Source organism: Cannabis sativa, chromosome 6, assembly GCF_029168945.1.
Source record: "Cannabis sativa cultivar Pink pepper isolate KNU-18-1 chromosome 6, ASM2916894v1, whole genome shotgun sequence".
Classification (NCBI taxonomy): Eukaryota; Viridiplantae; Streptophyta; class Magnoliopsida; order Rosales; family Cannabaceae; genus Cannabis; species Cannabis sativa.
The window spans coordinates 6,410,631-6,548,786 of NC_083606.1; the positions used below are offsets into that span (position 1 = coordinate 6,410,631).

The 138,156-nt window shown below is 34.4% G+C and overlaps 9 protein-coding genes, 2 long non-coding RNA genes and 2 other non-coding genes across 17 annotated transcripts; 6 read left to right on the plus strand and 7 right to left on the minus strand.

Moving 5' to 3' along the window:
* The first annotated feature begins 5,144 nt into the window (after window positions 1-5,144).
* LOC133038736 (uncharacterized) lies at window positions 5,145-7,588 on the plus strand. The gene is made up of 3 exons (XR_009688251.1): window positions 5,145-5,729; window positions 5,863-5,931; window positions 6,659-7,588. It is a non-coding gene; the product is annotated as an uncharacterized LOC133038736 (long non-coding RNA).
* Window positions 7,589-24,321: 16,733 nt separating this feature from the next.
* Window positions 24,322-26,770, minus strand: LOC115724885 (tetraspanin-8). Its single transcript, XM_030654250.2, has 2 exons — window positions 25,868-26,770; window positions 24,322-24,894 (listed from the first exon to the last, which is right to left on the minus strand). Exons 1-2 carry the CDS (start codon window positions 26,372-26,374, stop codon window positions 24,595-24,597), a joined length of 807 nt encoding a protein of 268 aa, XP_030510110.1. The 5' UTR covers window positions 26,375-26,770; the 3' UTR covers window positions 24,322-24,594.
* A 24,241-nt stretch (window positions 26,771-51,011) lies between these two features.
* LOC115695798 (cytochrome c oxidase subunit 6b-2) lies at window positions 51,012-52,853 on the minus strand. Its single transcript, XM_030622883.2, has 4 exons — window positions 52,703-52,853; window positions 51,532-51,620; window positions 51,370-51,451; window positions 51,012-51,265 (listed from the first exon to the last, which is right to left on the minus strand). The coding sequence occupies exons 1-4, from the start codon at window positions 52,709-52,711 to the stop codon at window positions 51,212-51,214; spliced, it is 234 nt and encodes a 77-aa protein (XP_030478743.1). The 5' UTR covers window positions 52,712-52,853; the 3' UTR covers window positions 51,012-51,211.
* Window positions 52,854-55,423: 2,570 nt separating this feature from the next.
* On the plus strand, window positions 55,424-57,707 carry LOC133039055 (uncharacterized). The gene is made up of 3 exons (XR_009688587.1): window positions 55,424-55,559; window positions 56,253-56,315; window positions 57,391-57,707. It is a non-coding gene; the product is annotated as an uncharacterized LOC133039055 (long non-coding RNA).
* A 4,317-nt stretch (window positions 57,708-62,024) lies between these two features.
* Window positions 62,025-62,121, plus strand: LOC115696129 (small nucleolar RNA Z279/snoR105/snoR108). The gene has a single exon (XR_004007724.1). It is a non-coding gene; the product is annotated as a small nucleolar RNA Z279/snoR105/snoR108 (small nucleolar RNA).
* A 1,037-nt stretch (window positions 62,122-63,158) lies between these two features.
* On the plus strand, window positions 63,159-72,181 carry LOC115695176 ((R)-mandelonitrile lyase 2-like). Its single transcript, XM_061116967.1, has 4 exons — window positions 63,159-63,348; window positions 63,550-64,209; window positions 70,625-71,474; window positions 71,855-72,181. The coding sequence occupies exons 1-4, from the start codon at window positions 63,255-63,257 to the stop codon at window positions 71,892-71,894; spliced, it is 1,644 nt and encodes a 547-aa protein (XP_060972950.1). The 5' UTR covers window positions 63,159-63,254; the 3' UTR covers window positions 71,895-72,181.
* Window positions 72,182-73,197: 1,016 nt separating this feature from the next.
* LOC115695856 (probable diphthine methyl ester synthase) lies at window positions 73,198-76,732 on the minus strand. Its single transcript, XM_061116968.1, has 7 exons — window positions 76,634-76,732; window positions 75,014-75,311; window positions 74,791-74,915; window positions 74,120-74,349; window positions 73,982-74,021; window positions 73,710-73,801; window positions 73,198-73,575 (listed from the first exon to the last, which is right to left on the minus strand). The coding sequence occupies exons 2-7, from the start codon at window positions 75,161-75,163 to the stop codon at window positions 73,355-73,357; spliced, it is 858 nt and encodes a 285-aa protein (XP_060972951.1). The 5' UTR covers window positions 75,164-75,311; window positions 76,634-76,732; the 3' UTR covers window positions 73,198-73,354.
* A 1,033-nt stretch (window positions 76,733-77,765) lies between these two features.
* LOC115725664 (protein FLX-like 4) lies at window positions 77,766-81,673 on the minus strand. 2 transcript variants are annotated; one of them, XM_030655248.2, is made up of 4 exons: window positions 81,412-81,673; window positions 79,292-79,907; window positions 78,740-78,879; window positions 77,766-78,648 (listed from the first exon to the last, which is right to left on the minus strand). In XM_030655248.2, exons 2-4 carry the CDS (start codon window positions 79,843-79,845, stop codon window positions 78,209-78,211), a joined length of 1,134 nt encoding a protein of 377 aa, XP_030511108.2. In that variant the 5' UTR covers window positions 79,846-79,907; window positions 81,412-81,673; the 3' UTR covers window positions 77,766-78,208. The 2 variants fall into 2 exon arrangements, with proteins under 2 accessions (XP_030511108.2, XP_030511107.2); XM_030655247.2 differs by having other exon boundaries at window positions 79,292-79,910.
* A 6,500-nt stretch (window positions 81,674-88,173) lies between these two features.
* LOC115695646 (glycine-rich cell wall structural protein 2) lies at window positions 88,174-89,076 on the plus strand. Its single transcript, XM_030622701.2, has one exon. The coding sequence runs from the start codon at window positions 88,320-88,322 to the stop codon at window positions 88,866-88,868; it is 549 nt and encodes a 182-aa protein (XP_030478561.2). The 5' UTR covers window positions 88,174-88,319; the 3' UTR covers window positions 88,869-89,076.
* A 2,017-nt stretch (window positions 89,077-91,093) lies between these two features.
* On the plus strand, window positions 91,094-91,783 carry LOC115695647 (uncharacterized). Its single transcript, XM_030622702.2, has one exon. It carries the CDS (start codon window positions 91,284-91,286, stop codon window positions 91,596-91,598), a length of 315 nt encoding a protein of 104 aa, XP_030478562.2. The 5' UTR covers window positions 91,094-91,283; the 3' UTR covers window positions 91,599-91,783.
* Window positions 91,784-100,735: 8,952 nt separating this feature from the next.
* LOC115724251 (small nucleolar RNA R71) lies at window positions 100,736-100,842 on the minus strand. Its single transcript, XR_004013051.2, has one exon. It is a non-coding gene; the product is annotated as a small nucleolar RNA R71 (small nucleolar RNA).
* A 7,279-nt stretch (window positions 100,843-108,121) lies between these two features.
* Window positions 108,122-111,140, minus strand: LOC115724503 (DNA repair protein RAD51 homolog 4). 4 transcript variants are annotated; one of them, XR_009688252.1, is made up of 10 exons: window positions 110,976-111,137; window positions 110,802-110,881; window positions 110,606-110,721; window positions 110,422-110,503; window positions 109,755-109,868; window positions 109,458-109,656; window positions 109,210-109,280; window positions 108,665-108,814; window positions 108,408-108,517; window positions 108,153-108,292 (listed from the first exon to the last, which is right to left on the minus strand). XR_009688252.1 is itself a non-coding variant. In XM_030653797.2 (9 exons), exons 1-9 carry the CDS (start codon window positions 111,061-111,063, stop codon window positions 108,476-108,478), a joined length of 942 nt encoding a protein of 313 aa, XP_030509657.2. In that variant the 5' UTR covers window positions 111,064-111,137; the 3' UTR covers window positions 108,153-108,475. The 4 variants fall into 4 exon arrangements, 3 of the variants coding, with proteins under 3 accessions (XP_060972952.1, XP_030509656.2, XP_030509657.2); XM_030653797.2 differs by having other exon boundaries at window positions 108,153-108,517; XM_061116969.1 differs by lacking the exon at window positions 109,755-109,868 and having other exon boundaries at window positions 108,122-108,517; window positions 110,976-111,140.
* Window positions 111,141-123,658: 12,518 nt separating this feature from the next.
* On the minus strand, window positions 123,659-125,824 carry LOC133039119 (uncharacterized). The gene is made up of 2 exons (XM_061117937.1): window positions 124,249-125,824; window positions 123,659-123,946 (listed from the first exon to the last, which is right to left on the minus strand). The coding sequence occupies exons 1-2, from the start codon at window positions 125,822-125,824 to the stop codon at window positions 123,912-123,914; spliced, it is 1,611 nt and encodes a 536-aa protein (XP_060973920.1). The 3' UTR covers window positions 123,659-123,911.
* Between the last annotated feature and the right edge of the window lie 12,332 nt (window positions 125,825-138,156).

A 138,156-nucleotide genomic window follows, 5' to 3' on the forward strand; every position in this document is an offset into this window, starting at 1 on the left:
CGGGTTTCGATAGGATAGGAGGTTTGGCCATGTGGTCTTTTAACCTCTTGAATGCCTTCTCGCATTCATCTGACCATTCAAACTTTTGGCATTTCTTTAGTACGTTGAAGAAGGGTATGCACTTGTTCGTGGATCGTGAGATAAAGCGGCTCAGTGCGGCTACCTTTCCGGTCAAGCTCTGCACGTCTTTATGCTTCTTGGGGGATGGCATGTCCAGGAGAGCTTGGATTTTCTCCGGGTTTGCTTCGATCCCCCTTTGGCTGACTATGAAGCCCAGGAATTTTCCTGACTTGACCCCAAAGGTGCACTTTTTTGGGTTGAGCTTCATACCGTATCTCCGGACGACTTCGAAACATTCTTCTAAGTCGTTTGCATGGTCATTGCATGCTTTGGATTTGACGAGCATGTCGTCCACATATACCTCCATGTTTCGTCCCAGGAGGCTTTTAAACATCCGGTTAACCATTCTTTGATAGGTTGCTCCGGCGTTTTTCAGTCCGAAAGGCATGACTAGGTAGCAGTATACCCCCTTATCGGTCCTGAAGCTAGTGCACTCCTGGTCTGCCGTATGCATTTTTATTTGGTTGTACCCAGCATAGGCATCCATGAAAGACAGCAGTTTAAATCCAGACGTGGCGTCTACCATTTGGTCGATCCTAGGTAGCGGGAAGCAGTCCTTTGGACAGGCTTTGTTTAAATCTGTGAAGTCTATACAAACTCGCCAAGTCCCGTTCGGCTTGGGCACCAGGACAGGATTGGCCAGCCATTCCGGATAGTATACGTCGCGGATCATGCCGCTGGACAAAAGTTTGTCCACCTCTTTCTCTAAGGCCTCGGCTTTCACCGAGTCGAGCGGGCGTCTCTTTTGCTGTACAGGGGGCATGTCCGGGTTGACATTGAGTACATGTGTGATGACATGAGGGCTTATGCCGGTCATGTCTTCTTGGCGCCATGCAAAGATGTCGATGGCGCCCTTCAGTGTTTTTATTATTTTGTCCTTTTCCTCCGGATCCAGGCTCTTCCCTATCCGGAGTACTTTGGTGGAGTCGTCGTCGCACACTGTTATTTCTTCGACGTTCTCCATTGGTTCCACGACCCTTTCGGATCCTATGCGAGGATCCAACTCGTCCTCTTCAGCCTTCTCTATCTCAGGAGACTCCCGAACCATGAGTACAGGTAGGTGGGTGGCAAGATTGTAACATTGCCTGGCTTCTCCTTGATTTCCCCTCACAGTTCCGACTCCGGCTTCCTGGGTAGGGAATTTTAGGCACAAGTGTCGAATTGAAGTAATTGCGCCAAAGTCCACTAGGGCCGGCCGGCCAAGAATCGCGTTGTAGGCTGTCGGACAGTCTACCACCACGAAGGTGCAATATTTAAATGTGCTCTGGGGGTGTCCGGGCACAGGGTAACCGGGAGCCTTACTTTTCCCATCGGGATAAGCGTCGTCCCGTTAAACCCCGTGAGCTGTGACCCACTAGGCGAGAGGTCCCGGTCGGTCAACCCTATCACAGTGAAGGCTTCTTTGAAGAGCAAGTTCACGGAACTCCCATTGTCAATTAAGACCCTAGCCACCACTTTATTTGCGATGGGGGTCTCTATGACCAGTGGGTCGTGGTGAGGAAAACGCACCGTCTTGGCGTCTTCTTCCGTGAACGTGATGGGTTGGTCCATTAGCCGAGGCCTTTGAGCTGGGAGTTGAGTAACTTCCCATACCTCATTGTGCTTCGCGGCCTTGGCGTATCGTTTTCTCTCCTTGCGAGTGTTTCCTCCGATATGGGGACCTCCGGAGATCATGGCTACCCGCCCATTAGGCCGGGGCGGTAGCCCGGGAATATGCTGGGCGTCACCTGCGAGAGCAGCTGGAGCCAATACTCCTGCTGTACCCCCTGGTGTTCCCGGAGGCATACCCCCGGCCACCTGCCCTGGATTAAGGTGGGGCAACCTATTTTTGATCCACTCATAGAGGTGGCCCAAACGGATTAGATTTTCAATCTCGTCTTTGAGATTCTTACACTCATTGGTGCTGTGACCAATGTCGTTGTGGTACTCGCATCTTTTACTCGGATCTCTCCGGGAGCTGTCTTTGTACAATGGTTGTGGTCTCCGGTAGTGCGTATTTTGCCTAGTGGCAAAGTACACACGTTCCTGGGAGTCCGATAGCTCCGTGTACTGAGTATATTGGGTGTGTACCCCTTCTTCTGGCGCTTCTCTCCCGTTCGGGTGCTGCCCTTGGAGGACCTTTTGCTCCTCGACCCCTGGGTAGGGCCTGTTAAGCTAGCAGTCGGGGCAGCCTGTGAAGGAGCTTGTCCATTCACTCCGGACGGGTTGCCATAATGGGAAGATGCTGGTGCCAAAGCTTGGCCCTGGCTGTACCTGGGGGTAGCAGAGAACTGTATGCCACTCACTTGTGGAGTTGCGGTCGGGGTAGTACCCGAGGGCGACACTCCTGGCATGTATCCTGCTATCCCGGTGGGATAATAGCCTCCATAAGCCACGATCTGGGCTTCTTCGAGGTTAATATACTTTTGGACTCTTTTCTGGAAGTCCTGGAGGCTAGCAGCACCTTCTTGTTGCAACTCATTCCAGAAGGGAGTCCCAGTGCGGATTCCTGCTTGGAGAAGTGCAAGCTGTTGTCCGTCATCGACCTTCTTGGTCTTCGAGGCTTCCTCTCGGAACCTCTTGATGTAATTCTTCAAGGTCTCGGTGGGCAGTTGCTTGATATTGGTCAAGGCACTAACCTCCAAGTTAACCTTTCTGGCGGCGACAAACTGTCTCCGGAAGTTGGTTCGGAGTTTGTTCCAATGTACCCACTCGATCCTGGTTCCAGCTTTTTGAACCATTCCTCCGCTGATCCGCTCAGAGTGAGGGGGAAGCATAGGCATTTGGCATCATTGCTGACCAGCATGACTGTCATGACACGGTTGAACCGTGACAGGTGGTCACTGGGATCGGAGTTCCCGGTATATGCCGCCATTTCGGGCATCTTGAAATTTTTAGGGAGCTCCGCCTCCAAGATGTGCTTGGCACATGGCTCCCGATCCTCGCTGTCCGAGTCGGAGTCGTCTCCCTTCTGCCTCCGGGAGACTCGAGCAATGTCTTTTCGAAGTATGGCAAGTTCCGCCATAATCCCTTTGTTTAACGTACCCGAGGAAACCACGGGCCTGTATCTTTTTTGGTCAAGGTGATCCCGGAGGTCACCTTGATTCCCATTGATTTGATTTCTCAGATCAATGGGAGGACATCTCTGTCCTCTTCTTCCTCTACCCCTCGGTTCCCGGTGCACGTAAACGCTTTTCGGTCCCCTCGATCCTGAGGGCCAAGACTCCCTTTTTGGGGCTTGCCCCTCTGCGGACCTTTCCCTTTAGGGAAATCCGAGCGGACCCTTCGCGGATCCTGCACCTTTTTCTTTCGCCCAGGGGTAGAAGTAGGGTTTTTTGTTTGATTTTCCTCAGCAGGGTACCTTATAGGGCTAGGTTCCCTAGATTTTTGCTTCGTCGGGAATTAGGCGAAGACGTCGCTGGCTCTCTGTTGAGCCCAGCGGTCATTGCCTTGGGGTGCACGTGAATACCAGCTGCCTCCATGGCTTTCTGCATGGCTAGCATCACTTCCTGCATTTTTTGGTTTTGCGCTTTCTGAGCTTCGATCTCGGCTTCATGATCGATAGCTTTTTGTCTGAGGAGCACCAGCTCTGAGTAACTTCCTTCGTCATAGGCATACTCGTCGAGGTTCCCCTCGTAGTCCTCGTCGGGGACTATTTCTTCTTCCTCGGACTCCTCTGCCGCTCTTGAGGCCACATCTTCCTCATTTGGATCTTGAGCATCTTCCAGAGGGCGAGGATGACGTGTACTTCTCGTCTCCACCATTCTTGTGAAGTCAAATGCTTGTTATGTAGCAGCTTTCCTCAGCTCTCAATGAAAGCACCAAAATGTTGACCGAGATTTTCGGCAACTATTAAAATATGATTATAGTAGTGAGCTGTAAGAAAGCGAGATGAGGATTTTTACGTGGTTGGGGCGTTAATGAGCCTTAGTCCACGAGTCTTTTTTATTAATGGATGTATTTAATACAGATTCCACATTTGAGGGGATGTTATCCTCATAAATACAGAGAATGTTCTTGGTGAGTATTTTCTCTTCTTGCTCATATGCAACCCAAGATTCTCGACCCCATTAAATGAGCTTTGAGGGGGTATTTATAGTGTTTTGGTGGGGTGATCCCTAGAATTATTCTTACAAACGTATCTGTAAGTATCCATAAAGTTGGGTATTCCCAATGAATATACCATGGGTGATGCATGGTCAAATCCCTAGGTGCTGTAGGGTTTTTATGAGGAATGTCCTTTTTGCCTTGTGATTGACGTGACTCTTCGCAGAGTAGCCGTCGCTAGACTTAAATGATCATTACTGTGGCACTGCTGTTCGGGGGTTGTGCCGTCAGACTTTATTGCGTGTTACAGTCCCAACACGCTTCCTCCCATGCGGCATTAAATGCGACTTGATTGCTCAGGAGAGGCCTGACACATCCCGGAGAGGCTTCATGCTATGTGAGCTTCCGGGAGTACCTTGTACTCCGGGTGCCTCCTCCGGGACCTATGCCCAGGGTGCTTCCTTGTGGCGTACAAAGACTCATTAAATATTTACAAGTTATCTGATCCACGTGTCCTTATTCGACTGGTCCACGTATTTTGGGCAAATTCGGGGGCAACAATGATACTAATACATTAGACAAATAGTATTTTTCTAAGTTATGAGAATTATGTCATTTTTTTGTGGACTTTTTATAGATTACTATGGGCTTTTAGGTGTTGGGCTTGTTGAATTATGAGTTCACTTTATAGTATTATGATTGATATTATAATTATCATTATTGTTATTATTAGTGAGTATTATTAGGTGTACATTAACTTAGTCCTAGGTTGAGTTGGTTTCAACTTTTATATTTAAAATGATATAGATTATATAAGAAATAGGATTTAGTTACAAATAAATTGGTCCATAAAAGAAGATATATGAGTGCATGGTAAGATTGATTGCGTGGCTAGCATTAAGAGATTAGATCTCATTAATAAATCTTTGAAGACCATTTCTTTCCAACCAACATGCATGACTTTGATGATCATTATTCTTCTAAGTATTCCACAATTATGCTACAAAGTAGGAGCGTGGATGATATAGTTAGAGAATTAGTAGCATCACGAATTAGGTGGTAATTAAGTTACTGTTTGAAATGGAGCTTTTCTCTCTACCGTTGAATTAATCCAAAGTGTTTGAGCATGAAACATATATAGGGCTGCCATGTGGATTTAATTAAAGATTGGTTCAATAGTTTTGTTATAACTTAATTCAGGAGTGGAGTGTGGTTAAACTAACTAGAGTTAAGTCCAATCAAAAATCTATAAATAGAGATATGTAGTGCACTTATTTCCTCACTCATATTCAAAGAAGCCATCAAAATTCTCAAACCACACTCTTACTAAATTTTATATCTAAAACATTCATTCTTGAGCCCTCTCTCTACCGCCAGCTATAGTCACTTTCTTCTAATCTCATTAATCACTTGTTTCTTGAAAAGCCAAAAGCCAAAATCACTACACCACCATCGCCTCTCCTATACATATATACACATAAATATATATGGCTCATCACATTCTTCATCGTTTCGACGTCACTACCTTCATTGTTTTACATTCAAGTTTCTAGTGCTCTACTAGATTTTATTTGAAAACTAAGGTATCATTTTATAATTTGAGATTAGTAAATTCAAAGATAAGTTTCATATATATATATATGTAATACGCACACACATATATATATTATATATATACCATTATGATAACTCCTAATTAATAAGTATGAAATTTAGGTTTTTCCTAAGACAATTATTCTCAAGGATCACTTTCATTGCAATCAAGGCTAGGACTCCATATTCGAGGTAAGGAAATTAAGTAGAAAAAACATAAGTTATCTGTATGTAATAACATTCATAGGAGGAGTGGGAATAGTAAAAGAGAAGTTAACTAAGGTCTTCTGCCTGACTCTTTATTGTTTGTTATTTAATGTACTGTATAATATATATTTAAATAATATGTTTATAAGATTCATGTTATTTATGTATGTTTACAGTATTAGAGCATGACCATTGCTAAAGGTATATATTTAAATAATATGTTTATAAGATTCATGTTATTTAAGTATGTATGTAAATAGTGTGTTTATAAGATTCACATTATTTAATTATGATTGTTATGTTATTTAAATAATGTATAATAGTTTGCCATTATTTAAATTAGATAGATTATAGTTTATGTGACATGGTTTGACCGAGAAGATAATAGTTAAATACTTGACTGTTGGGTCTATATGGTAGATAGGGGGCCATTTAGTAGTGGGTACGATTTTACTGAACCCAGCCCTCCGCCTTTCAGTCTAATAGCTCGAGTTTATTTGCCAAAGTCAGACTCAGGCGTAATCATTATCATGTGATTTAGCTTAGAACCTAGTTATTAGTGACTAGTGATATAATTAAGTTTATGTTTTGCTATCTGTCTAAATATGTGCATGTGCAATTTAGTTAGGATTTACTTTTATTTATGTGACTACCTGACACACATTTCCTTACTGAGTTTAGTAGCTCACCCTTATCAAATTATCATGTGCAGACCAATGTAACTGAAAGTCTAGAATGCCAGTGGCGAATGAAACTTTGGACGCTTGTGTGTGTGAACTCGCTGAGGGCCATATAACTGCGAGCAGTCTAGGGCGCTCTATTTATTTATTTACGCTATTAAATTTACGTCGCAATTATTTATTATGTCTTTTGTATGAAAATTGGCCAGTTGTGAACATTTTCAAGTATTAAATAAAAATGCGACATTATAATTTTCTGCGTTTAACGCTTGTAAAAAAAAAATTAATATTTTTATAAAAGTACGGGCATTACAAAATGGTATCAAAGCCTTGACCCAGCCGGAAGTGTGGTCGACGAGGACATCGGACCCCGTAAGGGGGCTGATTGTGACAGTCAGTAGTCCCGTGATCTGTAAGGGGAAACACCGGGTAAGCTGTGCAATCCCACATCGCCTGGGGAAGGTCAAGTGTGACTACACAGTTGAAGAGAGCTTAAATGGATTGATTGGTACTACCTATATCAACAAGGTGCATCTTTTTTTTCGGTAGCCCATCACGAAAGAACTCTACAGTTAAGCGTGCTTGACCTGGGGTAATTTCAGGATGGGTGACCTCTTGGGAAGTTTTCCTAGGAAGCGTGCGAGTGAGGACAAAGTACGCTGGAAATACTTGTGTTGGTCTGTAGGGTCAGTCATCAGTCCATGAAGCAGCCAGAGTAACGTACTCGTGTATAAGAGTCATTCATTCTGTGGGTGTAAGGACCCAATGGAGGCTTGAAGCGGGGACGTTACACATGGCATGTGGGGCGCACTCACATGTAAGCGAGGCGGGACAGTCGTCCTTGGATAAAAAAAATTCGGAAAAAAAAATATATATGCAATTTAGTTAGTTACGACATATATTTGTAATAAAAAATTGATATTTATAGATATAATATTAGATTTAGTGTAATGGTTAAATTAGATTACGTAGAGCATTGTTTTTTTCCTTTTTAAGTTTACTTTTGCCCTATCTACTATGAGAAGCTTTAAGCTTTGTAACAGAGAAAACAGAGTGAAAAGGAAAAGAATAATCTGTTGTATATTGGTTGAGCTGAATTACAAGCCTTTATATAGGCAAAGGTACAATTAGACATGTGCTACAAAATAAGCAACTTGGCAAGGTAATTAACAGAAAAATAACTGATTACAAATCAGTTAGAATAACTAATTAACAACCTTTAATAGCCCCCCTCAAGATGGAGTGTAGATATTAATTACGCCCATCTTGGAAACTATGGTAGAAAAAGGGGTAGGAAGTAAAGGTTTGGTAAAAATATCCGCCAAGTTTTGTTGAGAAGAGACATGGAGAAGACGAATGGAGCCTTGCTGAATTTTCTCTCGGATGAAGTGGCAGTCGATTTCAACATGTTTGGTGCGCTCATGATACACGGGGTTTTCACTGATGTGAATAGCAGCCATGTTGTCGCAATAAAGATTAGCTGGTTGTTTGTGGGAGACGCCAAAGTCATTGAGAAGGGCAAGGAGCCATGTCAATTCGAAAGTAGCATTAGCCATTGCACGGTATTCAGCTTCAGCCGACGAACGAGAAACTACTTGTTGTTTTTTTGATTTCCAGGAGACGAGGGACTTCCCAAGAAAAATGCAATAACCTGAAATGGAGCGACGAGTATCTTGACAGCTGCTTCAATCTGCATCAGCAAAGAACGAGACTTGGACATTGTCTCAGGATAGACTGGTTTCAGTATATGCTTGCAGATGTGGTGCTGCATCGGAAGGAAAAAAGAGTCCCTGTCCAGGTGTTTGCTTTAAGTATTGTAAAATTCGATGAGTGGCCTGCATATGGGGAAGCCGAGGACAAGAGAGGAATTGGCTGAGATGATTGACAGCATATGTGATGTCCGGCCTAGTAATAGTAAGATAGATGAGTTTGCCTATCAAACTTCTATAACCGGATGGGTCAGGGAGAATTTTCCCTTTGTCTTTGCTCAATTTAAGGTTGAGTTCCATGGGTGTAGAGGCCGATTTTGCCCCTAGATATCCTGTATCTTTGAGAAGTTGAAGAGTAAATGGCCTTTGGGAAATGGAGATCCCTTTGGAAGTTCTACCAACTTCAAGGCCAAGGAAAAAATGAAGCTTTCCTAAGTCTTTGAGTTTGAACTTGGCATCCAGTTTTTGAGTGAACTGAGAGATGGCAACATTGTTGTTGCTTGCTATGATCATGTCATCGACATAGATGAGAATGGCAATGAAGATAGAGTTTGTTTTCTTGATGAATAATGAGTTATCGGATAGAGATTGGGTAAAGCCATCCTCGATCAATGTGGAGCTTAATTTGGCATACCATTGTCGGGATGCTTGTTTGAGGCCATAGATGCTCTTATTGAGTTTGCAAACTGTATTGGGAGGAGCATTATAACCAGGAGGAATTTTCATATAGACCTCTTCATGGAGATCCCCATGAAGGAATACGTTATTGACATCTACTTGATGAATAACCCAATTATTAAAGTGCCAAAAAAACTTTGAGGGTATTGAATTTTGCAACAGGTGCATATGTTTGCGAAAAATCAATGTCGGGTTTTTGGCTATAGCCTTTAGCAACGAGGCGAGCCTTGAATCTTACAACTTCACCTTCTTGATTATATTTAACCTTGTACACCCATTTGCAACCAATGGGTTTGTGTCCAGGAGGCAACTTGGTAATGATTTAAGTTTTATTTTTTTTCTAAAGCTTGGGTTTCATTATCAATTGCTTCAAGCCAATGTTTGAATTGAGAAGCCTCAACATAGTTTTGAGGCTCGGTTTGTGTGTAGGCTGCAAGGACAGCAGCTCTAAAAGAGGGATGAAGTTTGATGTAGGATAAGAAAGGCTCAATAGGATGATTAGTAGAAGCCGCATGACATACATAATTTTTCAAGTGAGCAGGTTTGACAACTTGTCGACCTGTTTTTGTTGTGCGAATAGCAGCTGGAGGGCTGGTTTTGTTTGTGTCAGGTTCACAAGGTGGTGTAATATTTGGTTCACAATCTGGTGCAATGTCTGATGCACAATCTGGTGCAATATCTGGTGCACAATGTGGTGCACAAACTGGTGCAATATCTGATGCACAGTCGGGTTGGGAATTTGGTGCACTATGTGATGCACGATCAGATGCACAAGGTGGTGCATGATCTGATGCATAAACTGGTGCAAGAGGCTGCTGGGCAGGTGCTGAATTAGTTGCTGGTTTTTTTGATATAGGTGCAGAAACAACCGATTGGGTGAAGTCTGCAGTGGAAATTATTTCTGGGGTGGGTGCAACATGTTGCTTTATATGAGATGATGATATATTGGAAGTGGCTGGTGCTGTTGCTGGTGCAACAGGCTGTTGATAAGGGAGAACCAAAGGAGAAAGAAAATTGTTAATCTCATCTAAGGAAGTGGTAGAGAGATAGGGAAAAATATTCTCATGGAATATAACGTCCCTAGAAGTGTATATTTGTTGAGATTCAATGTCAAATAAGAGATAGGCTTTCATTCCGTGTGGATAGCCAATAAAGACAGAGGCACGACTTCTTGGAGAAAACTTGTGCCTTTTAGAGGGTAAAGTGGAACCATATGCTAAACACCCAAAGGATCGGAGATGATCATAAGTAGGGGGTTTGTTATAGATAAGTTCAAAAGAGGTATTGGTCTTGAGTAGAATAGAGGGTGTTCGATTTATGAGGTAAGTTGATGTAGCAATTAGGTGAGGCCAATAAACCAGAGGGAGATGGGATTGAAATCCTAACGCACGAGCAACATTGAGAATGTGTTGGTGTTTTCTCTCCACAACCGAGTTTTGTTGTGGTCTCTCAACACAGGAGTGATAATGTGTAACTCCTTTGGATGCATAAAAGGAAGAAAGATTCAACTCCTTAGCATTATCTGATCTTACAGCCTTGATGGCATGAGAAAATTGTGTATTAACCATCTGAAAAAAATCAGGAATGACTTTTTGAACTTCAGATTTGGTTTTTAACATATATGTCCATGTATATCGGGATTTATCGTCAACAATAGTCAAGAAGTAACGATACCCTTCAGTACTTATTATTGGGAAAGGTCCCCATATATCCATATGGATTAAATCAAAAATATGAGATGCAAAGTTGTTATGAGAAACAAAAGGTAATCGTTTTTGCTTTGCAACATTGTATATATGACAGTGAGTATGAGGATGGTGAACAATAGAAGAACCAATCTTTTTATTGAAAATGTTTGAACATACAAAGATGGGTGACCAAGGCGATTATGCCATTGATCTACAATTGATTTATTTAAAACTAAACCAGAAAAACCAGCAGCTGTTATAGGAGGTTCTTGGTGTAGGAGATACAACTTTCCTTGACGTTTAGCTGTCCCAATCACCACACTCCGAGAAAGATCCTGTATAACACAATCTTTGGTGTTAAAAAAAATATAGTAAGGGAATTGATCAACCAAAGCAGTGATGGAGAGGAGATTGAATCAAAAATCTGGTATATAGAGTACATTGTGAAGGGTGAGATTATGATTAATGCACACTGTACCAACTTTGGAGACAAAAATTTTGTGACCATTAGGTAGTATAACATATTTAGGAAAAGTTAAATCTTTGAAGGAAGTAAAACAAGAAAAATTAGAACACATGTGGTGTGTAGCACCACTATCAAGAACCCATTGAAAAGAGTTAGAAGAGATATTACCAGCCTGGTTTGAAGCTGCAGCAGGTTCAGCACGGGTGGATTGACTAAGTTGTTGGCTTAGTAGAGAAATTAGGTGCTGGCACTGGGAAGTAAGATCTGGAACAGTAGGTGCAGTAGCAGTGTTCTCAGGTTGTTTGCGATTGCTGGTGGTAGCTTGATTCACTTGAGCTTTACCCTTATCAGTTCTTTTCTTGTCTCCATAACCCGGTGGAAATCCATGGATAAAGAAGCACTTGTCAACTAAGTGACCGGGCTTACCACAATGAGAACAAGAGGGTCTCGGATTTTTATTTCTTGAAGGATTGGTAGATGGTGGTCGAACCGATGAAGCAAGAGGATGGTTTTCAAATGAACCAAGAGTGCGTTGGCGTTCTTCTTGAACGATCATGGCAAAGACTCGCGAGAGGTTCGGTATAGGTTCATTGAGTAAAATTTGGGCACGAACAGAGGAGTATGATTCGTTAAGCCCAGTAAGAAATTGGAGGACTTGATTTTGATTATAAAAATCAAGAAAAACCTTCAAGGCACCACAGGTACAGGTTGTATTCGGCTGAAATTCTTTCAGCTAATCCCATAGGGATTTGAGTTTTGTGAAGTATGTAGTGACGGAATTGTCACCTTGTTGCAACCGAGTGAGTTGCGTTTGAAGTTGGAAGATTCGAGGAGCATTGCCCTCATTGAATCTTTCAGCTAAGTCTTGCCACATATCAGTAGCTAGGTCAAAGTACATAATACTTTGAGCGATTTCAGCAGAGACGGAATTGACGAGCCAGGACATAACCATATTGTTACAACGAAGCCAAGAAGGGAGAAGAGAGTTACCAGATTCTGGCCGAGGGAGTGAGCCATCTATGAATGCAATTTTGTTCTTCGCAGCCAAGGCCATGGTGATTCTCCTTTTCCAAGATTGATAATTGATCCCCGTGAGTACTGTCGAAACCAAAACCAGACCAGGATGGTCACCGGAACTGAGGAAGAAAGGGCTGGAATCTTCATGAACATGGCGATCTTGAAGAGAAGTGGATCGGCTGTTGAGAATCGGGTTGTCTTCGGTTCTTGGAGACGGATCTTCGTGAACAGCTGTATGATTTGGAGGTCGAGTCCTGGTTGTAGGTCGTCAAGAAGTCGCCATTGGATCTGCTGTGGGAGCGGAAGTAACCTCAGCAGGAGGGTCTGAGGAGTTATTTTCAGGTGGAGGATGAAGGAGTCCATCCTGAGATCTTGTGGAAGGCCTTGCCATTGAAATGGGCAGGGTAACTTCTGATACCATATGAGAAGCCTTAAGCTTTGTAACAGAGAAAACAGAGTGAAAAGGAAAAGAATAATCTGTTGTATATTGGTTGAGCTGAATTACAAGCCTAGGCAAAGGTACAATTAGACATGTGCTATAAAATAAACAACTTGGCAAGGTAATTAACAGAAAAATAATTGATTACAAATCAGTTAGAATAACTAATTAACAACCTTTAATATCTACCTTACAAAAAAAAAAAAAAATTATACCCCCTTTAAATCTTGAGTTGCCATATAATTATTAAATATTTGCAGCACAAAATGGTCAACATCCAGCCAACGTATAATATCATGGCTAGTTCAAGGTTCTGTTCTTGATATGGTTTAGAAGAATTTTGAAATCAAAATGTTCATGCGATTTTCCCAAAATGAAAACCAAACCATTGTACTAATTAAAAAAATCAAAGCAAATCAATTCATTGAAGAATAGTAAAATTATTGAAATTGAATTTTTTTAATTATTATTATAAAATTAGAAAATAATTCGCGCTTCTCGTGCGATTATTTATAATTTTTTTAAATTATATATAAAAAATTATATTTTAAACTTCAACAATACAAAGGTTAATTTTAAACGTATGATCCACTCAATTGTTTGATTTTTTTATTATTATCTAAGCACATGGACACACAAAAGAAAATGATAAATAAGAGTACAAATATGAAAGCTTTCAACTTTTAGTAATCTCCATTATTATTATTTCAAGTTAATGAAAAAGTAAGTAAATTATTTGAACAGTATAAATATTTTAAAATAAATATTTTGAAGATTATATTTTGTCAAAATATTAAAATTATTTATAAATAATCTAAAATATATATTTAAAAATTTATGTTCTGGGTAAAGATTAACACTGAACTTTAACTTTTAAAAGTAGATTTCGGACATCGTCCATAAATTTTTTATATATTTTAAAAATCATGTGATGTTCAATTGGACCCTTTACTTTTAAATTTTTTTTAATATGCAATATATAGAGAAAACTTGTATTATAGTTGGATATAAATATAAAAGAATTAATAATTTGAACACTTAGGTTTTTAAAATTCTTTAATATGCAATATGTAGAGAAAATTTGTATTATAATTGGATACAACTATTAAAAAAAAAAATTAATAATTTAAACATACAAAGGTGAACATAAGTATTGATAGTAATGGAGAATTAACACAAGACATAATGATAGAAAATTAACACACAACATGAAAAATATTAATAAAAAAAATAATATTAAAAATAAAGAATATATGTGCGTATACCTAATTTGTGGAAATTTTTACCTAAGAAACTCATAATGAATACACAAATAATATAGGAATAATTACATAAACCACTATTTTTTGTAAAATATTTACATTTTTACGTTCAAAGAATGTTTTTTTTTTTTATATATTTTTACGGTTTTCTAAAAAATAATACGAAAATAACATAAAATCAATAAGAAAACTACATAAAAGTAACATTAAAATAACAACAAAAAATAGCATACATATAACAAAAAATTAACAATAAATTAACAAGATTACAACATAAAAATACCGTATAATCTGTAAATAAAATCAAAATAATCGTAAAAATGTTCAAAATTCCGTGAAACTGTATTTTTGTAAATTTTTTGTTGTTTTTATGTTTTCGTGAAATAATCCCAATAATATATAATTTGGAATTCATCTTCGGCAAGAGCACTTTTCACCAGGGCTGGCCCTGAGTTGAAATGAACTATAGGCAAAAAAAAATTGAGCCTTACTATAAAGATAAATGTTATTTTTAAAAATTATTAAAAAATATGTATATTTTTTAAAATGTATTTTTTTATTTGGGCCCCTAAAATGAATGAGCCCTAAGCACGGACCTAGCCCACCTATACTTAGGGCCAGCCCTACCCTTCACATACATGTGATATCATATAAAGAAAAGAGAGCAATAATTTATTAATATCATTAACCTCCTATAATTTTTGAGTTACAAATTTAAAGTATATAAATATATGTATGAATATATATATTCGGAAAATATATATATATATATATATAAATAATTTGGTGGTTTTGAGATATTTGAAGAAAATTATTAAAAAAAATTAAAATATGATATTTGGAGAAAGATAATTTTGACATGTATAAGTATGAATTTCTTTTTAAATTGTATGTAAATAATTTTTTTAATCAAAATAAATAAAATGCTAAATATTGAGATAATTAAAGAGATAATAGATAGAATATGAAAGTGTCATATTACCGCTTCATATCTTAGTTTTATACGTATAGATATATAGATGATTAAGTATAGTTTAAGAAATAATAATAGTTTACATATATAAATATTTTTCTTAATTAATTAGTCAATCAATAATTATAAAACTAATAAAAAAAATAATAAGAAAATTAAAGAGTGAACAAATAAAGATAATTAGAGAGATTTTAGAATAATATGTCACCTTCTTATACTTTTCTTTTATATATATATAAATAATTATAATGATGTTACCACCATATAAAAAATTTATAGTATTTTTTTGTTATATAATTTATTAAATAATATAATATATAAAATAAATATATAATGTAACAAATTGTTTTAAGTATAATTGTCTTGTAATATACAATTTGTGGAGTTACAAGTTACTATTTGTAATTTCATAAATATCACCAATTAAATGTGTCAAGGGATATTACTTATTCTACGAAATTTAAGAGATATAATGAAAATATATGGACTTATTACTATCATCTATAAGTAGTATAAATTAGGCTAATTAGCAATTTTTTCCTTCCAAACTTTGACATATACTAAATCATACCCCCTTAACTTTTTTGGCAGTTAAAAATTCTTCTTGAACTATTGAGGTTGTTAAATTTAAGGATTTTTGTCTAATTTCATTCAATTTTACTGTTTCAGTGATTGTTTATTTACTAAAACATGCTCTTTAGACTTTGATATCTACCAAATTATGCCCCTCAAACTTTGATATGTACTAAATCATGCCCCCTGAATGTTCATCCATGATAGAATTTTTTTACTAAAATTAGATAAAAGTCTTTAAATTTAACAATCTTAATAGTTCAAGGGGAATTTTTAACGGTCATAAAAGTTCAGGAGACATAATTTAGTACATATCAAAGTTCGGGGGAAAAAATTACTAATTAACCTATAAATTAAGATGGGAAGTTTTGGACTGTTCGGAGTTAGTTGCAAAATGTTGAATTTTATAGTAACTGGTTACTAGTGACATTTGGGCCATTTTTGTAAACTTGAGCGTTTTGAGAATGTTGTGTTCGCTTCTAACAACTCCTATAATACCCCAAATCATTCATTTAAGCCTACCTATATTGAGAGTTGATGTGCGTTATACTTGTTTAGATTTGAAAATATGTGATTCTAAATACTATATAAATACATATATTAGATGCTCATTTAGATACTAATTTTTATCTAGAAAAATATTGCTACAACCTTATAAGCTTAATTGTTTTCAAAGCGATTCCCTTAGTCTTTGCATGTGTTTTTCTTCAATTGAGGAAATAAGAGATTGTTTGCATGTGTTTTTCAATTTTTAGAATTGTATTTTTAAAAGTAAGAGAAAAAATATAGTTTTTTGCTAATTTAAAAATTTAACAGTATTTATCTAATGCTTTTCAAAATCTATTTATAAAGTTTTTTTACTAAAAAAAATATTAATATTCTACATCATACTACGACATGAATCTAGCTCAACTTGGACCCGACCTCGATCCCAAAACTCAGACTCCAGGCCCAGATCCCAAACCCGGACCCAAAGAATGGAGCCCGGACCCGAACCCTGGAGTTGGATCTCGGGACTCGATACTCGGACCGTGATCCCAAGCCGGGACCCGGAACTGGACTCAGCCCTAGACCCATGGCCGGGTATGTGAGAGAAAATATAAATAGAAAAATATGTTAGACCAAAAATAAAAATTATTTTTGAAAATAGAATAAACATCATTTTAATTTTGTCTGTTTTTTTTTATCTTTTTCTTAACTTTTTTTTCAGAATTTTTTTTTTAAAAAAAAAAAAATTGAAGCCAAATAATAATCCCTCTAAGCTTTTAGATAAAAGTGTAAAGCAATATATTGTTCAAACTTTGGTAATCCTTACTAGCTTTTCAGTCGCGAGGTGATGAGAGTAATTAATTAAGATAGTTCTTTCTTCTTATTAACATTATTTTTGTTCTTTATTTTCTTGTTACTTTGAGTTGTAATACATTATCTTCATTTCCTACTTTTCTTATTTACTTGTATTTTAAGTATTTGTATTACAATATTTATTTACACTCAATATGTTAGTACTTGTAGTTTTATGTTCAGGAATGTTAATTACAACCTCCTATTACAACTTCTTAGTCAATTTCTATATCTGAAATCACATGTCGAAATATTTTTTTCATAGCGGTATTCGTTATAATTACAAGATCATCCCTGTAAATTTTTGAAAAATTCCGAATAGTTTACAGTACTGAAAACAGAATTCTTGATATTCTAGTTTACCACGCACGTTCAAAAAACTTCAAACGTATTTTCGGCACTATAAACTAATAGAAATTTTTCAAAAATTTACAGGGATGATGTTGTAAGCATATAACAAACACCCTCATGAAAAAAAATTTGAAAAAAAAAATATATTGATATGTGTTTTCGAGGGTAGAAGTTAACTAAGAGATTGTAACAGGAGGTTGATGATAGCATTCTTGAGCTGTGATTGTTAGTTTCATTCCATTCATATATTAATATGTGACAGTTTGTATTGTTGGAATGGTGAGCGTGATCATTTTATAGAAGAGAGAAATACAATTTTTACAGACAGAACCAGTAATGAAATAGTTGAAGGGTGCAAAAGAAATAATCGATCAGACAGAGATTTATAGTTAATAAATGTGAACACCATTATTTTTCAAAGTAGTGATTATTTTCACTAGTATTAATTATAATGGTATTTGTTAGTATCGTTAGCCAATCACAAGACGATATATCTAAAAGGTGTTAGACACTACTAGTGCCCAATAACAATGCTTTTGATATTATGCAAAAGTTTTAAACAAAGAGTATTACATTAAACTAGACTCGATACTTTATTAAACTAATAGTAATATTGACATGTAGGAGGGTGTTAGAGTAAACATTAACCTTGCAGGCTCTAACTTGGCAAGCCTTGAGAATCTGTTCATATTACACAGTTTATCAATGAACCAATAGTACTAGAATATCAATAGAGAAAGTAAGATTTGTCAAATTAAGACAGAATCAAGACTCTATTAATATTGGTGTCAACACTTATCACTACCTTAATGACCATTCAAAACCGAAACCAGTTGGCACAGCCATGTTTGTTGCCCTAATTTGGGCGCAATTGGGTTATCCTAGCTACTACAATATATCTTTGCTTCCATGAAATTTGCATTGCAAACTCTATCTTTATTATTGTTGCTTCATTTGGCTTCCTTACTTCGTTTGTGATATTTGGTCCTATGTTACATATTCTACTACCTTTTTTTTGCTGCTGGTCACAGTTGATAAGTGGGTTGAAAAAAGGTGGGCAAATTAATATAAGGATATTCAGAATAATATTAATGATCATCATCATGTAGACGTTATGTACTATTTCGTGTCATGATGAATTCTACTACTATATTTTTTCTACTTATTATAATGCTTTTTCGTTTATATATGTTGTGGATATTATTTAATTATGTAATTGTTTGTTAGATAATGAGAAGAATTTTGGAGAGATTAGTTAAATGGAAGAAGTTATATTTTATATCTTAATTTGAGTGATTTTTGATTTGGTACAAAATGATGAGATTATATTTTTATTTTAGGACTTTATAGATTAATCTATAAACATTATTAAATGACTAGTTTCTACATAATTTCTACTACTAACACAAGTGAAAGAAAATTCTAAAAAATTCAAGAGTACTCAAACAAACAAAAAAACTTTAGATACTTTAGTAAATATAATAATAGTTTAGAAAACTTTCGTAACAACAAAAAAATTCTAAAAAATTAACTATATTAAATTGATAACTCTAAGATTTAGAGTTATTTTGATATCTTTAAACTTAAATTTTAAACTAAATAATAAAGTAATTAGTGTCTATATTATGTAATTGTGTTTAGTTTGTTGTGTGTGTGTGTGTTATTAAGTGTTAGATAGACTTATATTGCTATTTTTGTGTGTATTAAGCAGAAAAAAAAAAAAAGCTGAAATGAGTGTTGGGAAGTGTTTGGGACAACAAGAAAAAGAGCATGAAAAGACTTGTTGCTGATTGTCATTGCTATAGCAATTATCGTGTAGCAATTGGCCAGCCCAGTAAGTGAATTGTGGCAGAAATTCCAACTGACGTTAATGAAGAATAAAGGATGCTTATGTGGTGAAAATGTGTACAATGACTCAGCCCATGTGTGGAAAAAGAAGGGCAAGTGGATAATGACTTGGATTTCTAATTAGGGTAAACTTTAGTACCCTAAATGGGGGGCAGCCAAGAGAATAGGGAGATATAGATGGTGGCTGCACTTGAAAAGAAAGAGGAGTACGAAATTTCAGAGAGAAGTGCAGAAAAAAAAAAAAAAAAAAAAAAAAAGGAAGAGGCTAAAAAGAAGAGAAGAAGAAGACTAAGAAAAAGGAGAAGAAGGCAACGTCAATAGAGACGATTTGAGCTCACCAACTCATTTCTCTTGCTCTCCTCTTCCATTTTGTATCATTTTCTACTCTTTGATTTTCTCTTTAGCTGCATGAACATGTTATTTTTTTGTTTTAGGTTTTTAACTTCAAACATGAACTAAGATCTTTGAGATTTGGGTGATTATGAACCCTTGTATGAACTAGTGCTTTGATTTGCAATGATTGAAGTGACCATATCTTTGTTCAATTAGATGTGATGAAATGTTGATTGAATGTTAATTTTTGGCCAGAATTAACATTTAGTAAGCTAGATCTTACTTGGAAAAGTAAGACCTAGTTGAACCCATCTAATTAATGCATGATTTTTATCTCTTTTTTAGGTATTAATTAATAGTGAAATAGGCATATTTTGCTACCTTGCATAACTAAAGATTTGATGCTATATGGGACTGTTTGTGACCTTATTTAGTGTAGGAATGCATTGTTGAGGTTATGAATGGTATATTACAGGTTTTGGAAAAAGGTTGCTGGGCTTTTGTGAAATCTGTTAACTCTGGCAGGATTGCTACGTCATTGCTAAGTCATTGCTAAGTCATTGATGTATTAACTGGAACATACCAGTGGGAAATTAACCACCCAAGTCTATTTTCTAAATCTAAAATTTTCACAACTTTAATCACCCTTAGCTTCTTAATTTTAGTTTATTTAGCTTAAAATATTATTTCTCAACTCTAGAATTAAGGTTAAGAATTTTTCCTCTTGAATTGATTAGTTATTTTGCTTTCTTTTTATTTGACATTTTTGAATTGCTTTTAGTTGATTTCGCATTATTTAGCGTAAAAGTCCCTGTGGATACGAACATTGATTACTTATCATTGTATTACTTGTTTGTGATTGTGTACACTTGCGCAATTATAAATCAATATAATTTTCACAACATAAATCAAGTTTAATATTTCAACACACCCTCCCTCAAACTTGATTTCTGACTCCAATAATACTTCGTAGTTTGATGAATATTTCTCTCTTGAGTAGCTTCGTAAAAATGGCTATTGCTTGATCTTGAGATTTGACATATTCCACTCTTACTTCTTTTCTTTCAATGCATTCTCTTATGTAATGATAGCGGGTATCGATGTGTTTACTTTTTTCGTGAAAGACTGAATTCTTTACTAGTGTAATTATTGATTTGATATCAACACGAATCTCAGTTGGTTCAATTTGAGCTTGAGTTTGGAATCCAACTTGAGGTAAGGAATTTCTTTGATTTTCTTTTCAACTGAAGGTGAATCTTAGGGTTTGGAGATTGGGCAATTTTTCTTGAATTAAGCTTTGTTGTGTTATTCTATGGATTAAAATCAAGGTTTAAACTATAATAATTTTGTGGTGAATTGAGTTAAGGAATAAAATCAATTTATGACTCTTGTTGGTTTCATTCTTGGTCATTTTTGGTTTTATGTATTTTGAAGCAGAAGTTTTGAATTTTGAGTATGAGTTTGAGCTTTAGCTTAAACTAGTTTGGTTTCTCTTAAGTTTTGAGTTGTGGAATTATGTGATTATTGAGCTGTGATTTCATTTAAGCATGTGTTATTTTATGAGATTTTGTACTTGCATACACTCTGTTTTGGGCTTAGAAACCAAGTGCATTATATGAGTAAAGTCGGTTTTGGTTTTGTACATTTTCAAAGCTCTAAAATTGGGTTTTTTAGATTTTTCGAACCCAGTTACCACGACGAGCCCTTGCATAAAATAGGGGATAGCCCCTACGTAGTTTGGTCACGGTGATAATTAGTTGTGGCAACTCCAAAGCGACAATTTAATTTTTCCCATTTTATTTTGGTCATAATTTTTTACTCCGAATTTTGTTTTGAATATTCTTTATATTGTTGGAAAGCTCATTACGAGGTCTATTACTTCATTTAGAGTTAGAGTCCTAAATGTGAGTATTTATGTTATAAAATTAAGTATTTACCCTATTGTGTTTTAAACTCAGAATTATAATTAGGGTTATTGGCACTTGTTCAAGATCACTTATGGATTGAAACTCTCCTCATACGTTCATTAGAATCCAAGTAAGAAAGCAAACCCTGCCCTTAGAGTATAGCGTAATGGCTCACTTATATATTATGTGGATAATTAGATAGAAATGTGAGTTAGGGTTATTACCCCTAAAATTTCAATATTTGAGCATGTGTTAAATGAATTATGTATATATATTAAGAGTTATGTCTGTAAGATATAATTGTATTAGGCCTGATAAACACTATGAGGATAAATCCTTGTGAGAGCATAATGTATGAACTATGCAAATATGATAAGAGTTATGCAATCAAGACATAACTAGGTTAGACTCGGTAATCAAAACTGAGAAAAACTCTGATAATGCCTTATATAGTAAATACATGTGTGAGCGTAACACGTGGTGTCTATACAATATAGACTTAGGATATTGTGGCATCATCATAAACACGGTGCCATGTTATATTAGTGTGATGGCACAGTAATCTACTCAGTGGCGTATTAAATGTGATATGTATGCTATATGTTATTTGGGTTTGATTATGCTTTCTTGTTGGACCTTTGCTCATGGGTGCTCTATTGTGCAGGCAAAGGTAAAGTAATATTAGGACAGCCTTGAGTTCGAGGGTTTTGATGAAGAATTGTACATGTTTCGGCCAAACTAGACCGCGAGGGTTGGATCCAACAGGGAAATTGTATAGAAGTCTCATTTTGCCACTTAGGTCGACTTTTATGTAAACAACTTGTAATATTTTATAAAAGATTTTACGGGATCCCAAAATTGTATTAATATTTTGGTTTAAATTAAGAGAAATGCTAATGGGCACCAGTGGTGCTTAGCATCCTCCTATGTGTCAATACCGCTATTGGTTCAACTAAGTATCGAGTCCCACATAATTTAATATAATAACTTTTAGGGAGTATCGCTAGCTAATCGCAACGCGACATGTCGAAAAGGTGCTAGGCACACCACTGGTGCCTAATAGCAATGCTCTTAAATTAAAAGCTATTACAAGTTGTTTTTAATTACGAGTTATTATGTTTTAATTTACTATATTTATTAGACCCCAGTTAACGAAATTAGCATAATATAATCTTAACTCGTGGTGTTTCTTTAATTAAGGCGTTACATTATGGCTCCTTTTAGTGTTGTATAGTAGCCTAGTTACCTTTGTGTATCAACAACTCTATTTCGGCTGATGCCATTTATTTAATTAATGAATTCTCTTAGTCTTGGACCCTTCTTTAGCATTTTGTTTGGAGGTGGTGTTTTTAGTAGGCTATTTTTTAAAAATAATAATAATAATAAATTAAATAAAATAAAAAATATATCAACATTGTGAAATGATTATTTTTCAAATTTAAAAACTAACATGTCACAACGAGCACATAGAGTTTTAGTTTTAGATGATATGAAAATTGAAAGCTTAGAAGAAATGAGACACTAACACAACATGGCTTAATGGGATGAAGGGACCCAAGGAATTGGCTTTTGTCTTAACCTTTACCCACTGAAACACCCTAACTTTTAAAGTGCCTTGGCACAAAATTCTTTGATTTGATTTGAAAAACAATAATATAATTCTAGGACCACCACCAACTACATTTACCAAATATAGCTAATTGTCAAGCCTGTAAATACTTTTTGAGCTTAGAAAAAATTTCAAGGTATTAAAAATCAGAGCATTGTTATTAGGCACTAGTGGTGCTTAGCACTTTTGCGATATGTCGCGTTGCGATTGGCTAGCGATACTCTTTAAAAGCTATTATATTAAATTATATGGGACCCGATATTTAGTTGGACCAATCGCGATACTGACACATAGGAGAGTGCTAGGCACCACTGGTGCCCTTTAGCATTTCTCTAAAAACCATGGTAGAAAATTCAATTGACATTTAGTATCAGGTATTAGAATTTTTATTGATTTTCTTTAATGTCATAGCTCAATATCCCTATTGATCCCTAACTTTGAAATCAAATAATGGTAGAATTAATGTGATCAATGATCATTTAAAAGCATTAAACTAATCATTTAATTCCAACCACTATGATCGGCTAAAAAAGGAAAATACTTGAGATTTTTTCTTTGTAAAGGTAAAGAAAATAATTGAGATTTAGAAGAAAACCAAGATGTTGATTAATTCAATTAATGACATTATTTGGGTCGGGTTTAATTTAGAAGAATGAAAATATAAGAGTAATAATAAAAATAAAAATGAAATAAAATTTAGGATGTATAAAAATAAATTGATAAAAAAATTATGAATTTTTTTCATTCCTTCTATTTCAAAATGGAATAATCATTCTAACAAAATAGTAGAAAAATCATTTCATTAGAATAACATTCTAATACGTGGGGTATGGTTGGAGGTAATGAAATGGAATGAAAGGAAACAATTTTCAACTTTTTTTGTAGAATGACTATTCCATTTTGAAATTGGAGGAAAGACCATTCCAATGCATGCAAGAAAAAATTTAATAATTATTTTATCAATTTTTTTTATATATTTTAAATCTTATTTCATTCTATTCCTATTCTCATTCTTATTGCTATATTTTCATTCCTCCCAACCAAACGCCACCGAAAATACAATCAAATGAAAATTATTTCACCTTAGTTTTTAAAAAAGATAAGCTTTCAAGAAAATCTCTTAACTAATAAATGGTAAAAATAGTCCCTTTTTTCACTTTCCTAATTTAGTTGAGACAAAAAATAAAATATCAATCTTTCAACCAACTAAATCAACTAAACTACCTTTCAAAAAAAAATCAACTAAACTAAGATCATGAAGTTCATCTCTTGAAACTCAATCAACTAAGATAGAGAAAAAAAAAAAAACTTAAAAAAAAAATCAAGAAAAAAAAATATGAAAGGCATTACAGACCACAAAGTAGAGCAAAAGGAAAAGTCAAAAAGGAAAATATCTTCAGAACAATTAATTCCAACTACATAAGACATAACAGAGGACAACATAGTAAAATCAAACATACAAGACAGTAGTTATCAACATAAGACATACCCAAACACAGAATTCAGTAACTAAAATAGTATCAATTAAATGATGGAACCAAGAAATGAAATATCAACATACAATAAACTCCACTGATCACATAACAAATTTTAATACAAGAAAGAAAAATATGGTCTGAAAGTAAAAATGAAAGCATAGTAAGTACAAAGCTTTACAGGAGAACCAACAAAATGGTTACTTAAGCATAGAATTCACCCAACCAGTGAAGTTTTTGCCTAAGCATACTACATCCTACTAGCTAAAGCAGCAGCAGCAGCCATGCCCGCTCGCCGCTTATCGCTTCCAGTAAGCATTGTCATTCCTGTTGTTCCTGAACGCGCAGCAGCCAACCGAGTAAACAATGATGAGGAATATGAGGAACACAATGTTGACCACTGCCACCTTCTTCCAGTCACTCCTAAGGTTGTCAAGCAGTCCAGCCTTGCATGACTGGCAATTAAAGCACAGAGTATTCGGGTCGTTGCCCCACGCAGAGCAGTCGGGGTTTGTCGAGTTTATAGTTGCGGTTGTTGTCCATTGTGTAGGGCTCACATAGGTGAAGCCACATTCATCGGCTGGCTTACAGCAACCAGACTGCAGATAAAGAAAAAAACAATAGTTTAGGAACCATGTTATCATCTTTGAATATGGTTTCAAGTGTTTGAACAATTGGAAACCTAATCAGAACATAGGTTCAAAAAGTAAATTCTAAACAAAGTAACCAACTAAGAGAATAATATCCATGCAAAATTGAAAATTCTACTTTTACTATTATTTGGTTAGAGAGCACAAAATTGAAATCTAAACCACACCACCTCACATTTTGAAACCAACCCATCAAAGCACTTTAAGGGACAACAAATTTGATCACTTTCGTTAGTATTCAAAAAGAAATAAAAGGGACAACAAAACAAAGTTCATTAGATTTTAAAAGAAAAAGCATTGTCAAATGACATACCAAAACTAATAGTGCAAAGGGGTTGAAATAAAAAATAGAATAGCTTTTTAAAAAGAGAAAAGCCTTTTAATCATCCTCAAATCAAAAACCATGTTCTAAATCAAAGAACTAATACATCACAAAAACAAACAATGAAATGTTAAAGTTGGTAATAAGACATATCAAACATTTTCCATAGAGAAAAAGTGAGATTGGGGCTCAAATCTACAAAAGATTATATAAAGTGGGGTTTTTATTTCCTTCTTTTAACTTATAGATGTCATGATTAAGAACCCTTTACTTTAACTTCAACACAAAAAAGGTGTCTCTCAACTAACTTCACTTTATGAATTGAAAAAAATGAAAACTTCAAGAAAAGAGAGAATCTTTTAAGGGAAAAAGAAATTAGATAAAGAAGTTCATCAACTCAATCATGCAACATGAAAAAATTAAACCAAACACCAACAGAAATTCAAAGATCACTGAAAAGAAAAACTTGCAGAGATGGAGATCTAAACTAACAAAACTTCACCACAAGAAAAACATGTATTCCAATGATTTAAATAAACATCAAAAAGATGAAAAGAAGCCAGATCTTAAAAACCAAGAAAAGTTGAAAGCTTTGTATACCTGAAGAGCATTCAAATTCTCTTTATAAAACTCTGTGACAGTATCATTGAGATGTTTCTGAGAGAAAGAAGAACAGACTTTTCCATCAATAAGACAACTCTTGATTTTGTTCCAGTTCTTGGGACTGTTGACTCTTTTCTGCAACCAGTTAGAGTAATCACCAAGCCTATACTCCTTATAACCCCTTTCAGAGACAACTCTTCCAGCCCCTTTGTTAGTAACAACAAAGGCAAAAATAGTGAAAGAGAAGAGAATAACAATGAGTAGAAACATAACAAGTAGGTAAATCCAAAGAAGCCATGAAACTCTGCAAAAAGCCCCAATAATTCCAGCAAGAGAAACAAGCATGAGAAAAACCCCAAGAACAATTACAGGGGTATCAAGAAACTTCTCACACTCGCTATCCCCTTGGTTTCTCAGCCATACTCCACCGATTATGATCGGAATTGCAAGAAGGAATGTGGCGATGTTGAGGATTCCGATCAAGTTGTTGCTACAACGAACCATGGTTTTTGAGAGAGACCCAGATGAGAAAAAAAGTTGGGAATGAAGATTGAGATGAAAAAATGAGGACCCAAAAGGTGTATGAAGTGGTTGGTTATCGAAAACGGTTTCAAGTTCGGTTCTTGAAATTTTCGAAATGAAAAGAAATAGAGGGTTTGTTAGTGGGTTATATAGGAAGAAAAAAAAAAAGATCGAATTTTTAAGAAAGAAAGTTCGTGGAATTTGAGAATTTTAAGAGATCGATTTTACGCGGAAAGCATTATATGAGGTTTTGACTAGAAATTCGATATTTAAACGCAACTACCATTGATGATGATGATGAAGGTCCTTTTGGGTTTGTCTTTTTCTTTAATATTTTCTTTCCTACCTTCTTACATGTGATAATGATGCTATTTATTTACATTATTTTAGTTAATTAATGTTATTTACTTATTTTATAATATACTATTTTTAATTTTTCTTATCAATTAAGTTTTTTTTGAAAAATAGTGAAAAAATAATTAAAAGTGGACATTTAATTACAGATATATTAAAATTGTAATTACCAAATGTAATTACAACTTGGGCTAGGATTTTATTTATTTTATGTTTGAATTAATTAATGACAACGAAGCCAACCAAAAAAAGTAGTAAACAGAAGAAATGACCTTTTAGTTACTTAAATAAAGAAAAAACATTCCAGCAAATAATATTGGAATAATATTTTTTTTTAAAAGGGGATTAATAATTTTTAAGGAATAATATTAATAATTAACTGGTCAAATTTTGCTTACTAAAAAATGAGCAAGGTCAATATTGTGTCATTAATGAATCTATAATAATAATAATAATAATAATAATAATAATAATAATGAATCTATTTTGCTTGTGATTTTCCCTTTTTTTTAATTGAAAAACAGACACGTCCTACGGGACTAGATCTCACACGTTATTTTATTTCTTATTTTTTAATTAATAATAAGCCATATAAACAACAAAACCAAAAAGTTTCAATACTTTTTTTCTTTTTTATTTTCAAAAAGTAACAATACTTTTGGTTAGCAATGTATTTTCATCTTTGATTATGATTAAAAAAAGTGTAATATGTTCTCTCTTTTGTTTATCAATGCAAATTTTGTTACCATTATATTGTTGAAAATAAGGATAAAATAGGTTTTTTCTAATTTAGAAGAAAATTTAATTTTGACTTGAATGTAAATAAGTGTGTATCGTGCTATGTTGTGCCATGTTAGATCATAAAAAAATAATTAGGTCACATCGTGTCATGCTATAAAAAAATACGGATTGTAGTGTGTAGAATAATATTACAAAGTAGGCTCGATATGGCCTGTAAGTCCAGTAATTTCATGTCATGCTCAAATTTGTAACGTACTTTATTTGGATTAGCCTGTTTTTCTTAAATAGACCAACTTATTTTGTTATATAGGCTCAAATTCATGTTTTATATTTTTGTATTTTTGTTACAATTGATGAGTTAAATATTACAATTTATGTATATTTATAATTTTGATTACTTCAATATCTTTTTTAATAATAATTACACATAATACATAATTATATGAAGGGTAAATTGCGGCATAAATACTTAATGTTTCCGATTTTATACACTTAAATACCTATTGTTTATTTTTGGTGGCAAAAATACTTAATGTTACAATTCTCTTACACCGTTACTACCACTTCCGTTATTAACTCATAAATATAGATACGTGGAGGGCTCAAATGCATTACATATATTTATTTTATTTTAAAATTCAATATTCTTAATATAAAAAATTAAATATTACTTGTTTTTTTTTTTAAAAAAAAAATAAGAGAGTTGCAATACTAAATTACCATAGCTGAGTGAACTGGTGTAGTATATGGAACATGATTATCGAATTGAAGTGCCAACATCTTGTGAAAATTGTTAATGAGAACACATGATTTTTTAAATAAGTAGCATTTAGTTTCTGATGTTAAGAATATTAAGTTTTAAAATAAAATAAAAATAAATGTAATGCATTTGAACCTTTCACGTGTCTATATTTATGAGTTAACGGAAGTACTGGCAGTAACAGTGTAAGAGAATTGTAACATTATGTATTTTTGCCACCAAAAATAAACATTAAGTATTTAAGTGTATAAAATCGAAAACATTAAGTATTTATGCCACAATTTACCCTTATATAAAATATAATTATAATTATTATAATTTAAATATTATTATTATTTTAATTGATAAATAATTATTTATTATTGTTATTATAATTAAATTATTATGTTTTTTTAATGTGTGATGATTTCTAGTTAATTTATTTATGGTTAGATGTCGTATTTCGAGTTTATTGTATTATTTTAAGCCTAAACTCATATTTTTTGTATTGTGTCTAAACATATATTTTGTTATAGGACTATGTTTGTGCCAGTTTCATATCCTATCAAAGTTTGATCCATAGTTTTTTTTTTTTTTTTTTTTTGAAACGGATTTGATCCATAGTTTGAATAACGTGAGAAACAATTAATTTAAATATTATATTTGAATGTGTGCAGCTTTTTAGATTTTCAATGTTTTGGTTACCTTTTCTCAGCCAAAAAACTATATATTTATATATGTTTTGGTTACCTTCTAATCAAAGAGTATATACACTGAACAGAGGAAAATAAAGCAACAAGTATGGAAACTATTTACTTTAACACTTTCAATCTTTGTGACTTATCTATTCTATTTAATACCTGATTTCAATTTTGGTGCCTTTTTAACATGTTTCTCTTCGTGTAATTATAGGGTAATTGTGATTAGAATTAGAGGTAGGTACTTATAGAGGTGGAATCTTGTAATAGCTATATTCAATAATAGTTATTAAAATAGTAAAAAAAAAATTAAAATAAAAAGTCATTTTTATTATTTATGTTCTAATTATTTTATTATGTATTCAATTATTTTAATAATATTTTATAACTTAAATTTAATAAATATACATTAATTTAATAAAATAATAATATTTTTTTAATTAAAAAATAACAAATGTATATTAAATTTTTGTTCCTTTTTCTATAAAATATATTAAGAAGTGACCTTGTGACAATATTGGACATTTGAAAATTGAGGGTACTAGAGATGCATTTGAATTAGCAATTTCCCATAATTTATACTTGTTATCATTAGTGAAAGTGAATTAATTTCCACAAGTTTTATACCTGTTTCAATTAATTGTATAATATTTCTTTTTCAGGTTGAATAAGACTTATCATAATTTTTTTGTATATTTTTTTTCAAAGGAGTACCAATTAATCAACAGAAACACAGCCCAGTGATTTTGATTTTGTTAAAGACTGACAGATACGTACTTGGAACTAATGAATTCATTCCCTGATAAAGTTACTATTTTATCCTCCCAAACCCCAAAACAAACAACGACTCTTATCTTTTTCAATCCAAACAAACACGCCATAACATAACCATCACATTTTTATTTTACATTTATAAAAGTCAAAGCTGAATTTGAAACGGTCAATATTGGGGTTGTCATTTTTTATTAATTAAATAATTAATTACTATTCCCAATAAGCTTAAAATTTAAAACACGCCTTCTTTCATGTTCATCTTCTTCTCCGCACTTAATTTTAATTTAATTTAGCCGTTGCATTGTCCTTTACCACAGTCTATTGCGTGTTCACCATCCGCCTACACACGTGGAACTCCTCAATTTATTATTATTATTATTAGTTAAAATTCAAAAATAAATAAAAGGATTTTTTTTTTTTTGCCAATTAAACTCCCTCAATTAATTAATGATAAAATTTATGTCATCATCTATTTTTCACAATTAATTATTAGTATAGACAGTTTTTATGTAAATGTGTCAAATTTATATTAGTACACTTAATATTATTATTTAAAAAATATAAAAATTATTTTAAATTTTAATATATATATTTTAAATATTTTATTTTTATTTTTATAATTTTATTTGATTTAAAAATAAATTCTGAAAATAATTTTTAATAATAATATTAACTGTGTCAATATAAATGTATTATGTGTACAAGAGTGTCATAAGCAACTCATAGTAACAGTTAACTGGATGACACCTTAAATTAGGGGTGGGCATCATCCAATCCAATCCAATTGAACCGAATCAATCCAATCCAATCCAATTAAAAAAAGTTGGATATCCAATTACAATTGGATTGGATTGGATTGGATGCTAAAAGTTGGATTCTAATTGGATTGGATCGGTTATTGGATATCAATCTCAAAATTCAATTAAAAACCGATTCAATCCAATTACATTTATATATATTAAAAAATTATTTATATAATAAAAAATATTGAAAAATATAATAAATATTTATTATATTTTTATTAGATTTTTTTGTATGTTGAATTTATAACACTTGATTGTTTAGTGTATTTATTTTCATAATATTTTGTTCTATTTTATTACTTAGAAATATTATTGTTTTAATTATTTAAAACTTTTAGCTACAATACACTTGTAAGAATAGTATATTTATGAAGTATTAAACTTAAATAAAAAGTGATACTTAGTTTTTTACGTATTTTTCTTTATATTTTTAAGCTAATATTCAAATTTAGGTGTGTAATTGGATATCCAATTAAAAAACCGATCCAATCCAATTGGTAATTGGATTGGATTGGATTTTGAGGTCTAATTGGATTGGATCGAATGATGATTTTCCAAATCCAATTACTAATTGGATTGGATCGGATGAGGAAAAAAATATTGGATTGGATCGGATGCCCACCCCTACCTTAAATTTACTATCAGCTCAGTAGTTTGGAGGATTTTACAGCTAAAAATTGGAGCTTGGAAAGTTAAATGCAAGTAAAACGACAGTTAGATGGGTTTAGCCGCCAAAAACTCTAAATAAAACTCGTAAGTAATTTGTAGTGTAAATTTAGCTCTCAATTGTAGATAAATTAATGTCCCCGTTTCAAGCCTCAATTGGGTCTTCTCCCACAGATTTATGGCTCTTATACATAAGTACGTTACTCTTGGATGCTTCCTGAATTGACGACTGACCCTACAGATCAATACGAATATTTCCAGTGTGCTTTATCCTCACTCACACGCTTCCATCCTTACTCCAGGTCAAACACGCTTAACTGTAGAGTTCTTTCTGTTAGACTTTTATTTGGGCTTACATTAAATTTTATTGGTTTTATTAAAACTTGGGTTGATTGGATAGTTCTTTGCTGTGTTAGCCCATGTTGTTGGTGATCAATTGTTAATGGGCTTAGCATCTGTGAGTAAAGTCTAGGTGAAACAGAAGTGTGGGCTTTTCTAGTTGACTGAAGCCTTTGATGAGCAGGCCCAGCCCAACTAGGGTTTTGTAGCTAAGTCCCCTCCCTAACTCTATAAATACATATTGTCTCATCACAATAGTATACCTTTTGATAATCAGATAAATAAACTGCTTCTGATTTAGAGATCTAGGGAGGAAGACTTAGTTGATAGTATTGCACTATCAAATTGGAGTAACTGCTGTGGATCAGTCAGAGATAATTGCTATGGATCAATCAGGTACACATACCTAATTATTATATCTTACTATTGTGTTCTATGTTATATACAAATAGATCTTGGGTTAATTGTTAATTTATATAACATGTGGTATCAGATTGCCTATTGTATATGATTTAGAACCTATAATTTGTATAACCATTAATATGTATATGTTAATTTTCTTCAATTACATATTAATTTCGTTATTATTTTATGTTGAATTTTTTGTTCTTAAATCTTAAAACTTTAGGGGTTTTGTTTATCATCAAATTCTCGTTCTATTGATATATTACATGCATGAAATCATTGTGTATATTAAGAGAATTTTAACTTTAAAGTTTTAGGGTTTATATAATTATAATATGAAATTATAATTTGTGTTTTTTGATTTTATTGTTTTTAATTTAAAATTGATTATAGATATCTCATTCTTAATTGTTTATGAATGTTCTTCAATGATTAATTTTGAATTTTGATCAAGATTGATATCCAAGTAATTTTTTTTTTATGTTCTTTATTTTTTGGATCAATCAGCTTTTCTTTAGATCTATTTTTTTTAGCAATTAATAGCCGAAATTAGAGACATAGATCTATTAGAAATTGTAAACCAATCAAAATCCCTCTTTTTCCCCTCCGTTTCGTCACTTTTATGGCCGGAATTTCATCCCGACCCGACCGGGTTTGAACCGGGTCGCACAAGATCCATGTTGCAGCCATGGAAGCTGCTGGAGGTTGAAGACAACCCGCTGGGACGAAGCCCACTCGCGGCTGCCGGAGAGTGAGAGAGAGTGAGGTAGTTTCGTGACTCCGTTTTCGACGATTCTTTTTTCCAGCATTATTAGAATTTGATTTCTGATTTTTTGGTGATTTTTAATTAATTTTTTGACGTAATTTAATAATTATTATTATTTTAATGATAATTATGCAGTTAAAAAATTATTAAAAATAATTTTTGATGATTTTTCAAAATCCGTAAATCATAGAATTTTTTTTGAATTTCTTCTCGTTCCATATGACATAGTCACTCTCTTATTTAATTTATTTTGACTATGTAGTCTCCACCAATTTTCTTATATTCACATCTTTTGATTATTTGTTGTTCTAAAATTTTAAAACTTGATTGTTTGATGTAAAAATAATGTGTTATGGTGGACACTTTATTTTTTTATTATCAATATATTACAAGCAATTTATATATAACTTTTTAAAAATTTGGTTGAAAATTATTAAATTTTTAATGATTATTTTATCACCAAATTTCATATGTTATAGAAAATATTTATTTTGGTTGGCTATATGTGTAATTACTTGCCCAAAGGTAGTAGTTATATATATTAGTTCACATTCCATGAAGTGAGTTAATATTAAATGTATATATTTTAATTATTTGCCCAAAGGTAATAATTTAAATATATAAATTTATTATTAGTTTTTTTTGCTTGAATTAATACATATTTTTAAGAAATTTATTTGCCCAAAGGTAATAAAATTCTTAAATGATATGTATTTTTTTCTTTGTTGTTAACTTCATGAAGGTAGATCATGTGTGTGTTATATTCTCACCCCAAAGGGGAGTTTATAATGACCAGTTGACTCTACAATATTTTCTAATGCATTGCTCATATTGCTTATTCAAGTTTTAATTTTTTGGATTTTTCGGTCTCCTTTCTGCGAACAACAATAACGTTTTTATCTGAATTCTGAATGCTTCCAACTTTAAGACATGGAAACGAGATGTGAAAATTACTTTAGGCATAATAGATTTGGACTTATGCCTTCGAGAAGAAAAACTCCGTCGATCTTACCGACTCCGCATAACCGCCTGCAGAACTCATCATGCACTATGGGAAAAGTCAAGTCGTCTTAGTCTTCTTACTATGAAAAGATCAATTCCTGAACATCTTTTAGTGGTTTGCCAAACACCACAAATGCCAAAGAGTTTTTCAATGCTGTAGAAAAACTATATGACACTGGTGAAAACGCTGAAGTTGGACATCTTATGGATAAAATGACAACCATTCAGTTTGATAAATCAAAGGAGTGCTAGATTTTATTTTGAAAATTATTATTCTTCAGTCCGAGTTGAAAGATCATAATATTCCTCTTCCTGACTTTTACACCATTCTTCAAGTTCTTCATGAACTTCTTACTTCTTTTAGCTTTACCAAGACAACCTAAACACTTATAGTAAAATATGGAGTGTTAATAACCTTATTTCTCAGTATATAGCTGAAACAAGCAAGCTAATAGAATGAGAAGAATGAATCTTCTCACTTTGTTTCTCAACTCAAGCCCAACAAAGGATAAAGAAAATATGAAAAGAAGCAACCACAACCAGGGGCTAAGGGATCTCAGAAAGCCAAGTGAGAGGGAGTCAATGCTTACAATGGACACTTATATTGGAGTTGACGTTATTTATGTTGGCACATTAATTCTTGAATTACGCTTAGTGTTCAGATTGTTTTGAACAGTACTTTATTGATTCCTACTTTTAAAGTAATTCAGTTTCGCTTCCGCTTTTAGTTAAACAATAATTTTCTTTTCCTTTTGCCAATTATAGTGTTAACATTATGTTTGACTCCGAATAATTGGAAACTGTTTTTACTCTGATATTCTTTTCAAATTATCATTGACTTCCTTAGCTTCCTTTTTCAATGCTATGAATATTGTGGGTAAGAAATCTTATATTAAGATAACATCCTTATTATTCTGGCACGATAAATCGGGTCATATTTCTAAAGAAAGAATTGATCGATTACTTCTAGCTAAAATTCTTTCTCCTGTTGATGTTTCTGGTTGTGATACTTGTGCTGATTGTACTGGTGAAAAATTGACTAAAATAAGAAAGCAGACTGCTATCTATAGTCACTCTTTATAAGAGATTATCCACACTGACATTAGTGGACCTTATTCCACCACGTTGTGCAGAAACAAGTATTTATCACTTTTATCAATGATTTTTCTCGTTATGGATTCACCTATTTAATTAAAGAAAAATCTGACGCCCTTGATAAATTCAAAATTTTTTGAAATGCGAAGAGTCATCAAAGTTGTTCATTCTGATCGTGGAGGAGAATATTATGGTCGTTATACAGAATCTAAACAACACATGAGGCCTTTTGCTGAATATTTTCCAGAAAATTGTGTAGTTTCTCAATACAATATGTCAAGTTCACTGAGAAAAATGGCGCTGCTGAAAGGAGAAATCGCACTCTCATGGATATGGTGAGAAACATGATGAGTAGAACAAATCTTCCAGAATTTTTATGGGGTGACGCACTTATGACTGCAACTTATATTTTAAATCATGTTCCCGCAAGAATCGTTCCCAGACCCCTTTTGAGTTGTGGACTGGGCGGAAGCCTAGTCTGAATCATCTTCGTGTATGGGGTTGTCCAGCTGAAGTAAAGTTTTATGATCCTAATTTGAAAAAGTTAGATCCGAGAACAAATCGTTGTTATTTCATTGGTTATCCAATGCGCTCAAAAGGATATCGCTTTTACTGTCCTACTCGTGGTACGCGAATTGTTGAATCTCAGACTGCTAAATTTCTGGAATTTGATGTTGCTGAAAATATTACTTCACCATCTCTTGAAATGGAGGAGTCATCTAAAGGAAATTTTATTCCTATCTCTTTTTCAAGAGATGATAATAATAGCAGTCTTATTCTTACTCTAGTTGATAACACTCCCATTGTTGATGAATATATTGCTCCCGATATCGAAGATGATGAAGGTCCTATTATTGATGAAGGGCCTATTAATGATGAAGCTCCTATTGTTAATGAGAATCCTGTTATTGAAGAAATTCCAGTTGTGGAAGATGTTATTCAAAACAATGATCAACAAAGAGAAGTTATTCCAGAAGTACCTCCTCTAAGAAGATCTCAGAGACAAAAGAAGTCAACAAAGTGTCATGATAATTTTGTTTATCTTGGAGAAGGAGAATATGATATTGATCATTTTGTGGATCCTGTCACTTTTAGTGAAGCACTTAATAGTCCACAATCTTCAAAATGGTTAGCAGCTACGGATGATGAGATCGACTCCATGAAGAAAAATGGTGTATGGGAGCTAGTTTTATTACCTGATGGTTTTAAACCAATAGGTTGTAAGTGGATTTTAAAGGCTAAAAGGGATAAAAAGGGACAGATTGAAAGGTTTAAAGCGCGTTTAGTGGCTAAAGGCTTTACTCAAAGAGAAGGTATTGATTACACTGAAACTTTCTCACCTGTTTCCACTAAAGATTCATTCAGAATTATTATGGCCTTAGTTGCGCATTTTGATTTAGAGTTGCATCAAATGGATGTTAAAACTGCTTTTCTGAATGGAGAATTGAATGAGGAAGTCTATATGTCTCAACCTGAAGGCTACAAGGAGAATGGAAAAGAACACTTGGTTTGCAAGTTGAAACGATCCATTTATGGTCTCAAACAGGCATCTCGCCAGTGGTACTTGAAGTTTGATAAGGTTGTGTCACTGTTGGGTTTCATCGAGAACAAGTTTGACTAGTGTATTTATATGAAGATCAGTGGGAGTCATCATATTTTTTCTTGTTCTTTATGTAGATGATATTTTACTTGCCAGCAGTGATTTGTCATTACTAAATGAGACCAAAAGTTTTTTATCTACCAATTTTGATATGAAAGATCTTGGAGAGGCATCTTTAGTTTTGGAGATTGAGATTTATCATGATAAGAATTGAAAAGTTCTTGGCTTATCTCAAGAAGCTTACAATAATCGTGTGCTCAAAAGGTTCAACATGGATTTGTGTAAAGCTGGTTTTGTTCCTATTTTGAAAGGGACAAATTTACTAAGCAACATTGTCCTAAGAACGACTTGGAAAGAGGAGCAATGAAGAACATCCCTTATGCAAGTGTAGTAGGGAGTTTGATGTATGCTCAGGTTTGCACTCGACCTGACATAGTTTTCGTAGTCAATGTTCTTGGGAGATATTTATCTGATCTTGGTCTTGATCATTGGGTTGCAGCCAAGAAAGTTTTGAGATATTTGCAAAGAACGAAGAGTTTTATGCTTGTGTATAAGCAGGTTGACAATCTTCGAGTTGTTGGTTATTCAGATTCAGATTTTGGTGGTTGTGTAGATGATTTAAAGTCAACTTCTGGCTATATTTTCACCTTGGCAGGTGCTGCTATTTCTTGGAAGAGTGTCAAACAGACTTTGATCACGTCATCTACTATGTATGCTGAGTTTGTTGCATGTTATGGGGCATCTTTGCAAGCTTTGTGGCTGAAGAATTTTATTTCGGAGATACGAGTGGTTGATTCTATTTCCACACCTATGCTAATCTATTGTGATAATAGTATTGTTGTTTTCTTTTCAAAGAATAATGAGATTAGTAGTGCTTCTAAATATAAGGAAATAAAGTATCTCACTATTAAAGACTTGGTTAAGAAAGGAGACATTGTGATAGAATATTGAAAGACCAAGTTGATGTTTGCAGATCCTCTAACCAAAGGATTAAGTGCCATATTGTTTGATAAACATGTTTTTGATATAGGCATTTTATAATCTTTTGCTCCTTTGGGTTAGTGGGAGTTTCTTGCTTTATCTTTTGAGATTACATTTATATGTAATTTACTTGTTGATGTTATGAACTACTTTGTGGGCCAATATTTTTTGATTATTGGATGTTTATGCTTTCAGTTAGGCTTTGTTATATTCTCGAGAATAATTGAATTGAAAGCATGTAGTTCATATCTTGTTGTGATCATTGTATTTTAAGTATATTTACTAAATAACAATGATATGTTGTTGGCTTAATTCTTTAAGCATATTTAGTGACACTAACTTATTTTAAGTGGTGTATGATGAATTTCACTGGCTTATTTATTAAGCATCACGGTATCAGTGAAATTGAGGACTGATAAGGATATTATGTTATTTTATATTGATCACATGTTGAACATAATTCCTTACCACACTACTAGACTTATTGACCATGTCGATTTAATACTTTGGTATTTGTGATTATGAATGTCTTTTGTTGAGCTAAAAACAATATGACTGTCATAGTTCATTATCAAAGGTTAAATTGGACCGGTATGTTGAGATGCTATCAGAGAACTATCATTTTTTAAAGTGGCCACAAATGTTTTCTTGTTGTTCAACCCATGAGTCGTTTTCAAATAAAATTATTTTGATATATAATATATATGTATTAAAATCAATGTAGCCCAAGTGGGAGAATGTTAGACTTTTATTTGGGCTTACATTAAATTTTATTGGTTTTATTAAAACTTGGGTTGATTGGATAGTTCTTTGCTGTGTTAGCCCATGTTGTTGGTGATCAATTGTTAATGGGCTTAGCATCTGTGAGTAAAGTCTAGGTGAAGCAGAAGTGTGGGCTTTTCTAGTTGACTGAAGCCTTTGATGAGCAGGCCCAGCCCAACTAGGGTTTTGTAGCTAAGTCCCCTCCCTAACTCTATAAATACATATTGTCTCATCACAATAGTATACCTTTTGATAATCAGATAAATAAACTGCTTCTGATTTAGAGATCTAGGGAGGAAGACTTAGTTGATAGTATTGCACTATCAAATTGGAGTAATCATTGTGGATCGATCGTAGATAATTGCTATGGATCAATCAGGTACACATACCTAATTATTATATCTTACTATTGTGTTCTATGTTATATACAAATAGATCTTGGGTTAATTGTTAATTTATATAACACTTTCGTGATGAGCTACTAAAAAATAAGATGCACATTGTTGATATAGGTAGTACCAATCAATCCATTAAGTTCTCTTCAAGTGTATAGTCTCATATCTACACAATCTAAGAATCATCACATTTGACCTTCCCTAGGTAATGTGGGATTACACAGCTTACCCGGTATTTTTTCTTACGGAGGACGGGACTACTTACTATCACATAAATACTTAATTTTAATTTTTAACGTTACTTAAGTTATATTTTTGGAGTTGTATCTAAGTCATTATCTACATATCATTCTTTTATTGGTATATTTAAATAATTTTTTTTTAAAAAATAAAAATATAATAACCTAGATCAAATAGTATTATCACATGATTATTGACTTAACACTTAACAATTAAGTAACTATAAAAATTCTAAAAAAAATAATAAGTATTATTATTATAAAAAATTAAATTTAAATATTTATACTACAAATTATTTTAATATTAAATTATTATTTAACATACATATAAATTATTGCTCATAAAAAACAAAATATTAGAGTAATATTACAATTGGATCCCATTAGATTAACCTCTGCTTATAACTGTTTATTTAACTAGTTCTTCTTTTTTTTTTCTTTTTCTTTTCTTTTCTATTTTTTTTTTTTTTTTGAAACTAGTTCTTTAAAAAAGAATAGATCATAAATTCACAATTAATACAATTTAATTTTCAACTTTATTACAAGATTCTATTGCTTCAAAAATGGTATCTACAAGGAATTACAAAGTAAAAACCACTTTTTGGACATATAGTGAAAAAAATAAACGACATAAAAGATAAGAAGTTTGTATATTATTTAATATTTATTGTGGCTGACAAAATATAAGTGGAATTATTTATCAACCCTTTTTTTAACGCATTAAATGATTAAGAAAGAGATTTATGAGTTGAAATTCTTTTCAAGCTGACAAACGCTTCCACTAAAAATCAATAATAATAATAATGTGCATTAATGGAAGAGGTCATAAATTAGCATAATTTTTCTCCGGAAAAAATTCAAGTGCAAGAACGGTCCACAGAAGTAAGAACACATAATAATTATTAAATTGCTGCATAATCTTCAATAGTGTCATATAGTTAGGAGTAATTTGTGGTTAAATCATACAAACTTTTAATTCACTTACAATTAATTTTCCAATCTTAAATTTTGGTAGAAAAACTCCCAAACCTCTACTTCTTTTAGCAAATTAAAAGTGTCATCTATAACAGTAGTTATGGGACAGTATAAATTATCCCACAAGTAAATAAATATACAAGTATCGCGTTCATATTAGTCTATATAATTATTTGAATTTAAAAAGTGATTAAAGATATTTCAAAGTTGTTGAGATATTCTCTCAAGTAGTTGAGAGATTTCCTCATAAATATCAGTAACTGAATTCATTTATAGATATTTATTTATTTAAATAATTAAATATAATTTTGTTTATCGAAAAAGAAATAGTGAAATGCAGAAATGAAGAGATTGAGATTTTTTACGTGGTTCCAGTGTTAATTAACATTAGTTCCAAGTTAGTCTATTAGCCTCTTAAGGAGTTTTTGATATGTTTACAATATTTTTGTAAGAAATCCTAACTCTATACTCTAAGTTTCTTGTTGTGCTAAAATTCGATATATGCAAGTGCACGTAGTCATAAACAAGTAATACAATGATAAGTAACGAGTATCGTTGATTAAAGCTCAAATTTGCACATTTTAAGTCTTTAATTATAGGCATAAAATTAATTTAATTAGATTTTTTTTTTATAGTTTTAATTGTAAAATTATTTTGATTGAAATTATTTAATTTATTTTAATTTTATGCCATTTTTCAGATTTAGAGTAAAAATGATAAAATCATGGAAGCAAAGGATTATGGATTAAGGCCTATTTGATTTCCATCTCAAAATTTTGGCCCAAGTACATTCTAAAAGGCCACCACGTGATCAGTGCACTAATAGATATGAAGTCAACTTTGGAAACAAAATAGCCACGTAGACCTATGTTCTCTTCACATCCAGCAGTTGCAACTCACAAGGTGAAGTCATATTCCACGCTTCACGTCCAGATCCACTCTTCGGCCCACATTTGATGCGGACCCCTATTCAATGATGAGATTACTCCGCTAACACCATCTTTCAGCTTTTATTGCCACTAAATCAACTAAAGTGGTACACGAAAATGCTAGTTTTGTGAGCAGTAATTCTCTATAAATAGGACCCAAAACTATTGTGAAAGGCATCAGATTTTACCTAGAGTTATTATACCAAAATTGTATCTTTTCTTTCTTTCTTCTTTATTTTGTTTTATTAATTTTGGTGTAAAGACAATGCTTTTTCTAGGATAATTTCTTTGGCAAGACTCAAGTGTAAGTTCATGCAATTTTTATTCTTCTAATATATTGATTCTCTTTGTTCTTCATTTTCACATTTGTTATATTAAATTTCTCTTCTTCTTAATTACACTTTAAATTTAATAGTACCTTTTATATAAGTTCAGTCATGCTTTTCTTATGTAAGTTAGACTATTAATTATTAAAGTGTTTATTATATTATATGATTTTTACTGCATTCTGCCGATGGTATTTTGTCGATTTAAATTATATAATATGATAGTATTTTTAGAAGTAGTATTAATTTAATTAGAGAACATATTTTTGTAGTAAGCTTAATCATACACATTTTTCCAACTATAATTAATGGTGTAGAATTATAGTTGAGGTTAAGGAATCAATTTTATTAGGAAAATATAATTGCATGTACAAAGCTTGTGTCTTCCATAATCATTTTCTGATCACTTCTCATTTTAATTACTTGTTTAATTTTTGAAAATTATTTTCTCAATATTCTCACATCACATTCAAGGTTCTTATTTTATTCTCGTAAAATTACTAACAATCCTTTTGAGTGTATTTTTCCTCCCTGTGGATACGACATATAGCCCGTTTACTATCGCGACCGCAGTGTAACTAATTGGGCGACATCAATCGTCCCCACAAGGACTGTATAAATAAAATTTCTATTGCAAAAGTTAATTACCAAGTAAAATGCCTAAAAACCAAATTGAAATGATTAATGATTCAACTAAATGAACAAGAAAATAAGTAAATTAACTCAAAAGTGGATGCAAGATGAAAATAAAAATGAGTTGTAAACTATTGAATCCCCTTATGTTTAGTAGAAACTGTGCGTTTTGCTGCAGCAAAACGTTAGCAAAAATCCCAGGTTGACAAGAACTTCAATAAAGTGCATAAAACTCTTCCAAATTTTATGCAATCAATCTTTGAACCTAATCAAACATATTCCTATGCCGATTGAGCTCACGAATACCATTTCCAAGCACAGTTCTCAAATATTACACAAGGATATAACATATTCCTACGTTATCTCTAATCTAATCTAATAAGATTAAGAACTTGTGTCATCCAAGTTAAGTTCATTACATTTAACCTTTCCAGAATTAAATATAACTCAACATCGAGCTATTGGTGGCCAATCAATATCAAGAAATTAACATAAAGCACACTTGAATGAACATGAGAATTTTTACTAAATATTTGCATAAGAAAATTACTAAACTAAAACATAAGGTTCTTCAACAATTCAAACCATAAAAAGTTTAGCTCATAGCTAACTTATAAACCACCATTACAATGTAAAATTCAGCCATGGAGTTTGAATGCTAGACTTAGAGAGGAGAAAAGAAAGAAATAACAAATAACAATAGAGGAGAAGTTTTCCAAAAGGTAGATGCTGAAAGCTTGTCGTCCTTCTCCTCTTTTCTCTTCCTTTTTCTTCTTCTTTTTTTTTTCTCTCTTTCTTGCTCTGTACGAACAGAGGTTCTATGGCAGAATTCTTTCTTTCCTTTTTCTTCTATTTTTTGACAACGGAGGCTTCTCTCTTCAAGAGAACATTTTAGGTTTTGTACCCTTTCCCAACATAAACCCTACACATGGTATGGATCTAGTCTCTCCAAGTATTTGCTCCAGCCACCACTCTTAGAATGCCATGTCATCTCCACAAATTCCACCACATTTAATGAAGTGCCAGCTCATATTTTGTCCAAACAATTTACCCAACTTGCTACTGACATGTTTGCTGCAGCAAAAGCTTCACAGAATTTCAGCAAAGTTAACAACTTGACTAACTTGCTATTTTCTTTGCCAATTTATACACAAGCATTATTGATTTCTAACTAACAGCTTCAAATTACACACATAAACATAAAACACTGAAACTTTCACAAATTAAAAGACAAAACAACTAAAATGACACACAATTGCATAAAAAACATGTTTACAGTGATATCAAATAACTCTTTACTCAAGAGTTATCAATAATCAATATAAATAGTCCGTCCTCCAATTATTAGTTCATAATTAGAGTTGGTCAAAATTATCATTATATCCTTCTAATTATCTCTTGATTTCTTATGTACCATTAATTCAATGTGAACAGTTAATCTATAATTCAATTATAGATTTTGATCCAACTGTTAGCACTCTCAAAATTAACACTATAAGAGAATTAATATCGATCCTTCTGAAAAGCTTAGATGTCAATATTGTATAACATATTTCCAACCACTCATGTTATTAAGCTCCCAAAATAGAAGTTGTAAGAATCATCTTTTGTGAGAAACTTTAACGAGTGAAGTCAAAGAACTCAATAAACACAAATAGGAGTTCATGTATACTCAAGATTCAGACTGATCTACAAATGATCATTTTTGTGATATGAATAACTCTTTCATGGTAAACGACATGTTAATGAAAGATGTTAATTTATATCGGTGGAGTCATGTATAATCAAATTATATACAACACCTTTGCTACACGTCTATCCACACATATGTGATTCGAATTAAAATCAGACACACTAGAGTATAGTGTATAGTAAACCGTACTTGATAATTCCATATTAAAGATTTCTTACTTTAATACACTACCAACTTATTTTATTTATTTTGTATAATCTTAATTCTCTTGTACGATCTTACAAGATTATATCCATATAACTAAAGAATTTTTATATATTTATTCATTATACTTCTATAATTAATGTATTTATTTATTTTATAATTGTATTTCATATATTTTATAATATATTATCTATTAATTACTAACTTTTAGGATATAAATTCTAACATCCTCAACCTCAGCCACTTGTAACAGGATACCAAGAATGAGTCACCGGAATCTTTCCTCAAACAAGTTTGGAATCAAGTCCACCTCCCATCTAGAACCATCCATTTTGAGCAAGTTAAACATAGTGGCCTCTCTATTAGAGATGGCCATAGGATTTGAACTATTGGGCTGTCATGGTTTCCCTAACACAGGAACATTCCTTTCATTACCAAGACACCAACACACACCTTTCGACGCATACTCTTGAGATTCCCAAATGCTGTGCCACACAAAACTTATAGTAGATCCAAGATGAGCCGAAAGAAAGTTACTATTTGGAAAATATCTAGTTTTTGTAGAGAGTGAAAGCAGGAAAGAAAAGAGAGAAAGAGAATGCAAAGAAAGCTCACTGTATTCAACTGAAGAAGAGAGTATATATACAGATACAAAAACAGAGCAATTAGCTCATAACAGAAAACAGTTGATAACCACTAACTAACTAACAGAAAACTAACAGAAAAACTAACTAACAGACTTGAAGTGTGTTAACATCCCCCCTCAAACGAAAAGGGGTTTCTGCCATTTTCAGTTTGGACTTCAAATACAGAAATCTGTCCTTGGATAGTGGTTTAGTGAGCATGTCAGCCACTTGATCATGACTTGGAACGTATCGAACTGAGAGACTTTTGGCCAAAATTTGATCCCTGACAAAGTGCAAATCTATCTCAATGTGCTTCGATCTGGCATGAAAAACTGGGTTCGCAGCTAAGGCTGATGCTCCCTGATTGTCGACCCAAACAACAGGACAGTGAGGTAACTGAATTTGCAGCTCAGAGAGTAAAGAACCAATCCATTTTAACTCTGCTGCAGTGTTTGCCAGAGCACGAAATTCACTCTCAGTACTTGACCGAGCTACAACACTTTGTTTCTTGGCTGACCATGAGATTAAGTTGTCTCCCAAAAACACAACATAGCCTCCTGTGGACTTTCTATCATCAACACAACTGGCCCAATCAGCATCAGAGTAACTCTGTAAAGTGAGATCTTTGGTTGGTTTCAGCAATAACCCATCTGTAATTGTGCCTTTAAGGTATCTGAGTAATCGTTTACAGGCCTCCCAATGTGAAACAGTAGGCTCTTTGAGAAATTGGCTAAGTTTGTTAACTACAAATGCTACATCAGGTCGTGTTAAAGAGAGATACTGTAAAGCCCCTACAGTACTTCTATACAGAGTTGGATCTTCAAACACCTCTGCATCATGGAGAGAGAGCTTTGTTGTGTTGGAAATTGGATTGGAACACACCTTTGCACCTTCCATATGAACTTTAACTAAGAGATCTGTGATGTATTTTGTTTGAGACAAAAACATGCCCCTGTGATCTCTGAAAATTTCAACACCAAGAAAATAGTGTACATCACCTAAGTCCTTGAGAGAAAATTCTTTATTCAGATCAGTGATCAACCGTTTGATAAGATTCTGGTTAGGGCCTGTGACAAGGATGTCATCAACGTAGACAAGGAGAATAATGAGAGTGTCACCCGATCCATGAACAAACAATGAAGCATCAGATCTCGAACTAGTGAAACCCCACTGCAGCAAACTTGTTTTGAGCTTGTCATTCCAGGCTCGAGGAGCCTGTTTCAGTCCATAAAGGGCTTTGTGAAGGAGGCATACATGGTCAGGTTTGGACTGATCAACAAATCCAGGAGGCTGTTTCATAAACACAGTTTCAGTGAGCAAGCCATTGAGGAAGGCATTGCTAACATCAAGCTGAGTTACTTTCCAATTAGAACTAACAGCCAGAGAGAGTACAGTACGAACTGTAACAGGCTTAACCACAGGAGAAAAAGTCTCCTCATAATCAATGCCAGGAGCTTGAAGATATCCTTTAGCTACTAACCTTGACTTGAACCTGTCAAGTGATCCATCCGCATTCAACTTGATCTTATGAACCCATTTGTTGTCGATAATATGCATTCCAGATTGTTTGGGAACCAAGGTCCAGGTGCCAGCTTTCTTGAGTGCATGAACCTCAGTTTGCATAGAGTTGAGCCACTGAGGGTCTTTGAGAGCCATTTGTAGAGACTTTGGTTCAGAGGGTAGTAGGGACTCGGGAAGAGGGTGCTTTGTGGCTAGATAAGCTTTGGGCTTGGAAATGCCATTTTTTGATCGAGTTACCATGGGATGAGTGTTTAGGACAGGGATAGAAGCTGCAGGTGTTGAGACAATGGTGGAGGTCTGGGATAGGGTCATATTTGGTGGATTTGTGGGATTATTTTCGATGGGAGAGGGTACAGAGGCACCAGTGTCTAAGGGAAGGATTCTGGGTGTTTCTGGTGGCATTACAGGGTGGAAACTAAGGGTGTTGGTGTTTGTAGTATGGTCTGAGAGAGGCAAAGGGTGATTTTCTGGGATTGGTTGTAAGCTTTGAGGCCTTTGTGGTACATGTTGTGGCTCTACAGCAGCTGTGGGGACCATTGGCTCAGTGTTTCGAGGAAAAGGACCAACAGGGACCACATTAGTACAAGTTTTAGTAGAAAAAGTAGCAGTAGGATGCATAAAAGTGGTTTCAGTAGGTACCTGTTCAGTATGGGAGTGATGAGTCATGCCAGGATAGTGTGTCTCATTGAATATGACATGTCTAGCAATGAAAACTCGACCATTTTTATTCTCACAGATATAGCCTCTATGTGCAGGTGAGTATCCCAAAAATAAGCATTCATCAGATCGATATTCCAACTTGTGAGAATTATAAGGCCTTAAGTGTGGCCAGCAGGCACATCCAAAGGACTTCAAGATAGAATAGTCAGGCTTTCTGTGAAATAAACACTCATAGGGGCTGATATTATCAATTACAGGTGTTGGCAGCCTGTTGATAGTGTAAGTAGCACACTGAAAAGCATGCCACCAGTATCTTAAACCCAAATTGGCTTGAGCTAAAAGTGTTAAGCCCGTTTCAGTGATGTGACGATGCTTCCTTTCTGCTCTACCATTCTGTTGGTGAGTATGAGGACATGGATGAGAGAACAAGATGCCCTGATCAGCTAGAAACCTAGCAAACGGTTTATACTCACCACCACCATCTGCCATGACACTTTTAATGGGTAACCCAAACTGTTTTTCAACCATACTCTTGAATTGAATAAACAATTCGAAGGCTTGAGATTTGACTTTCATTGGATAGATCCATGTAAAGCGACTATAGTCATCCAAGAAATGAATATAGTAACGAAAGCCATCTTTGGAGGGTTCAAAGGAAGGCCCCCAAAGATCAGTATGTATGAGGGCAAGTGGTTGAGTGGCTCTTTTAGTGGAATTAGGGAAGGGAAGTCTATGACTTTTCCCTTGCTGACAAGCATTGCAGAATTGAAAGTTCTTTAAGGTGCCTGTGTGTGGAATAGTGGGTAGAAGTTTCTGTAATGTGGACATAGCTGGATGTCCCAACTTACAGTGCCAGAGATTGATATCAGAGGAATGGGAAACATGAAAAATGGACTGCTCATTGGGAGAAAGAAAAGCTTCATTTATTGAATTTGTGTTACAAGATTTGTGTGTACTAGCACACTTAGGATTACAATTGCATTCTGTATTACAGATACAAGCATTGGATGAAGACTCAGAAGTAACAAGGTTACATTGCAGAGAGGATCGTGTGGGACTTGAGGAATCACCAAGAAGGTAAAGACCATCTCTAGCTTTCCCTTTGAGCAGTACAGACCCTGTTGTCTTGTCCTTGACAAAGCACCAATTTTTGTGAAATTCAAGGAAAACGTCATTATCTTCGACAAGCTTAGAAACACTAACAAGATTCTTAGTCATGGAAGGCACGGTTAGAACAGAATTCATATGTAAAGGACATGATTTATGAGAAGAAGGAACTGAAATAGAACCAGTGTGAGAAATAAGTAATTTCTTACCATCTCCTATGGCTACAGTGTCATGACCAGAGAAAGGTTTCGAATCATCAAGATTTGCAGGGTCGAAAGTCACATGTGTTGTGGCTCCTGAATCAACATACCAACAGTTGTCCTCGCCAAAGTCTTGTATCATTGTGGTAGCATAGGCCTGAGGATCACATTCACAATCAATCTCAGTCAAGAAAGCACGATTATTACCTGGTTTTGGTGTTGTCCAGTTCCTATCAAAACGATAGTGACACACAGCCGCAGTGTGACCAACTCTCATGCAAACTTGGCAAACAACTTTCTGAGTGGGAAACTTGGAAAAACCTCTGCCACGGCCAGGTGCAGTGGATTGATTGTTGTGGGCAAAAGATCGAACACCTGAGGATCGTCCTTGACCAAGAGTCATATTGGCCTGTAGTTTGACATTGAGTTCATTCATAGCGAGATGATGCTCAATCCTGCTTTCATGGGAGAGAAGAAGAGCCTGAACTTCTTCGATCGACAAGGTGTCGCTTCTTGATGTGATTCCAGAAACTACTGAATCGAACTCAGGGCCAAGGCCATTTAGGAGCTGTAGAATTAAATCTTGATCATCAACAGGTGCTCCTGCAATAGCCAGAGAATCAGCTATAGATTGTACTTTGTCAAAGAACTCAGAAATAGAGAGATTGCCCTTATGCACATGAGAAAATTGGCCCTTAAGTTGAAGACGCCTGGCTTTAGTTTGAGAGGCAAACTTCTGTTCAAGCGCACGCCAAACAGAGTAGGAGGTATCATAATTGGCAACAGATGCAAGAACAGTTTCTGACATTGATGATCGTAACCAAGAGAGGAGTAACTGATCCTTTCGACGCCATTGGAGATATGCAGGATTCGAGTTACCATTGAGCAGTGTAGAAGGGGGTGGAACGCCTGTGAACAAGATCTCATCGAGATCATGTCCAATTACAGTGGGAATTACTTGAGATTTCCAGGAGAGGAAATTCACACGATCGAGTTTGACAGTGAGGGAGGAAGACAGAGAATTGGAGAATGGATTCCAAGATCCAGTTGCAGCGGGTTGTACGGCAGGTGCCTGAGGAGCTTGTGTTGCAGTGTTCATGGCAGGTGCCTGTGGATCGGAGGTAGACGATGACATGGTCTTTCGTCAAGACTTCTGATACCATGTAGAGAGTGAAAGCAGGAAAGAAAAGAGAGAAAGAGAATGCAAAGAAAGCTCACTGTATTCAACTGAAGAAGAGAGTATATATACAGATACAAAAACAGAGCAATTAGCTCATAACAGAAAACAGTTGATAACCACTAACTAACTAACAGAAAACTAACTAACAGACTTGAAGTGTGTTAACAGTTTTGAACACTTTAGAGGCTAAAGAATTCAACCTTGTTAGAAGACGCCATCCTTGCTTCCCAAGAACGGCAAGATTAAAATCATGAAAGTTTCGAAAAACACATACCACCCCTCTCTTATGCTTACACAGTTTATCCTAAGACATCTAATAAAATATGCATCAAAATATTACATAGAGTATAAAATAAGATTATTATGTAAGTATTATGAGTAGGTTGTTAATAGAGTATTTTATTTTGATTATACTTCAAATATGGATCCAAATATTACAGTGTATAAAATAACATTCCTAGTTCACATAAGTATAAGAAATTGTAAAAACTATTTTATCACTATATGTAATCGATGACTAGTGCTTTAGCCATTAAATAAGTTACACAAACATTTTTCGTAACTGTTGCAGTAAGAAAAAAATATTTTTTAATTATTATTATTGTTGTTGTATCAATTTTTCTAAAAAAAACGTGTTGTAACATTGGTTTTTAAAAAATAATTTTATCATTACATGATAAAAATGAATAAAATTGTATAAGTATACCTCTCTCTCTCTCTCTCTCTCTCTCTCTCATACTTCTTTTTGTCCATATATATGTATGTAATAAAGAGTTCATTATGTATGATTTTGTATTGTTAATAGTACATTTGATTGTCACAAGTCACAAGTCACAAGTCACAAGTCACAAGTCACAACATGGCTGTGTTGTGTGTGGCTGCATGTGCGACAAGAGCAGCTCATGATCCAGCCTCACATTTCATGGGTTCCTTAAGAATGATATGCATGTGTACCCTCTTTCCAATAATTTCAACAAATCTATTTCCTTTTTATTCTTTTAAGAAAACATCTTATTATTTAATTTATTATTATCACAATAGACAACCATGGTGCCCAGAAATAGGTTTCAATGAGTACTACAACACAACAAAACAAGTGCCTACATTAAAAGGTTAGCCATCAAAGTGGTACTTTATATCTTTAATTTGAAAGTCACACATCAAGATTCAAGCGGGTGATATCTAAGTTTGGATAGTAGTTTGGGCGACCTATCGTCCGGTTTAGGGCGACATGTCGCTTGTGTGTGCATATAATTCTCCTAAAACATGTCATGAAATCATGGTACAAAGGCTTCGGGCGATATGAAATCATGTCGTGTGACTTATATGGAGGCACAACCTAGAAGAAGTTTTCAACCTAGCAAGGAATGGAAGTTTTGGAGTAAAAATTTGGACAATAATTATTTAATTGTGTCAAACCTTGGGTTACATCTTTCTAACTCGTAACCTTGTATTTTGTTTGATCTAATTATATTTTCTACTACTATAATCTCTACTGTGAATGTTTGTTAATCAATTTTGTATCTATCTGTATTCATTCTCTTTTCTTTGTTTGTTAATTCACATTCAACCATTGAATGTGAAAATTGATTTATCCATAAATATAATTGAAAATTAAAGAGTCTAAAAGAGAAAAAAAAAACTAGATTGATGATGACTAATAGTGTTGCATCCTTCCTTTCTCTAGAGCTTTTTTTTTTTAGTTCTTTTGAAAACTAAATAAAATTTAACCAACAAACTAGATCTACCATGTTATATAGTTCGCATTTAATTACATTAAAAAATGCACTCATGACTCACAATATTTCGGCCATAACTCAAATTGGAACGATTCAAGATGTTTTAGAAAACAGAACTTTATTTTTAGCTCCAAATCCAATCCTAAATTAAAAGATATCAAAATCTACCAACAAGTTATGACATATAAAACTGAGTTTTTGGCCTTGCACCAAAATGTGTTGAAAACACTCTAAATAACTCCAAACATACAATTAGCCTTCAATAATCATAATAAAATCAAAATCATACTAATGTTTGGAGCTGTCAAAAAAGCTCGATTATTCAATTAATTCTTTTCCAACCCTCTTATCATTTCAAAAATACCATTTGCCAAACAGTGTTAATGTTTGAACCACAAATCATAACAAATTCCAACAACTATTTGTTTACACTCATCTCTATCTAGTTCAATCACACATAATTATAATTGAAAAAGATCAAACAAAGCAGTTAAGCTCATCTTAAATTCATGAACAATTTTGTCCATGCCATGCATAAACTTCCAACAAGTTTAATGAAATCCAAATTGTTGCCTTATTAACATTAATTCAACAAAAATTGTCATGCAACTAATTTCAATGAAAACAAAAACAATCCGAAATTTCCATGCCAAATCATATAGTAGCATCAAAGAGGACCTGGGAAATTTCCATTGTCCCTTTGCTCATTCCATTTTTCAACCTGCCAAAAAGATCAAAACAGAAAATTTCATTTTAATATTTCATTATCTCATCATCAAAATGAATAGGATTCTTGACTGAACACAAATAAGCTATAGTATTTACCCATTCACCAGGGCACAGAGAACGGTAATATCTAGCGAATTTCTCACATTCGCCAGACTCTTCACCCTTTGCTGCCAAGCACCTACATGGATTGAAGACAAGTAAGTAATTTAATAACACGAAGAAAAAAGTAACCGAAAAAGGAAAATGGGGACATGATACCTGTGGAATTCAATGTAACGGGTGAAACAGTGTCTAGTTTGATTTGTTGTAGGGAACCGAAAATCGGCAGGTGCTGTTTTCAGTTCAATCTGGCAAGAAAAGAAAAAAAAGTTGAGTTGAAATGAGATATGGTAGGCGTCGAGTCTTGTAACTAAGTCACTAATTGGTTAAGCTTGTCATGCCAATTATGCTATTCAGTGTTCACAACCCTCATATTAGAAGATGGTTTGGAGAGTTTTAAGAATAAGATCAGAGAAATTAGTGGAGAGATTGCAGCAACTAACAATTGAGTTTGGTCTTTAAGCCATTCAATGTTCACCATCTTCATATTACAAGATGGTTTGAAGAAATTGAGTTCGAATCAAAGAAATAATCTTTTCAAAAGAAACTCTAACAATTGAAACACTCAAAAGTAGTGTTAATATAGATATAGACCAATCGGCTTTGAATCCATTAAAAGAAATGCATTGAATAGCAATGTAGTTCTAAGTGAAACTTGATTCTTATTCAACACAAATTTGGTTTAACATAAAAAAGCAAAGGCACAAGCTATAATATAAGAGAACAACAACAAAAAAAACACCTAAAGAATTAGAATTTAAGGAGTACATCGTTTCATTAATTTGGTAAAACAAATACCAAATAAAAAAGTGAAGTTACAATTAAATTCAAGATTAAATCAAAATAACTCATGAAATTTAAAACTGAATCAAATAAACAATAAGAAACAAAACCCAATTGCTCAAACCAAACACTTCACCATTTAGATTCAAATATCGACCTAATGCACTAAACTAGGGTTTAAAATTCCTCTCTTTTAATCGAATATTAATCAGCGAGCAAAAAAAATTACACGGTTCGTCAAATAAATCTTCGGATTTAGGAGAAAAAAAAACAGATTTAGCGCTAATCTAATCCCTAAACAACAAATAACTCGATTTAAATACAAATAATCGGGACCCAGTATAATATAACATATTATATATATGTGAAATAGCATACACACAAACAAAATCTGAATCTCCAAAACGTACACAAGGAAAAAAGTTTGTTTTTTTTTATTCTTTTCGAAAAATCCGATGTTTTTCTTAAGAATGAGAAAAAAAAAATATTTGAAAAGAATTTCTGGGAAAAGAGATATTTATAGAGAGGGAGAGAGAAGATTTGTTACCTCGTCCATGGATGGTTGATTGGATCAAAGAAAAGGGGAAGATTGGGAGTTGTAATTGCGAAAGAGGAAGACGATGGTTAATTATGACGACCAATATAAGCTTAACCCAATAAATAAATATTTCAAATTAAATATTAACCAAAAAATAAATGTTGAATATAAAAGATTTGCTGTGTGGACTTTCCCTACTTTCTTTGCAGGCCAATCAAACATTTCCACGTGTCATTTTGGTGACCCACAGTTTGCTAATTAATATTATTATTATTTGTGCACATACTACTAATAATTTCAAAATATTTGTATTTATATATGTATATTTTTTTTTTTTTTAGATAAAATGCTATTATATGTTGTTATGCATATATTGTTACAGTTATAGGATTGTTAAGTCTGTTATTTAGTTGTTAGAAGTAAATTTGCTCTCATCTTAAATAACTCAATTGCTTACTGCCTGTATATATATATTCAGCTCATGTATTCCATTTCAATCATCGAGTAATAAAGATAATATTCAAAGTTTTTTGTTCTGATTTCTCTCATATGGTATCAGAAGAATTCTTGCCCATTGCTTTTATGGCAAGACTTTCAACTTGATCCCAAGATTGTGTTTTTCCATCCACAGTCGACACTCTAGCAGTTGACATCACGTTCGATCCTCATGCTGCTCCTAATCTCACTTCCTCACCCGTTCCTCGTAGAAATCAAGCTTCCAGGTCAGAATACATCGAATCCAGAAATAGCTCATTCACAAGATCAATCCACCATTGTCGACAATCACCACACCATGGCTCCTTAAGCCAATCGTCCTATCAATGATGATCATTCCATTCCTTTTCTCCTCAGCACTGGTGATCACCTTGGACTTGTGCTTGCGTCTACCGTCCTCAATGGCAGTAACTATCAATCCTGGAAAAGAGGAATCACCATGGCTCTAGTTGTAGAACAAGATTGCCTTCATCGACGGTTTTCCTTCCTCACCCAGAAATCGGTAATCTTTATCTCAATTCTCGACTTAGATGCAACAATATGGTTATGTCATGGTTAGTCAATTCAGTTTCCCAAGAAATTGCTCAAAGCATTATGTATTTCGATTTGGCCATTGACACGTGGAATGATCTTGCTGAGCGATTTAACGAAGGTAATGACCCTCAAATTTTTTAATTACAAACCCAACTCACCCGTTTACAACAAGGTAACCAATCTGTTTCATCATACTTCACTAAAATAAATCCCTTTGTGATGAGTTGAAAGAATTTTAACCAATCACCACCTGCACATATGGTGCTATGAAAATCTTTTTAGATTACTACAATCATAATCAAGTGCTTCAATTCTTGATTGGTCTAAATGAATCTTTTGCATCGGTTTGAGCTCAAATCTTGCTCAATGAACCAATCCCCAACCTGTCCCGTGTGTTATTGCCATGATCATTCAAGAAGAGCGTCAATGATCTCTTGGCTCTGCTGAAACAATTCCCTTGGCTGCTGCTACAAGCTCCATGCCTACTAATCCTCCAAGAGCCAAGGAACCTCGTGCCTCTTGCTCCAATTGTGGCAAACCAGGTCACTTGGTTGACAAGTGCTACTTCTTACACGGTTTTCCTCCTGGCTATGAAGATAAAAAGAGACAAGAAAAAGGGAAAGCTAAAGCAAATATTGTCAGCACTGGGAAGACTGATGTCGATGGCCAATCGATTCCCTCTGATCTTTCAACCTAATGTCAGCACTTGATTTCCCTACTCAGCCAGCAGCTCAACAACAATACACCTCATGTTGATCTTGCTGCCATGGCCCCTGCTCCTTCAAATCTTGTGGGTAAAAATTGATTCTCGCCTCAATTAATTCACGTGGATTTTAGATAGTGGTGCTACTCACCACATGTGTTCCAACATAGCATGCTTTACTTCTTTTTCCAATCATCATTTTCCTTAGCATGTCATTCTTCCAAATGGACATAAAATTCTGGTTCACAAGTCGTACAATACACATTAATCCTCACATAACCCTTCATAATGTGTTATATGTACCAAGTTTCAAGATCAATCTCATTTCCATTTCTGAATTTGTTCATAACAATTCTAATTTCGTAACTTTTCATCAAAACACTTGTGTTATTCAGGATTTTACCCGGAATGTGGTGATTGAGATAGCTGAATATGGAAAGCTATACTTGCTGCAACAAGATACACCAGCAGTGTAATACCTGGAATTAAGAAAAAGGATTAGCAAAATCCTAATTAGATAATTATGAGTTAATTGAGGAATTATATTATTATATAGTTCAATATATGTGAAATTATATGAAATTTAAAATGTTAAAGACCCCGTTGGTGAGCCAGGGGCATTTTGGTAATTATGACCCGAGAAGGGTAAATTGTTGAGATTAATTTAATTACGTGCTTAATAGAACTATATTATTATATAGTATGCCTGTGTTGTCTTTTCAGGTGTGTTCTGACAGGTTGGCGCGGTATAGTCACAACCGGGTGTTTCGGGCCGAACCGGGTTCGGGCCCGAAATTCATTTGGGATTGAAATAATTGGCATTCTTATTATTGATGAATAATCTGAAATTATATTGGATTTATGTGTGAATAAAATGGCTAAATTGCCCATGTGAGTGAATATGTATGTTTTAAGCCATGGGGGCAAAATGGTCACTTGACCATATTTGATGTACTTGAATTAAATTGATTTTGAGGGATAAAGGATAAAATTTTCTGGTTATTTCTTCCTCTCACCCTCTCACTCTCCCTCTCTTACCCTCTTATTTTTCAAGCTTGATTGTGAAGAATTTGGTGTGGTTGGAAGCTTAATTTTTGGGAGAAAATCTTTGTTCTTGCTTGTTGTGATCTTGAGGTAATTTTCTATGATCTTAACAATATTTTTAGTTGCTGAATTTTATGATTGAAAGTATGAAATTGATGAACTTGATGATAGGATGCATGTTCTTAGATTTTGTTGTAATTTTGATTAATTAAGTGAGAAATTTCATGGGTTGATTGGGATTCATGTTGTGAGCTTGGATTGTTGATTATAGGGTAGGTTCTAGTGTTGAATCATGTATTGTTGGGATAATTTCATGGCTGGAAAATGTTTGGTTGTGTTGATGAAGCTCTTGTTCAAGAGCTTATTATTGCCATGGATGTGCTTGAACTTTGTGGTTTTCTTATGCAATTTGAATTGGGGTTTAAAGTTGGATGTTGATGCATGTTAATGCGTTTTTACCCTCTGTTTGGTTGGGGTTCGAAATCTAGGAAAGGTTGGCATTTTAAGACCTTAAAAATGGAGTTTTGGGGTGTTCTAAACCCAGTCGTCGCGACGGGATTTTCGGCCGTCGCGACTGGATTTGGCAGGGAGAAATTCTATTTTCTCAATTTTGTTTTGGCCATAACTTTTGACTCGGGACTCCGTTTGGGACGTTCTTTATATCGTTGGAAAGCTCGTTCCGAGCTCTATTTGATTATCTGTGTTTTGAATGCCATATTTATACTTTGTGAAAGTGAAATTGGGGATTAACCCTATTTGTGAAATCCCGGATTATGTGACTAGGATTACCGGCACCTGATCAGGAGCACCCAGGGGTTTGGAATCTCCTTTATTGCGGGACAACAGGTAAGACAGTAGTTTGCACGTAGAGTATGCGCGGTGGCGCTTATGTTGAATATGATATATGTGAGTAATTGCAACCAGGATTAGGGTTATTACCCTAACATGAGCGGTTTAATAGCCTAGGGTTATTACCCTAGTGATATATGTTGTGTAATACTATGCCATGTCAGATGTATCTATATATTGGGATTATGAATTATGCGCTTAAGGCATAATTATAATAGACTCGGTAAGCTAGTACCTTGAGTTTAATTTTAATGCGGTCTAGGGTTATTACCTTAGAATATTGTGAATTCAGTGAAAGCATGAGTTAGGGTTAACACTCTTAGTAAATGTTATCTGAGTATATAGAAATGTATTATATGCGTGATTACATAGTATGCAAGTTAGGGTTATTACCCTAAGATTATATATGTTGTAGTAAATATTGAATACATGCGTGTATGTTAGAAGTTATGTGTTTAAGACATAACTGGGTTAGACCTGGTATATATCACCAGGATAAACCACCGAAAGAACGTAATACATGGATTACGTATATACATGAATAGGGTTATGCGAGCAAGGCATAACCAGGTTAGGCTCGGTAATCAGAACCGAGGTAAACCCTACTGAGGCCTTATTGTATATAGACGTGTGAGAGCAACACGTAGGTCTACGCCATGTAGACATAAATAGGCATGTGAGCGTAACATGCAGGTCTATAGCAAATAGACAAATAGTGCAGTGGCACTAATAATTATGTGTTACATATTGAGATTAAGGGTTATGTGTCAAGGCATAATCAAGTTGGACTCGGTAACTAGAACCGAGATGAACTATTCTAAGGTCTTATTGTAATTAGATGTGTGAGAGCAACACGTAGGTCTACGCCACGTAGATATATATAGATGTGTGAGCGCAACACATAGGCCTACGCCACGTAGACATAAATAGGCATGTGAGTGTGACATGCAGGTCTGTGACACACAGACATATATGAATGGCATCACTGTTTAAATAGCATGATGAGCATATTATATTTGTTATGATTTATACTGTCTTGCTGGGCTTGGCTCACGGGTGCTCTACTGTGCAGGAAAGGGTAAGTCAGTGGCTGATCAACCATGAGCTTGAGGAGCAAAACGAAGAATGTACATGTTCAAGCCATATCAGACCAAGCGGGTTAAGGGTCTATCAGTGTTGAACTTTTGAATTCTGTTTTGCCGCTTAGGTCGGCTAGAAATAAAAGACTTGTAATAAGTTTGTAATTATTTTTGGGATCCCAACTATTTTGAAAGTTTAAATATATTACAAGTTTATTTTCATTCTGTTTAATATAAAAGTTTAAATTCTGCGCTATTTTGATTAGTAATCCCGATTAGGGGATTAGAGTTTCATAAGTATTTTGGGTAGCGTGCCTGATTATTTAGGGCGTTACAAGCAGCTAATGCAATTTTCTTTCAGTTTGATAATAAACATGTAGACCATTGGCACAATCGTCTTGGTCATCCATCTATGTACATTTCCAATTTCTTTAATAAAAAGAGTGATCATTCTCTCTATTTTACCAATCAGCAGTGTCACATTTGTCAATTGGCTTAACAAAAATGATTACCCTTTCTTTCTAACCATAACTTTGCCAATAAGATATTTGACTAGTGCACATGGATATTTGAGGTCCTTTCCACATCACAAGTGTAGAAGATTACAAGTACTTTCTCACGATAGTGGATGACAAATCTTGTTTTACTTGGATATATATGCTCAAAAACAAGTTTGATGTTCAAATTGTTATACCTAATTTTTTTAACATAGTTTGCACCCAATTCTCAACCAACATTAAGGCAATTCGATTAGATAATGCTAAAGAGTTGAACCTAAAAAACCTTTTATGCCTCCAAAGGCATCATACATTACCATTCATGTGTGAAAAGACCAAAACAAAATTCGGTTGTTGAAAGAAAATACCAACACATTTTAAATGTAACTCGAGCTTTAGGTTTCCAATCCAATTTACCTCTGGTATATTGGCCCTTTCTAGTGCAAACTGCTACTTACCTCATCAATAGAACACCTTCCAAGTTATTCAAAAGGCCTCACTTCTTATGAATCACTTCAAAACACTGTCATCATTATGATCACTTAAGAAACTTTGGTGTTTAGCATATGGCTACATTCTCTTTTCCAAAAGACATAAATTTACACTAAGAAGTAGAGCCTCTATTTTCATTGGCTATCCACATGGCATGAAGGCTTATATGCTTATGGATATTGAGACCAAACAGGTTTACTTTTCTAGGGTTGTTGTTTTTTATGAAAAAATTTTCCCTTTTTTTTTTCCAACATCTCCATCTGGGGTCAACAACTTGTTTCCCCAAACTGTGCTTCCCATTGTCACGCCAGTGCAGCAGATTAACAGGCCAATGGCCACCAACATCATACCCACACCAATACCAAAATCAGTCCAAAATGGTTCTCATATCGGTTAGTCCACTGATGCTAAGCCACCACAGGCTCATGTACCTGCATCTGAACCCTAGGACAAGCAGCTTCATGCTGCACCAGCAACCATTGGCCGCACTAGTAAGAAAACCAGCATACTTACAAGACTACGTGTGCCGTACAACCTTTACTATCCATCCTATTGAACCCTTCTTATCTTACATTAAACTACATTCCCCATTTCGAGCTGTTGTTCTTGCAGCATACTCACATTGAACCAAAAAACTATGCTGAAGCTTCTCTATTTTAGCATTGGTTACAAGCTATGGACAATGAAACCTAAGCTTTAGAAAAAAATTAGATTTGGGTTATCACTAAACTTCCTCTTGGCCACAAAGCCATTGGCTGTAAATAGGTTTACAAAGTAAAATACAACCAACATGGGGATGTTGACAGGTTTAAAGCTTGTCCTGTTGCCAAAGGTTTCAACCAAAGGCAAGGCATAGATGTCTCCCAAACCTATGCTCCAGTTGCCAAGTTCAATACACTAAAAATCTTCTTGGCACTTGCAGCAATTTATAATTGGCGTATCCACCAATTAGACATTAATAACATCTTTCTCCATGTGGACCTCCATGAAGAGGTTTACATGAAAATACCCCTGGATATAAGGCCCCTTCCAACTCTGTTTTCAAGCTAAACAAGAGCATATATGGCCTGAAATAGGCCTCCAGATAGTGGTACTCAAAGCTCAGTACCACTCTCATTCAAGATGGCTTCCGACAATCCAAATCTATTAACTCATTGTTTATCAAACAGACAACATCAAATTTCTTAGCCATCCTTATTTACGTGGATGATATCATTATTGCCAGCAACAATGTTTCCAACATCACACAATTAAACAATTCACTTGACCAAAAATTCAAACTCAAAGATCTTGGAAAACTTCGTTTCTTTCTTGGCCTTGAAATTGGTCGAACTAAAGGAGGCATTTCTCTCTCCCAATGACCTTTCACCATACAATTTATTCACTGATACATGATACATAGGTGCCAAGCCAACTTCTGCACCTATGGACACAAACCTGAACTCAGTTGAGACAAAGGTACAACACTCACAGACCCGACTGCCTATCGTAGCCTCATTGGCAAACTAATTTACCTAACAATTACAAGGCCCGATATCACATATGCAGTCAATCATCTCAGTCAATTTCTATCTTGTCCATGAGTTCCCCATCTTCAGGCCGCCTATAGAGTCTTACAATATCTCAAGAAGACTCCAGGCCAAGACATTTTCTTTCCTTCAAACAGTGTCCCTAATATCACTACTTATGCAGAAGCAAACCTCTCATCAGCTAATGTTCAACTTTCTTTCTTTGCTGATGCTGATTGGGGTAGCCGTTAAGACATAAGGAGATCGGTTTTAGGGTATTGCATTCTCCTTGGTAATCCCTTTATCTCATGAAAATCAAAGAAATAAAAAAGTTGTATCTCAATCCTCTGTTGAAGCTGAATACCGTGCTATGGAAAACGTACGCAACATCTGAATTGACTTGGATCCTTGCCATTCTCAAAGATTTTGGTGTTCCCTTTTCCACACCACCTAAGATATACTGTGACAATACAACTGCAATCCACATAAGTGAGAATCCTGTCTACCATGAACGCACAAAATATGTAGAAATCGACTGTCACTTCATCTGAGAAAAGGTCCAACAAGGCTCTCTCCAACTGATGCATGTCTCCTCTCACAACAACCTAGCTGACATCTTCACAAAGGCTCTACTCCCTTCCTAGTTCAACAACATTGTATCCAAGATGGATTTCATTAACATTTACACTCAATCTTGATGGGGCTATTAGAGTTAGTTATGATTGTTAAGTCTGTTAATTAGTTGTTAAGAGTAAATGTTAATTAGTTAAGCTAGTTAAAAATTGCTTACTGCCTATATATATTCAATTCCATTTCAATCATAAAGATAATATTCAAAGTCTTTTGCTCTCTTTTCTCTCATATATATATATATGAATCATGCAAATAGTAGTTTAAGTTGTACAAAAAAAAGTAATTAAGAGACTTAAGGTGCCCCTAAGCATTTCACATTCAATATTTGCTTTTGTTACAATCCCCAAAAGTCTATAGCACTACTGGTATATTAAATTGACGAAGATTGCTAAAAAGTATTATTAGTGTTTGGATAAATAGCGGTATAATTACCTAAAGTTTTAAGTTTGTAAGTGACATAATTCTAATGTTTATTTTTAGCGGCATAAGTACCCAATATTTGTAAAACTGTAATTTTTCTCTAATTTCGTCCGTACAAAACCTATTATTTTCTTAAACAGGCTACGTATAAATGCATCAATTACATTATAATATCTAAATATATATGGCTCTCCTAAGTAGTCGTAGTTATATATATATATCCTTCCGTATGTATCTTCTCGTACGTACGTATCCGTAAAGTCAACAGTCAAGGAGCAATAATTTTGATAAAAAACACTATATATAATTGTAGAATGATCCTAAATTATAAATTGAAAAATGACTTGGCCAACATATATACGTATATATATAACTTTGTTAATTAATATGGCTAAAGGCTCGTTAAGTGATTAATTATCGGTGCTTTAATTATTGTCATTAATTAAATTTGAATACTTCTCCTCACAATATCTTAATTAATAAATTAGTATTGTTTTCGTGAGAAGGATATAATACATCTTAAGATTAGTTAGCAATATTTTTTAAAAATTATTTTTTTTAAGTTATATGAGACTCGATATTTAATTACACTTATAGCAGTGTAACATCGAGTAAGATATTAAACACTAAGAGTAAATAACGGCATAAGTACCCAAAGTTTTAAGTTTGTAAGCGACATAAACCCAATGTTTATTTTTAGCGGTATAAGTACCCAATTTTTACATGTAATTATTCTTCAGTTTTGTCAGTTCAGACTCCGTTTTAAATTTATTAAAGAAATATTTGGAAGTAACTAATATTACATGTTTCTGTCTAAATCCAATGATCAAGAATCTAGCCCTTATATGTGGCCTGTTTAAGAAAATAACAGGGTTTGTACGGACGAAATTAGAAAAAATTACAGATTTACAAACATTGGGTACTTATGCCGCTAAAAATAAACATTGAAATTATGTCATTTACAAACTTAAGACTTTGGGTACCCTTGATTATATGGTGATCATTAGTGATACAAAATTTACTAAAAAAATATGACAAACTAATACACTAAAAAATGTGTAAATAATAGGCAGAAAGGGGATATGATGAGTGGTCTCTACTCTTTTGTGAGAGGGGTGTCCGCCCCCAAAGCCTGTTACGACAGTGGGCACTCTCATTTGAACCATCTGATCCCTAGAGAGAAAAGGAAAAAAAAAATGTGTAAATAATGGACAAAGTTATGGTTGAAGATGGTTATTTTGATCATGTTCATAATTTTAACTACTTCACACACATCAAAAGCCTATAGCTTATCTATTAATTTTACATCATATTTTAATGAGCATGCCTTAGGACGTTTTGTGTGACAGTCAGTATAGTCTCGTGATCTGTAAGGACAAAGATCAGGTAAACTGTGCAATTCCACATCGCCTAAGGAAGGTCAAGTGTGATGATTCTAAGATCGTGTAGGTATGTAACTACACAGTTGAAGAGAGCTTAAATAGATTGATTGATACTGCCTATATCAACAAAGTACATCTTATTTTTGGTAGCCCAGGCCATCAAGAAAGAACTCCACGGTTAAGCGTGCTTGACCTGAGATAATTTTAGAATATGGGTGAACTGAGAAGTTTTCTCAAGAAGTATGCGAGTGAGGACGAAGTACGCTGGAAATACTCGTGTTGGTTTGTAGGGTCAGTCGTCATTCTAGGAAGCAGTCAGAGTTACGTACTCGTGTATAAGAGTCATCATTCCTTGAGTATAAGGGCCCAATAGAGACTTGAAGCGGGGACGTTACAAATAGTATCAAAGCCTTGACCCAGCTGAAAGTGTGGTCGACGAGGATGTCAAACCTTGTAAGGGGGGTGATTGTGACAATCAATAGTCCCGTAATCCGTAAGGGGAAAAATCGAGTAAGCTGTGATGTGGGATATGCACAACTTACCCGATATTTCCCTATTATTTATCAAAAATACAAGGTATACTAACTATGTTTTTCATGAAAATAGAAGGTACTAAATCAATATATTCCTTATTATTTATTTAAGTATTAAAAAACACAAAATATGAGGCAAAATAATATATACTTCCTATTCATAAACATAATCTTATGTTGAGATGTAAGATATCATTATAGTATTATCTTATTTCGGGCGGCTGCCGATCCATGAATTTGGTCATATCTTTGGTTCTAATAATTATATTATTTCATACTTGGATCTCCTAGTTGCTAATCATTCCTCATACAAAAAACCTATAAATAGTATACTAATGTAACCAAACCCCTTATCATTTAAGAATTCAAACTTCAAAAAAAAAAAAAAAACAATGGCACCATCTTCTCTATGGTCCATTCTTACTATTTTAATATTATTAACTTGTTTTCATAGAAAACTACAACAAGTTTATGCAGCTGATTATGGTACATACATGCATATCTCCTTAATTATTCTAGCCATAAAATGTTCTCATTCCTTTTAATTTGTGTCTTTTATGTAATTAGCGAATTATTCTAATATTACTTAATTGTAACAATAACAGTATAACATCTGATGTCTCTTTACAATACTCTTTATTATCTCACAATTTTGTCTAATTGATACTTATAATTTGATTTAAACAGATTTTAGTTACATGAAATCGGTGTACAATGCAACTGATCTACCATTAGTAGAAAAATACGACTACATAGTGATAGGAGGAGGCACAGCCGGATGCCCTTTGGCCGCAACTCTATCAAAAAAGTACTCAGTTCTTGTTCTCGAAAGAGGAAATGTCCCTAATGCTCACCCCAATACGTTGGTTGCATCTGGAATCTTCACTAACCTCGTCGAAGAAGATGATGGAACCACACCGGCCCAGAGGTTCACATCGAAGGATGGTGTGGAGAATGTGAGAGGTAGGGTTTTGGGAGGATCAAGCATGATTAACGCCGCTTTCTATTCAGAAGCGGACGAGGATTTTCTTGCCATGTCCGGAGTGGATTGGGACATGGAAGAAGTTGAGAAGGCTTATGAGTGGGTGAGAAAGAGTTTAGTGTCATATTCGAATTTGTCAGTTTGGCAATTTGCTGCGAAAGATGCTTTTGTTGAAGCTGGCATCGGTCCTGACAATGGAATCACTTTAGAACATAAGGTTGGAGTTAAACAATCTGGTTCTACGTTTGATGAGATGGGAAGAAGACATGGAGCTGTGGAGTTGCTTAATAATGGAAACCTCAACAACTTGAAAATTGCAATTCATGCCTCAGTCAACAAAATTATCTTCTCCTCTAAATTTTCAAGTATGTTAGATCTAACTTAATTATACATTCAATATTTATGTGTATAGGGTAAATACCTAATGTTTATTTTTAGCTGCATAAGTATTCAATGTTTGTAAAACTGTAACTTTCTTCTAATTTCGTCAGTACAGACTCCGTTTTGAATTTAATAAAAGAAAATTTAGAAGTAAATGATATTGTATGTTTCTATTTAGACTCAATAATTTTTTAGAATCTTAGCTTTATATATATTTTGTTTAATATAATAACAGAGTTTGTACTGATAAAATTAGAAAAAAAAAAATCAAAGTTTTATAAATATTGAGTACGTACTTAAAGTGCTAAAAATAAATATTGAATTTACGTGACTTATACACTTTAGTACTTATACGGTTGTTTAAAGTCTTTGGATTATTTTATTAAAAAAAAAAAGTTTTGGACTTTTAGTCGAAAAGAAAAACATATTGATTGAAAGATGTGTGATTGCCAAAGTAAAAATGTTAGATTAGCAAACAGCCAAACAAAATCGTACGGATAAATAAAATAAAGTTTTAAATTAATATTCTATCATTTTCATTTCAATCATTTAGTAATATGCTTGGATTTAGAACATTCATAAATTAATTTGTTTTACATATGAAAGTTGGATATTCATATTGAATTTAATTTGGACTATATTATTCAATAACATATTGTAGGGAGAGAAGGTGATCGCATATTTGTCCCCGATTAACTCCAAACAATCAAATTAATAAGTAAAAGTTCATGATTCCTATTTCCTATTCTCACCAAAATATGTATAGTCAAACATGGAAAAATTTTGGTATAATTTAATGTTTTGTTTGGTTTAATATAATGATAATAGTAATGTAATAAAATAAAAATAGTAATGAGAATTAATTAGGGTGTTTATTTTGTTATTGAAATAAATATTAAAATAAATGATAAATCCATAAAATTATCTCGTACTTTAATTTTTTATATATTTATATAAAAAAAAATATTAAAATTATTTTAACTTTACTTTATTTAGTTTTTTGTAATGTAATTTGTTGGACACCACAACACGTGAAAATGTAATTACTTTATTATTGTAAAAGCAATTACACCAAGACTTGAACACTTTAACTTGACCACAATACACACCAAGCACTCACTCTTTTATTTTATCACTAGACACATTTGCTACACACTTGTATATAACTCACACTTTTGAAAGACTTTAGGGACACTTTAGAACACACTCTCACTCTTTTGAACACACTTTGAAGACACTCTTGTTGGATGCACAACTTGAAGACCCATGACCCCTATTTATACTACTCAAAAAAAAACTAACTATAATATTCTAGATAATTCTAACTAATTGTGTCACTAAAATATTCTTGAAACTTCTAATGACTATTACTCTCTATGATTCTAGAAAATTCTATAATATTACCAAAATGATAGAAAGTTCTAGATACTTGTAGAGTAGGTGTTGATCTTTAACACTCCCCCTCAACACCGACTCTTCATACTGAGTTGGTCTCTCAGCTTCTGAAATCTCGTTGTGCTAAGTCCTTTAGTGAATAAGTCTGCTACTTGATCTTCACTCTTCACTTGGTGCATCTCTAATTCTTCCTGAAGTACTTTCTCTCTGAGAAAATAGTAATGCACCTCCACATGCTTTGTTCGAGCATGAAATACTGGATTCTCTGCTAGACGAATAGCAGACTGATTGTCACAATAAAGTGGCACTGCAGAATCTGTAGATTGGTGTAGATCCTTCATTAGTTGCATCAACCACATACTCTCTTGAGCTGCCATTGCTGCTGCTCTATACTCTGCTTCTGTGGTTGACAAAGACACTGTTGGTTGCCTTTTGCTACACCAAGACACTACTCCAGATCCAATCTTGAATACATACCCAGTAGTTGATCGTTGGGTATCATGATCTCCAGCATAATCAGCATCGCAGTAGCCAATGATCTAAACCTCATCCCCTTTCTTATAGAAGAGACCATAGTTAACGGTATCTTTGACATACCTCAGTATTCGTCGTACTACTTCCAAATGTGGCTTCTTTGGTTGCTGCATATATCGACTTACTACTCCAACTGCATAAGAAATATCTGGTCGAGTCAATGTAAGGTAGATTAGACTTCCCACCAGCTGTCGATACATTGCTCCATCTTGCAAGTCTTTCCCAGCATGAGCACATAGCTTAGCATTAGCTTCCATAGGTGTTGAGATGGGCTTGCACTCGAGCATTCCAAATCTTTGCAGCAAATCTTTAGCATACTTTTGCTGACAGAGAAATAAGCCTTCCTCAGTTCGATCAACTTCTAATCCAAGGAAGTGTTTCAATTCTCCAAGCTCCTTCATTTGAAAGCGTACTGATAGGTTCTCTTTTGTTTGATAAATTTCTGCATCATCATCTCCAGTGATAATGAGATCATCGACATATACCAGAACAATTGCGATCTTTGCTTCCTTTACTTTGACGAATAAGCTTGAATCTACATGTGCCATGGGATATCCGCTTTCTACTAAAAACTCAGCAATCTTTCCATACCATGCTCGTGGAGCTTGCTTTAATCCATAGAGCGCCTTTTTCAGCTTGCAAACATAGTCAGGATGTGCTTTATCCTCAAATCCTCTTGGTTGCACCATGTATATCTCTCGATCCAGTTCTCCATGTAGAAAGGCATTCTTCACATCCATCTGCCATAGTCTCCAGTCTTTACTAGCTGCAAATGCTAACAGAACTCGCACTGTTGTAATTTTAGCGACTGGGCTAAATGTCTCGTCATAATCAACCCCATATTGTTGAGAGAATCCTCGAGCAACTAACCGAGCCTTGTATCTCTCAATTGAACCATCAGGACGAGTTTTTACCTTGTAAACCCATTTGCACGAAATGGGTTTCACTTCCTTCGGCTTTGGCACCAACTCCCAAGTCTGATTCTTTGCTAGCGCACTTATTTCTTCTTTCATAGCTCCTAGCCACTTGGAGTTTTGGTATGCCTCTTCATATGACTCTGGTTCTTTGAACTTTTCTTCTTCAGCTACAGCAGCATTAGCATATTTTGGATTTGGCTTTCGCGCTCTTGTTGATCTCCGAAGTTCTGGTTGACTATCATCATGTTCTTCTCTTTGATGCACCCCTGTTTGCCATGGATTCTGAGGTGCCTCATCCTCGGTGTTTTCTTCTTCATCTGTATCTTGTGTTGTAAGTAACTCAACAATTTGCTCCCCCATTTTCTTCTGCAATTCGTCTTCCATTTCTTTAGAATCTGGTAATGCTTCCTTTTGCGATGACCACCATGATGATGCCTCATTGAAGACCACATTCCTTGATGTATAACACTTTCTAGTTGTAGGGTCGCAACATCTCCACCCTTTCCGTTGGCTGTCGTATCCCACAAAGATACATCGTATCGCCTTCTTGTCAAATTTGCTACGTAGGTGACTTGGCAATACGTAACACACACAACCAAATACTCGAAAGGGACTTACTGCAGGTTTACAATCCCATAGTTTTTCAAAGGGTGAAACGAACCCTAACTTAGCCTGGGGAAGCCTATTGATTACATGAGCGGCTGTCTTCATACCTTCAGCCCAAAATCTCCCTGGAACATTCTTTGCATGTAGCATGCTTCGACATGTTTCTGCAAGATGGCGATTCTTCCTCTCGGCTACTCCATTCTGTTGTGGCGTATTTGCACATGTGAATTGATGGCGTATGCGGCATTCTCGAAGATACTCAGAAAATTCATCTGAGGTATATTCTCCACCGTTGTCTGTTCGGAGGCATTGGATTTTCTTGCCAACTTCTCCTTCTACTATTTCCTTAAACTCTTTAAATTTTGAAAAAGTTTCAGATTTTTCTTTCATAAAGAAAACCCATACGTACCTTGAGAAGTTGTCGATGAATGTAACCATGTATCGCATACCGCTGATTGATGGTTGTTTGACTCGCCCAAACACGTCAGAATGGACCAGCTCCAATGGTGCTTTAGCTTTGAACTTTGAATCTTCATACGGTAATTGATGCGCCTTACCGTATTGGCAGCCAGCACATATAGTCTCTGTTCTGACCTCAAGTTGAGGAAGACCTTTCAGCATAGACTTCTTCATCATCACCTTGAGTTTATGATAACTGACATGTCCTAGCCTTGCATGCCACAAATTTGTTGTTTCATTCTTCCGAGTCTTGTCTACATAAGCGGACTCTGCTGACATTACATAGACAGACTCTAAGCGGCATCCTTTCATCATCGGTGTTCCAGAGATTTCAAGATCTTTGTAGATCTTGACATCTTGAGGGCCGAATACGACATGGTGGCCTGTCGCCGTAAGTTGCGCCACTGATAGTAAGTTTTTCTTCATCCCAGGTACATGGTAGACATCCTGAAGTGAAACTTCTTTTGAGCTAAATCTCGGCGTGATTGTTGTTTTACCGATGTGCGCGATCGGTAATCTTGAGTTGTTGGCTGTCACCACTACGCGACCACCTTTATATTCTGTCATGTCTTGCAGCTTCTCTTCATCTCCTGTCATATGATTTGAGCAGCCAGAGTCGACTATCCAATCATTATTGTAGTCGATCTTTCCTGGAACAAAGGCTGTCAAAGCTAATTCTTCTTCCTCCACTGCGAATGATGCTTCTGCGTCCCATTCTTCATCGCTTGTCTTTTCTGCATTTGATGTGGCTGCATTGCCTTCTGCAGTTTTCTTCTTGAACCAACAATTTTTAGCCATGTGGCCATACTTGCCACAGTTGTAGCATTTTCCATCAAATTTATTGTTATTCTTTGATTGACCACCCCGTTTGTCTTTATTCTGAGCTCCCCCTGTTTGGGAGCTCCCATGATGACTATCCTTGTCATCATGTTTTCTAGTATTTCTACTAGTATTTGGTCGGGATCGTCCTTTCTTATCTCTACTAAAGAGTGCTTCTTCATCTCTCTTTAATGAGACTCCAGACGTTTGCTTAGCTAACGCTTCTTGGTCAGCTAGCAAGTTTTCTAACTCAACAAGAGAAGGTTGGCTTGGCCAACCTTGTATTGCAGCAATAAAAGTTCTATATTCTGGCCTTAATCCATGAATAATAATTCTTCTAATTCTAGCATCTGACATGCCAGCACCAGAGTCTAATGCAGAGATTTCGCGACAAAGAGATTTTACCTTGGTGAAGTATTGGTTGATCGTCATGTCGCGCTGCCTGATTGAGAGAAGCTCATTCTCCAGAAGCTGCAATCTTGTATCATTCTTCTTGGTGAACAGCGATGCAAAGGTATCCCATGCTTCCTTCGGTGTCTTCGCCGGCCTGATGTGCTCCAACATCTCATCTTCGACTGTGGTCCGAATCGCAAACATGGCTTTGCCTGCTTTAATCTTCCATTTCTTTAAAGCGGATACATCCTCCGGTTGTGTGACTTCATTGCCACCAACGATCTCCCATAAGTCTTGGCCTTGGAGATATGCCTCCATGTGCATCGACCACGTGTTGTAATTTTGGTTGTTAAGTTTCTTAATTCCGCCGACCACTTGAAGGTCACCCATCGTGCAAACTCTGTAGTACTAAACCACACACGATCACTCTAAGAAACTCAACAAAGGACTCTTTCGGAACGAACTCGATCCGGCTCTGATACCACTTGTTGGACACCACAACACGTGAAAATGTAATTACTTTATTATTGTAAAAGCAATTACACCAAGACTTGAACACTTTAACTTGACCACAATACACACCAAGCACTCACTCTTTTATTTTATCACTAGACACATTTGCTACACACTTGCATATAACTCACACTTTTGAAAGACTTTAGGGACACTTTAGAACACACTCTCACTCTTTTGAACACACTTTGAAGACACTCTTGTTGGATGCACAACTTGAAGACCCATGACCCCTATTTATACTACTCAAAAAAAACTAACTATAATATTCTAGATAATTCTAACTAATTGTGTCACTAAAATATTCTTGAAACTTCTAATGACTATTACTCTCTATGATTCTAGAAAATTCTATAATATTACCAAAATGATAGAAAGTTCTAGATACTTGTAGAGTAGGTGTTGATCTTTAACATAATTCTCATTACATAATTTCATCATTTTAATTTAAAAGCAAAACAAATATTATACTGAAACAATTTAATTTCATTACAATTTCCATTACAATATTTAAACATACCACTAATTGTATAAAAATTTGAGAATATGTGTCATATGAACATAATTACGAAATCATTTTTTTCATCAAATCCATAAATGTATCCATCTGATAAATATTTTTGTACATTTGTTACATCTTATTTGACACATTGACTAATCCTCATCTTTGGCTTAAGTTAATATTATATATATTTTGGTGTTGAAATAAAAATATTACACTAACAAATTTGAAATATTATTATTGTGGTTGTCTAATAAATAGATCCAAGTGCTATTGGAGTTATGTACACTGATTCAAAAGGAAAGTCTCATAAGGCACTAATTCGTAACAAAGGAGAAGTAATACTAAGTGCAGGTGCACTTGGAAGCCCTCAACTTTTGCTACTAAGTGGAATTGGTCCAAAATCATACCTCTCATCACAAAATATTTCTATAGTCCTTTCACAACCCAATGTTGGAAAATTCATGGCTGATAATCCACGTAACAGCCTTAATCTCATAATCCCATTCCCATTAGATGCATCAACATCAGGACAACTTGTAGCAATTACCAAAGATTATTACATAGAGACCAATTCTTATAGCATGCCCTTTTCACCAACTATGTTACCTTTTGGATTTTACCCCAATCCATTATCCCCACCACAATTAACTCTAGCCGTCTTTGCGGAAAAAGTTGTTGGGCCTTTGTCCACGGGTGCTCTCTGGCTAGCGTCAGCCACTGATGTCGAAGTTGCGCCACATGTTAAGTTCAACTACTTCTCTAACTCGGTTGATCTAGCTCGTTGCGTTAGCGCAACGAAGAAGTTTGGCGAGTTGTTGAAGACTAAATCTATGGATCAATTTAAGTACACTGATCTTAATGGTGTTAGGGATTTTATGTTCTTAGGGCCACTTTTGCCAACCAACCAATCAAATGATTCATCCATTGAAGACTATTGTCGAAGTTTTGTTACAACCTTTTGGCATTATCATGGGGGGTGTTTGGTGGGAAAAGTTGTGGATGGTGAATTTAAGGTTATTGGAACTAATTCACTTCGAGTTGTTGATGGTTCGACTTTTAATATGTCTCCTGGGACCAATCCTCAAGCCACCGTTATGATGATTGGCCGGTAAGTTAGTTATTATTATTATTATTATTATTATTATTATTATATAAGTACTTTTTATAAGTGGCGTTTCATAATTAGTTAGCGATATTATTTAAAAAATTTTTTTTAAGTTATATAAAATCCGATACTTAATTACACTAATAGAATTATGACACCGATAAAGGTACTATAGGCACGAATAATGCTTTCAGCAATTCTCTTATATAATTTATATTTTTCATAATTGTAATTAAGTTATAACTATAAACACCCACAAATGTTTTTGTGTATATGTATATATTTCAACTGTTTTTAATGGGTAATTAATTATTATTTGGGGTTAATTACTAATAGCAATATACTGTATATGTATATATATATTTATGTGATTGTGCATGCAGTTATCTTGGGCTGAAGATGCTGGAAAATAGATCAGGATGACAACTACATAAATAAAATCTCATGTCCTATCTCTTATGCTATGCAAATAAATAACGATATATATATATATATATATATTTATATATAATATGTATCTTCAATTTCATAAAAACAACTGTATTTGTATGTTTATCTCTTCTGTTTGGTGTGATTAAATTTATCAAAAACACTATATATGTTCTCTTTTATATATATTATTATATATAAATATAGCTATTATTGAGGTTGATTAGACAAAGTTACTTGTATCTAGTCAATGTTACAAAATTGACAAGAATCATGATTATTTTTTTTTACAAAATTAATTAATAATGAATAAAACAGTCATTAATTATTTTTATATTTAACTTAATATTTTTACATTTAATAAGTTAATTTCTTAATTTATTAATTCCACCCTACTTCATTATAGATTCGAAATTACATGTTTGATTCGAGTAGCGATAAATTTATTATTTTACCCTTTAATATATTTTATCTTTGAAACACTTAATTACTTGTAAATAATATTTCAATAAGCTAATGTAATTACTTAAATGAACACTCCATCATTAATCACATTTAGCCAAACTCAGAAGAAACATGGTTAATCACATTTTAGTTCAATAATTAGATGATCAAACTAACCGCCCAAAAGATCATATTTCACTCTCACATTGTTTTCTCCTATCCATATTATCTATCCTCCTAAGGTGGATGGTGGTTGATGGTGCCGGTAAGGACGGGAACTCCGGTTGTGCCGTGTTGGCGGTTTATGATCAGATTCATAATCGGTCTTTAAGAACCGAACTTGTTTCGGGGCGAGATTCCCTGTAGATCCCATCTTTCTCAATTAATCTACTGGAACAAGGTTCTTTCAAAAAGAAAGGTCTCTAGCTCCTTTGCTCTCATTTATATCTATAATTCATCTAAAGGGTATGAGATATACATTTCAACAATAATTTATCCTTCTTAATCACTTAACCTTAACCAGATAATAGTTTAGTTATTAGAATTAACAATGAACCCAAGTTATATTTGCACAACCCAGATTATATAAGAGGATTCTGAGTGAAGAAATGAAGAAATTTTTTAGAGAATACCCAACCCATATGAAACCTATGGTATCTATCAAGAACAATAAAGATCTTCACTAATTTTTATACAAATTGAACACCCAAAAACACTAAACTAAGTGGATTTACCGAATTTGGTTGTTCCATTCAAAAAGGGGGATTTTTTTTTTATTAAAAAAAAAGGGAAAGCCATTTTTCTTTAATGAATGACAAAAGCAAATGCTCAAAAGAATATTAAAAAACTCACGGGATCATAATAGTACGTGGTATTGAACACCTTAATGTGTTTTATAGCAATACTCATAATATAGATGAATTCTGAAAACAACCTTACTAAAACGCGGCTTTCACAACCAACGAAAGCACATGAATATTATATCAAAAGATCGAAACAAAGGAGAAAAATTATGAAGCCCTGTCATCTACTTGTTTCAAATTCTCTTTTCCAACTCTGTAGAAGTCCAACATTTCTTCTTCCACTGGATGTGTATTGCCTGTTATAACAAGACAATGAAGAGGAGCCCCGAAATCAATCGACTGAAGTTGCTTCATTGTACCAGCCACAACGATTTGATCTTCACTTCCAATTCTAGCAAAACCAACACACTCTGTGTCTTCATTGTATACTGCAACACAACAATACATCAACATGTAATGTAAAAATTGATAAACCAAGTCTGATTTAGCTATTTGAAATTGAAAGTTTAGATTTGAATGAGAGTGCTTATAGAGTAGTAGTAGTAGTAATAGTTATCATTACCCGAATCTACTTTTGCTTGCTCAACTTCCAGGAGCTGCTCAATGGCAGTATTTATCGACATGTATCTAGGTGGTTCATACTGTTTCTTCCCTCTAAAGTTAAATAAGTAACAGAGAGAAGGAATTAGTTAGTCTTCCAATTCAAACAGGATTTTGAGTATTTTCGACAAAATGCTGGGAGTGTGTTTGACAGGACATCGAGAGTGTCTAAACAGCCATTTTGTAAAAATTTATCAAAAAGAATAAAAAATGGTCAGTCACTTGGAAACATACCTGCATAGAGACTCCAGAGAGGGTTCCTTCACCCGAATATCTGTGAAAACAAAAGTTTAAAGAAATGATTGTGTTAATAAGAATCTGACATTTTGCAGCTCATATCAGATTTTCAGAAAAACTCATCTCTCACCTCACCTAATAAGCAGAGAGTATGTAGACCAAGATTCCGGTTACTCTGAATTTTCTCATAGAAGCTGTCTGGTCTCCATGTTTCAGTAAAGAATGGGATTGATACTGTCTCTCCATAACGGTAGAGCTGCAACCCACAAATTCCAATGGCATTCATCACTGAAGCATTGTGTATTACTTTCACAACAATACCCAATTTCTTTGCCCGAACAACAAGATCGGTGTGAGTTGTTGCTCTGCATAGTAAACCAGATGTTAAATGAGGAAGAATAAACTGAAAGTAAATTGAATAAAGTATCACATGCATATTAATGTCGATGTTTGGAAAGTAAGATTAGATCAAATTAGAGAAAATAATGACAAAATTAATCCCAACACCTAATCCTACAATTGGATAACTTAATCTTCATGAATATCTATCAAAACTATAAGTTTGTATCAAATTTTCTTTTTATCCAATTCAGTACTAATATGAATAAAAACAAAGAGCTACAAATAAATCATAACAACTTTCAAAGGACCTTATACTGATCTAAGTAAGAATATTTATCATCATATCCATGGAATTTGAAAAAAGGCCAAAATCATTAAAACACATATACACATACATTCATCAAATCAAAAAAAAAAAAAAAAATCAGAAATGCAAAGGAAAACAGAAAATTGAAGGAACATACCCAAAAGGGTCGCCAACAACAAGAAAAGCCACATCAGAAACACGAGCAGCAGAGAGTATTTCGTCGGCTTTTTCCTCAACCATTTCTCTATCGGCAAGAATGACTGGCCTTCCATAAAGTTTTTCCTGCGCAATGAAAAATTGATAAAGTTGTTAGCTTTGAATATGGATGGAAAAGAAAGAAATGAAATTGGGGGAGAAAGAGGAAGAGAAAGGATGTGTACCAGTGTAGAAAGACCATCCGAAGAAATACCGAAAGAGAGAAGAGAAGTATAAGCTTCGATGTAGACCTTGTCGCATTGCTTCACTGCCTCTAAGCCTCTGAGAGTTATGTCTCTCTCGTCACCCAAACCCAGTCCCACTATGAACAGCATCTCTTTCTCTCTCTTCGGTTAAAACCCTAGCTTGATTGCTCTGCTTTTGAAGATATGAGCTGAACTGCAATGAAATGCCACTAAAACCCTGCTAAATATTTATGAATTAAATATTTAATTCCTCAAAAACAAAATATTTAATTATTTACTAATTACAACCTCCTATTAAAATTTGGGCCAAGATGTAAAATGTCACTAAATCTAATAATTAAGTTAATAAATGTCTCTTTTTAAAAAAATTAACAAAATGTCCACTCTATTAAAAGTTTGATAATGAAATTACAATTATAACCTTGAATAATTAAGTGTTTGGTATAGTTATTTTGCACAATAGTATATCGTTTTTATGTGCAATAATATATTAAAAAAAACTGAAAGGTACTATATATATATTTTTTGAAATAAGTGAAAGGTAGTATATTAGTTTAACATTGTAGTATATTATTTTAATGTGCTATGATATATAATGAACAAAAGACGGAAATTAAAAAATATGGAATATTAGTTTAAGTTTGAGATATAGTTATATTTCACTAGAAAATATTGTCTTTATGTTCATTAGTATATTATGAAGGAAAGAAAAAGAAAAAGAAATATGTGGAATATTAAATTAAGTTTTTGGTATATATATATTTTTTTTCACTATAGTGGTAGTATATTAATTTTTCACTATAGTATTTATGCTTATGATTGCAGAATATAATTTTTATATGCTATTGTATATCGTGGAAAAAAATAATTTAATAGTATATTAGTTTAAGTTTATGGTATATTTATATTGGTCTAAAGTATATCGTTTGTATGTGATATGTATATCGTGAAGGATAGAAAGGAAAAAAAAACTATTAAATATTAATTTAAGTATGAGGTATAGTTATATTTGACTGAGGTATATTGATTTTATGTTCATTGGTATTTCATGAAGGAAAGAACAAGAAAAAAAAAACTTGTGGAATATTAAATTAAGTTTTTTGTATAATTTTTTTTTTCACTATGCTGGTGGTATATTAATTTTTGACTATGGTATATCTGCTTATGATTGTAGTATAAGTTTTTGTATGCTATTGTATATTGTGGAAAACAATTCATTTAATAGTATATTAGTTTAAGTTTGTGATATATATATATATATATATTGGTTTAAGGTATATTGTTTGTATATCATACGGTATATTAATAAAAAAATTAATTATATGCTTAAATAACATATTAGATAGCAACAACAATAGCAAAATCTAAAAGAATAAAACATATAATACATTTTATATAATGAAAAAATAGTTGACAAAAATTCAGTAGAGATGTTTTGATCTATTGTTTTTCATAATTTCTATTAAAGGAATAAAACATATAATACATTTTATATAATGAAGGGTATTTTAGGTATTAAAAAGCAAAAAATGACATTTGCTTTATTATTTTAAAAAAGGGACATTAACTATCTATAAAGTTAAAAATAGGGTCATTTACTTGCATTTCTCTTAAAAAATTTTAGTCAACTTTCACTCTCAAAATCATATGCCAAAATATTTTTTATCAATTTTTTTTATAACGATATTCGTTATAATTATAATATAATCGTGTAATTTTTTAAAAAAGTTTAAATAGCTTACAGTATCAAAAATAAAATTTCTGATATTTTAATCTATTATGCGTGTTAAAAAACTTTAAACTTATTTTTAGTTAGAGGTAATGAAAATTAAGCAATTGAGTCCAAACATAGTACTAGATAACTTAGTCCAATTCCAAGTAGATATCCCTTGTATTATTTTTATGTCTTTTTATATTTATATTTTTGTTTTGTATACTAGGGGTAAAAAAATTAAACTAAACTTGATCCTCTAATTAGAGCTTAAATTTTAGGGAAAAATAAATAAATAAATCCAATAATTTAATTATTTTTGTTTTTGACTTTAGACTAGTGATCTCATGTACTGTTTACTTAAAAATGTTTCTACATTTTTTTTTTGAAGTAATTATAGTTTTAAATTTTAGAAAGAAAACGAAGTTTACTATGAAATGTTAAGGAAAAGTGCTTTTATCTTTTCAGCATAATTTTCTTGGAAAATTTTCAATTTTATAGTTTATTTTTTGACAAATTTTACAAATATAATTTTTTTTCTTAAAAAAAATATTTTGTGAGAAAAATTCATAAAAAAAGTTCAAAAAATATAGAAAAATAATTTCAGTAACAATAACTAGAAGGACAATAGCAGATCAAGGTATGCAACAACCAAAAGTCATAATAAATAGCTCGAGAATTTCAGTGAGTTCTCGAAATGAGATAATGTCATAAAGAATTTATCGAAACATTGATTGGTCGTGTATTAGTAAACAATATATATAAGACCACGGTACATTACCATTCGAAATTAAGATATTGGTATTGAGCTTGTCAATCGATTCATAACTTTTCAAACACAACCCACCTCTATTCGAACTCCCTTTAAGTGTAAAAGTACGTAATTTTCACTATTATTCAAGTCCCTTGCAACGAATGAATATTTTTTTAAGACCAAAAGAACTTTAAAATTATCAACATAATAGGAATAAACTTAGGGAAGGAAGCATAAAAAGGTTAACAGTTAACTAATAACTGTACTAAAAAAAAAAGATTCAATTTTTCTATTTCTAAAGATATTTTCAACAGATTTTTCAATACATTTGCCATTGAGCTTTCCTTCCCCTACACATATCAACTAACAATGAAGCCTATTTCTTCACAAAACAGAGACCCAACACTTGCAATCTTATAGGCCATGATTGCTGCCTACAGAGATCGGTTCTACGAATCTCCATTATTTTCTTTTTCGATACTATACTCCAAATCTAACCCTACAATATTAGGGGACTAAGACAATATGACTCGAACATCTGACTCTGTGAGAGCAAACCACATGCCTCAACGTTTGAACTACCCCTCTCGATTACAGTTCCTCGTTATAAAAGCACATGACCTTGTCCCACATTGTAAAATCAGCATAGCTGTGGGAGAGATTTACCAGCAGCAGCTTTTTCTGAACTAACCCTTCGCGGTGTATAGGATCAGGGACTGGTGGAGCCGGAAATATCCATATTGGCAGAAGGGACATCAGTATCTGCACTAGTAGGTGTGATAGCACCATCTCTGCTGGTAGGAATAGCAGCATCTGCACTAATAGGCGTGACAAAGCCTTCGCCCGTAGGGACAGCGGCAACCCCAGAGTTAGAGGCAGCATCAATTCCGGTTGAAGGAGTAGTTGCAACCCTGGCATCAGGGAAAGCTGCACCAGCAGCAGCCATGACTCTGCTACTCTCTTGCGGAGTCATTCCTTCTGCTGGTGGCCAAATACCCATCTGAATGTTAGACCGAGCATGAGTATCATAATAGGGAACAGTGCCTTCCATAGGGGGCGGGAATGGAAACTCGTGATTCATGTATCCACCAGCATATGAATTTGGTGCCGTACTAGATGGATTTGGTGTTGTACTAGATGGATTTTGTGCTGTAACAGATGGATTAGTTAATACCAGAAAACAGACCTACGAAAATTTATGAGTAACAAAACCTACTCAAATACAAGAAAATAAAGTTACCCTTGGCTTTCTTCTCTGCATTAGAGACTTGAATACGCAACTTTTCCACTTCTCTAGCCATCGAAATAAGTTTATTCTCCATTGCTCGCAGTTCTTCAACTTCATCAATATTTAGCTTCTTTTCGTACTCAAATTTGTCACTGTTTTAAGTACATACTTCAAGAATTAGCAAACTACATAATATTATAATTCAGCAAGAAAATCAAAGCCCAAAGATGACAGTTTTTGCTCATGTAAGAAGCAAGAACAATGTTTGGACTGAGTTGATTTATACCTTTATTAGATAGATGTTACAGTTATAGCATTCTCTATAGAAAATATGAGGAATTATCACTAGCTTATCATTTAGATAAACACTACTGCAACAGCAATTTTGATCTTAAGCTTATATGACAAAGAAGCATAAACATATGGCTTCATCCACTAAATTGAATTGAATTCAGCCAAAAGTCATTAAGTTAATGATGCAGGCAGTAAATGGTACGAAAGTTGATCGTTATAAATTCTATAAAGTTAGAGGCATCATTAAAGTTAACAATAAGCAATACTCACCGCAATCTCTGGTGTTCTTTTCGCAAACTGTCAAGTTCAGCATGCAAATCTGGTAGACTCTTAATCTCACCATGGACTTTCTCCAATTCCTTAGTGGCCTCTTGAATTCGAAGAGTTAGCTCTCGCCGTGCAGTGACCAAGCTTTGTGCATCCTTACAAGCCTGTTTCAGGTCATTCCTCAAACCTTCTCCAGCTCTAATATCAGCTTCCATTCTTTTAATCCTATCAATCAAAACTCGGAGTTGAACATCGCTTTCAGTCTGGAGATTTCTCATGTGCATTTTGAGTCTCTGTATTTCATGCTGAGCAGTTAGAAGCTCTTCCCTCATAACAATATGAGTAGAAGCCAATCTTTGATTATCCCCTGCAAGTCGTTTTATCTCAGCTGCCTGAGCTGCAATTTTAGTTTCTAGCAGTTCCACGTGATGTATAGTTTCTAAGGAACCCTTGCTAGCAGCAGAGCCTGAGCCCGAAAATGTACCATGTCGGATCATCCCTGAAGCTTTGATAGGATGTCCCTCCGAAGCTTTTGAATTCCTCCTTCTTTCCGCCATCTATCCAGCTATGTACTCAAACTAAGAGTACCTTTATTATACAGGAGCTGTACAAATACCATCTGCTGCGTTATTACAAGTCACATTGCACCAATTAGAATCCTCTGAGACAGAACTATTCAAAAGCAGGGAGCGTTTAAAATGATATGATACAACAACTATTCAAAAGCAAAGGAGGTTCAAACATGAATCATAAAATTCTAGTGAACCCAATCATGAGGTACTTTTGTTTGATATAAACTGAGCTCAAATGTGAAATGTGCTTTTCCCATGAACAAACAAACTCAATTCCAATGTAACCATCTAACCATCACTAAAGTATCAAGCTGGTCATGCCAGTTATGCTATTCAGTATTCACGAACATCATGTTAGAAGATGGTTTGAGGAATATGAGTAAGAATCGGAGAAAGAGTCGATTCAAAAGGGGGTTTAGCAAGGAAACACTCATTTAATAAGCTAACTAGACAAAGTTCCCTTTGGTCATTTGAATACACTATGATGACGGAAAATATATTAATCGGATTTGAATCCATTAAAAGATGTGCATTGAATTACAATGTAGTATTAAGGAAAAATTGATTCTTTTCAACATATATTTGGTGCAACCAATCAGCAATGACACAAGCTGAAAATATATAAGAGACCACATTAAAAGCACACAGTTCGTTTCGTAAACATAATAATTGGAATTCAATATGTACTGCTTCACAATAATCTGGTAAAACAACACTAAAAAGGAAAGAGGACAAACAAATCTTGGACAAAACAAACAGATAAATAAATTGATGTTACGTTTAATGTCAAGGATAAGAGTAGAGTGGACCAAGTTTTTATAATCAATTCAATGACATAGGTACTAGTCAAATTATAATTACACCCAAATAATAGTATCACAACCCCAATAAACAACCAAAACCCAATTGCTCAACCAAAAAGTTCATCATTAGATTCATATAAATAAATTATTATATACATATATACGAAAATGCACACCTACAAACAAAATCTGAATCCACTGATTGAAAACATCGTAATAAGATTCTAGTGAACCCAATAATAGTGTGGTTCTTAAAATGTGAAAAGCAATGTGCTTTTTACCATGGACAACAAACCCATACAAGAAATATCAATCCATTGACTGAAACTATTCAATATTCATTTAAAAAATAGAAATATCAATACAAGCAAAACATCCCAATACTATAAACATTGGATTTTGTCTAAATTGTGCTGATAATACATGAAAAGAATGGGTGTATGTTGCCATTCACATTATAAATGCATATAAATAATTTCCCAAAACAAAAGAAGCAAAATTTCATAGTCTTTGAAGCACAAATTTAATTTTCAAATCGACAATCTTATAAATTAATTTAGGAAATCAACTCTTCAAAAGTTTGACTTGAGTTTTCGGATAGAGAATGCTACCCAGGATTCCAACATTCCTATATATAGGAATTAAAGCTCAACATTCCAACATGTCTAAAATTTATAATCAGAACATACATAATAGAAATCAAAAATAGAGTAACGACTAACGAACATATAAGAAAGAAAAGAGATACCTTTGCAGCGTCGGAGGAAGGGGAGAGAACCAGGTAAGTGGGTTTGCCGGATGAGGCAATTGGGGCGGCGGTAGAGATGGAAATTAGGGTTTTTGTATGAATTTGAAGAAGAAAGAGTAGGCTTTGCCGGAGGAGGCGATACCTTGGGTTTACCCGATGATGGTATATTTTGGTGTGGAGAGTAAGTTTCTTCTCCGTTTGAAGACTAATGTTTCCAACTCCTTTTTTTGTTTTGTTTTGTTTTTTTTTTCTTTTTTGTTTGTTGTAAATATTATTTTCAACTTCGTATTTTGCAAAAATTATCGATTGCGTCCTGTTTTATTAAAGGCTTATATATACCAGAAGTCCTTAAATTATATATATTTTAGTAAATTGGTCCTTAAACTTTATTTTTTGACTAATTGCTCCTCAAACTATATAAATTTTAGGTGTCGTTTAGTAACACTTTTGTTTTTTAATTTTTTAATCACAAAATGAAAGTAAAATTTTTGTTTTTAAATTTTTTTTTTTTTTAAAAATAAAAATGCGTTCTGTAACCACTTTTGTTTTTCACTTTTAAAAACAGAAAACACAAGTGTGTTCTGTAAAGTTTATTTTTATTTTCATTTTTTGATTTTATTTACGTCGGATTTAGGTTCGAGGTCGGATTTGGGTTCAAGTCAGAGGTCGAGTTCAGCGCCAGGACCGTGAGGGGATTTGAGTTCGGATCATGATCGAAGTCCAAGATATTGTTTAAGAAAAAAAAAGTGTTTAAAAAAATATTGAAAGTAATTTTTTTTTGTTTTTAAAATTTTGATTCTCAATTAAAATATTGAAAAAGTAAAAACAGTTTTATAGAACATGTTTTTGAAAAATATTTTTATTTTTTCAATTTTAAAAAAAAAAAAAATAAAACCAATTAAAAAGAAAAATATTTTAATCATTAAACTTTATTTTTTGATAGATTAGTCTCTAAATTTTAATTTTTTTGAAAACAATATATTTTTTTATTTATATGTAATTTTTTTAAATATACCAAAATAAAAAGAAAAAAAGAAAAATTAAAAAAACTTAAATAATAATAATATTAATTTTTTATAAACTACTGAAATAAATTTTATTTTTAACTTATGATCTGCGGCGAACTCATAAAATTTTACCAACATTGATGCAAAATTTAAATAATCAATAAATATGTATACAACTAAAATATTTTTTGGCCTCCAATCGGATTTCCAGGATCGTCGAACATGAAAATATTTTTATTTCACAAATAAGTCATATTATATCCACGTATTTCAAATAAAATCTCCGTAATTAACAAATTACGCTTATATATCCACTTATCGAGTCTTCAGGGTCCCCAAACCTGAAAATATTTTTATTCCAGATATATAGCTCATATTACATTCACACAGGCTATATAAATTTCCGTAATTAACAAATTACGCTTATTTAATCACTTATAGCAAAATTTAAATTTTATGCTGAAATAAATTAGTAGAATCATAATCCCACTTATTATCTGATTAACTCATAATATAAATATAAATCATATTATTTACCATTAGGCTTATCGGGATATTACATAAACACTAGAAAGCTTTTAACGTTTTTGAAGTTAATTTTTTATAGTCCACGAGTCTATTTTATTAGAAATAATATTTAGAATACAAAATATAATAATATCAGTCATAATAATATGTTGCTTTACTTTTCTCTCTCAAAATGGTCGCCCCTTTAATTTTAGTCTGGATCCTATCTTTATTTATAAATGTATAGGGTGACAGTTATTCCCTTAGGATCTATTAATTCATAATCCTTCATGAAACGTGGACATTCTCCTTGTTTTATTATTATACATATGGGATAATGTTAAATAACTATTTAATTGCTCTTTTGTCATTATCTTTAAATGGTTATACTGACTATACTGAATGATTCTCGCCATGTGTGCATCTTTCTTTATTGTCTTTGTAGAAAAAAATGCTAGGTACAGAGTGTTGGAATTTATTTTACCAGGATCTTAAATCTACTCACAAGTATGTTGATTAACACTCTAAATATGAACTTTCTAAAACGATGAAATAAACACATATAAAGTTTAGGAAACCTTACATTGGGTGCAGCAGAATATAATGACTACTTCCGTTCAGATATCTAGCCCTTTATTCCTTTCTGTAGCAGAGCACTATCAATATCTGAACCTGGATCTCTTTCTCTGAATCTTTGATGCTGAAACTCCTTCCTGCTGAAAGTCTTTCTTCACGATCTTCCTCACTATGGTTGAGGTATCACTTGCTGTGTGTGGGCACTACTCATACACTAAGAATTTCGAAATTTAAGAGGGAAGAAAGAGAGAGGGAGTGGTCGGCCAGATAGGGAGAGAGAAGGCTCAGGTTTTTCTGAATCAGAAGTGTCAGAAGAAAAGTGTAATTTTCCTGAAGCCTTCACTATCTATTTATAGCATTCCACTAGGGTTAGGTTTGAATTATTTGGCATTAAAATAATGAAAATATCAGTTTAAATTGCCTACAAAAGTGGTCGGCCATACTTAGTGGATTTGGGCCTCACTTTTTGCAATTTTGCAGTTTTACTTTTTCTGCATCTGATTTTCTCAAAAACGCCAATTTTCTAATTCAACCATTTAAATGCCAATTCTAACTATTTAATAACTATAACTAATTATTAAATAATATTGTCATTTATCATATTTATTAATTGAACCATACAAAGTATCATAATTAACAAATATGCCCCTAAAACTCTTTCTTTACAATTTCTCCCTTACTTAGTGAAAAAATTCACAAATAGACATAGTCTAATTTGAGAATTATAATTGATTAATCAAAACCAATTACATGAGTCTTACAAGCAATATTATCTCAACTAGCGCGGGGTCCATGAGTCTATATAACCGAGCTTCCAATAAGTAGATGAAGAATTTAGCACTAAAATTCACTAACTTATTAATTCTTCGTTGAATCCACGCATAGAACTTAGAATTGCACTCTCAGTATATAGAATGCTCTGTATGTTCCACCATATAGATGCATCATTAGTTATCCATTGTTATAATCCTAATGTGATCAATGATCCTCTATATGAATGATCTACACTGTAAAGGGATTAGATTCCCGTTACACCCTACAATGTATTTTATCCTTAAAACACTTGACCCCGTATAAATGATATTTCAGCTTATGTGAAATGAGTACTCCACCATTTATGTTCGTTTGGTCAAGCTCGAAGGAGATCATCCTTTGCTTACTATTCGCCAGATAGAAGCTATAGATTCCATGTTTATGCTAGCGCTCCCACTCAATTGCACTACTGTGTTCCCAAAATATACGTATCACCCTGACCTAAAAGTAGGCTTAACTAACAAATCAAAGAACACGAATAGCCTTTCAAGATTGAGCCTAATCATAACAGGATTAAAAACATTTGATCTAGGATCAACTAGGCGATATTGACTTGAATAGATATTACGGTAAGTTTAATAAATCTAAGTCAAAGTTCAATATCGGTCCCTTCCGATGCATACTCCATGCATCCAACCTGAGCTTTACTTTAACCAATGCTCTGGAAAGAACATAACACTTCTCCAAATGCAAGTAAACTCTGTTGTAGATTATCATATCATTAAAACCCTATGTCTGATAAATCTAGGAAACTTTATTCACATAGTCATGTTTACTTTCCAATGTGTTGACGGCACAATAAACAGGATCAAGTATGTGAAAAGGGTTTCAGATGAATTTATACATTATGTACATATAATCATGAAATAAATCATGTGAACCATGCAACATTAAATGTTATTTCTGATCTATATTAATAAGTAAATCTGATTATATTGAAATGAGTTTTATTTAGGGCATAAAATCCAACACAGAGATGTAATGTTTCTCGCGGATCTCTTTTATCACATTGGAAGGTATTAACGAGGTGGTTACTTCAACGTATAAGGAGTGAGATAGATAAATGTAGTCATTCTTTTTACATACAAGTATGTTATGAGAAAAAAACAGAGTATATATAGAGAGAAGAAGCTTTAACAACTTTTAGAGACTTTTTATTATTGATTATCTGTAACAATTACAAAGAAGATAAAGTATATATATATAGAGAGAGAGAAGATATGAGTTGAGTTAGTTATAACTAACTGAGCTCTTAACATAAATAACAAAACCAAGAAGGTTCAGGTACAATGCTTTTTGTTTAAGCTGAGTTAGGAGCTATGTCTAAGCTGGTGCTGACTTGATTGGCAGTACTTTTTGTTTCTTCAGACTTCTTTTTGTCGCCATACCCAAGAGAAAATCCGTGGATAAAGTAGCATTTATCCACATAGTGGCCAGGCTTGCCACAATTAGTGCACGAGGGTCTTCGCTTCTTCGATCCTGGAGGGTTGTTGGAAGAGAAAGGTCGAATAGTAGCAGTTAGAGATGAAGAGTCGGATGAGCCAAGGGCTCGTTGCCTCTCTTCTTGAACAATCATGGCAAACACTCTTGAGAGATTAGGGATGGGTTCGTTGAGGAGAATTTGGGCACGAACCGAGGCATAGGACTCATTCAAACCAGTGAGAAATCGTAACACTTGGTTTTGATTATAGTATTCAAGAAAGAGTTTCATGGCACCACAAGTGCAAGTAGTATTGGGTTGAAATTCTTTCAATTCGTCCCAAATGGACTTGAGTTTGGTAAAGTATGAGGTGGCAGACTGATCACCTTGTTGTAATCGAGTTAATTGAGTTTGTAGCTGAAAGATTCAGGGTCCATTACCCTCATTGAATCTTTCTTGAAGATCATGCCACATGTCGGTGGCAGGATCGAAATACATGATGCTTTGTCCAATCTCAGAAGAAACAGAATTCACAAGTCAAGACATAACCATATTATTGCAACGAATCCAAGACTGAAGGACAAGGTTACCTATAGCTGGTCAAGGCAGGGATCCGTCGATGAACGCAGATTTATTTTTTGCAATGACGGCCATTATAATGCCTCGCTTCCAGGACTGGTAATTGGCGCCATTGAGAACACTAGACGCCAAGATTAACCCAGGGTGATCCGCAGTGCTGAGGAAGAAGGGACTCGAGACATCTTCATGAGCCAATCAATCAAGAGGCGAGGTTCGACGAGTCTGAACAAGGGGTTGGGGAAGATCAACAATGGGATTTGAGGAAGAGTGAGCTGGTTCGTCATGGTCATTCTGGCTTCGAGTTCTTGAATTTCGTCGAGGTGCAACAACGGTGTCAATGACAGGTTGAGCGGAAGTTGCATCGGGATTGGACTCCGATTAATTGTTCTCATGTGTGGATGGGGGAACACCATCTTGAGAACGAGTTGTGGGTCGCGCCATTGATGCAGTAGCAATTGTTTTTGCTGATACCATATGAGGAAAAAATAGAGTATAGAGAGAAGAAGCTTTAACAACTTTTAGAGACTTTTTATTATTAATTTTTTGTAACAATTACAAAGAAGATAAAGTATATATATAGAGGAGATATGAGCTGAGTTAGTTATAACGAACTTAGCTCTTAATAGAAATAACAGAACCAAGAAGGTTCAGTTACAGTGGTGAGATACAGGGGTAGTATCGTAATATATGTGGATCAATTAGCTGCAAGCTCTTTACTCACGAGAATGTGAGTCAATGAGTTGCAAGCTCTTATTCTCAAGTATGTGGGTCAATGAGTTGCAAACTCTTTGTGTACTCGTCTCGAACAACTTTTATTATGTATTCTATTTATCCCGATATGGACTTGTTGTCTCGCCAGTCTTACTCGTTAATAGTTACTATTCTTATCTCACATCTTCCTATGTTAGAGTGAGTTTGAATATTTTTATCAACTGTAACTTTTGAGGCAAGTTATTTAATGTGCATTTAATAATGCAATTATTAAGTTGATTCATATTTTTTAGTACACGTGTCAGCTTCATGCTGTTAGCCGAAATCAGAATATAACATTAATTATCCATTTCAAACAAAAAAAAAAATTACTTTCTCAATATAATAAGTTACTTTATGCCAAAAAAAAGAAAAAAAAATCAAATTCGAAACTCAACACATGCATGTGATCTAATTCAAATTATAGGTGCCAATGCCAAGTTAATTACTTGATAAATAAAAAATAAAGACTAAAATCAATTATGTGGTTACAATTTCTCAATAAAAACAGGTCTCTTTATACACAAAATCAGTTAAAACTCAATCCACAAAATTCAAAATTACAGATTACTTCCTGATCAACAAAAACGAATACTAATTCAACTATCAATTTAGCTTTGAAATAAATCAAGTTACATGCAAAAATTCAGTCAAAAATCAAAACACACGATCAAATTTAAAATTATAGGTTAATTCCAGGTTACTTCTTATATAAACTATTTACAAAAATTATAAAATTACACAGCAAAGACCTATATATCTGTCCCATTATTCTATGTATCACCTTTATATAATAAATACATATAATAAAAGACAGACACATATACATATAGAGATGCAGAGAAGGTGGTCAACGAAAACTGTAAAATAATAATGTGTATGCCACTCAAAGTCTCCACTACTCTGATCAGTAGTAGTGGACATCAAATGGGTTGGCAACATCCTAAACACTCTTAGCTACTTCTCCAAATCTTCATTCACACAACTTATTTAATTACTCCCTTATTTCTCAGCCACAAATTTTTGGACATAACAGAAAAAATTATATTATATTATGCATGTGACATGCACATGCATATATATCATTCCTCCACAAATAACAGCTATAAATAGGTGATGAGATTGTTCAAATATTCTATAACAACTCAATCATATCATACAATACAACTTTAGGTCTTTCTTCTTTCTTTCTATATATACTCTCTAAGCTTTTGGAACCTTATTACACTAATACTTGTGACATTTTCATTTTCAAAATGGCTTTATTTAAGTCACTTCCTCTTCTAGTTCTACTAGTTGGAATGTTATTGGTTGTTGATGAATCTGAAAGCCGGGTTGCAAGGAAGGATCTGGGTCTGGATCTAGGCGGTGTTGGAGTTGGGATCGGAGCAGGTATCGGGTTAGGCTTGGGTGGAGGAAGCGGTTCAGGAGCGGGTGCTGGATCCGGGTCTGGGTCGGGTTCCGGTTCAAACTCCTATTCGTCATCTGGGTCTAGTTCAAGCTCATCAGGTGGTGGGGATGCAGGCTCTGAAGCGGGCTCATATGCTGGGTCATATGCTGGGTCAAGATCCGGGTCGGGTTCGGGCTCTGAGGCTGGCTCTAGAGCTGGGTCGCATGCTGGGTCTAGGGCCGGGCCTGGATCGGGTAGAAGCGAAGGACACGGGTCGGCTCAAGGGAGTGGTCGTGGTTCTGTTGGAGGTGGTGGTGGTCAAGGTTCTGGTCGCGGTGGTGGCTCTGGAACCGGTGATGCCTCCGGCGAAGGAGGTGGCTATGGTGAGGGTTATGGTGGAGGAGGCAGTGATTGAATTTTGATATCTAGAAAATGCCAAGATATATATGTATGCTTGATGAATTAATAAAGCTAGAAATAATTTAGAATAAAATGTCACATTTTCTGTTATAATAGTCATGTATTATATATGATTAATGTTCTATTTTGTGTGGCATAAATTAATAATTAATAAATTAGTGTATATTGAGAAACATTTACTATAGTCATGCAGTTATTTGAAATGTTATGTAGTTTTTCTTTTCTTTATGTATTTTTTTTCTAGTGTCTCTATCAATTATAGCTTTGGAGTAATAAAATTTTATACGTTCATATATCTATCTCTATGTCATGTTTGAAGTATGATTTTGTAATTTTTATTATTTTAATAATGTCACGATTTACCTTGTAGCATTTCTTATATATACATTTCCCAATTTTCTTTTGAACCAACATTATCTCAATTTTTAATAATCCTCAATATATATATATATATATATATATATATATTAGTACAAGCATATGGTTTAAGACAGAAGCTACTTAATTATTTTAAATAATATACATATTTATGTTGGAGTATACATAGAGACCTTAGCTCGATTGATTGAATAGTACCAACACCAAAGAAAAAAGAAATATCCCATAAGAATATGATTTAGGGTTCTTGTATAATGCACTAAAAAAAATGATGCACGTACATTTTTTATTATTTTATTAGTTATTTAAGATATTTTGTAAAATTTTGAGAAGTTTAAAATAATTTACAGTATATAAAAAATAGCATTCAAACAATTTATTTACAAGCATACAAAATAGAAAAAATCACACATGCAACAGACTGTTTGAATCTTATTTTTGGTGTATTAAATTTTTTAAAATTTTTTAGAATTTTGTAGAATATTTTTAATAATTACAATATACATAACCATGAAAAAAAGATATTGAACTAAAAACTTATCTTAAATGCCAAAACAAATAACAAATATATCAGTACATCCATTTTAAGGTTGGTGTTCATAAAATTTCCTTAAGATTTATTTAACAACCATTATTGGACAATAAAGGGCCAAAGGAGTTGCCATGTCCTCACTAAAAAATTGCTTATATATTTTTTATAAGATAGAATTAATTCCATATAATTTATTATATCTAATGATATATAAATATTCAAAAATGAACTTAATACCTATGTTATATTATTTTTGGTACAATTAAATATTAAATTTCAAATGATTTTACATGATAATTTTTGTAAAATATTGCTAATCATTTTTAAAATACCACCTCGTGATATCTAATAGGAATGTTAAAAAAATACTAGTATTGGTATTTAGCGCTCTTCTATTAATCTAATATATGTATCGGGTTTCATATAGTTTAATGTAATAACTTTTAAAAAGTCATAAAACGATATATTTAGAGGTACCCAGACATTATTGGTGTTCAATAATAATATTTTAATTATTTAAATTGTAGGTACAATTAATATTGATTAATCTTCTAATTAAGATCATGTATAGCTATATAATTAGATTTTATATTGGAAATAATAATTATACACAATTGCAAGATGTAATAAATAAACATATATTTAACCAATTTGTTTTGTTTTTTTTCTTCGCAAAGTATAACATATACATGCACATATCGATCATATATATTCTAGAATTTTCTAGGTATATCATGCCTAGCTTTACTTTGTACCACAATGATTATTTTCCACTACCCTAAGTATATTATGTCTAGAATTATCTTCTCGATATAGTGCATAATATTATATATCTAAAATACAATCGTTTACACAAAATGATAATCATCGTCCAATATTATATTCTCTTGTAACATTTGTACCACACAATATATATAGCTCTAGCTAATTGCATCACAAATCTGTTAACACGTAATTGTATGTATAGTACTTCAAATACATATGATATAATGTAATAAAATATATATGGATCATAATGAATTTGTACAGTAAAAACTTAGACTCGTGAAGCGTAGCAATTAATCATTATGATAGTCCACTAGTGAGTAAGTGGAATTCTAAAGTAGTGTGATATGAAAACATGGGTCGGCTGCCTATATATATATATACACATGATCACATCTCCACTCAAAAACATGTCGATCATCCTTAATTCTCACGTATGTAAAAATATTATTCCCATATTTACGTGTAACCATAATTTGCATGCCACATGTCCCATCATATAAAATTCTATATTTATAGTTCATTATAAACACGCTTTCTCATACATATTCTCTTCTATAAATACCTCCATAATTCTCATTCTTCCTATATCATAAACTAATTAAAACACACACACTACGTACTTACAATAATATTTATCCCTACTTAGAAGAAAAAACGTTGACTTTTTTTTTTGGTTAACAAAAAGAAGAATTATGGGATCCTTGAAGTGTGTGGTTTATTGGTTTGGTTGTGATGTCAAGCTTGTTGATGGAGTCATCAGAGAGTCGAATAGTGGCAAGAAAGGAGTTAGGGTTGGACCTTGGTGGAGTTGGCATTGGAATTGGAACTGGGATAGGGATTGGCTTAGGTGGTGGTGGAGGTAGTGGAAGTGGTGCTGGAGCGGGTTCGGGTTCTGGATCCGGGTCGGGCTCCAGATCTTCTTCGAGTTCGAGCTCCTCTTCCTCTTCTTCTAGCTCAGGGTCGGGTGGTGGTGCCGGGTCAGAAGCGGGTTCGTCTGCAGGTTCTTATGCCGGGTCGGGATCCGGTGGTAACGGGCACGGGAAGTGATTGTAATCATGGATTACAAAAAACCATATATTTATTATAATTGTGTTTGTAATGATTTTATATCAATAATAATTACTAATAAGAAGAAGAGTACTCAAAGTACTTATTACTTATCTAGATTGTTATGTTTGTGCACCTTTAAAGCTAATTATTAATTTGAATTTTGAGTCTTTAAAATCTTAAAATTTAATTAGTAATTAGTGAAATAGCTCATAAATTTTTTATTTTTAATTACATTTAGAATAATATTTAATACTTTTACTAAAGATTGGTGTTTATTTTTTCTACTCAATAATCTTAAATTACTGTATTACAAGTGACCATTTAGTCGCTTATTTTAGGTCTCTCTTTGCACTATATGCATTTGTTTTACTGCTATGCTACTACATAAATCCCTTTTTTTTTTTTGAGAAAAGACTACTATATTAACTTGGAAACAAATTACATAACAGTCATAAGTGGAGGTGGAATTTCCTTCAACCATATACATTCAGTATCCACCCTAAGAGTAAACTTAACCAACAAATAAGCTTCGTTATTAGCAGATCTATAAACATGAGAGATCTGTGCTCGTGGGAAATTAGACACAAGAAGGTTAACATCATTAAGAATGACATGAAAAGCTGAGAGATTTGTAGATGACTTCTTCAAATTTTGAACAACCAAAAGAGAGTCTGTTTCAATTAGATGCACTGATAGTTCAAGTTGAAGAAGAGTTTTGAGACTCCAGGATAGTGCCAAAGCCTCCATTTCTTTTGGTTTTAGACGCCCTTTGATTGATGTTGTCATAGCAGCAATTATCTCCCTATTGGAGTTTCGAAGAAGAGCACCCAGACCTATCAAACTTGAAGACATGTTTATTGAAGCATACATAAATCCCATTTTATTACCATCAAAGTTGTACATAATATTTAACACTAGAATTTTTCATATCCAACATTGTTGGACATAAAAAAAATATTTCATTGGATATCAATTATCTAATACAAATATTAACTCATATTAATATATTATTGAAATTAATTTTATATAATAATAAAGTTAATAATTTTATTGAAATTTTATAATTAAATAAAAAATTAATGTTAATTAATTTTAGACCTACTTAAATTAGTAATTTTTATAGAAAATTTATTTTATTTTAAAAATTTATACTTTAGAAAATAATTTTTTGTAATTTATTTTTGAACTACATATATAAATTGATAATTTTAATAATTATTTAATTAAAAATTATATTTAAAATAAAAATAATTCGGATATTAATTTTTAGTACCTAAATTGATAATTTTAATAAATAGATAATTAAAATAAATGAATAAAAATACTATTTTAAAAATAATGAACTTATATAATAAAAATATTCATTCTCAATTATTGTTAATATAACATGATTTTTATTTTGAAGGCTACTGGAGACGCATTGACTTTGTCCCCCTAAGGGTGGGGTATGTCAAAATAACTTTAACACCGTTATATTTCGTAAGATAGATGTTTATTAATCAAATTCTAGTAGATTCACTCCTAAGATGACTGCTAGGTCTAAATTTTTAAATATTGAAATAATGGGTGAAGCTCATGAAAATAAAAAAAAAATATTTTTCAGTTATTTTCGATCGAATAAAAAGTTGCTAATGATGTTCATTAGGTGAGTTCACTACTCTATTTGACTAGTGATATCTTTGACTCTCGCCTAACAGGACACTGTATATCATATAGTCGATGTTGACTCAGAAATCTCGAATAGATTTCTAAGCCATACCCGCTCGCTAGATTGGTGAGAATGAAAAAGTAGTTAGTAATATAAGAGAGACACACTAAATTTATAGTTGTTGACTCCCTGTATCGCAAAAGTAATGGAGCTACGTCTACTTTAAGTATTTATTTCTCACGAGATGATGTTACAGAAAAAGACTAAGCGTCAGAAACTCTAATTTCTAGAGAGAGAAACTCTGACCTTGTGGGTAGTATTCTCAAAGTAAAAAATGAGCTTAGGGAGCTCTCCTTTTATAGGTAAAGGAGCCCACAAAAATAGGAAAAATACAAATTAGATATTTTAGACTGTAGATGATGATCTAACAGTAAAAATTAGCTCTTGGTGGTGATGATGACCATTTTTTGGAGCTCGGCGGTACCACTGTGGGTAACCCATAGCTTATTTTTGTGACACCCTTGGGGTGAAATTAGGTGTCGATAGCTTTAGAATTGCGATTAAAATTTGAGACATGACTTGATAGAGCGTGGAACTTGCAGGGTGAAACTTGGTGTTGAAGTGGATAGAGTCAAAGTCGGAGGGACTCCAAAAGCTTGTTGAGCATCTTTCAAATTAATGATACCTTGTGCCTTGGACATGAACTCGGACAAGGTCTCAGCCCTTTTCCTTTGCATCTCTTCCCATAACAAGGAGCCAACTGTAAGTCTAGACTGAAGGGCTACGAGTTTCATGTCATCGTTGACCTTGGTCTTTGTTGCTGCCTCCATCATCCTTTGAATAAAGGTCTTCAGGCTTTCACCTAGTTACTACTTGATGTTGGTGAGTGATCCAACTTCCATATTACAATCTCTCGCGGCTATAAATTGTTTCCAAAATAAGGTGGATTGTAACTCCTTCCAACTATGGATTGATTCGGGAGCCAATCTCTTCCACCAATTTTTAGCAGACATGGTCAACGTTAATGAAAAACAGAGACACTTAGCATCCACTACTACAATTTAGCCTTTTAGTGACACTATTTAGTGACCCACATAAAAGTACGAGTCACTAAAGAGTTAGGAGTAATTTTTAGTGACATGCATAATTAGACGCTAATTGTTCGATATTAGTCTCTTATAATGTGTGTCACTAAAAATATAGAGGATCATTAAAAATATAGAGGGTCACTAAAAAGTAAAATTCAAAATTTTTGAATTTTTACTAATTTGAAAAATACTGACATATAGTGACATGTTAGGTATGATTGGATAAGTATTTGCCCACCCACCTAGTGCATCACTAAATCGTAATCATAATTTTTTTTGAAAAAAAAAACAAACAAGAAAAATAAAGTTGTAACATTAATGTATTTTTATTAATAATTAAAAAAATAAAAAATAAAAGGTAATAAGGGTTTACACGAAATCCTATTAGTTTGTTTAAACAAAAAATTAAGCTGTCATATAGTGTCATTTCTTCTTCTCCCTCAAGAAATTAGGCACGCGCGATTGTTCTCTTTCTTCTTCTCCTTCTTCACTGCTGGTGACTAGCCTTCCTCCGACGAATGACATCCAAGCTTCGTCTCACTAAATTGTTGTCGTCTTTGCCTTGTCTCTCCAGTATAAGGATCTCGACGATCGATCGTCGTCTCCAGACGATCTACTGTCATCTCTCTGGCTCGTCATCCACGATTACAAGGGAACGTTAGAGAGATCGACGTTCAAGATGAGCTTAGTGTTTTCTCACGGCAAGGGAGCATCAGTGCTTTCAAGTCTGTCTTGGTCGACTATGACAAAGAGATTGACCTAGGCGATGGTTGGGTCTTCGACGACCGTCAGCTTCAATGGAGCAAGAAGCTGAGATCTTCGTCTCTTATCATCTTTCCTTTTATTTGTGTATAAATCTATGTTATATGGTGATTTCTCTCTCGCTCTCTCTCTCTCTAGTTGAATTTGCGTCTGATTCTTTCTCTAAAGACGATGGAGAATCTGTAACGATTGGGCTAAAAAATGGTCGCGCTAGTCAATTCAAGGATTGCAGTTAGTAAGGGATGGAGATCGAAACTTGAATCAATGGGACTAAGTTATTTTTTCTAATGTTTTTTTATTCAAATGCTCATACTCATAATTCTTGGTTTACATTGCTGTATTTTCTTTTAAATAATTATCTATTCTTTTTGCTTCAAATCAACATACATTGAAAATATTTTACTGTAATTTGTTTGAATTTTGTATTTGTGTTTGTTCATTTGATATAAAAATCTTATGAGCACTTTATTTCTCTAATTTTTAAAGATTCAGATGGAAGTATATAGGAAGTTGATTAGTTATTCTATATAGAATTAATATTCATAAAAATTACTTCTTTACGTTTTATTTTAAAAAAATCTGGTATCATTTTTTTTAAAATGAAATTTGGTAACAATCTAACTAATCTATACTTTTTACCCTAAAATTGAATTAAATAAAAATAATAACAGTGAAGTAAAAAAAATACTAATTTATAAAATCTGAATTAAAAAGAATTGAATATTATTTTTTTTTTTTTAAAAAAAAATAATATAGTGCCCTTTCTGTAGGTAACTATATCTGCAAAATAATAATAAAGAATAAAAAAGAAAAGAAAAGATATAATGACGCTTTTGGGGGGTTGCTGTTACTTTTTCAGTCTGACAAAACTCGACTTTAAATGCCTACAATGACGTGCAATAAGTGATTGTAAAATGGTTTAGTGACACGCGTTGAAGGGTCACTAAAAACTGGCTTTCCAGTCACCCTCATTAGTGACATGTAGTAAAGTGTCACTAAACAGTTTTAGAGTCCCTCAACGTGGGTCACTGAAATTCATTTTTCTAGTAGTGATCATCACTCACTCTCACCATTTGCATCATCTTATTGTACTTAGACAGGTGGGTCCTAAAATCCATATGGCCATCATATAACTCTATCTGTAGCATCTTGAAATTTTCAGGTAGTGGGGCTTCCGTGATCCGTCTGACACACGAAACTGGGTCCTTATCCTCCGAACCTGAGAGGACCCCACTTTGCTTCCGAACGATCTTTGTCAAAGCAAAGATTTTTTCTTCTAACATTTTTGTGTCACTATCTCGAAAGTTGCATCTGCGAGCCTTACCGTTTAAGTGGTTCCTTAGGTCGTTTTTATGTGGCCTCACCTTCTCTCCTTTAGCCTTTTCATATTTGGCGTCAATGCGCCTTCAAAGGTTTACAGTGGACCAACTGTTGTTAACGCAGATTTTTGTTAACTAAATATATAAACCTTTTATGTAATCAATATACTACATAGTTAATAATAACAATAAATGAACACCAGATATTTTACATGATTTTGTAGTTAAAATCTACATACTCCACGAGTCCATCTTACTATGAATGATTAATCTTGATACAAAGTACAAGTTCTCTCTTTCAATCTAATAGATAATTTTTTCTCTCAAATTTGTCATCCCTTTTATCTTGGATTCTGTCCCAATTTATAGGTGTATAGGGTGACAGTTATTTTTTCTTGGGATCTAATCATTTATAACTGCTCATGAAACGTGGACATTCTCCACGTTTCATTTTCATGCACATAAGATAATATTTAATAACCACCAACTACTCTCTTGTCTTTATCCTTGAACGGTTATGCTGACTATGAAGGTTTTTTCTCGCTGTTTGAGTTGTCCTTATTTACCGTCTTTATATGAAAAATGCTAAGTATTGGTATACTGCTCCTTGCAGTCTTCTTTTGCCATGATGGTATTAGTGAGGTAGTTACTTCAACATATAGAGGGCGAGCTAGATGAATTTAGTTATTCTCTCCATGCGCAAATATGTGGATTAATAAGTTACAAGCTCTTACTCCCAAGTATGTGGGTCAATAAGTTGCAAGCTCTTTGTTATCTTGTCTTGACCACTTCTATTATATACTTTGTCTATCCCAAGATGGACATATTATCTCGTCAGTTGTACCTGTTAATAGTTATTATTCTTATCTCACATGCGCTTATGTGACATCGACTTTAAATATTTCTATCAACTGTAATTTATTAAGACGAGTTATTTAAGTCGCATTTAATAATATAATTTAATATTATAATCATTGAGTTGATTCATATTCCTCTTGAAGTACACGTGTTAGCTTTTGGTTGATAGCCGAATTTTAGGTATAACAACTGTCTTCGAAGAACTGTTCTTCTATCCCATTGTCCTGATTAACGGAATCACTAGGTGTTGTGAAAAATCCAACACGCAAGTATACGCATTGTTTTAAAAAGTAATACCTAGGTAAGTGAGGTCGTGCCAACGAGGACTGTATTTACGTACCAATAAATTGAATTCTTGTTTCTATTTGGCAATCGAATAAATAAATTTTGAAACTAAATAAAAAATTAAATAAAACAAACAAATAAAAGGTTTAACAATAGATGTGAAATTAGGGATATGATTTCAATTAATTTGATAATTCATTTGTTAATACTAATAAACCATTCTTTTCCCTCTTATGTGATGATAGATTATAAATTAACCTAAACTCTTTTTAGATTATAAAGGTCCTGAATTGCATACTACTGCATCTCTAAGATAGAACAACATACAATTTTTACTAAGCAATAATCTAAAATTCACATAAGCTAGGTAAATACTTATGTTTCACATCAAAACCTATGTATATTCATTTAGAGCATTCTTAACATTCACTTTTTAAATTTCACATTAGGATCATGAATCATGCATAAGGTGATCAGGCTTAAACATGTATGAAACACAAAGATGAATAAATCACACAATCAAGGAAAAAAAGAATAATTAACTAATATTAATCCATGAAATAATCTCAAACAACATATATCACATCTCTAAATAGGGAGTTTAGCTCATAATTAAATCCATAATTAAACAGATACAGATAAGAGCATAAGAAATCAAGAGAAGAGAATGAAACTAGATGGAGGATTGTCACGGATCGCCCATGTTCGCTCACAACTTCTTCTTCTTGTGTAGGTTCCATTCTGTCTATCTCTCTACACTTCGTGACTCCTTTTCATTAAAATGAATCTGCAAAGAAGAGAAAGACTTAAGAATCAAGATACTCCAAGGACACTAGTCTGATTAATATTCGTGAGAATGTTTATAAGGCCACATGTAATATTGTCCATTACAAAAAGCCTTCGCCAATGTACAAAGGTGGAAGACAAAAAAGAGACCCAAACAAAAGATGTGAATACCACGATGATATTAGACACATGACGAATGAATGTGACTACTTGAAGGATTAAATCGAAGGACTAGTTTGGAATGGCCATTTATCTAATTGGGTGAGGATACTAGTTATCTATCCTGAATAGGGAGTTGCGCACAAACAACTCTTTATTCCCAGACAACACAGGGCCATAAATCCTCTTCAAGGAGTAGGCCTTCCGCTAGCTCCTGTAATACTAGCTCTAACTATACAGGCCCCTCAGGGGATACAAACTACCCTGGCGGCAAGACCTATTATTGTTCTTAGACCTAGGAACCCATACTCACCCGAAGTTGCTCCACTGTTAGGCTATTTTTAGCCTATGTTTTGGATCCAATTTATGTGCATCTTTAGCTGTGTTGGGACGGAATTACGCTTGTTTTCTATGTTTTCAGGTTCTTTGGAGTAAAAGAGGTCTCGGGTGCAGAAATTCATTAAAAGACGTGCTGAGCCGAAGAAAAACTTAATTTTTGAGTTTTTGCATATCTGGCCGCGGCGATGAAGAGGCTCGCCGCGGCGAGTTACGAGATACAGAGAGAGGCTGAAATTGGCACATTCTCGCCGCGGCGAGAGGAAGCGTGGCCGCGGCGAGATCCCGTACGGACCAGGGGTATTTTCGTCCATCGAACCCTAAATTTCAAGTATAAATAGAAAACTGCGATTGGAAGTCAGGGAGAGCGATTTGGAACCCTAAAACACAGCTGAGAGCGGCAGGAAGAGCGTAGAGATTCAAGTGAAGATCCAGAATTCATCCTCAAACAGTTCTTTTCTTTATTCCTCTTTAATTTATTTATGTTGAATATTGCTATAGGAATGGTTATGGATTTGTTTCTGAACTAAATTTCCCATTTAGGGAGGATGATGATTGTTGTTTAATGTTTTCCTAGTTAATGTTTAATTACCATTCCTCAATTCTTGTGTGTGAAATTATCTTAATTTGTTCTTAATTTCATGTTTAAGATTGATCACCTTGTGCATGTTCTATGATCTCAATTCAAAATCTGAAAAGTGAGAATTGAGAATGCTAAAATTAAGATAATCGATGTTCTATGTGAAACGAAAGTATTTACATGACTTATGTGACGAGTAGATTATTACTTAATGCTGATTTCATGTTAGTTTAATTAAGGAATTAATTAGATAACATGTGATTTAGAATCTAGAAGATCTGAAAGGAGCTAGGTTATTTCATAATCTGTCATTCACTCCAAGAATAGGATAGTAATTAATCATTAACAATTTGGGTAAACAACAACAGGATTCTCCTCCCTATTGCCTCATCTTGCTCAACTTTAAAGTGTGTTATTAAGTTTTCTGAATTTCTTTCATATTTTACTGCTTTTAATTCATAATTGCTTTTGATTTACCAAATAGAATCATAAGTATAATTTAGTAGTACTTAATCCAATTCCCTGTGGGATCGACCTCACCTGTGTGAGATTTACTACTTGATTGCGTATACTTGCGTAGTGATTAAAAATATAGCAACAAGTTTTTGGCGCCGTTGCCGGGGAATTGTATAAAGATTGATATTACATAAAATTATACTAACTTCTACTTTGGTTTATTTTTTTTTCTTGCTAATTTCTAATCTGTTCTTGCAAGATTGTTTCTATCTATTTCAGGAATTCTAAGTGTATGTGCCGTGAAGGACAAGCAGTCATAGTACCAGTTGATCCTGAAATTGAGAAGACTTGTAGGAGAAACAGAAAGAACAAGAGGCAAGAAAGAGTTTCAGCAGCTATTTGAAACATCAGAAATCATGGCTGCTAATGTGAATGCGAATGCTCCAAATAACGGTAATAATGGTGGTGCCGTTGAAGATCAAGCTAATGGCCGTAGCTTGAGAGATTACATTCTCCCTACTCTTACTGGAGTGCAGTCATGTATCAGGCCACCGGCAGTGGATGCGAATAACTTCGAGATCAAACCTGCCATACTCCAGATGGTGCAGTCTTCAGTCCAGTTTGGTGGACTCCCTTCAGAAGATCCTAATCTGCATCTCTCGAACTTTATGGAACTGTGTGAGACTTTTAAAGTCAATGGAGTTAGTGATGATGCCATTCGTCTGAGACTGTTTCCATTCTCACTCAGAGAACGAGCCAAGAGCTGGTTGAATTCCCTGCCACCCAACTCTATTGCCACTTGGAATGACTTAGCCACGAAATTTTTGTCAAAGTTCTTTCCTCCAGCAAAGTCAGCCAAGTTGCGAGGTGAAATCAACAACTTCTGTCAGCAAGATAATGAATCTCTCCATGAGGCTTGGGAGAGGTTTAAAGATCTAATCAGAAAATGCCCTCATCATGGCATAGAGAAGTGGATGCTGGTTCACAATTTCTACAACGGGTTGGTTGGTAACACTAGAACTCTGATAGATGCAGCAGCTGGTGGAGCTTTTATGAGAAAGAGTGCTAATGAGGCTTACGATCTATTGGAGGAGATGGCTCTAAATAATCAGCAGTGGCCAACTGAAAGGAGTCAAACTAAGAAAGTAGCTGGTGTGCTAGAGGTTGATGCCATCACAAAATTGACAGCTCAAGTTGAGGCCTTGACAAAGGCGATGCGGGGCAAGCTAAACAAGCCCAAGTTATTTGTGAGATATGTGGAGGCAACCATCACTTTTCGCAGTGTCGAGCGAGATGTGGATAATGTGCCAATGGATCAAGCAAAAGCCATTGGGAACTACTCCCAAAATAATAATTATGGGCACAACCAACAGGGGTTCTACCAGCAGAGAAATCAGCCCCAACAAAACCAACAACAAAGTCCTAGTGGCTCCAATATCCAAGCTGATTTATTGCTCCAATTCATGATGGAGACTAGAGCCTCTATTAAAACTCTAGAAACTCAAATGGAACAATTGTCTACTCAAGTGGCAAACCAAGCTCAAGGAAATTCACCTAGCACTAGTGAGGCAAAAGGAAAAGAGCAATGTAAAGCAATTTCCTTGAGGAGTGGAAAGAGTTATGAAGGACCTAATGGCAAGCAACCAGTTGAAGATGGGGTTCAGGATCAACATGCACAGACGCCGGCACCAAGGGAAAAGAAGGCTACTGATAGCCCTGCACCACCACAACAGTCTCCACCAATCAGTATTGATCATCATGTGAAGATACCTTATCCTCAGAGACTCCGAAAGACCAATCTAGACAAGCAGTTCACCAAGTTTCTAGAAGTCTTCAAAAGACTTCACATTAACATTCCTTTTGCTGAAGCTCTAGAGCAGATGCCAAGTTATGTGAAGTTTATGAAGGAAATTTTGTCAAAGAAGAGGAAGATGGAAGACTATGAGACAAAGGGCTCTTGCGAAGAGTGCAGTGCGGTCCTACAAAAGAAACTACCACCCAAGCTAAAAGATCCGGGTAGTTTCAACATCCCATGCTCAATAGGGGGTTCTATACATACAAAAGCTTTATGTGATCTGGGAGCCAGTATCAACTTAATGCCCCTATCAATGTTCAAAAGATTAAAATTAGGGGAAGCCAAACCCACAACAGTTACTTTACAAATGGCAGATCGGTCTTTGACTCATCCTCGAGGTATAATTGAAGATGTCTTGGTAAAGGTTGGTAAGTTCATCTTCCCTGCTGATTTTTTAATACTGGACATGGAAGAAGATGAGAATATTCCTATCATCTTGGGAAGACCATTCCTAGCAACGGGAAGAGCATTAATTGATGTACAGAAGGGGGAGTTAAAGTTGCGTGTTCAAAAAGAAGAAGAGACTTTCAAAGTATTTGCTGCAACTGAAATTCCTACTTGTTGTCGACTGGAAGTTGTAAAGGATGGTCGAGAAGTCACTACCAACAAGACGAAAGGGAAGTCCAAAGAACGATTTCGAACTGTTCGACGACGTATGAAAAGACTGTTGTGTGGGAAATATGTAGGTGACTCTCAATCTAAGGAAAGCTTTAAAATTTGCAACATTGGAGGTCAGTTTTCTTCGTTTGGCACAAAGGCCCTCATGGATGCGAGAGGTGGATTCTACCCGCCACCACCTCCACCGCCGCCAAACCCCTTCTGATGGGGCTCAGGTAAGTTTCTCTCACCCTGGTTTATTTTCATACATTGGGGACAATGTGCATTTCAGTTTGGGGGGGGAGACTTAAATTTTTCAGTTTCAGTTTAGTTGTTTTATTTTATTTGAGTTTGTTTTAGTTTTTCTTTTAGTCTTGTGTGATAGCTAAATTGAAAGATTGATTGAATTGTTGTTATTCACTTGTGCAATGGATTAAAACATAACTGTGTGCTTGACTTGCAACTGTTTGAATTAAATTGGATGTGTGCTAGGAAGTGATTCATGTAGATTTAAAACATTTGCTATTCTCACGTATCACCTCTGTTCTATTTGGTTTGTGGAATGATTGATTGAACATGGAATAGAATTTGTTTGACATACTCTCTTGAAGCGAAATCCTTGATGATTTTTGTTTGGAAAGTGATCTAGGCAAGTTTTCTTTGGAACGATTGAGCCTTTCAAGCCTGCCTATGAATTTTTTTACCATAGTATACCCAAAGTTGAGCCTTAGCCTGTTTTAAAAATTTTTCACCACTTAACTGAGCTAAATTCGTTATCTTAAACTCTTTTCACCCTGAACATATCTTATTATGCCATGAGCCTTGAAGCAAGTTTGGGGGGAATAAGTGCTGTAAGTGAAAAAAATATAAAGTGTAGGAATGAGAGATTGAAAAAAAAGAAAAAAAAAAGAATAATATTGTGTGTTGTGCCTATGAAAAAAAAAATGTGTCTTCTTGAAAAAAAAAGTTAAGAAAATTATGAGGTACACACATAAGAAAAATTGCAATCTCTTATTTCTGTTTTTGGGATATATGGAAAGAAAGCAAAAGAATTGTCTAGGTTTGTTTGGTATAATTGTGCTTATGGTATAGTATAGCCTAAATGACTTCTCACCTACCCATGTACCTAAGCCATGTGATGCTAACCGAAAAAGACCTATTGATTCCAAATAGAAATTTGTCAACATTAGTGGAGAGAGGTATGTCATTCAAACTTATTGATCATGTGTTAGTGGGATGTTGGAAAGTTAGAACAGTTGTGATATTGATGGAAATTGCGATGCTTTATGTTTGTATGAATTACTTACTTGTAAATTGCACATTCAACTTAGTTCTTAGAGTTGGCAAGTTGAAATTCTGGTTATTGATGGATTGAAGTTGTGCAGGTGGTGGTAACAATTAAATTGTTGGAAAGTTCAGCTATCATTGTCAGTTTTTTTTAGTTTAGTCTTAGTTTACTCGGGGACGAGTAAAGAGTCAGTTTGGGGGAGTTTGTTAGGCTATTTTTAGCCTATGTTTTGGATCCAATTTATGTGCATCTTTAGCTGTGTTGGGACGGAATTACGCTTGTTTTCTATGTTTTCAGGTTCTTTGGAGTAAAAGAGGTCTCGGGTGCAGAAATTCATTAAAAGACGTGCTGAGCCGAAGAAAAACTTAATTTTTGAGTTTTTGCATATCTGGCCGCGGCGATGAAGAGGCTCGCCGCGGCGAGTTACGAGATACAGAGAGAGGCTGAAATTGGCACATTCTCGCCGCGGCGAGAGGAAGCGTGGCCGCGGCGAGATCCCGTACGGACCAGGGGTATTTTCGTCCATCAAACCCTAAATTTCAAGTATAAATAGAAAACTGCAATTGGAAGTCAGGGAGAGCGATTTGGAACCCTAAAACACAGCTGAGAGCGGCAGGAAGAGCGTAGAGATTCAAGTGAAGATCCAGAATTCATCCTCAAACAGTTCTTTTCTTTATTCCTCTTTAATTTATTTATGTTGAATATTGCTATAGGAATGGTTATGGATTTGTTTCTGAACTAAATTTCCCATTTAGGGAGGATGATGATTGTTGTTTAATGTTTTCCTAGTTAATGTTTAATTACCATTCCTCAATTCTTGTGTGTGAAATTATCTTAATTTGTTCTTAATTTCATGTTTAAGATTGATCACCTTGTGCATGTTCTATGATCTCAATTCAAAATCTGAAAAGTGAGAATTGAGAATGCTAAAATTAAGATAATCGATGTTCTATGTGAAACGAAAGTATTTACATGACTTATGTGACGAGTAGATTATTACTTAATGCTGATTTCATGTTAGTTTAATTAAGGAATTAATTAGATAACATGTGATTTAGAATCTAGAAGATCTGAAAGGAGCTAGGTTATTTCATAATCTGTCATTCACTCCAAGAATAGGATAGTAATTAATCATTAACAATTTGGGTAAACAACAACAGGATTCTCCTCCCTATTGCCTCATCTTGCTCAACTTTAAAGTGTGTTATTAAGTTTTCTGAATTTCTTTCATATTTTACTGCTTTTAATTCATAATTGCTTTTGATTTACCAAATAGAATCATAAGTATAATTTAGTAGTACTTAATCCAATTCCCTGTGGGATCGACCTCACCTGTGTGAGATTTACTACTTGATTGCGTATACTTGCGTAGTGATTAAAAATATAGCAACATCCACCAACGCTAGATGGCCATGTAGCCACCATATCTGGAGGTCCACACATTGTCGCAAGTACCAAAAATACACAGAAGAGATACATGAATGAACTAGAACAAGATGAAACATGCAATCTTGTACAATCACCTGCTCAACATCTTCGAATGATGAATTTTCTCATAACACTCATAGAAGATGATGCTAAGCATGTGCATTTTCCACACAATGATCCATTGGTAATGAAAGCTCAAATTGCAAACAAGAGAGTTTTCAGAGTTCTCGTGGACAATAAAAGCTCAATCAACATCCTTTTTAAGGAAGCTTTTAAAGCCATAGATTTGGTGGAGCAAATTTGACATCTTGTCCAGTTCAGCTCCAAGGCTTCAATAGAGATACACTTGTTCCAATAGGAAAAACAGAACTACCAATTACACTAAATGGAGAAAAATTTAGGGAATAATGTCGCCTCAACTTTCAAGTACTGTACCTTTGTGGTGGTAAATTACCCAACTGCATACAAATGTCATTTTTGGGTAACCATTCTTAGTGGATTTTAGAGCTGTAACCTCAGTCTGACATTTATGTATGAAATTCCCAAGTGATACTGGAAACATTAAAATAATTAAAGGTAATCAAAAGAGTGTGAGAAGGTTTAACATCTCGTCCAAGACTGTTATGATGGTTTGAGAAGTAAACATAGACAAACCCAGAACGTCTTCTTAGCCAGCACTGAGGGTGGTCCGAAAAGAAGATGAATTGGATCCACGTGTGGGCATGAAATAATAATCGAACCCATGAAGGAGATAGAAGAAGTATGCATCAATGACAAGGATCCTACCAAAGTCATCAAGGTAGGATCAATCCTCATGTGATTTTTCACGCTTTGAACGTAGATCCGAAGACAGATCCAGTCCGACATAAGCAACGACCATTAGATCCTGTAAGAGCGGAAGCAGTGAAAGCGAAAGTAGACAAGTTGACAAACATTGAATTCCTCTATAAAATCTTGTATAAATCGAAATATTAATTCATTATTGGCTTTTTTTTTTTGGTTTATGTTAATAAATTTTAAACTCCTCACTTCTAAGTCATAAATAATTGTTAAATTTATTATAATATCAAACTCAAACTAATTAGTCTATGTTCTCTTATGTATATATCCACTTGAATAAAAAGATGACTCACTTTTACTTCGTCAATATCATTGATCACGGAATACTCACAAGTAATTCTCTAAAGTTATAATTTACTGTAAGAATTTACCATAACCGGTCAGTCCATCTACAAATAGATGATTCAACTACCTTCTTTAGGTGAGCAATCTAAATTTTATAGAGGAATAATCAGAGTTTGAATGGGGTGATATTTTAGCTTTGTTTGAATTGATATTTTCAAATTTTATTAAATTTAATGAATTTTTGTTTTCTCTAATTACTAAAATGACTAAATTTCAAGTTGATACAAGCTCAGAAAAGGAATTGGATTGCAGTTGATTCTTTTGAGTTCTGGCGCAAGCTCTGGAATTTGAAGGTACCACCGAAAGCTCTCAATTTGGGATGGCAAACTACTTCAAATTATTTGTCTACCTTGACTCAATTAAGTGGTTAGAAGGCCCCAGTTCAAATCATGGGTCCAAATTGTCAAAAAGGTGAGAATACTATTTTTCATGCACTTATTTCCTGTTCAATCGCTGCTCAATATTTGTAGAGGCTTTTAGCTAGGGTTAGGCCAATGCTAATTTTTGCAGTTGGTTTGATTAATTTTTACAAAGGTCTAGTATAGATAAGTGTGAGGAGGTTGTTATGTTGTGCTAGGGTTAGAAGGCTCGAAACAAGTTAGTTTGGAACCAATTACATGTTCACTTGGAGGGAATGTGAATGAATGTTATGGTATTGATTCTCATACAATTGTTTACTAAATTTTGGAAAGGGAGAAAGTAGTGGGGCTCACACAAATTAGGGAGAAAACAAAGGGAAAGATTCTCCCCGGAATACATTTTCCTTTCCTAACTTAATTTCTTTTTATTTTAATTTTATTAATTAAAAATGAAAAAGATAAATATGTCCTTTAAAAATCTATAAACAGAAAATAATTACATATTCTAATAATGATAATTTTTTCAAATTAAAACATTCTAATTACCTTTCCTAGTTATGTAAACAAAATAATATGATTTTTAATTTTCTTTCCGGACAGTTTAGTAAACAGCGTAATAAAATATTATTTCCAATTATTTTCTATTTTAAACCGATTCATTTTTCCCATTGATTATTCTGATTCCAATTACACTTTAGTAAACGTGCCGCAAAAATATGCTACAGTAGATATGTGTTCTTATCTCTTCTATGAGTTGTCTTGTGCAATGAAAGTCAGCCCAAAATAGAGGTTCAAAGGCTTCTTTTCCAATTTTTGAAGCTAGTGATATTAAGTTGCAGGAGAATACAATCAAGGTAAATGTTGATGCCACCATTTTTCGTGATCGAGCTACATTTGGTTATAACATAATCGCTCGAGACTCTCAAGGAGTAGTGATGGCTAAGTCAGGTAGTTTTGCTAGTATAGGCACTCCAAATTTGACTAAAACAATTGGTATAAAGGAAGAGCTAAGCTAGATTAAAATTCAACCATGGCTCAAAGTGGAGTTGGAGTCAAATTGTTTGGTAGCAATCTAAGCTATTCGAAATTCATTACCTATGCTTTCTACTTTTGGGTTATTATAGAAGATCATCGTAAACTTCTTGCATCATTGAACAATGTTTTTTTATTTTTTATTAAACGATTTGCCAACATAGTTACTCACAGTCTTACTAGAACATATTCTTCTTTTTTAAATCGAGTGTTCAACAAGGGTGATGTTCCTGATGAAGTAATCTTATCTTTTAGCTAATTTGACAAATTAATAAAAATTCTATATTGTTTTCAAAAGAAATGACAAAAATATTGTCGTGTTTGTGAAAACCCCGATTAAACACGAGAGTAAAGAGTTTCAGTTGAAGATTGTCACGGGAGAAAGGCTTTAAAAATTCAACCTTAAAGGAAATCTGATCCTTCCAATTCTAAACATGATTTGCTTGTGTGTGCTACTGCTAACAGGATACCACTCAATGGCCAGTAAAAACAGTACATAATTTAAATATAATGTGATCTTACCATATTGATTGGTTTCTTCTAAATAAAAATACTACCATATGATTGTACCAAAAAAAAAAATGGATTGATGTTTTCCTAACAGATTCATCTGTTTTTTCATATTGGGCCTCAAAGTGTTGACAGTGCCATGGCTGGTAATTATTTTCAACTAGAATTATGTACAAGAAAACCATAAAATTAGAATCCAAAACATATAAAAATAGTAGTACATTCTTAACGAAAAGATATTTTCAGTTAAGCTAGAATATAGGAAAGATGCCTACCTCTATAACCTTCAGATAAAAAAAGAAGAAGAAAATTCTTTGCTCAGGTAAAAATCAATTCAGCCTTGTTATCTGCCAGAAATTACAAAACTTGCAGTTGTTCCAGAAGCCTGAAAAAAATAGTTTGAATATTTTGTGAAGCTACCTTAATGATATAGCAAAAGGAATGCCCCTTGTTCAGGGTGGATATACAGATAAGAGGAATCAATTAGTCTGAGTTTAGGCATCTCGGATAGGGTGGAAAGACAAAGACATACCACGGACGAGTGTTTTACTATGGAGACAGTAGTGGCGTTGTTTTCCCGATCACGGGAAAGAAGAAGCCTCACATGTGGGATACTCTTCCAAGTCTCCCCAAGAGCTGGTTTAGGAACACCTCCCTCCCCACCTACAGTGTGATTGGTCACCTAATCATACATTTGATTCAGTGTTATTCCACTATTGAGTAAAACTATTTTGAAACTAAACGACTAGTTAATTAACATCAACATAAATTCAGAAGAATATTAATTTGAAAAGTTAAGTGATGTGAATGTGTGAATTTAGAGAATAAAATCTTTACATAAAACGATAGGACTGAAAAACATCCATCGAAAACAATAATATGAAAGTTGGATTTTGGTGAGAAAAAAAAAAGTAGAAACAATGTAAATTAAACAAAATTTTCCATATCAAACATGAATTTTTTTTTCTTGTTGTCCACACTTTTTTTTTCTTATATTTTCCCTACCTTTTCTTTCCTCATCAAAATCCAACTTCCGAACATACCGTTAAAATTACTATTCAAGAGAAGAAAACTTACCAATACTGCAAGATTGTGCTCATGTGCCAACTTCTTTAGAAGATATCCAGCGGATACCATCAATGCATGCCCTGCAATTGCTCCACACACAAGAAATGATAAGCTTTCAATATAAATAATATATGTTAACATAATTACACAATTTGTGAATTAACTAATTGAAAACCAGAAGCAAAGTATACAAACATTCCTAGAGAAAGCTTCTAATAACACGATAACATTTAAAAACAAATCTCAGGAGAGAATACCATGTGAACCGCTGCCTCCAAGAATTGGGGTAATAAGTGAAGAGATTGAATCCACAATAATCAACCGCACCATTTGGGGTCCTCTCTGAGATCTCATATTGGATTCAAGCTGATGTAAAACTCTAAACATTGTGAAGATATCAAACACTGACTGACAGAAGATATTGTTCATAACATTCTGAAGACGACGACCTTCAGCCTATAAATACAAATTTGAAGAAGACAGTGAAATTTAGACAAAACTATCAATATAAAGAGGAAAATTGCAGTAAACTGCTCAAAGGAAATTTCGAGTACCAAATCAACAAAACATGCAATTCGTTGAGGTGAGAAAGAATTGCTTGTATCTATGTATATAACACGATGTCCCATCTGCTTTTTCGCTACATTTGAGGCAGCTTGTAGACAAACCTGAGAGTTGGTAAGAATTGGGTACACACATTTTCCATAAAAATTACTTGTGTTGTGGATAAGTAGTTTAAAACATATCAAAAGAACATACAGAACATTTTCTATACTTAGGTCCTCAAATTCAACTGCAAAACTTTAGGAGGCAAGAAAAATCTAAAATATTTCTAGGCTCACCACTCCCATGCGAAATCAAATTCATCCTTGTGAGAGCAAAGACCACACCCCCTTATAAACAAATACTGGTCATACATTTTGCTAAAACAAGACATAAGGAGACCCTGAAATCCAAATCACACTTCAATAAGACACTAGGTATTCTATCTCACAATGACACGGAATTTCATTGAATTTCCTCTGTATTCACTAGTATTAGGCCTAGTATTACACCAAAACTCAAAACAGTAAAACAGTACATGAAGTTGAGTTAATTTGAAACTCTCCCCTCTCCAAAACAAATTTTCTCTGTCATACTTTCTACAAGCTATATCTATATCATCCTATCTAATTTCATCAAGGCTTTTATGAAAAAGAAAGGGAAGAGAAAGAGTTATACTTGGGTTTTGCCAGAAGACGATGGACCAACAAGTTCAGTTAATTGTCCTTCGCGTAATCCACCTTCAAGCAATAAGTCAATCCTAAACAAAACACATCCAGAAAGGCATTGAATCAAGAATTTTCAGTGAAAGCCCCAAAAGTAGAGAAGAATAAACTGATCATTTAGGCAAGAAATTTAATACCCATCACACCCAGTTGATAATACAAGTTTATTACGAAGAGCATCATCCAAAAGCTCCATACCATTCAGCAATGGCTGACGTTGGCCATCAATAATAGAAAAAATCTCTCTAATGCCCTACATTCCCATAATATTACACATTACTATATGCCATAAGTAAAGTTGTGAATTGAGTAGATAGTTGATAATGGAGAAACCTGCTTTATTCTCTCTGAATTGGGTTGTCGTTCTGCTATTGCTGCGAATTCATAGTGATCGTTGAGTAGGAAATCTTCAACTGCATCATTAGAAAATGAGAATTAAAATTGCAAATTTTAGACAAAAAAGAAAAGAGAAAAGCTTGAGAATTGGAATAAAGAATAAGAAGATACCTGAGAGAATACCAAGTGAAGCACAAAATGATTGGAAAGAGGAATCGATATGAGGGTGATCTTGCTCTAAAGACTTCAATGGGGCCATTTTCCTTGTGTTCCCTATTCTCCCACATTAGTTTTCTCATGTAACTTTATATATGAAGGAAATGCTTTCAACATTTTTACCCAAAATACCAAAAATCAGCCACTCTCTTACCTCTATACCATTTTAAAGGGATTATAAGGTGTTCGTGATACGGGTAGTGCGGGTGGTAACATTTTTTTTTTAAATCAAGTTGTATAGGTAGTTTTTGTAATTTCTCAAATAATAACCGTATCGCGAAATCTTAAAATTAGAAAAATTACACTGCAAAAGTGCATGTGGTGCAGTGAAGTTTGAGAGGTTTACACCATCATCATTATTGAACATTATAATAAAAATTTAAAAATCAATCTATAAAATTTTAACAATACAAAAAAAATCTTATTAAAATTTTAACATTATAACATATATACTAATGAAGACAATGAGTCTTCTACTATTCTCTCTCTCTGTCTTTCTTTTTATTCTTTTCTTGCTTTAGTTGACCTTGGTGTGTCCAAACTTTGCTTTTTTTCTCTTTCCTTTTGACTTTTGTGTGCCCTTTTCTATTTGGTTTGTCCCTCTTTGTGGTGGTTTGTGGGGTTTGTTTTGGTTCATCTGTGGGGTCCTGCTGTTTTGTGGTGTCTTGCTGCTTTGTGGTGTCTCGTCTTTTTCTGGTTTTTTCGGTTGCTCCTTGGTCTGGTCAACTGCTTGTTTGTGTGGATCTTTTGTCTCTGTTTTTTTGGTTTGAGGTTGTATTTATGACAATGGATGAGGTTTGTGGTGCTACTGGTGGGAAGCAAGGTAGATGCCTCTCCTTAAATGAGGTATCTATTTCACTTGCCCCTAGTGTTGTGACTACTAAGGTGCTCTCAAAACTTTAACTCTTTGGTAAAATACTCTCCTCCAAAACATTCAATGCTAAGGATGTGGAGCAAACTTGCTCCAATTTATGGAAAACTCGTATTAAAGTGGAGCCTATAGAATGTACTCTGCAAGTTCCAACTCATTTCGTTTTCTGTTTGAGAATGGCTCAGTTAGCAAACGATATTGGAGCACGGACCATGGTGCGTCAAAGGTGATATGTTGGTGCTCCTCTCGTGGTCTTCTGGTTTTGGTGTCAAGGTTTTCGCTTTCAACTCAGTCCGTTTTTGGGTACAAATTCACTCTCTACCCCGTGACTATTTCTCAAGAGTCAATGCTAACTTGTTGGGGGCTCTGGCGAGTAAAGTGGAGTTTATTGAACTCGATGAAGCCAAGCCAGTCACTTGAAAGAGATGGATTCAGGTACTGGTGGAGGTGGATGTTAGCAAGCCTCTGTGTTGTGGTTGTTTCTTCAAACTCTCCAATGGTGATTATCAATGGACTCAACTCAAATATGAGCAGTTGGGGAATTTTTGTTACATGTGTGGTATGTTGGGTCATCAACGGAGGGACTGTAAACTCGTTTCTCCGGTCACAGTGCTGAACGAAAGGGGTACTCCGTTTCCTTTATTCGGATCGTGGATGAATACCCATTCACAATATGCTAACTATTTTTTTGGGAAAGTTAGAGTCCCACCTGGTATGTTTGAAGAGAAGGGTGATGGAGCTGAAGGTGTCGGATTAGAATAGGTCGAGGAAGAATAGGATTTGGTGCCGGAGTTGGCTGTGAGTGAACCGCTTGCCATCGCTGCTCTGTCGTCGCGTTGTTCGTCATCGAGATCTATGCGGGGACGGCCTTCGAGGGGTAGGGGTGGCGCCCAGGTACGGAGGGCGTGGCACCCGAAGTCTTTTGCTACGACGAAGGGAAACGATGCCATTTTGGGTGTACCTTCACTTTCTACCCAGCTGGGTATTGAAAAGGAAGCTGCTAATTTACCCATTTCAAAGGGTATTTTAAATTGCAATGAGAATGATGATAATGTTGGTATTCGTGGGTTTGTGGGAACTAATAGCTTGGGCAACCCCATTTCTTTGACTAGGATGGTGGGCTAATTGTCTTGGGAGAATAATGGGCCAAAAAGTGGTAAGCAAAAGAGTAAAGATAATGGGCCTATTTCTAAGACTTGTGGTGACTCTAGTAGGCAAAGGCTTGGGCTTATAATTAATAATATTCAGACTTTGTCTAAAAATAATAGCATTATTGGAGGAAGTGGGCCGTGTGGCATGGAGCCGAGACAAGGCAATATAGAGACTATTTTAGATGGTGATGGTGGGTTAAGGCTATCTACGCAGGGCCAAGATCAATCTGATCATCTTGATGAGAGAAGGTCTCTTGCCAAATTTTTTCAAGCGCAAGAAGGTTATCTTTAAGAACTGGCTGTGTTTGCTTCACAAGGACCAAGTAAGAGAAAAATTGGCCATTGTGATATTGGTGTTTCAGCTACTTCGATAACTAATGAAAGAACCACCCTGGTTAAGAAGAGGCGTGTGGATGTTGATACTCACTCGCTAAAAATTATGCCTTCATGGAATATGAGAAGATTCAAATGTGTGGTTAGGGATTTCCCTCGCGGTGTTGGGCCACAGGGCATTGACCCGGTTGTGTCTAGGGAGCATGATGGATCAGGTGATTCAGATGAGCCGTCTTTAGATGAGGGGAGCTCCCCCAACAAGTTATCTGCCGGTTGTTCTCAACACGTTGACAAACCAGTCTCTGCTGGCCAATCCAAGAGACTCACGACCTGGAAGGCTAGGGCAAGACTGGCGGATATTGCTATCCCTTTGAAGAATCATGTCCTCATAGATGATATGGGCTCTGCTGTGGGTGCTACTGTTGACATTGTTACCCTTGTGGAGGAGGCGGACAGCCCTCCTCCACATGAGCCATGAGAGGTATAGCTTGGAACTGTAGAGGGTTGGGGCAGACCTTTACAGTTCTGGAAGTTAAAGCCCTGGTTCGGTCGTGCTCGCCTGACTTCATTTTCATTTCCGAGCTCAAGAGCGATCACACTCATTTGGTACGTTCTCTGAAAAGCTTGCATTTTTATTTTAATATTATTGTTCCTGCGATTGGCGGTGCAGGTGGCCTTATTCTAGCTTGGAAGGTCGGGTTTACTTTTGAAACTGTGGGTATCTCGAAAAATCATATTTCTGGTATTGTGTACTCGGATCCTGACCATCATCCCTGGTTGTTGTCGTGTGTTTATGGCCCCCCGTACTTTAATGAAAAGAAAAGTTTCTGGTCGATGATGATGGAGCTTGGACACAAATTTGGGGGGCCTTGGTTGATCCTTGGTGATGTGAACTTTGTGTTGAATAGCTCCGAGCGAGTCAGATCGAGGGGGAGAGATCAATTCTTGCCATTCATTTCGGGTTTAATCAATAGAATCGGATTGACTGATCTACCTATTAAAGGGGATTGCCTTACGTGGGATAACCATCGTGATGGCGAAGCTCATATTAAATCGGCTCTCGACAAGGCCTTAGTTAATGGGGTGTGGCTCGGTCTTTTCCCAAAGGCGACTGTTCAGTCCTACCACACGTGCAACTCAGATCACCGTCCCATATGTATCAGCAATGTGTGCCAGGAAGCTAAACCCCATGGGCCTTTCCGGTTTGAGGCCTGGTGGATCAGGGACCCCCGCAGTGATTTGATTGTGGAAAATGCCTGGGGTTCTGTGTCTCATAATTGGGCCCCAGCGAGGATTTTCAAGAAAGTGGGGGCCACTCGCATTGCTCTGAGTAAGTGGAGTAGAAACAAATTTGGCAAATTAGATAACCGCATTTCTCAGATGGAATGCCAGCTGAACCGTATTCAGACTCTTCCTACTGGGTCCAGGGCTTGGGACGTGGAATTTGATACTAGAAAGTCCATTAACGAAGCTCTTAGATAAAAAGCCCTCTACTGGTAACAAAGATCCCAAATCTCTTGGATCAAAGAGGGAGATAAGTGCTCTAAATTCTTTTTAACCACTGCCACAATTAAAAATAGAAGAAATGAGATCGGGGCCATCTTGAACAAAGATGGAGTGTGGCTGAGTAATAGAAGAGACATTGGCAACGAATTCTCGGAGTTTCTGGGAAGCATCTTTAAACAAGCAATCCATGGGACGTTGGAATGCTTGGATCATCTGGTTCCAGACCACCTTACCCTCCAAGAGCGAAGTGATTTGGTGATCATCCCGAACTCCGAGGAAATTAGACAAACTCTCTTCTCCATGGGTAGTCTGAAAGCCCCGGGTCCGGATGGTATGTCTGTTCTGTTCTATAAACACTATTGGAATTCGGTTGGCAGTGATTTCTACGATGTTGTGGAGGATTTCTTTCGGTTTGGCTTCGTGCACAGAGGCATTAATTCTACGAATGTAATCCTCATTCCTAAGGTGGCTAACCCTAAGAAGGTCTCTCAATTCAGGCATATCTATCTCTGTAACGTGGTTTACAAGGTCATTTCTAAAATAATTGCTAATAGAATTAGACCAGTGCTGCCTAGACTGATTTTTCCTACTCAAGCGGCTTTTGTGCCAGGACGAAGCATCAATGACAATAATGTGTTGGTCCAGGAGATTATCCACACATTTAAGCGCAAGAAAGGAAAAGAAGGCTTTTTCGCCATCAAGATTGATTTGGTGAAAGCTTATGATAAACTCAGCTGGTGCTTTATTGATCATGTTCTCTGCAGCTTCAAGGCTCCAGACTTATTTCAAAAGTGGGTTTCCCAATGCATTTCTACTACTTCTTTCAACATCCACCTCAATGGGGGAAAGGTTAGTAGCCTTATTCCTGAATGTGGGCTTTGGCAAGGTGACCCTTTGTCTCCGTACCTCTTTATTTGGGCTGCAGACATTCTTTCACGTATCATGGAGAGGGCCATGGACATGGGTACTATTAAGGGTATCAGGTTGTGTAGAGACGGTCCTAAATTGTCTCATCTGTTCTTCGCGGATGACCTTATCCTTGTGGGAAGAGCTACCATTGAAGAGGCCAAAGGCTATTGGGAATGCCTCAAGAAATTTTGCAGTTGGTCGGGGCAATGTGTGAATAAGCTCAAAACCTCTATTTTCTTCAGCGGCAATACTAGTGAGGGGATGAAAAGGGGTATCATGCATGAGTTGGGGCTTAACTTGGCTACCACGAACATTAATTACTTGGGACTCCCACTTTTTAGATCTAGTCATAAGGATGCGGATTTCAATTTCATCCTTGACAACCTGGTCTCGAAGCTGCATGGTTGGAAGATGAAATTACTTTTGAAGGCTGGTCGTGCTACCGTTATCAAATCCGTGGGACTAGCCTTGCAAGTTTACACTATGCAAACTACCAAGCTCTCCAAAAAACTTGCTACAAAAATTGATGGTATGATCAGGAATTTTTGGTGGGGTTGTGAGCAGGGTAATCGGGGTTTGTGCTTGAAGGCATGGGACCATTTATGCCTTCCCAAATCTATAGGTGGACTCGGATTTCGTAAGTCCATGGAATTGAACCAGGCTTTATTAGAAAAATGGGGATGGGCCCTTCTTACTGATGAACAGTCACTGTGCTGCAGGGTGTTAAGAGCTAAATATCTAAAGAGAAAGACGTTCATGGAGGCTACCGATACAAATTCAGACTCTTGGTTTTGGAAAAACGTGGTCAAAGCGAAAGTGATTCTCAGGAAAGGAGCTTGTATACTTGTTTCGAATGGGGAAGATACAAATGTTTGGTCGGATCCTTGGGTTGTTCATGGCAATGAGTTCTATTCTAGACCCATCTCTTCTTGTCCTGAGAGGGTGGTTAAGGTGGTTGAGCTGCTTAATAGTAATGGGGACTGGGACATTGCCATGCTCAGGTCCTTGTTTGACTCTGATATTGTTACCAGCATCTTGAAAGGGGGAAAGCCTTGTGGCCAAGGGAATGATAGATGGATTTGAACTAAGGAAGCGAGCGGAAAATTCACAACAAAATCTACTTATTTGATACAGGCTTTCGAGAGAACCCTTGCCTGTGTGGTTGCGCCGACCTTGTGGAACAAACTTTGGAACTCCAAAATTTTTGAAAGACATAAATTTCTTTGGTGGGGTATCCTTTCGAATGCTCTGCCTATCCGTGGCCTACTGGCAAGGAGAATCCCCATTGATGATGAACTCTGCCCTTTGTGTGGGGAGACTGTGGAATTGATGGAACATATGTTCCTATATTGCAACTTTGCTTACCATCTCTGGAGGTCCTCCCCTTGGGGGGTGTTCCCGATCCCTGACTCTGGGGGTCGAGTTTGGGATTGGGTTAAATTTCTTTGGAACTTGAAGTTGAACGGAGTGGACTCTGACAAGCTGTTCCTTTATGCTTCAATCGTCGTTGACACAATATGGAAAGCCCGTAATGACAAGGTTCATAACTTTCACCCGAGTAACATTGCAATGGCCATTGACTCTATTTCTCATTGTTATACAGATTATGTGCCCTGCTTACTTCACCCGACAACTCTGGTGGATTCTCCGGCTTGGACCCCTCTGCATGAAGACTGGCTCAAAATCAACTGTGATGCCAAGGTTGGTGGAGATTCCATGTGCATTGCGGCTCTGGCTAGGGACCACTCGGGCACTGTTATGCGGGCTGCTGTTTCCAAGCTCAACTTTAGAGATCCTCTGATTGGTGAGGCGGTGGCGTGTCATCTGGCTTTGGACTCGGCTAGACTTAAGAACCACAACTATATTTTGGTGGAGAGTGATTCAGAATTGGTTATCAAAGCACTGAAAGGTCTCCAATCTATGTGGAATATTGATAATTATGTTTATTTATGTGATCAACTCTCTAAAAACTTTTTATCTTGTAATTTTACGTTTATTTCTCGGTGTTGTAATTTTGCGGCCCATAATGTGGCTAATTGGGCTTTTGCCCAGAACATTTCGGGTTTTGTGGAACCCTCCTCGATACCTGATACTATCCTTTGTAACGACCGAGAGGTCTAATTTTTCTATCTATCAACGCTTTATTTTCAAAAAATCATCAAGTCATTATATTGAATTGTCTCTAAAAAAATAATGCAATATGTACATGTATTACATATATTTGTTCTTACATAAAAAAAATAATAAAAATTTTATTGTAAAAATTGGTAAATTTGTAATATATAGTGCGGTGCGGTTTAAACCATAATTATTAAATTCAAAACTACAAACAATACTGCACCACGCGGTTTGGAAAAATTCAAACCGCAACCACACTACCATGGATTTCAAACTACGTTTTTTATGCAATGTGGTGCAGTGCGGGCAGTTTGTGTGGTGTGAACGGTTTGATGAACACCTCTAAATTATATTCAATCAATACCTTTGGGGATGATTGGTCCATACGAATAGGAATTATAATGGTAATCAACGTGTCCATTACTTTGTTTGCTATTCTTTTTAAAATTTTGTAATCAATTACATTGTAATGGTTGTATAAGGTAATATTTATTATGCTGAAAAAATTATAATGGTCATTACAATTATACTACATTACAAAATTAATATAATCATATAATAAAAGAAACTCAAAAGGATACTTTACTTTTTATTTAAATATTTTCTAATTATAAAAATAAAAGTAATAAAGATATTTTGGTCAATATACATTTTATTATATTACATTTTCACACTAAACAAAATAAAATAATTTTGATTACAGTACTCATTCCAACAACAAATCAAATATTATAATTAGTTATCATTCATATTCCTATTCCACACACAAGATGCATATTTTGAATAGAGCATTGTTATTGGGCACCAATGGTATCCAACATCTTCTATAGGTGACGTCCCACGATTGGTTAGCGATATTCCCTAAAAGCTATTTTCTGTAAGTTATATGAGATCCGATACTTAATTACACCAATATTGTAATATGACACCGAGTAGATTGCTAGACACTAGTGGTGGTGTTTTTTTTTTTTTTTTTTTTTTTTTTTGATAATTAAGAAGTTTATTTAAACCAAAAAACCTTAAAGAGCAGTCACAAGGGGAACTGCCTCCCTACCAACAGATTTTTTGCACACATTGTTCACTCTAGCCAAATAGGCAAGCCTATTAGCAACATAATTTTTCTCACGAGGAGTAAAATTAAACATAATATGGGAAAAGGAATTCAAAAGAGATACACATTTGCAAAAAATAGGATAGGAGCCCCACACAAGAGGCAGCTCTTTGATATTCAGTGCCTCAACAACGGTAGCTGAGTCAAAAACAATGACCACCAAAGAGTACCGCTCCTCAAGAGCCACCACCAAAACAAGATGAATAGCCGCCAACTCTGCTTCTAGCACGCTGTTAACAGAACACACCGCTTGGCAAGAGATAGCCGTATTCACATTCATCCACCTGAATAATACCAAGACCAGCAGAACAATCTACCACAGAAGCATCGACCATAAAGCAAGCCACAAACTGTCCCTGGTCACAACCAACATCAAGAAGTTCACAGTGTTGGGTGCCAGCCACACCCGAATAGAACTCCTCAAACCGTTTGTGGACACTGCGAGAAATTGCAATAGAGTCTAGAGCAATGTTTTGAAAGATGAACTCATTCCTACACTGCCAAATCCCTTCAACCACACACGCAGCATAGCTCAGAAGTTTTGGATCCCCGAAGTTGCTGAGCCATAAAAAGAGACTTTCAAACGAGTCGAAATGTTGGTTTCCCCTAAGCAAAGCCCAGGGACATTGAAACCAAAGATTGCGAGTAAAAATGCAGTCCCAGAAGAGATGGATACCCTTTTCCAACTCATTGTTACACAAGTAGCACAATCTGTCTTGGTGATTAAGGAAGGTGAGCTTAGTTTCGAGAGCCGGACATCCCCCCATAGCCTTCCAAAGCAACAGAGAGTGGTGAGGATGTAGCTCTAACTTCCAAAGTTCCTTCCAACAAACATTTTCCTCCTGGAAACGATGGCATTGAGAGAGCCAGTAAGCATTTTTGACGGAAAAAAACCCCTTATTGCTGCTTTTCCAGAAAACTCGATCATCATCATCCTCCAAAGGTTGGATATGGATAATAGCATCAGCGACTTCATGAGAAAAGCAAGATCTTATCAAGTTGACATTCCATGACTAGGATCTTGGCAAGAATAAGTCTGAAACAGTGGAGAATTTATGAGTAATTGCATAGGTGAAGCTACTTCTAACCTCGTCCGGGCTAAACCCACTACAAAAAACTGCTACTTTTAGTGACAACTTTTTAGTCACAATATAATTTTTTTGTGACTAAATGTGACTTTTAGTCACAACAAAATGTTACTTGTGACTAAAACATAGTATTTAGTTACAAGTTGTCACTAATTTAGTTTTAGTCACAACAAGTATTGTGACTAAAAATACATTTAGTCACAACTAATTATAATTTTTGTGACTGAAACCTTTAGCTACGGACCTTTTAGTCACAACATAGAAATCATGATTTATAATTAATCACAATTTTTTCACTTTTAGTCACAAGTTTTGTTGTGACCAAAAGTAAGATTTTTTGTAGTGACTCCGGCACCCACGGCTTTGTCCAAAGATCGGTTTCACCTTTTCCAATAAGAATTCCAAGGTGGTGTGTTTCAACAATTCTCTTTTGAATAAATATATATGATCATTACTCTTTTTTATTATATAAATGTGTAGGTACTTACCAAGATAACTGCTTTAATATTTTCTTTTGTTACGTTGAATCCAAGACCTACATTGTAATGAAATTTCAGAAGATCATCAACCAAGTCCTCTTCTTTTCCACTTCTCACTTGATGATGATGATGACTTTTCATTGATAATATTTTCCAATATCTTTGAAGCCTTTAATTTGAGACTTTCATATTTAGCTCCCTTTACCCCATTTATCAACAAACCTATTATGAAGGGAGAAAACAAAGGAATATTTGTTTTGTATTACTGCTAGGTCACGGCTGAGAATGCCAAGTGACTAAAGTAATTTAGGTCTTTTACATAGTGAGTATATATAGGCAAAAAGGAAGGCAGCCCAATAGGAAGAATGGGCCGAAACATATGGGCCAGAAATAGGGCCTACAAAACCTAATACCCGCCTCTCAAGATGAACTATATATGTTCTTTAGGTTCATCTTGGTTACAATAGATTGGAAATAGCTAGGTAAAAGAGGCTTCGTGAGGATGTCGGCGAGATTGTTTTTGGTGGTGACATGAATGAGCTTAAGTGTGCCTTCTTGGATCTTCTCTCGGACGACATGGCAGTCAATCTCGATGTGCTTTGTGCGTTCATGGAATACGGGGTTTTCGGAGATGTGAATGGCGGCAGTGTTGTCACAATAAAGGATGGCGGGATCTTTGTGCTGGATGCCAAAATCTCGAAGAAGAGCCAAAAACCATGTGATCTCACAAGTGGCATGGGCCATAGCCCGGTATTCAGCTTCAGCAGAAGAACGCGAGACCGTGGACTGCTTTTTTGATTTCCAAGAGATGAGAGATTTGCCAAGAAAAACACAATAGCCAGAAACAGACCTTCTAGTGTCACTGCAAGAGGCCCAATCAGCATCTGAAAAAAATTTAAGATGAAAGTCCTTGCCGGACATATCAGTTTCAGCATGAGCAGATATGTTAGTAGAAGATGCTGAGTAAAAGAATAGTACTTGTCCCGAGGTACCCTTAAGGTATTGTAAAATTCTCTGAGCGGCAGTGAGGTGGGGAACCCTCGGGTTGGATAGAAATTGACTTAGTTTGTTTACGGCGAAAGAGATATCAGGCCGTGTGATAGTTAAGTAAAGAAGTTTGCCAATGAGGCTGCGATAAATTTTGGGATTATCTAATGGTTTTCCAACATCGGAGGAGAGCCGAATGTTGGATTCCATTGGTGTGGGAGCAGACGATGCTCCTAGAAAACCTGTGTCAGTTAAAAGTTGAAGTGTAAAGGGGCGTTGGGAGACAGATATTCCGGAGGAAGAACGACCTATCTCCAATCCCAAGAAAAAACGTAAAGGACCCAGGTCTTTAAGTTGAAACACAGAGTTAAGTTGCTGTTTAAAAACTGAAACAGCATCATCATTGTTAGAGGTAATTACAATATCATCAACATATATTAGAATGGCAAGAAAAATGCCTTTATCATTTTTGATGAATAGTGTGTGATCTGAAAGAGACTGGGTGAAGCCAGTGGATAGAAGGTAATTGCTGAGTTTTGAGTACCATTGTCTAGATGCTTGTTTCAAGCCATAGAGACTTTTGGTCAACTTACAAACAGCATTTGGGGGAATTTGTCCCTTGGGTTTATACCCTTTTGGTAATGTCATATAGACAGTTTCATTTAAATCGCCATGAAGAAAGGCATTGTTTATATCAAGTTGGTACAGAGACCAATTGTTAATGGCCGCAATGGCAAGCATAAGTTTTAAGGTATTAAACTTTGCAACAGGGGCAAAAGTGTGAAGATAATCAATACCTTGTTTTTGGTTGAAGCCTTTGGCAACTAATCGAGCTTTACATCGATCAACAGAGCCATCAGCGTTGTATTTTATTTTGTATACCCATTTACAACCAATGGCATAGTGACCATCAGGGAGAGTCACAACTATCCAAGTGTCATTGGCTTCAAGGGCATCAGTTTCAGTGTCCATAGCTTTTCGCCATATAGGATCCTTTGCTGCCATTTTGTAGCTGGTGGGTTCTACCATTGTATGGGCAGCAAGAGCTGCTGCACGAAAGGGCTGCGTCAACCTATTGTAAGACAAGTATTTATTGATAGGGTGAGCAGTAGAAGTAGCAGTAGTATTATTGCAAATATAATCAGAAAGACGTTTTGGTTTAGATAAAAGTCTTCCCATTGTTGAAGTGATGGGAGAAGTAGTAGACATGTTCTTGGGTGTGGATGGAACTTCATCGGGATTAATGTTTGACATAGGCAAGCTATTAGAAGATGAATGTCCATCAGAGTTGGGAACATGCGATGAGTCCTCAGAGGGAGTATGTGAATGTCCTGTAGAAGGAATTAAAGAAGATGAGAATAATTCATTGATGGATGTGGGAGATATAGTTTTGGAAAGTGGAAAAATATCTTCATGGAAGTAAACATCTCTAGATTGAATGATTTCTTGAGTTTCAATGCTTAAGAGATTGTAAGCTTTCATACCAGGGGGGTAACCTATAAAAACGTAAGGTCGAGATCTCGGGGAGAACTTGTGCCGTTTGGTTTCTAAAGTCGAAGCAAAAGCAAGACAACCAAAGACTTTGAGGTGAGTATAATTGGGAGCTTTGTTATAAAGAATCTCAAAAGAAGTTTTCTTGTTAAGTAATTTAGATGGAGTACGATTGATAAGATAAACAGCAGTATTAATGACATAACTCCAGTAAGGTAAGGATAAATGAGATTGAAATAGTAATGCTCTACCAACGTTTAATATGTGTTGGTGTTTGCGCTCAACCACAGAATTTTGTTGAGGACGACCAACGCAAGAATTATTGATTGAGATTCCCTTGGTGGCGTAGAAGGCTGTTAGATTGAGCTCTTTAGCATTGTCACAGCGAACAGCTTTAATGTTAACTGAAAATTGAGTGGCGATAAGAGCAAAAAATTGGGGAATAATGAAAGAAACATCAGATTTGCAAGTGAGCATGTAAACCCAAGTATAGCGAGAAAAATCATCTACAATGGTTAAGAAATAGCGGTAACCTTCAATACTACTAACATGAAAAGGACCCCATATATCAAGATGTATTAAATCAAAAGCAGAATTAGCAAAATTATTACTAGATGGAAAAGGAAGACGCCTTTGTTTAGCAAAATGACATATAGAGCACATAAAATTGATAGGTTTATCACAAAATTGCAAACTATTGTTTAACATAGTAGAAATGTTCATAGAAGGATGTCCAAGGCGGAAATGCCAGGGATCCTTCAAATTACATGTAGTGTTTGCAAAAACAGAAATATCCGTAGTAAGAAGACGATGGTCTTGTTCAAAGAAAAACAGTTGTCCAACTTTCTTAGCTGTCCCAATCGTAAAAGTCAGGGAGGGATCCTGAACCAAACATTGATCAAAAGTGAAAGTAACTTTGTTAGGACAATGTTCAAGATAAGCATTAACCGAAAATAAATTGAATTTAAATTGAGGAATATACAAGACATTCGTTAAGACAATTTGGTCGGAAATTTTAACAGTTCCCGTTTTGTTGATATGAATCTGATGACCATTAGGTAAAGTGACCAAGTTAGCAACATTAGTTTTATTTAAAGATGTAAAACAATGAAGAGAGTGACAAATATGATGAGTAGCACCACTATCTACAATCCATAAAAAAAGGGGAAAAGAGTTGTTATTACCGAAGACGTTTGAGACCACAGGAAGGGTTTCACTGGTGGAGGGGGCGCCTTGGATTTGTTGATTGAGAAGAGAGATCAGCTGTTGACTGAGCTGGATTTGTGAATTGCCAGCCGCGGAAGGGTCTGGAGTGGGAGTCACCGTGGCTTGATTGGCCCGAGCAGTGGTAGTGTTCTTTTTCTTGTCTCCATATCCGGGAGGAAAACCATGAAGGAAATAACATTTGTCAACAAGATGGCCCGGTTTGAGACAGTTGGAGCAAGTTGGTCGGGGTTTCTTGTTGCGAGATGGTTGGTTAGGGTTAGGTTTGGCCGAAGTAGCAGCAACAACGCCAGTATTGCCAAGGCAGCGTTGTCGTTCTTGTTGAACGACCATGGAGAACACCTTGGATAAAGAAGGCAGCGGCTCGTAGAGTAAAATTTGAGCCCGAATACCCCAGTAAGATTCATTGAGACCAATCAAGAATTGAATAGTCTGGTCTCTTGTATAGTAGTCTTGAACCTTTTGCATCGCGCCGCAAGTACAACCACAAGTGCAGGGGATATTAGGTTGGTATTCGTTGAGCTCGTCCCAAAGAGCTTGCAACTGAGTAAAGTATGTGGTGACGGAATTATCACCCTGTTTGACATTGCCAACGGCGGTTTTAAGTTGTAAGATGCGGGGACCATTGCTTTGGTTAAAGCGATCATGGAGGTTGGACCACATCTCACTAGCGGTAGTTTTGAACATGATACTAGCAGCGATCTCACGAGATACAGACTGAAGAATCCATGACATAACCATATTGTTACAAATGTCCCATGCAGATCGAGAATGATCATTAGGAGGAGGACGGGGTATAGTGCCTTCAATGAAGGGGGTTTTATTTTTTGCAGCAATATTGATAGAGGCTGCACGCTTCCATGACTGGAAATTTTCTTGACCAGTCAAGAGAAATGAAGCAATGAGGTTGTTTGGGTGATCTCCAGTTCCTAGATAAAGCGGAGTGCGCTCATCTTGGGAAGGTCGATCAAGAACGGCACGAGAAAGGCCGTGATTAGCAGTAAACAAATAGTTATCATTAAAAGATACATTTCCATGGCCAAGATTAGAAGTATTACCACCAAGATGAGCATGGTTCGGTCCAAAGGGAATGTGAGTACTCTGTTGGCCGAAGGAGGTGGAGAGGTTTGGCTGGCCGAAGGTGGTGGCGGGGACAGCGGTGGTGCCGGAAAAAATGGCGGACGGCTGGTGGACAGTCGGAGTTGTGGTGGTGACAGAAAATGGCGGAAGCGAAGTGTAAGGGAATGAGGCCGAGGAGGAAGGCGCCGGTGCCGTGGTGGTGGTGATCGGAGCTTCAGAGGGAGGTCCGATCGTTCCACTAATGGTGAGATCGGCAACGTTGCCGGAGCCGAAAACACCAGAAATGGGAGGATCGGACGGAGGGGAAGAAGGTCCGGTGATGGTGTGCGACAATGGAGGAACAGTCGGAGGTAGAGGCGGCGGAGCTTCGACGTCGGCGATGGTATTTTCGGCGGTGGAGATTTCGTGGCCGGAGATGGAAGCGGCGGCCATGGAGTTTCTAGTCCTAGGAGCCATGGAAGAGGGTGAATGAAGAAGAAGATGGCTGGGTTTATGCAACTGATACCATATTATGAAGGGAGAAAACAAAGGAATATTTGTTTTGTATTACTGCTAGGTCACGGCTGAGAATGCCAAGTGACTAAAGTAATTTAGGTCTTTTACATAGTGAGTATATATAGGCAAAAAGGAAGGCAGCCCAATAGGAAGAATGGGCCGAAACATATGGGCCAGAAATAGGGCCTACAAAACCTAATAAAACCTAAGAAAAGGAGTCTTCACAGTAGTTGATAACATCCTTCACAATCAATATGAACTCTTCATGGTCACTACTTTTCTTGCCAAAGGCAGCCCTGGATATGATGTTATAAGATAAAGCTATGACCTTTTCAGTAAAATTAATAGCCATAGAATCAGATCTAGCAACTGCAGCTAACTCTTGTACAAGATTTAACAACTCTTGTTCTCTAATGGGTTGAAATGTTTGAACAGTTTTGGGATTCAAAAGCACATATCTTTCTAATTTGTTTCCAATACTCACCATATGGAGCAAATACAATGCCTGTACAATCATATGACATGATTTTTGAAGCAAGAATCTGAGGCCTAGATGCAAAAGCAATACCATGGTGATGTAACCATTAAAGTTGGAACTTGTCCAATTTTGAGGTACATGAGTGGTCCATATTTTTTGGCTAAGTCTCTGAGTGTATAATGAGGTAATGGAGAATTTGAGCCTAATAATGAGGTTAGTTGGTGCATGTTTCCCACCAAAAGTAATCTCCATGGTCCTGGGGGTAGTTTTGAAGATGAGTTTTTTGTATGATGACCATGATCATCAGCTTTTTCCAAAAGTAGTAATATTATGTTCACTACCTTAAAAACAAAAGCAAAAGAGATAATGATGATGATGATCAAGAGGGTTATTTGGAAATAATAAGAGAGTAGTTGGAGTTCCATGTTGGAAGTGATAAGTATTTCTGGAGTTCAATTATTTGGAGTATTTTGGTGAGTTTCATTGACAAATATTTAAGGGATTAGGTATGTATGATTGACATTGTATTAAATTATACATTTTTTTTTGCATGTTATACTATAATCTCGCGTAACTAAAACGTGATGAGGACTATAATTTAAAAAGTTAGAATAATTGTAATTCTGAAACTTCAAATCTACAAGTAACTACTAATTTAAATACAAATTATCACCAATTTAATTTTATTCACAACAAATTATAAAATTTCTAACTAATAATATTTCACAAACAAAATTTATAATAATAATATTAATAATAAGGGGTTTTTTTTATTTTTTATTTTTTATTTATTTTTTTTTTTTACATTTTTACGGAATTTACATAGAAATTCCTATTGCAACTAGTGCTGCAACTTAAATTTTAACAAAAAATCGTACAAAAACCCCTATTGCAACTAGCGCTGCAACTACTTTAGAAACCCAAACCATAACTTTAAAAAAAAAAAGTTAAAAAGGAGTATATAAAGTAATTCCCCTAATAATAATAATAATATAATTTTAATCATAATTTTTTATTATTATTTTAAGTTACAAATTTTACTACGAGTAAAAGTCAAATTGTTTTGTGGTCATAAAAGAAATGATTACACATAATTTATTTACGTACCAAAAAATTAATAAAATATCTCTTAAATTAGGTGCAAAAATGCGTTTACCTAATAGACTGGACTGGATTGGACTGAAAAAGATTGGACTAGACTGAACAAGATTGGATTATGCTGAAAGTAATCCTATATTTAGTTTAAGAATAGACTGGACTATTTTATTTATTTCTTTTTAGAAAAAAAACTTAAATTAAAATAAAAATATATAATATTAAATTAAAATTAAAATATATAATAATAAACAAATAAAAAAATAATGATTCACAGCAAAAAAAAAAATACAAAAAAAAAAAAAATAATTAAATTATAAAATTAAATAAAATAATATATCTTATATAATCAAATATATATCATAAATATATAATAAAATAGTTTAGCATATTTTTTTATTTAGTTATAATTAAAATAGTAAAATAAAAATACTTGAATAATATAAAATTGTTTATGTTAAACACTAATTTAATATAAATATTAATTTTTCATAATATTTTTATAAATTTTCTAATCATTTAAAAATAATATATAATTTTATTGTCATATTGTTTCTCTTAGAATCAATTTAAGTAACTATTGTTTAATTAACAATATTTTAAATTTTGAAAACTTATGTATAATAATTTAAAATTATACATTTTCACTAATTTTAATAAATAAGTTTTTGATAAACAAATTTATAAATAAATGTGTGATAATTCTTTCATTTAAATTCTTATAAAATTTAAAATATATTAATAAAATCAAAATTAAAAAAACGATAAAAAAAATCTCATTTGCATGGGATTATTTATCCCACCCTGCTGGATGGGATAAATAATCCCAAACAGATGAGATTAGCTGGATTAGTTATCCAGACTTCTACTATGCCCAAACACTGGATTAGACAAATTAACCTGTCTAATCCAATCCAATCCTGCATACCAAACGGACCCTAAGAGAATAAGCAAATTAACTCCACTTGGACACCACTATTCAGAATTGCTAAAAAACACCATATACTGCCCAACATCACTATATGATGAGGTGTAATATTGCCCTATTAATATAAGCCAGTATTTCAATTGAATATAATTATTATAAAATATTGTTAGCCGTTTACAAGAGACTACCTCGTGATAATAATCGGTACTACTAATGCCTATTTAGATATATAGCGGTATATATACTTAAAATTTTAAATTTGTAAGCGGTATAAATCTAATAATTATTTTTTGGCGGCATACATACCAAATGTTAGTAAAATTTTAATTTTCGTTCAATTTCGTCACTACGAAATTCGTTAGTATTTTAAACAAAACACTTATAAAGCTCAGATTGTAAATTATTTAGTTTAAACAGAAATATGTAGTATCAGCTACTTTTAAGTCTTTTTTTATTGACAAAAATTACAATTATGCCGCTAAAAAATTATTAAATTATGCTGGTTACAAACTCAAAACTTTAAGTGCCACCAGGGCCGGTCCAAGCATTTTGGTGGCCTTGTGCAAAATTTTAAAATTGGGCTCTTTAGAAAAAAAAAAACGTGTACATTAAAACTACAATTCTATTACTAACTTTTTTTTAAGATTTGTTCATAAATTTTTAATTATAAATTTTTTATTTATGTATATATAATAGGAAAAAAAAAGGACATGATTAGGTCTTTTCTTTAAAAAAAAAAATTGGACCTTAAAAAAAATGGAAATTTTGTGCAATGACCCAAGCTGCCCAATACTTAAGTCGGCCTTAGCTGCCACAATTACGTACCCCTAACAATATCAATAACACCACCAGGTCACCTTAGTGCAATATTTTTGTTTTTTGAAATAAAATATCAAACTTATTAAAATATCTTAGCATTCTGAATACATAAAATTTTACAACTTAATCGAAATAGGAAAATAAAAAATGCTACAAACTAAATTTTTGATCGTCTAATGAAATATAAATAAATATTAAGCAAAGAAAATAAAAGAATAACTCAACAATCTTGGACAATCAAACCAAAGAAAGATAACTTGCACAGAAACCATATACTATTTTAATCACGACATACTCCCAATGTTATTTAGTTATTAAATTAATGACAAAAATAATTGTCAATTGATCTGATGAAGTAACTGTTCAATAGAATCTGATTATTGTTATTATTTAATAATAGCGTATCAATTAATATAGTGAATATAAATTATAATATAGTAATATTAATTGTGTAATTATCCACGACTTTAGGGTGGCGTACGTGCTGTCATCTCGTCATGGTTGATATTTATTTTTAATATAATTAAATATCATTATCAAACTTAGTTTATGGACTAATTAGGATTTTTTTTTCTCGAATTTTGAGGTGTATTAAATTATATTTTCTGAACTTTTAAGATCGTTAAAAAAGTCTCTGAACTATTGAGATTGTTGAATGTAGAGACTTTTGTCCAATTTTAATAAAAAAATTCTAACATAGATGAAAGTTCAAGGGGCATGATGTAGTACATATCAAAGTTTGAGCGGCATGATTTGGTAGATATCAAAGTCTGAAGAGCATGATTTAGTACATAAACAATCACTGAAATAGTAAAATTGAATGAAATTAGATAAAAGTCCTTAACAATTTCAATAGTTTAAAGAGAATTTTTAATGGCAAAAAAAGTTCAAAAGACATGATTTGGTACATGTTAAAGTTTAAGGAACAAAAATCTTAATTAACCTAATTTATATGACTATTAATTAGAGTTTTTGTGCGGAATTATAACTACTACCAAATCCTATAAAGTTTCAAATAAAATGTGTCACCACTTGTATATTTTAAATAAAAATTAATTTTTTAATTGTTAATCAATAATAAAATTTAATATTAATTTATTTTTATTTATTAATAATTAATAATTTTTTTTTAAAAAAAAAATGTTAAAATTATATAGATGTGGCGCTAATACAATAATAATATATTAGCCCCATCAACATTCATAGTTACATGGGATATGGAGAGAATAATCTCATTGGGTTTGAGTGGCGACTATATCACTGGCAAGTGGCAAGCGTCATCACCTGCAAAAATGAGAAAAAATCAAAATAGAGATCACTACAACAAAACAACCTTAGATGTTGTTTCCATGACTTTTATAAGAAGTGAAGCTAAAGTAGATAAAACTACTCTGCTTTTTCAAAATTGACATTTGAAGACGGTTATTTTATAAAAACTGTACGTAGTTATAACATTTATTAAAATCTTTTGCCTTCGATTTTTAATCAGAATTAATAAACTGTAAAAAAAATAGGGGTGTTTATCAAGCCGCTTAAACCGTCCGCACCGTAAGAAAAATGCAATTTGAAATTTTTTGTGGTACAGTCGCGGTTTAAATTTTTCCTAAACTGCGCGGTGCGGTGCGGTTTGCGGTTTTAAATTATTAATATACGGTTCAAACCGCACCGCACCGCACATTATAAAAATACTAATTTTTTATATTTATTTAGGTATAATATGTGAATGTCCAACCCAAAGCCGACTAATTATTATTGTGTTATTGAAGCTTATTTTTTTTTTCATATTTATTTTCAAGCCTTATGGTATTTTTAATAAGTGTTACTCAAGCTTTGTTGTATTTGTGATAGCTTAATTATTGGTAATAGTCTAAACCGTAAAAACTGCAAAAACCACACCGCACCACACCATTTTTTACGGTGCGATTTCTGCGGCTTTTTAGTTTCGCGGTGCGGGTGCAGTTTGAGAAATTAGAAAAACTGCATGTGCGGTTTGGTTTGAAAAAGTGGTAAAAAACCGCACCCCCCGCACCGCGAACACCCTTAGTAAAAACACGCCCCATGGCATCGGTTATTTAAAAATAACCGACGACATAGGTGTCATTTATTTTTAACACGTGTAGCTTATACCGTCAGCTATTTTTAACTAATTGACGAGATAGGGTTATATAATAACCCTTTCAACTTCGTCTTGAAACCAAAATTAGCAGAGAGAACAGCACCACGAAACCCTTGCCAACCACCATGACCACCACCCATATCTTCACTATTTTTACACTATTTGAGTCTTTTTTTTTTTTAAATCTTTCATTGTCCATACTTAAACTTATACACTTGAAAAGTTTAGATTTTTACCCTTTTTTAAGTGTAAAGCGAAGCCAAGAAGTAATTGTGGTGGTTATAACTTCGGCCACCAGTTTTAGTGGAGAAAAAATTAAATCTCAACGTCCATTAAGGTATAAATATGATTTCTATTCATCTTAGTAATGTACATTACTTTATTTTTTATTTTACAAATTCTTTTGAAGATTTTTCTATATTATTAAGATTATATTGTTGTGGTTGTGCATGGTGGCTGGATTTTTATCGGTATTAGTCGCCGAATTACAGTAATACGGTAAAAATTTAAACCTTAATAATATATATTTATGTATTTTGTGTTTTATTAAATATGTATTGTGTGTTATTCAAATAAAAAAAATATGTATTGTGTGTATATAGATTTTCTGGATGTATTGTATTTACAAAAAAATATTATAATTGTATTGTATATATTCTAAGTATTGTATATGTATATATTGAGTATTTTAAATTAATTGTTTTATTAAATATTGTGAAGGAGAATGAGATAGGAAAGTTTTAATTAGTTTATAAGAAATTAAGTTTTCAAAATTTTGTTAGTGTGAGATATAATTTATTATTGTAAAGTCTTTTTTTGGCAAGTTAGTTGACAAAATAATTTTTCCATTTATGGTAAGATTGTTGTGCATTCATATTCGATTTCTTACCTTATAAATTCGGATTGTAGTTGCCTTTTTCCTTGTTTGGAAAGTTGCACTTTCAGCTGAACTTTCCTTTGTTGAAATCTTCTCAAAAGAGAAGGAATTCTCTTTTGGAAAGTTGTCTTTTTTAGGGAAACTTTGTTTATTGCCTTTTCCTTATTGATTTCGATTGTATCTTGATACAATCAGAATATCTAATCTGTTTTTGGCAGGAATCAAGCATTGATAGAGGATCGGACCCGATTATAGCAAGTTTCGTTTCTCGGCCTGACCGTCGCGTCATCATCCGAATCCGATGTAGCATCGTGTTTCTTTTGGAAAGTTTTTGCATACCGTAATTCGAACTTGTGGTTGCCTCTTTAGTTTCTATGGTCTATAAATAGAGCCTAGAGAGCAACCATTCGAATTACCTCTTCCATTATTCATTTTCTACATTTATCTTTTGAGAGAAGAGAGTCTTTCTTTGTTTTGTGAGAGCCTAGTTGTTCATCTAGGTTCTAGTTGTTCTATTTCTGTTCTTACTCTATCCTAGAGGTTGTGAAGAACTACTTGACTGAACAAGAGATTGGTCTTCGGGAGAAGACTTGATAAAGCCTTACTTCGGGAGGAAGTAAGCACTTGGTCTTCGGGAGAAGACTTGTTGAAGCCTTACTTCGGGAGGAAGTAAGCACTCACACTTCAAAGACGAAGGGAGTTCGGGCTTGAAGGTGTTTCAAGAAGTCAGATTCATAAAGTGGATTGCAAAGGATTGCGGCAATTCTTTAGAGGGAGTCTAAACTTGTTTAAGTCAATTGTCTTTGTAATTTTGATACTTTATTAATTGATTTCATTCTCTGGGCGTGGCCCCGTGGACTAGGAGTGTTCGTGAGAACACTGATACCACGTATAAATCTCTTGTGTCAAGTTATTTATTTTTCTGCAAATATTTTATATTCTGCCTGTTCAGTTTTGCTGTAGTAGAATTACTTTCTGCTGCTGCAAACGCTTACAGTTTTTATATTTTCTTATATACAACTGACATTTGCAAAAATACGGTTTTTCAATTGGTATCAGAGCGGGACACTAAACTCTTAGTGTGGTCCTTTTAACGTTTTCTTGTGTTTTTGCAATATGTTTCCCTTTGCAGAAGGAACTTCTATTGTTCGCCCACCACTCCTCAATGATTCCAACTATCCTTATTGGAAGGTTAGAATGAGAGCCTTTATCAAGTCTCAAAATGAGAAAGCATGGAGGATGGTTCTTTCAGGATGGTCTCCTCCTGTTGTGGTAGATTCCGAAGGTAATTCTAAATTAAAATCTGAACTTGAATGGTCTATTGAAGATGATAATTTGTCTGCTTATAATAGCAAAGCTTTACATGCCATATTTAATGGAGTAGGTGAAGGTTATATTAAGCTTATATCTTCTTGTGAATCTGCTAAGGATGCTTGGCAGATCCTTCAAACACAGTTTGAAGGAACATCTGATGTTAAGCGTTCTAGATATATTATGCTTCAGACCAAATTTGATGATCTTAGGATGTCAGATAATGAAACCCTAACTGAATTCTATGAAAAACTATCTGATATTGCTAATGAATATTTTGCTCTTGGTGAAAAACTTGATGATTCTGTTCTTGTGAGAAAAATTGTTAGAGTTCTTCCAGAGAGGTTCGATACTAAACTTTTAGCAATGGAGGAGGCTAAAGACTTTAGCACAATGAAGGTGGAAGAATTAATGGGTTCTTTGCGCACTTTTGAATTGAATCAGCAAATCAAGCAAAAGGACAAACCCAAGTCCATTGCTGATAAAGGTAAAGGTATTGCTTTTAATGTTGCTGAAAAAGAAACTTCAGATGATGAAGAAGATGATGAGATGGAAGTTTTAACTAAAAACTTTCAAAAATACATAAAAAAGATAAGTGACAAAAAGAATTTTCCAAAATTCTCCAAAGGTAATATTTTTTCAAAACCTTCAATGACTAACAAAAAGGGAATTCAGTGCAGGGAATGTGATGGTTTTGGACATATTCAATCCGAATGTGCAAATACATTGAAAAAGAATAAGAAAAGTTTCAATGTCACATGGAGTGACGATGAAACTGATAGTGATGAAGATATTTCTAAAAATGTTGCACTAACCTCAGTTTCTTCCAAGTTTGTTTGTGATTCACAGGTGAAAGAAAGATTGGTATGTTTAAATAATACCATTGAAAAAGAAAATTTTAATTCTGATTCTGATGAATCTGACATCTGTGAGGAGTCTCTGGCTGAGTCTTACAAGAATGCAGGTCAAAGAGGCTTTGCTGGTCTTGGATCAAATGGTACTGAAAGTTCTGGAAAAACAAAATTTGTAAAATCTAGTGTTCCAGCGAATTTACCTGCTGTTGCAAATTATAGATCTGGTGCAACAAAAATGTCGTCTACAGAAGCAAAGTCTCCAGTAAGTTCAAAAAGGATAAGATCTCAGGTAAGAAGGTTTGTTCCAATCTGTCATTTTTGTGGTATTAAAGGACATATCAGGCCTAAATGTTTCACGTTGCAAAATATGTTTAAAACAAATTATTTTGGTAATTTGAAATTTTTTCAAAAGAAACATAGTGCTTTGAAACAAAAATGGACTGAAAAAGAAAAATGTTTAGCTGGTTTTTCTGATAAAAGTGCTGCTTCTCAAATGTGGTATTTTGACAGTGGTTGTTCTAGACATATGACAGGTGACAAGGATTTTTTAGTGAATATCAGACCAATGCAATGTGGTGAGGTCACGTTTGGTAATGGTTTAACAGGAAATGTCATTGGAATGGGAATTCTCAATTTTGAAGGGTTACCAAGGTTGAAAAATGTTATGCTTGTTGAGGGACTAAAAGCTAATTTACTTAGCATTAGTCAGATTTGTAATCAAGGGTATACCGTCAATTTTGACAATGATCATTGTTTTGTTCTTAACAGTGATAAACAATGCACTTTACAAGGGTTTAGATCTGTTGATAATTGCTATACTCTCACATCTATTCTTACTTGTCATTCTGCATGTGAAAATACCAGTGCCATAAATATTTCTAAAAATCCTGTTCAACATTCTAGAACAAAGCACATTGATATAAAGCATTACTTTATCAGGGAACTTGTTGAAAATAAATCTTTGCAATTAGAATATGTTGATACTGAAAAACAATTAGCTGATATTTTCACCAAGACCCTAGATTCAAGTCGCTTTGACTCCCTCAGAAAGTCTTTGGGAGTTTGCATTGTCTAATCTCTCTTGTTCATTTTTTTTGTACAATATTGTTAAGTTTTTTTTCTTTCTAGCATTTAATCTTCTTTCATTTTAATTTGACAAATTATGTTTATGCTTTTGGAATATAATTAGTTAGGATCTCATTTTTATCATACTTTTTGAAATTGAGTTAAAAGGTTCATGTTACTTTTTATTTGTGTCTGGGATTAAATAATGTTCTTATATAGAGTTGAGCGATTTTTGTTTCAGTTGCTTGTCAGGCCCCTTGCTGGAATAGAGCTACCCATACTGAGGTGTGAAAGCCATCTTTTGAGTAAGCTGGAACATTGTAATTAGCAACTATGATGAGGATGCACTACCATAGAAAAGGGCTACCTTCAGTATGGTGTGATAGCATCCAGTTGCGGGATCAAATTGAAAAAGGCGAAAATGAAAAATCTTGCCAAGGACAATGATCCTATTTTCACTGCACACACTTATGTCTGACAAGTGTGTTCAATTCTGTAAGTCTCCTCTACTAAAATAAATTAAAAATCCTGGTTCACAATTGTTAGTAACATGCATATCTTTTTCCTCAACATCAATTAAGTATGATTTGTTCTTGAGATACTAACTATTTATACTCTTTCGAAAGCATAACATGTATTTTTGTCATTTGTAATGATTTTTGATTAAATTGCTTGGTTTAGAATTTCTTATATTTATTGTACATCTTTTATTTTATTTTCGGTTCTTTAAAATTAAAAAAAATAAAAAAAAATATAAAGAGAGGGAGGTGTTGGTGACTTGATTCATGGGCTAAAGGAAATTTGTGCTTAATTGGTAAGTATCAATATTCATTCTTCTTTGATTTATTTTTGATATGTTTCCATTTAAAGATTGATCTTTTATATGGCAATGTGTCTTTAATCTTGAAAGATTGACTTATTTTTGGAAATATTGTTGGTAATTCTAGTTTCCTTTTATTTTTTTTTTTTAAAAAAAAGGGGGAAAGAAGTTGCAAGGAGTGGGCAGTTTCCTTTTGTAATCGTGGGCTGGTGGTTTCTCAAATATGTTGAAATTGGTTTCCTTTTTGCTAAACTCTCCCATGTTTATTTCAACCAATTTTTGTCATTCACTCTCACCACCTACCCGATTCTATTTCTTTGTCTCTCTTGCTTGTTTGCTGGTCATTGTCTCTTTCAGATCAAAATGGTGAGAACAAAGAACCTAGGGCATCCCAAAAAGGAAAATGGTGGAATCTAAACTAGCCCCCTCAAATGCTCTTCTTGCTGCTCCAATCGTCTTGCTGCCATGGAGGAGGTTCAGCAAGAGATGTCCAAGCAGTTGTCCTCATTGATCAAGCTTTATGGGGCATAAGTTTTCTTTCTTTTTGTTTTTGTTGGACATATTTCTATATTTTCATTTCTTTTTGTCTTTGGTCCTTATAGATAAACAAAAAGGGGGAGTAATTGTATACTCAACTGTCTAGGGGGAGTTGAGGTTTGTGTTTGTGTTTGTGTTCATCTTTGGTCAAAGTTAGTTGTTTATTTTGGTTTAATGTTGTGCTTCTCAGGGGGAGTTTTTATGTTTATTTTGCTAACTTTGTTTTGTAGGTGTTTGTTAATTAATAATATTTTGATTATCTAAAGTGCCAAAGGGGGAGATTGTTAGGTCCTTTTTTGGCAATTTAGTTGTCAAAATATTTCTTAATTAATGTGCATTTTATTGAGCATTCAATTTGTTTTTATCAACTCTAGACCCTTTTTCCAGGGGGAGTTGTGTTTGGTACTTGTGTACTTATTTGGATTAAAAGTTAGCATGCTGTTTTGTTGTTTTACAATTTCGAGTGTGTTACTCAGGGGGAGTTGTTATTTGCTGTTGCTAACTTTAACTTGCAGGTACTTTATGTTAAAAATTATTTTGTTCATCTAAAGTGCCAAAGGGGGAGATTGTAAAGTCTTTTTTTGGCAAGTTAGTTGACAAAATAATTTTTCCATTTATGGTAAGATTGTTGTGCATTCATATTCGATTTCTTACCTTATAAATTCGGATTGTAGTTTCCTTTTTCCTTGTTTGGAAAGTTGCACTTTCAGCTGAACTTTCCTTTGTTTAAATCTTCTCAAAAGAGAAGGAATTCTCTTTTGGAAAGTTGTCTTTTTTAGGGAAACTTTGTTTATTGCCTTTTCCTTATTGATTTCGATTGTATCTTGATACAATCAGAATATCTAATCTGTTTTTGGCAGGAATCAAGCATTGATAGAGGATCGGACCCGATTATAGCAAGTTTCCCGTTTCGGTCGTATCTGTTGCGTCGGCATCCGAGATACGATGTAGCAGATCGTGTTTCTTTTGGAAAGTTTTTGTACAGCTGCTAATTCGAACTTGTGGTTGCCTCTTTGGTTTCTATGGTCTATAAATAGAGCCTAAAGAGCAACCATTCGAATTACCTCTTCCATTATTCATTTTCTACATTTATCTTTTGAGAGAAGAGAGTCTTTCTTTGTTTTGTGAGAGCCTAGTTGTTCATCTAGGTTCTAGTTGTTCTATTTCTGTTCTTACTCTATCCTAGAGGTTGTGAAGAACTACTTGACTGAACAAGAGACTGGTCTTCGGGAGAAGACTTGATAAAGTCTTACTTCGGGAGGAAGTAAGCACTTGGTCTTCGGGAGAAGACTTGTTGAAGCCTTACTTCGGGAGGAAGTAAGCACTCACACTTCAAAGACGAAGGGAGTTCGGGCTTGAAGGTGTTTCAAGAAGTCAGATTCATAAAGTGGAT

Coding starts and splice junctions, on each gene's coding strand:
- LOC115724885 (XM_030654250.2), bottom strand. CDS start 26,374: ATGGTTCGTTGTAGCAACAACTTGATCGGAATCCTCAACATCGCCACA. Junction 24,895..25,867: donor AGAATTTGAATGCTCTTCAG/GTATACAAAGCT, acceptor CTTTATCTGCAG/TCTGGTTGCTGTAAGCCAGC.
- LOC115695798 (XM_030622883.2), bottom strand. Junction 51,452..51,531: donor CGTTACATTGAATTCCACAG/GTATCATGTCCC, acceptor CAATCCATGTAG/GTGCTTGGCAGCAAAGGGTG. Junction 51,266..51,369: donor CTCTGTGCCCTGGTGAATGG/GTAAATACTATA, acceptor TCTTTTTGGCAG/GTTGAAAAATGGAATGAGCA.
- LOC115695176 (XM_061116967.1), top strand. CDS start 63,255: ATGGCACCATCTTCTCTATGGTCCATTCTTACTATTTTAATATTATTA. Junction 64,210..70,624: donor CTTCTCCTCTAAATTTTCAA/GTATGTTAGATC, acceptor TCTAATAAATAG/ATCCAAGTGCTATTGGAGTT. Junction 71,475..71,854: donor ACCGTTATGATGATTGGCCG/GTAAGTTAGTTA, acceptor TTGTGCATGCAG/TTATCTTGGGCTGAAGATGC.
- LOC115695856 (XM_061116968.1), bottom strand. CDS start 75,163: ATGCTGTTCATAGTGGGACTGGGTTTGGGTGACGAGAGAGACATAACT. Junction 74,350..74,790: donor GTTGTTGGCGACCCTTTTGG/GTATGTTCCTTC, acceptor TTTACTATGCAG/AGCAACAACTCACACCGATC. Junction 73,576..73,709: donor GCAAGCAAAAGTAGATTCGG/GTAATGATAACT, acceptor GTTGTGTTGCAG/TATACAATGAAGACACAGAG.
- LOC115725664 (XM_030655248.2), bottom strand. CDS start 79,845: ATGGCGGAAAGAAGGAGGAATTCAAAAGCTTCGGAGGGACATCCTATC. Junction 78,880..79,291: donor AAAGAACACCAGAGATTGCG/GTGAGTATTGCT, acceptor TACTTAAAACAG/TGACAAATTTGAGTACGAAA. Junction 78,649..78,739: donor TGCAGAGAAGAAAGCCAAGG/GTAACTTTATTT, acceptor CATCTGTTACAG/CACAAAATCCATCTAGTACA.
- LOC115695646 (XM_030622701.2), top strand. CDS start 88,320: ATGGCTTTATTTAAGTCACTTCCTCTTCTAGTTCTACTAGTTGGAATG.
- LOC115695647 (XM_030622702.2), top strand. CDS start 91,284: ATGTCAAGCTTGTTGATGGAGTCATCAGAGAGTCGAATAGTGGCAAGA.
- LOC115724503 (XM_030653796.2), bottom strand. CDS start 111,063: ATGGCCCCATTGAAGTCTTTAGAGCAAGATCACCCTCATATCGATTCC. Junction 109,281..109,457: donor TGGAGGCAGCGGTTCACATG/GTATTCTCTCCT, acceptor GAGCAATTGCAG/GGCATGCATTGATGGTATCC. Junction 108,815..109,209: donor AGCACAATCTTGCAGTATTG/GTAAGTTTTCTT, acceptor ATGTATGATTAG/GTGACCAATCACACTGTAGG.
- LOC133039119 (XM_061117937.1), bottom strand. CDS start 125,824: ATGGCTCCTAGGACTAGAAACTCCATGGCCGCCGCTTCCATCTCCGGC. Junction 123,947..124,248: donor TGTGGTCTCAAACGTCTTCG/GTAATAACAACT, acceptor TGTTTGGTTCAG/GATCCCTCCCTGACTTTTAC.